The sequence below is a fragment of the Haematobia irritans genome, chromosome 1, assembly GCF_050003625.1.
Source record: "Haematobia irritans isolate KBUSLIRL chromosome 1, ASM5000362v1, whole genome shotgun sequence".
Taxonomy (NCBI): Eukaryota; Metazoa; Arthropoda; class Insecta; order Diptera; family Muscidae; genus Haematobia; species Haematobia irritans.
The window spans coordinates 114,133,673-114,277,851 of record NC_134397.1 but is presented as its reverse complement, the minus strand read 5'-3'; the positions used below and the strand labels follow the sequence as shown (position 1 = coordinate 114,277,851).

Sequence of the window (144,179 nt, the reverse complement as noted above, 5' to 3'; positions counted from 1 at the left end):
GATCAATCACATGTGTAATTGGAAACGGAAAAAATTTCAATCACGTTTGTAATTGAAAATTATTTCCGAATTGATTAACAAATTGATTGAATCAATTAATATTTTAATTGGAAACGTAACAAATATCAATCATTTTTTTAATTGGTTTTTATTCGGATTTGATTAAATAATTAATTGAATCAATTAACATATTAATTGAATCCGTTTCCAAATTCAATTAAGTGTTTAATTAAAAAAAATTTGGTGATAATTTTTTGTGTGTAGTAAGTCTCGTAAACCTTGTAAAATATCAGCCAATTCAGTTCAGAATTAGATGTAGCTCCCATATATAACATTTTCACTTCAAATGAAACCTTTTACATTTCAAATGAAACCTTTAACATTTCAAATGAAACCTTTTTCAAATCAAATGAAACCTTTTTCAAATAAAATGAATTCTTTTTCAAATCAAATGAAACATTTTACAAATCAAATGAAACCTTTTTCATTTCAAATGAAACTTTTTTTAAATCAAATGAATCTTTTGAATTTTTAATGAAATTTTGATCCAGATTTTTATTCGAATTCATAAATATATAGATCATTGATGGTTGGGGTATAAGTAATGTGTACATGAAGGAAACAAATGACATGGCTAAACAATTTATACTTTAAGACTGAAAAAAGAAGACCAACAAAAAAACGTAGCAAAAATCGCAATGATAATATTCTTTTCAGTATTTTAGATTTCATTAAAAAAAAAAGAAACAAATAAGGAAAATCATAAAAAAATATTAAAGTCTTCTAATTGTATCTTTACGTAAAGGAGTTTTAAATAACGCTGACAAATATTTGATCGCAAATTCCACGTCTGCCGAGAAACGTATCAGTACACTTTTAAATATTTTTGGAAATTTCCATTAATTTTTTTTTGTCCTTACTGTGTTTTATATGTGGTAAAATTCAGAACATTTTAATTTCTTGCGAAAGCATAGTAAAACAAAGAATTTTTATGTATCGTAATGTGAAAATTAGGTCCATCTCTAGAAAAGCATTTTTGGATGTACATTACGGGTAATGACTTAGGAAGAACTTCCGAATTTTTTGCTGGGATATGAAAAATGTCCCAAAAAAGTTCGGATTTGGATATAGGTTCCGTACACAAAAAAATATTTTGACTTATAATGTCACCAAATCTTTAGTTTATAACTGATTTCAAAGAATTCTTTGTTTTATTTTTTAAAATTCGTATGAAAAATTACATTAGTTACTATATCTCATTATGGATTTTCGATTGGATGAAATTGTCCATGAGAATATTAGACATCAATTAGTATTAGTGACTTTAATTTAATTAAACATCCTAATAAATTTTTGAATAACATTTACCATACCTATATTCAATTGAAAACGAGCTTATATTTAAGAGGGCGTGCAATCCTAAATTAAGACTTGGATAATCAATAATTTTATCATTAGTTGAGTGTACAAATAAGAAAATAAATTCTTCAAAAAAGTGTATTTTTGCTTTTAGTGATAAAGGGTGATTCTTTTGAGGTTAGGATTTTCATGCATTAGTATTTGACAGATCACGTGGGATTTCAGACATGGTGTCAAAGAGAAAGATGCTCAGTATGCTTTGACATTTCATCATGAATAGACTTACTAACGAGCAACGCTTGCAAATCATTGAATTTTATTACCAAAATCAGTGGCAGAAAATCCGCTTTTTTATCGACAAATTTTGTTCAGCGATGAGGCTCATTTCTGGTTGAATGGCTACGTAAATAAGCAAAATTGCCGCATTTGGAGTGAAGAGCAACCAGAAGCCGTTCAAGAACTGCCCATGCATGCCGAAAAATGCACTGTTTGGTGTGGTTTGTACGCTGGTGGAATCATTGGACCGTATTTTTTCAAAGATGCTGTTGGACGCAACGTTACGGTGAATGGCGATCGCTATCGTTCGATGCTAACAAACTTTTTGTTGCCAAAAATGGAAGAACTGAACTTGGTTGACATGTGGTTTCAACAAGATGGCGCTACATGCCACACAGCTCGCGATTCTATGGCCATTTTGAGGGAAAACTTCGGAGAACAATTCATCTCAAGAAATGGACCGGTAAGTTGGCCACCAAGATCATGCGATTTGACGCCTTTAGACTATTTTTTGTGGGGCTACGTCAAGTCTAAAGTCTACAGAAATAAGCCAACAACTATTCCAGCTTTGGAAGACAACATTTCCGAAGAAATTCGGGTTATTCCGGCCGAAATGCTCGAAAAAGTTGCCCAAAATTGGACTTTCCGAATGGACCACCTAAGACGCAGCCGCGGTCAACATTTAAATGAAATTATCTTCAAAAAGTAAATGTCATGGACCAATCTAACGTTTCAAATAAAGAACCGATGAGATTTTGCAAATTTTATGCGTTTTTTTTTTAAAAAAAAGTTATCAAGCTCTTAACAAATCACCCTTTATCTAAATCTGAACCAATTTCAACTAAATTTTTCACTATTCATGACACATAAATAATATTCCTTGTATAAAATTTGAATCATGGTAATACTCATGCTTCTGGGACCATATAAGTGCATATCGGGCGAAAGATATATATAGCATTTTCACTTCAAATGAAACCTTTTACAAATCCAATGAAACCTTTTTCAACCCAAATGAATCCATTTTCATATCAAATGAAACAATTTTCATTTCAAATGAAACTTGAATGAATTTTACATGGGCTTGTCATAGGGCGTAAGCCATTTTATAGGCATCAGAAGCATTGATTTCGCATTAGTTTTTCAAGTGTTATGCTATTTCAGTATTTAAGAAAATTAAAAAAAAAAATAAGGAAAATCATAAAAAATTATTAACGTTTTCTAATTGCACCTTTACGTAAAGGAGTTTTAGATAACGCTGCCACATATGTAATCGCAAATTCTACGTTCGCCGAGAAATGGATGAGAACACTTTTTAAATATTTTTTTTGGAAATTTCCAAATTTCCAAAACAAAGAATTTTTATACATCGTCTCAAAAGAACTTCTTGTGATGTGAAAATTAGGTCCATCTCTAGAAAAGAATTTTTGGATGCACAGTACACACACACAAAAAAATTATCACCCACATTTTTTAAATTAAACTCCTAATTGAATTTGGAAACGGATTCAAGTAATATGTTAATTGATTCAATTAATTATTTAATCAAATCCGAATAAAAACCAATTAAAAAATGATTGATATTTGTTACGTTTCCAATTAAAATATTAATTGATTCAATCAATTTGTTAATCAATTCGGAAATAATTTTCAATTACAAACGTGATTGAAAATTTTTCCGTTTCCAATTACACATGTGATTGATCCTATCACCTTTGTGATTGAAATTGAATAATTTTAACCAATGGAAAGAGTTAAAAGAGAATAAGAGAATGGGTATTTATTCAACAATGTATGATGGAGAGATCAGTCTATGGAAGTAACTCGTAACGAACGGTTGTATTTTTGTTTTTCGCGTAAATTGAATAACATGATTGGCAACATTCTGTCTGCTGCGTTCAAAATCTGTGCATAAATATTTTGAACGCAACAACAAATCATAGCAAAGGGTTGAAATAAATAAAGTGTGCAACAACAAATGGCCACGTGGTAAAGGTTTGCAAAAATATATGACAGAACGCATTTGAAATTACCTGTGTTTGTGTTTTGGGGTATTGTAAAAATGGAAAACAATTTACATTTATTGAAGGTAAGAAATTGTGAAATGTGAACACCGTTTTCCATTGTAGTCTGTTTACATTAAATAGAGTAAAATAATATATTTTTATTAATTTCTTTTAATGACCAATTTTATTTCGTGAAATTGACCAATCAATCCCATCAACTCCATCATTTTATCAAATATATAAGAATATGAGAATATGTTTGCAATCAAAAGGTGGGTACCATATTGATCTTTTAAAATTATAATTTTTTTTTCACTCCTAGTTTTCTTAAAACCAAGAGCGGTATGGGTTTTTTTGGAAGATTCACCTTGAAGTTGCGAAGTAGCGTTGGCATTAAATTGCATTTTTGTTTTTCCTGCCTTTTTCAGTTTGAACCCAAGTAGAGAGCAGTATATCTGATATATAAACTAGTAAGCTGAATTATGTAATGGTAAAAAATTCGTTCTTTTGGATTTTAAAATATGAAAAATATCCGAAAATAATAAAAATATGTATTTTCAATTTATATTTTTTTCTATTTCCAGAATTTGCAAAGTATCATCAATATAATACCAAATATTACATTGTTTTGCCATTATTTTTGTCTTTGATTGGTTCAAATTTTAATAGACGATTTCAATGTGTGGAAATTTAGGAAAGGAATTGTTACTACAATTAAATTACCGAGCTCCCTAATACACCTTTTTATGCTTAAAGACTACAACTGCAAAGGAAGATTATAAATCTGCAACTTGGAACTAAGAATTGAACTTGATATTCTAGGCAGGTAATGTTTAACAAAATTAACTTTTAATTGAACAAAATTAAATTCGAATTATTCTATTTACTTTCAGAAAAAATAATTTAGCTTACAGGCTGCTGATTTATTGGAAAGCTAGGCGCACCTACATATTAGGGGGAACATGCTGACATGGTTATTATTATAAGGAAGATAATGACTTATATAGTTTAGTTTTTCATCCTATAGTTGTTGTTGCTAGTAATTGTATGTGTAAGTTAAGGTTAGAATAATTGAAAAGATTCGGATCATTGGAATTTGTGTTTTTGTTTTTATTTATTCCCCATTTTAATTTGTTTTTACAGTAAAGAACAATTAATTGAAGCAATACGAAGAAAAAAGGGATGTAATGCTCGTGCTCAAATGTTAGAACAAACCACACAAATGACAAGAACCAAATTTGTTTGTCTATTTCATAATTCAAAAAATCATAAAATACTGAATATGTTTTATAAGAAAGACATAATTTCTTTTATTTCAAATAAAACTAAATACGATTTTGGGGGCGCAATACATAAATTTTTTGATTGAAATTTATAGCCACTTTCAATTAATTATTTATTTGAATGAGTCAAATAGTTGATTGATTTTTGTCGCGAAATTAATTAAAATGTTAATTGATTCAATTAAAACTGTGATTGAATTTTATGTTTCAATTAAAAAAATGATTGAATCCGCGATTTTCGTGATTGAAATAAAACAAAAAAATTGTGTGCAGGTAATGAGATCTTCCGATTATTTTTGCTGGAATATGAAAAATTTCAAAAAAAAAATCGAATTTTGATATAGGTGCCGCACACAAAAAAATATTTTGACTTATGTCACCAAACCCCTAGTTTACAACTGACTTCAAAGTATATTCGATAGGATGAAATTTTCTATGAGAATATTATACATCGATTAGTAATAGTGGTTTTAATTTAATTAAAAATCCTATATCCAATTAAAAACGAGTATAAGAGGGCGTGCAATCCTAAATTAAGACTTGGATAATCAATAATTTTAGCAGTGGTTGAGTGTACAAATAAGAAAGGAACACATAATTCTTCAACGAAATAATTCTTCAAAAAAGTATATTTTTGCTTTTAGCGATATAGCAATTCCATCGAGAATAATTTTATTGGCTAATAATAAATTCTTTCATTAAAAAGAATTTCTTTGATTTTTGAGATTCATTTGATTTGAAAAAGTTTAATTTGAAATGGAAAATGTTTCATTTGAAATGGAAAAGATTTCATTTGATTTGAAAAAGGATTCATTTGATTTGAATTTCTAATCAAATGAATCTCTAAAACCAAAGGAATTCTTTTTAATGAATGATTTTATAATTAGCCCGCAAAATTATTTTCAAAGGAATTGTTATAAAGGGTGATTTGTTAAGAGCTTGATACCTTTTTTTTTAAAAAAAACGCATAAAATTTGCAAAATCTCATCGGTTCTTTATTTGAAACGTTAGATTGGTCCATGACATTTACTTTTTGAAGATAATTTCATTTAAATGTTGACCGCGGCTGCGTCTTAGGTGGTCCATTCGGAAAGTCCAATTTTGGGCAACTTTTTCGAGCATTTCGGCCGGAATAGCCCGAATTTCTTCGGAAATGTTGTCTTCCAAAGCTGGAATAGTTGCTGGCTTATTTCTGTAGACTTTAGACTTGACGTAGCCCCACAAAAAATAGTCTAAAGGCGTCAAATCGCATGATCTTGGTGGCCAACTTACCGGTCCATTTCTTGAGATGAATTGTTCTCCGAAGTTTTCCCTCAAAATGGCCATAGAATCGCGAGCTGTGTGGCATGTAGCGCCATCTTGTTGAAACCACATGTCAACCAAGTTCAGTTCTTCCATTTTTGGCAACAAAAAGTTTGTTAGCATCGAACGATAGCGATCGCCATTCACCGTAACGTTGCGTCCAACAGCATCTTTGAAAAAATACGGTCCAATGATTCCACCAGCGTACAAACCACACCAAACAGTGCATTTTTCGGGATGCATGGGCAGTTCTTGAACGGCTTCTGGTTGCTCTTCACTCCAAATGCGGCAATTTTGCTTATTTACGTAGCCATTCAACCAGAAATGAGCCTCATCGCTGAACAAAATTTGTCGATAAAAAAGCAACTTTTCTAGGGCCCATTCACTGAAAATTCGACGTTGTGGCTCGTTAGTAAGTCTATTCATGATGAAATGTCAAAGCATACTGAGCATCTTTCTCTTTGACACCATGTCTGAAATCCCACGTGATCTGTCAAATACTAATGCATGAAAATCCTAACCTCAAAAGAATCACCCTTTATATCTCCTATATATATCTTTCGCTCCATTTACACTTATATGACAAGAGAGGCCAAAATTTTATACTGATTTAGAGCAAGTACTATGTTCAGTTTTCACGATGAAAAGTTGCATGTTTTCACGGTTACTTTTTTGAATCAATTAATTTAGAAATACAAAATGTTTCGCAATCAATGCCTTGGATCTTTTCCATCCATTATTTCGCAAGACTTGATATAAATATAATCGTCTTCATATATAATTTTGTACTTTTAATTTAGTGTTTTGTCGAAAACAACGAACAGAGTTTCATCTTGATTGCTTCAAATTTTGCTCAAAGAGTACAATTGATGGTACCTGTCGAGTACGCCAAATTTGGTAGAGATCAAATCAGATCTAAATATAGCTCACATTTCACTCGATTTAGATTTATATGACCAACCGAGGCAAAAGTTTCATTCCGGGTTACCTGGAATTTTGCACTGACTATTTTAGCAATTTATGCCAAATTTGGATCAAATCATGTAACATTTACATATATCTCTCATATGCCTGATTTGGGGAAATGTGGTAAAAAATTTAATATTTAACACCCATTTTCAACAGAATTTTGGGAGCCACCGTGGTGCAATGGTTAGCATGCCCGCCTTGCATACATAAGGTCGTGGGTTTGATTCCTGCTTCGACCGAACACCAAAAAGTTTTTCAGCGGTGGATTATCCCACCTCAGTAATGCTGGTGACATTTCTGAGGGTTTCAAAGCTTCTCTAAGTGGTTCCACTGCACTGTGGAACGCCGTTCGGACTCGGCTATAAAAAGGAGGTCCCTTGTCATTGAGCTTAACATGGAATCGGGCAGCACTCAGTGATAAGAGAGAAATTCACCAATGTGGTATCACAATGGACTGAATAGTCTAAGTGAGCCTGATACATCGGGCAGCCACCTAACCTAACCTAACCTAATAGGATTTTACTCGAATTTGATCCAAATTGGTTCAAAATATGCACAGACTTGACCACCTATCTTGATGAGATCTAGCCTATATCGTCACTGCTAAGTAGCAATAATTGTAAAACTCCCTCAAATTTACCAAAACTTTAAATACATATGTATCGCCAATAAATAATAATGGCACTTTTGTGAAAATGCATAAAATGTTTTGCTTTATTTTTCCACAGACGCAATGTTAGCAAACATTGCGTCTGTGTGTTAACTGATTTAAATTTTAAGTTTCCAGATTTTTGTGAGATATAAAAGATTTTTTCCAAATTGGTTCAGATTTAAAAATTTGTATATAAACGTTACTATTACATTCAAATAAATTTGAAGGAGTTGAGATGGTATCAAAAATGTTGGTCTACATAGTGGTGAAGTGTATAACATAACGTTACTTAATTATTTTGAATCCAATTTCTAATGCTAGTGCGTGTCGTCATGGGAGCATAGTTCCTATTCGTTCCAAAAATAATCGACCCAAATTTTGAAGAAAACTTTACCAAAAATCTCCCATATTTAAAAAAATCATATTTTGAAGTTTGGATCAAAATTTTGTGGGTAGTATAAAAAAGTATTTTTTCTTCAATATTTGCAATATTATTTATTATTTTATGTGTCTTATTAGCGACATTTGTGTTGTATAATTGCAAATGTGCCGAATTTTAAATGTTTTAACGTTTTCTTTTTATGACCACTTAGTTTAGGTTAGGTTAAAGTGGCAGCCCGATTAATATATGCCCCTAAAATTTACTTACGCCTTACACAAAATGCAGGACACTCACACAAGAGGTGTTTAATTGATTCCTTTTCCTCCGCACCATGACAGCTCATACAATAGTCATTATACTTCGCGCCAATAGTTTTTGCAAAATCGCCTATCAGGCATCGACCCGTTATAGCAGATATCAGGAGTGATATCTGACGTCTCGAGACGTTTCCAAAAAAGGGAAGAACTTACTCACAATGGACTTTGATAGTACGACCTAACACGAAAATTCAAGTTGTTAAAGATATTGAGTTATCATTTTATTTCTACAGAAAATTTTGTCAAAATTGTTTTTCTATAGAAAATTTTTTCAAATTTTATGCTTGGCAACATTTTGTTTCTATATAATTTTTTTTCAAAATTTTATTGTTTTAGAATATTGTTTGAACTTTTTAAAGATATTGATTTAACAGAAAATTTTGATCAAATTTTATTTCTATGAAAAAATTTGTCAAAAATTTATTTCTATAGAAAATTTTGTCAAAATTTTATTTCTATAGAAAATTTTGTCAAAGTTTTATTTCTATAGAAAATGTTGTCAAAATTTTATTTCTACAAAAACTTTATGAAAATTTTCGTTTCTGTAGGAAATTTCCAAAAAATTTATTTCTAAAAAAATCTCAAAATTTTATTTATTTTTTTTTATTTTATTTTTATTGTGTATTTGAAGCCACCAATCGGCCAATTTATATAAATTACTAAAGAAAATTTTCTCAAAACGTTTGTTTTTTTAGAAAATTTTCTCAAAATTTTACTTGTATAACAAAAAATTATTTCTATGACAAATTGAAGTACCTTGTAGGAATATTTTGCAAAATCTACCAAAACATCGAGAATTCTACCAATCTAACAAACAGTAAAAAAAATCTACCATTTTTGGCAGAATTCTGCCAAACGTGGCAAACGTGCGCGGGACCGCCATTTGAAATTTTACTATTTTGTTTACTTTGTGATTGTTAATCAAAATAAATAGTTTATTTGAATTCGTTGTAGTTTATATTTGGATTAATGAACGGAGAGGAATATCTATTATTTGCTCTCATTATATCCTAGACCACTATAATGTCATGGTATAAAAACTATGGTCTGCGTCAATATGTGCTTACACGGAGAGAAGGAATTTGATCACGTCCTAGAGCAAAACATTATTTTTGGATGGGGAGAAAATAATATTGTTGCCGCAATAATATATTTCTTGCCAAACATAAAATAGTTGTCGAAATCATAGATGACGAATTTCTCTAATATAAAGCTTTTTTTCTTGTCCAAAAGTCGATAAACTTTTCAATGAAGTCGTATTGTCCTTATAATTAAGTGATTTGACTTAAAATTGGGTATCATAACATGAAAGAAAAAATTTTTGGACTAAGGTCAACTTGACTTTAATAATTCAGAAAAATTCTTTAAAATTAATGAAATTATCTTTAAATTTATTGTCTTTTTTGCATCTTGATTACAAAGCAAAATTTCGTTCAAATATAGGACATGTTTTTCAACACTTTATTTTAAAGAGGTTTTTTACTTGAATTTGAAAACTAAAGTTGTCGTTAACTCGTTTTTAAATGACTCTGATAACATATGAAGAAAAGAAGCTGAAAAAACGAAAAATTAAAATTTGCTTCCTAGAAGCAAGTACACAAAACCCAAATTTAAAAGAGAATTGTGTCTTAAAAGTGTCCTTACTTGTATTCTCCGCTTCTTTGTCTCGGAATCAATAACACAATTTTTAAAGTAAAGACAAAATCTTTGGAACCGGATATGTTTTTTTTTTCAGTGTGGGTATACCATACATATTACCCATAAACGATAGCTAGCAATTTTGTTATATCAACAAAAATGCTGTTGAAACTAAAACTTTTTCAACACAATTCATTGTAGGTTCAAAAATTATAATATTATTTTGTGTGTAATTAAAAAAAAGAACGTTCTTCTTTTGAAGTAATCATTTTTTTTATTAACTGAAATTTCAATCATTGGATTAAAAATAAAAAATCTTCAAAATCATGTATATTTTAACAATTTTGAATCTTCTGTTATAAATTGAAATTTTGAGATGAAAGAATCGTTAATCGCTTTTCTATGTACTTCAAAGAAAGAATATCTACAAATAATATATGCATGTTAGTTCTAAGTATGTATAGCCGTGATACAAAACATTCCTTTTACAAATACCTCTCAAATGTGGTGATATACACCTTCATTAGGGTTGGTTAATGTAAATAAACTCAGTCAATATAAATCTCGACTGGCATCCCTAGCAACCAGCTTGAAAAGGTATGGTCTACAAAAGGAAAATAATAACTCTGGTCTGCTTTTTCAATGTTTCAAATATGATGGTGGTGGTGGTGGTGCTGGTCAGGTCCAAATATTATAGCAATTTCTAAAATATTCGTTTTAGCATTTAAATCATGATTCATTTCATAGTATTTCAGTTTAGCGAACTGTAGTTGTGTTTATTTTTTTCGAAATACATAGCGTGGAACCGTCGCCATTCAATTTTCATTGGGGGATTATTAGATTTAATTATAGTGTCCATAATATCTGCTTAAACTTTACAATTCGGTTAATTTGTAATAATTATCTTTTACAAAAAAACTCTCTCCCCTCGCTCGTATAACCAGGAGATACCCAAAAAGGGCACTCAAACACCAACAAATAAGTTATAATTTATATCCATCCATTTAAGCCATTTTCGGATGGCCCAAGGAAAATTGTTAAACTCTTTTCCCGCTCTTATTGTGATTTAATTCATGTAAACGGACGGCAGTAAAACAGTGTTGCTAACACCAATAGTTTATGGCGTCAGTAAAGTAAATTTGCTTATAAATGAATATCACATACTTAAATAATAAACAACGTACACTGGGAAAGAACGTTCTCGTCAGGCCTAAGATTTCATGTCCTTAAAATGCGAATTTTGTTTAGCCTTAAAACCAGTTTTCTTTGCATAATTTTTTTTTTTTTGAGTAAGGTCAACTTGGCTTTAATAATTCAGAAAAATTCTTCAAACTTAATGAAATCATCTTTACATTTAGTGACTTTTTGTATCATGACTGCAAATCAAAACAAAAAAAACGTTCAATTAAATTTTCCGCTTCATTGGCTCGGAATCAATACCAAAATCATTTGGTTAGAAATGAAACACAAAATTAGATATACAGACAGACATATGGACATCGCTAAATCGACTCATTCTAAGCCGATCGGTATACTAAACGATGGATCTCGGATAGCTCCTTCTTGGCGTTGCATACAAATGCACAAACTTATTATACCCTGTACCACAGTAGTGCCCAGCAAAAAATATTTCAGCAAATTTAGTTGCGCTTTTTGGTATACAATAAAGTAGGCAATGCATCCACACTGCATGTATCGGCGGCAATAACGTAAACGAGTAATCAAACTAGTTTATGATCATTCGTTTACGTTATTGCAACCAATTCATGCAGTATAGATGCGCGAAAGGTAGTGCTGTTTTCCTTCATACCAATAACAATATTGCTCACATCTGAGCAATATTTCTATTAAAATGAGCAATTATATCAGCGCTATATAGAAGCTGCTCTAAATCGGGACATCGCCCACAAAAATCAGCGCTGATTCGGTTGTTTTGTAAGCAGTTGGTACTGCCTCTCTCCCTTACAATCCTGCTGAAATAGTGCTCCATTTTTTGCTGGGTGGTGAAGGGTATAAATTAGTGGTATGCACGTGACATGAAATTGTCGTGAATCACGAAAAATTTCGTAACTCACGCGTGATTCGTGAGTCACGCTGATGGCAACGGCGTGAGCGTGATTAACAAACTAAAATTCGTGCGTGAGCGTGAGTCACGAAAATAATTTCACTTTTAGTGACACCTGGGATGTTAAGAGTTTAATAACGCTCTCGATTTTAATCATGCTCATGTTTTAAAACTCGCCCCTAAGGTAAATTAGTCATAAAATTATTCGTGATTCACGACATTTTTCGTGAGTCACAATATTTTTCGTGAGTCACAGTATTTTTCGTGATTCACGACATTTCGTGCGTGAACACAAATTTTCTTTTCGTGAGTGTGCGTGAGTCCTAACAAGCACTATCGTGCGTGAGTAAGATTTTTCCGTCGTGAGTGTGCGTGAGTAAAATATTACTCACGTGCACACCTCCAGTATAAATATAGCACTTTACTTTGCATTACATATCAGCCACCCTATAGGCAGACCCTCATGTTAGACTTCTTGATACTCCAGTGTCAGAGTTTCATACATTCCGCCTGAAACTCTATATGTGGTCCATGGTAGTGAGTACACGGAAGAATTAATTTCTTTTCTGGGAAATAAAATTTTACACCAAATGAAGTTTTCTTTGGTTGTAAAAGTGGTTTCTATCAGGTTAAACAAAGTTCGTTTCAGAAAAACCTGGAAACCCCGAACTTTTGGCCGCATTTACTTTTTATTTTTTGCACTGAAAAAACAGTGAAACCACCAGGAAGAAAAATTTTTTTTGGTTAATTTTAGAAATTTTTAACTAAACACTATTACAAACGCTGGCATCACGCCGATATCTCAAAACTAAGTAAATATTTTTCGACAAATTCAAGAAAATTTATTAGACATAAATATTTTTTTGCACTTGTTAAAGAAAATTTTGTAGTTTGAAGGAAAAAATTGGAGTTCAAAATTGCAAGGCATACGAAGTTCATGGTGGATGCATTTACAAAATTAAAAAAATAATGAACTATTTTGTGAGAAATACGAGTTTAGTAAATCTTTATTCTTAATTTGTGTATAATTTATTCCCGTTTTTAGTTCATTTAACTAACGTTCGCAAAAAATGATTAGAGTAAAGGAAACTTTATCCAAACATAATAATTCCATTAACTAACATAAAGTTAAAATGGTTTTAGTGAAATAGAGAGCTCACTTTATTTTGAGTGTGTAATTATTCTATATCTGTGTTAATTTAAATACTATATAAAAATAAAAATTTTAATAAAAATAAAAATTAAATAGATACTTTATTCATGAATTAAGGGCACGAAATTAGCGCCATTCGGTTTAAGTCGTATGTACTTGAATTAAGGCAAATTTTAAATTAAAGAAAAATATTTGTGATTTAAAGAAATCATTTAAATCAAAAAATAAACTTTGAAATCTTTGAACTAAGATAAAAAATATAAAAAATAAGCTAATATTTATGTTGAGGATTGAGATCTTTAGTTTAAAGTTCTTTGAAATTAAGGAAGCGTGTTTTGTTTTGAAGTATTCTTTGGATTTTCTGTAACTTGGAGTATTAAATTTTAAATAGTTATACATGGATACCTTTATTGATATAGCGCAAAAAGAGAACGCAAATTCGATCTGTATTCTAAATTTAAATTCGTAGAGAATAGATTTAAAGCTATATAACATAGTTCCTCAAAAATATATTTATTTTAAAGAATCAGAACCTTTGGTTCAAAATCAATACCAAATTCCTTAAGGGAGTTGGTACACAAACATTTAGTACAAAAACTCTAAATTGACAACATTTATTTTGCCATTGGCAAAACGGTTTCAGTGATATCTAACGAATATACCTGTCTAAGCAACCAGTGAACTAATCATCCCTTTGAAAACAAACTCCAGTACACAACGTCTTAGAGCCCAAAGGGTTCTAATATTATTTTTCTATAGATAATAAACGTTGATGTTGTTTTTGTTGCTGTTGATACCGCTTCTGGCTGACCATCCATTCATTCAAATATCCATTCGGTCATCCACCATAGACTTTTTCACTATGCATTCTGTGTTCATCTTTGGCTTGTTCAGCATAATTATCATTTTAATGAGTCAAAGTGAAAATTTTGTTAAACATTTTCCATCAAAACATCACTTGAGGCCACATTTTAAACATAATATGACAGTTAATAATTTTTTGTCCATTTCTTATTTTTGCCTCTTCTCCTTCGTCTCTGTTCGACCCCGCACTCTGTGATACTTTTTCGAGTCGAATGATAAATGGAAAACTTTTTTCGAAATTGTTCAGTTTTGAACCATATTTAATTTGTGAGTGATGTTTCTTCTGACATTCCGTCTGTCCATAGGAGTTTCTGGCCCATTGGTCATTGCTGGTCCTGAGGCAAGCCAAGATGTTGGCTTGGCTTGGGTGACCATTCGGAGTGTAAATTGTCCATAAATACTTATGTTTATCGTTAATTATTAATCATTAGGTTCTTCAGTGTGCTGCCAATGTTATCGTCATTATGCTGAGGTACCAGTTTAACCTCAAAATAAAAACAAAACGAGTCAATAGCACTACTCCATATCCATAAGTATTGATTTCACATTGATTTTATTTTACCCCGAACTACAATCACATTACATGGAAGTGGAAAAAATCTGAGAATAGTAGTCACTGAATTTCATGTTTCCCATTGTTGTTGCTGAATTATCTGCATAAATTCTAGAAAGAAAAATAACCATGATCGATGATATTTCATAGAGAGAAATAGCCTCGAAAAATAAACTTGGAAATTTGAAAACAACAGAAACGTTTAAGAGACAACTATGTAGGTTTGTCTTGTCCAGAGGCCGTTGTTATTCGCGTTCCTAATCTAAACGTTTCATTGTTAATTCCATTTAAGTAGTCTGGCTTTAATTTGTTTAATTTGCAAAAGTGAAATAAAGCTCATCTTGCCAAATCTGAAAAATGGTTTCTCGAAAAGTTGTCTGCAGTTATGATAATAACCCATAATTTGCAAAACTACAAAAATAACGAACGCAAAATAGATTGTTCGATCTCTAAAATACGACCGAGGGGCGAATATCGATAAATGAATTTTACGAGTTGAGTGAAAATATTTGTGTATGGGGAAGTGCATGTTTAAACTGCCATGACAGGTATTGATTTTATAATTAATTGAAAAACCGAAAATACACGCAATTCATTAATACATACATATAAGTAAGCTTAATGAGCCACATAAAAAAAGATTTAGAAAATTTTATATGAAACTTCAGCTATTCAGCTATCGCTGCAGCCTTTCGATGCCGGGGAAATCTTCAAAGCAGTTTTGCTGTAAGACCATATTTCTTCTCTTTTTCAAGGATCTCTTAAATTGGTATTTCCTTTTTTATGACCATAATGGATTTGTTAAATACATTTTAATTATGTTTTTCAATTGTTTCGTTTTTTAACGAAACAATTGCATACACAAGGTCGTGGGTTCGATTCCTGCTACGACCGAACACCAAAAAGTTTTTCAGCGGTGGATTATTCCACCTCAGTAATTCTGGTGACATTTCTGAGGGTTTCAAAGCTTCTCTAAGTGGTTTCACTGGAATGTGGAACGCCGTTCGTACTCGGCTATAAAAAGGAGGTCCCTTGTCATTGAGCTTAACATGGAATCGGGCAGCACTCAGTGATAAGAGAGAAGTTCACCACTGTGGTATCACATTGGACTGAATAGTCTAAGTGAGCCTGATACATCGGCTGCCACATAACCTAACCTAACCTAACCTACAATGAAATTAAAATTGGCTTGTCATAGGGCTGAAGTACTCAGTTTTCGGATTTGAATCTGAGCCATTTGGCTTTTTCATGACAAGTCGTTAGTCTTTAATTGTACACTGTTAGAAAAAATGTTTTTCACATGTTCCGATATAAACAAAATGTGTTTCGGGCACAATTTTTAAATACAATATATTTAAGTGCAAACATGTAATGTTCCTAAAGTAACACTAAATGTGTGGAACTTCTATGTTAATATGTTAGAATATATTATGTTTGGGGCATAAATGTTTCATAAAATAATATGTGTAAATGTAAACATATATAAATTTGACGAAAGATATCAACATAACACAGCGAGAGAATAAAACGAGAGCAATTTCTGTGAAACCGCTTGTATGTTGTTTCGGAAAACTGTTTTATGAAAAGCCAAAAATGCTTAAGTCTAAATATTATTTAATTTGCATATTAGAATAAGTAGCCGTAGTAAAAAGGGATCTTCATAAATATAGCGAAAGGGCACTATACTCTTTTTAGAGTTGGGACAGTAAAATGAAAAAAAAGTAAGAAATAGTGAAAAATTAAACAGTAAAATGTATAAAAACAAAGTTTAATTCCTCTTTATTAATAAGTAGGCCAAGAGGAGTTGACGGACACCTTCAAATATAAGGGCGGACATTAAGTTCGAGGTTTGCAGCTAAAACTATTGAAAAAGTTTATTTTCTTTAAAATTAATTATTAAAGAAAAGTAAAAGGCAAAACAGGGTAATTTTAGAGCGATAATGCCAACTTAATACCGGACTTAAAGGTAAAAATGAAATTAAGTACAAAACACGATAAGTTTTAAATGCATTAAAATGGTGTTAAATGCTAGTAAAAAACTGTTCACGCCTAAATAAATTTATGTGTATATTATAAAATAATTTATGTACTCCACGTTCTTCTTTTGTTAGTTTTTTAACTCCTTCCAAAATTTCAAACTTTTATACCAAAAACAGTTTTTTGTTACAAAATTTTAATTTTTGCAATAAAAAAGTAATATTTTATCCAAAAGCTCAGTCCATTTCGTTTATATCAAGCACTGTTTCTGACTGTAAATCTTTAATAACCCACATTTTGAAATTTTATTATAAAAATTTTATATAGTATAAATGTGTAAATTAAAAAAAAATTGGTGTTCGGTCGGATCAGGGATTGAACCCACGACCCTTTGCATGCATGGCAGACATACTAACCACTGCTCCACGTGGCCAACAAATGTATGTTTCTGATAAATAATGTTATGTTTGCATGGGCTTGTGGGCGCTGCAAACTATGCTATATAAATGTAACTTATAACGATAATTGTCAACTGGTGATCATAACAGCTACGTAGCCCAGTGGATAGTGTGTTGGCTTACAAACTGTATAATCCTCGGTTCGATTTTCCGTCCAGGCGAAAGGTAAAATTTATAAAATTGAATAATTTCTTCAACATTATTTGTATTACAGAAAAAGGTGCCAAGAACTAAAAAATTTCGTCGAAGTGAAAATTATGTGAGGGAATGAGCACAATCTTCTTTGAGGAAAATTCTTCCAAGCATATAATATTTTTGGGCTCAAAATGCTTCCAAACATATATGTGCTTCCTGCAAAATATGTTTGGAACATATGTTAGAAAAGCGATTTTTTTTTTTTTTTTGAGGGTGTAGCTGACTCGAAGTTTTATCAAATTTATACTGACTTATTTTGTGACTTGTCAATCAAGCCACAAAATGAATTTGTATCAGCTGGTATTTAAAAAGAAACTAATTCGCGAGTGTAATAGTATGATCATATTAAAGTAGTCTGGCTACGGTTGCTACAGTTGGTGGATATTTCGTTTTTGGGTTCCAACTTGGCATTGTATTTCCCTTATTGGACCAAATTATTTATACATAAAATATAAATATCTATTAGAAGTGAACATTTGCTAATATATGCTAAGATTTCCTAGAAATTTAATTAAAATTTTAAAAATTAGACTTTTTTACTTTTGCTAGATTTTTGGCAGGTTCATTTCATTTTTGGTAGGTTCATTTTAACTATGAATTTGACCACTATCATTCCGAAGTATTTCTGCAATTACTAAATGCAATTTCAATAGCACCTAAAGTGAATGATGCTACCTGAGTACACAACTACCCAAAAAAATATGTGGGCCACTTTATATGGAGACTATATACAATTATGAACCGATATGGACCAATATTTGTGTGATTGGAGATTGGTTCAACCGGATCGGATGAATTTTGCTCCTTCAAGAGCTCTGCAAGCTAAATGTGGGTGTTGGTTTATATGGAACTATACGTAAATTGGTCCGATATGGCCCATTTGCAATACCATCCGACCTACATCAATAGCAACTATTTTTTGTCAAGTTTCAAGTCGATAGCTTGTTTCGTTCGGAAGATATCGTGCTTTCAACAGACGGACGGACGGGCGTGGCTAAATTGACTCAGAATTTCACCACGACCCACACGGACGAAAAAGACTGTTTTTCATATGTTTGGGTGGAAAAATTATATGTTTGGAACTCAAATTTTTAAACACAATATTTTTATGTGCAAGCATATAATGTTCATAAACTAGCATAACATGTCTGGGACATGTATGTTAATATGTTAGAACATATTATGTTTGGGACATAAAATATTTGTAAATATAATATGCTTAGATTCAAACATATATTAGTTTAGAAATAGACTATAAACATATATGTGTTTAGAAAGAGAGACATAAAGTGTATGCTGGAAGTAAAATAATGAAAGTAACCAATTGACGCCTTAAAAATATATATACACAAAGAAAATTTCATTAAAGATTGGAAAAATACTATGTGTGAATATAAACAAGTATAAATATACAAATTTGGAGAATACATATATATGTTGTGATATAAGACTTCGCCAAATATTGTATATGCTTAGCCCTCTAATGCCCACTCCCGCCTTAAGGCGGTCTACTATAAAACGAGACGCTTTTAGTAGAACACATTAAAGGCAAGAAAAATGGGTAAAATAAGAACAAAACTTAGTCAAAACTCTACAAGAGACTTTGCAGAATACACTGAATTTCACCATTTGATTTTGCTTGTTTCGTTCTCTTGCTTTTGTATCGTAAACCTAGGCTATTTTATCAGGTAGCAGAAAAACTGGGGCATTAGAGGGTTAGGTAAAAATATTAAAATGAGTATTCGGAGAGAAAAATCATTCGGAACCAAGAGAAAAGACATTTGAAAAAAGAGCATGAGTTTTGTTTATCATTTTCGCATTACGGGCACAATTTTTTTGTTTCGTCAAAACAAATCGGAACGTAGGACGAGTAAGTCAAAATATTCAAACAAAGGGCACTGAAAAAAAGCATGCCTGGTTCCAAAGATTATGACTCTACTTTAACAATTTTGTATCAAGTAAAAAACGTCTTTAAAATAAAGTGTTGAAAAACATGATTTTTTTAACGATTTTTGCTTTGTGGTCAAGATGCAAAAATGCATTTTTGCATATTGACTACAAAGCACAAGACAATTTCATTGATTTTAATTTTTAGAATTTTTCTGAATTATTAAAGTCAAGTTGACCTTAGTCCAAAATTTTTTTCTTTCATGTTATGATACCCAGTTTCAAGTCAAATCACTTAATTATTAGCACAACACGACTTCATTGAAAAGTTTATCGTCTTTTGAACATGGAAAAAAACTTTATATTAGAGAAATGCGTCTTCTAAGCAAAATTTTTATTCTTATTTTAAGGACATGAAATCTTTGGCCTCACGACAATATTTTTTTCAGTGTACTCTTTTTAGAGTTATGACAGTAAAATAAAAACATTGGGAAACAGTGAAAATTAAACAGTAAGATCTATAAAAACAAAGTTTAGTTCCTCTTTATTAATAAGTAGTCCAAGAGGAGTTGACGGATACTTTCGAAAATAAAATAAATTATTAAAGAAAGCAAACAATTGTTCACGCCTAAATAAATTAATGTGTTGTTTGTAAAATTATTGTTTAGAATTCAAATATATTGTGCTTTTGAATGGTTATCGTTAACTTTAGGATTCGATGGAAAAATATTTATATATATATACTCGACTTCACGTTCTTCTTTTGTAATAGTTTTTGAATTTCTTCGATTTTTGCAATAAAAAAAATAATATATGATTTGAACTCAGTCCATTTCGTTTATATCAAACACTGTTCTTTTCTTACTTTAAGTCTTTTATAAGACACACTTTACAGTTTCGTAGTAAAAATTTAATATAGTAGTATGTAATGTTGAACACCTATTCGGGATATTCCGAACGTATCTGGAATATATGTAAAAAAAATAAAAACAAATTGGTGTCGGTCGAAGCAGGGATCGAACTCAGGACCCTTGGCATGCAAGGCGGACGTACCAACCACTGATCCACGTCGCAAAAAATTTATGTTTAACTATGTTATGTTGTTCAACAATGTTATGTTTGCTTCGGCTCGTGGGCGCCGCAAGCTATGCTATGTAAATATAACTATTAACGATAATTATCTCTCGATTACCATAACAGCTACGTAGCCCAGTGGATAGTGTGCTGGCTTACAAACTGTGTGGTCCGCTGTTCGAATCCCCATCCGGCAAAAGGTAAAATTTAAAAAATTATAAAATTGAATAATTTCTGCTACAATGTTTGCACTACAAAAGAAGGTGCTGAGAAATAAAAAAAAAATCGTGGAAGTGAGAAAAATGTGAGAGAATGTACAATTAAGCAGAAAAAAATTTTTGAGCACAATCTTCTTTGGGAGAAATTTCTTTTAAGCATATAATATTTTTGGGTTGAAAATGTTTCCAAACATATTATATGTTCAAATAATTATATATAGTTTTTTGGAAGACAACATTGTTGAATTTGGATGGAAAAATACATAATGTTTGGAACTTAGACTACCCAAACATATTATACTGTTTAGACCAATATGCTTTTAAACATATTATATATTGGAAGAAATCAAATATATAAATGTTTGGGCAATACCCAAAAATGTATATGCTTGAAGCAAAATGTGTTTGGGAGTATATGTTACAGAAGCGATTTTTTTTTTGAGGGTGCAGAATATTAGAAAAATTATACACAAATTAAGCATAAAGATTTACTAAATTCGTATTTCTCACAACATAGTTCATTATTTCTTTAAATTTGTAAATTTTACTACAAATGCGTTTATCATGAACTTAGTATGTCACTAAAGACATTCTTGCAATTTTGAACTCCATTTTGTTTCTTCAAACTACAAAATTTTCTTTAACAAGTGAAAAAACTTAATTATGTCTTGAATTTGTCGAAAAATATTTACTTATTTTTGTGATATCGGCGTGATGCCTGCGTTTGTTGTACTGTTTAGTTTAAATTTTCTAAAAATATTCAAAATTTACTAAAATTAACCGAATGTTTTCTTCTTGGTGGGTTCACTGTTTTTTTTTCAGTGTATCATCCTTTTTCTAATTCCATATCATTCCAATTAAGGAGCTAAAATTCACATTAGTATACCACTTATTTAAAGGAACGATATGTTTAATATTATTTCAGGCCAATTTACATTCAATGTTATTAATTGATACTCAAGCTGAATTCCTGTGACGCTTAATAAAAGCTTTGATGAAATTTTACCAATTACCTCCTATGTTAATGTACGCCACATGATTATCCGACGATTGGCATTTGTTGTCATACTAGACAATTTCCAATTTCACTCACTCAATCACACTTGTCAGTATATCATTTGGCAAATTTACATAAGAGCATCCCTTCAAGAGTGTATTCCTCCCCCATTGACAAATCTCCCCAATGGAAAAACTGACAACATATCCAAATATCTATCCCCTCTTTGGCATTCACTTAAAGTTAACAAGGAATATCTACTTTTCTGTAATCCCAGCATAGTGCAATTAAAAAATTGAACTTTCATTTTGATTGGCAGTCAATAAAAGACACTGAAATAAACATTGCAGTGTATAATATTAGTTATTTTAATATTATTGTTTACTCTTTTGAATTTGTTGTATATTTGTTTATTTTGTGGATGAATTCTCTAAGTAAAACCTTTAGCATCATTTGGCAAACATTGAGGAATGAAGCAAATAACGACAGTGGCTCAAAGTTTTCTAAAAGCATATTTGATAGACATTTAGAATGAATATTAGCTCCGTTCGCGAACCCGATATTTTTTGATAATTAAAGGGTGATACGGTCAAAATTTGGTCAAGGGAAAATGCGTGTAAATCGGTGAAATCGTTTATTTAAAAAATCAAATTAAATTTCTTTTTCAAGTTCAATTAGTATAAAATTCAGGAAAAATTTTCAGTTAGGCTTTCGCTTTTCCAAATCCGAATTGCCGGGCCTCACGCTTGACACCTGCCATCAGATTTTGTACAGCCACCTTGTCCACCTTCTTCGCCGCAGAAAGCCAGTTTGCCTTGAACTGCTGCTCGTCCTTAGCAGTTTTTTTGGTCTTCTTTAGGTTCCGCTTGACAATAGCTCAGTATTTCTCAATTGGGCGGAGCTCTGGCGTGTTAGGAGGGTTCTTGTCCTTGGGAACCACCTGCACGTTGTTGGCGGCGTACCACTCCATGGCCTTTTTACCGTAATGGCAAGATGCCAAATTCGGCCAAAACAGTACGGAACAACCGTGTTTCTTCAGGAAAGGCAGCAGACGTTTATTCAAACACTCATTCACGTAAATTTCTTGGTTGACAGTCCCGGAAGCTATGAAAATGCTGCTTTTCAAGCCACAGGTACAGATGGCTTGCCCAACCAGATATTTCTTTGCGAACTTTGACAGGTTTATGTGCTTGAAAATATCTGCTACCTTTCCCCTTCCTTTTGCCGTATAAAACTCCTGTCCCGGAAGCTGCTTGTAGTCGGCTTTGGCGTAGGTTTCGTCGTCCATTACCACGCAGTCAAACTTCGTCAGCATCGTCGTGTACAGCCTCCGGGATCGCGCTTTGGCCGTCGTATTTTGTTTATCATCGCGATTTGGAGTCACTACCTTCTTGTAAGTCGATAGTCCGGCTCGTTTTTGGCTCGATGCACGGTTGTAGACGATACACCCAGCTTATTTGCGGCATCTCGGAGAGAGAGGTTAGGGTTTCGCTTGAAACTACCGGCAACTCTCTTTGTGGTCTCAGCGGCTTCCGGTTTTCGATTTCCCCCCCGATCCAGACTTCCTGGCTGTCGACAAACGTTCCCCAAACATTTTAGTTACATTTGTAACGGTTGATTTGGCAACTTTTAGCGATTTTGCCAGCTGTTTGCGTGAGGGGTGTTCAGGTTTTTTAAATGCAAAATTGAAAGATATACGTCAAGTTTATATTGACCAAATTTTGACTGTATCACCAGCAAAAAGAGCCGCAGAGAGCCAGCAAAAAGAGCCGCAGAGAGACTACATTTGACACATCCAGAAAAAAGTGTCTTCGAAACTAAAGGAAAAAATCTTCATCAATTTAGTTTAGCCATTTTATTTCCATTCAGATAAATTTTTGTGTGAAATAATAAAATTTACTTGTTTCAGTAAAAAAATCCTAAATTGAAAGCAGTTAGGAATACTTCATTAACTAGAATAAAGCATGGCATTTTACTAATACTGTTTTCTTCGCGGGGTATAATAATTTACTACTGAAAAAGAAAATTTAATTCACTGATAACAAAGCATTCGTAAAAATAAACAAAAACCGAACCAAAACCAAATTTCCTCAGATTTAGTAAGATTTCTTATAAAATGATAATTCTGACTTCCTTTATTATAGAAAGCTTATCATACATACGAATAACATTTGGCATAGAAAAATATTTTAGTTCATTCGTACTAAGAAGTATTCAATCCCTTCAATACTTAAGGAAACACACTTGTTAGAATATAGGAAAATTTCCTATATTTCTTTTTTCTACCTGTAATCGATACATGTCATCGATGTAATCGATGTGTTTGCGCGTGGCTTGTTTTTTAGTTGGAATCGCGTTGTTATGGTATACGGAGAGATTGTTAAAAAATAATATAGTAAAATAATATAATAAAAAACAAAAAATATATAAAATATTTGTTATTTTAAACTAGTGAGAAAAATATTCGTTTTTTTGAAAATTGATTTATAAAAAGAAAACACCAGCAGAATAACAACCCCTTCATTCGACTTCATTTTTGAAATCTTCAATTAACAGGTAATATTCAGTGACGCTAACCTTTTGTGAAAAAATTGGTTTAGGATTTTTTGTTTATATTTTTAGGTATTGAAATTGCAAAAGGTGGACAAAATTGCTAGGCAGCAACTTATTCAAAGTGAAAGGTACTAGAAGAAGCAAAAAAATGTGTGTTTAATAGTTCAAGGCCAGTCTATGCTGTTGATTCTAAATAAATATATTTAATATATTAATAAAGCATGTCTTTTATTGAAAAAAAAAATTGCTTATATAAATACATAAAATTGTATTTAAAAACGAAGGTAATCAGTTCTAAATTTGAAGTAAAAGATTTACCACAAATATGTAAGATTTGTCCAAATGAATGAAAAAAGTTCAATAATATCATTCCATATATGAATTCAATTCAGTTACATTTTTTCATTCTGTAGTATAGTGCATATAGGAAAATGTTATGGAATGCATTCTACCTAATTTCTACGAAAATCACATCGTTCAAACAAATAAAAATGTCTTTGGCGCTATACGAAGTTCAACTTTCTTCACAATGAGTTAATTTTAACTTAAAGAAGGGTCACTTTTTTCTGGGTGCATCAGATAGAGAAATTGTAAGTTTTTGCTAGAGGTTTTCCCCAGTAAAACCTTGCAAACCATAGCATACGTTGCCAGTTGGTTTTTGATAACAAACTAATGTAAATGTTCCGCAATTATAATTGGACATTTTTTTAAGAGGATCCGTTTTTTGTTTTTAACGTTTTAGAAGCTGACATTTTGAATGTGCAAATATTTACTGGATGTCATTTGAATACCTTTCAGCATTTTTACGCAGAGAGAGTAAAATACTCACTTGCTTTTTATTTTATACTGAAATACTCTTTTGGTTTTTACTGTAAAAGTACGCGAACAGATATTATATATATTTGAATTTTCTTATATAATAAGTGTATATTAGTGTAGTTACTAATTTTACTAGTTTTTACTAGAAACCGTTCCTCAACCCCAAAAAATGGTAAAAGTAGTACGAAAACAATTTAAGAGAACGACGACATCAAAATGAACTTCTCTTTTACGATTTTAATCCTTGAAGTTACTCAATAAATTCTTCCGAGTAAAAGATCTACTCCTTTTACATATATGTCATGACACAAATAATTGTTTACTCTATAAATTTTACAACTCAAAGTGGTTCCAAATCGCTTTTTTGGAAATAATCCTGCGGCTTTTGAATGGATAAGGGTGTTGGCATAGTTTTGTAGTACGAAAGCTGGTGTGTTTTCCTCCAAGTTTATAAGTTTGTGGGTCTCTAGTAGGTCCACGCGCTGACATGTACACCCAGAAAAAAGTGCCTTTGAAACTAAAGGAAAAAATTTTCATCAATATAGTTTATCCATTTTATTTCCATTAAGGTAAATTTTTGTGAAAAATAATAAAATTTACTCGTTTCAGTAAAAAAATCCTAAACTGTAAGCAGTTAGGAATAGTTCATTAACTAGAATAAGGCATGGAATTTTACTCATACTATTTTCTTCGCTGGGTATAAGAATTTACTACTGAAAAAGAAAATTTTATTCACCGATAACAAAGCATTCGTAAAAATAAACAAAAACCGAACTAAAACCAAGTTTCCTCAAAATTAGTAAAATTTCTTATAAAATGATAATTGCGACTTCCTTTATAATAGAAAGTTTTTCATACATACGAACAACACTTGGCATAGAAAAATATTTTAGTTCGTTCGTACTAAGAAGTATGCAATCCTTTCAAAACTTAAGGAAACACACTTGTTAGAATATAGGAAATTTTCCTAAATTTCTATTGTCTACCTGTAATCGATACCTGTCATCGTAATCGATGTGTTTGCGCGTGGGTGTAATCGATATATTTGCGCGTCGGTTGTTTTTTAGTTGGAATCGCGTTGTTTCGGAGAGATTGTTAAAAAATAATAAGGTAAAATAATATAATAAATAACAAATAAAATATATAAAATATTTGTTATTTTAAATTAGTGAGAAAAAATTTCGTTTTTTAAATAAATCTATCAATGTTCGTGATAGTGTATAAAGAAAGAAAACACCAGCAGAATAACAACCCTTTCATTTGTCTTCATTTTGGAATCTTCAATTATCAGGTAATATTCAGTGACGCTAACCTTTTGCAACAAAAATGTTTTATGATTTTTTATATTTGTAGCTATTGAAATTGTAAAAGGAGGACAAAATCGTTAGGCAGCAACTTATTAAAAGTGAAAAGTACAAGAAGAAGAAAAAGTGCGTTTTACAGTTGATAATATCACACGGAAATTGGAAATAGTGGAATAATAAACTAATATTTCAAAGAGATTCGATGCTGTTGATTCTTAATAAATATATTCAATATATTAATAAAACATGTCTTTTATTGAAGATAAAGTTGCTTATAGAAATAAATAAAATTGTATTTAAAAACGAAGGTAAGCAGTTCTAATTATGATGTAAAAGTTTTACCACAAATGTGTAAGATTTGTCCAAATGAATGAAAAAATTTCAATAAAATCACTCCATATATGAATTCAAATTAGTTAAATTTTTTCATTCTGTAGTATAGTGGTACATAAATATAGGAAAATGTTAACTAATATATGGAATACATTATTCCTAATTTCTACGAAAATCACATCGTTCAAACAAATAAAAATGGCTTTGGCGCTATACGAAGTTCAACTTTCTTCACAATGAGTTCATTTTAACTTAAAGAAGGGGTCACTTTTTTCTGGGTGTAGGCGGTGGAAGTTGGTCATGTCGGCTGTATAAAATTTAGTTTTAGCCGTCAAATCCGCAATTATGAACCGATTTCCAAAATGTCTCTAATAAATCGCGAGATATGGTCTTTACAATTTATTGTTGTGCAAAATTTTAACAAGTGGGGTTAGTATTTTGAAGGGAGCCACCGTGGTGCAATGGTTAGCATGCCCGCCTTGCATAGACAAGGTCGTGGGTTCGATTCCTGCTACGACCGAACACCAAAAAGTTTTTCAGCGGTGGATTATCCCACCTCAGTAATGCTGGTGACATTTCTGAGGGTTTCAAAGCTTCTCTAAGTGGTTTCACTGGAATGTGGAACGCCGTTCGGACTCGGCTATAAAAAGGAGGTCCCTTGTCATTGAGCTTAACATGGAATCGGGCAGCACTCAGAGAGAAGTTCACCACTGTGGTATCACAATGGACTGAATAGTCTAAATGAGCCTGATACATCGGGCTGCCACTTAACCTAACCTAACCTAACCTAGTATTTTGAATCTAGGAAAACCGTTTTAATATCGATTCTTGTTCTATTTTCTTAACTGCATTCCTTAAAATACTACGTATTCTCGAGGAAAAATATGTGTACTCTTGTGCTTTAGGTTAAATGTTGAAGACTCCATACTTTGGAATTTTAAAGCTATATCGAAACTTAGGCCGATGTAGCCCATTTTCGAACTTGACCTGCTTCTAGACAAAATATGAGTGTGGGCAAAATTTCGGTACTATAGGATCATTATTGAAGGATGTAGCTTGAACAGATATCCAGACAGACGGACATCGTTATATCGTCTTATAATTTCTCCCTGATCAAGGCCAAGTTCGATGAAAGGCTATATCGGCCGAGGTTTTGATATGGTTCTCAGCGTCTAGACACTCCAATTTGCATCCGATTTGGCAGAAATTCAAAATGTATAGGTATTTTAGGTCCACAAAGAGTTGTGGTGAATATGGTATATATCGGTCCACTCTTTTTATATAGGCCCCCATAAAACCTATGTTCAAATTTAACTTCTTGGGCTTCTAAACACCTCAATTTTTGTCCGATTTGCCTGAAATTCAAAATCTAGTCATATTTTAGGTCCAAAAAGAGGCGTACTGAACATGGTGTGTATCGGTCCATTTTTTTGTATAACTCCCTATATATACCCATTTCCCGATTTGACTTCTTGAGCATCTAGACACCTCAATATTTATCCAATTTCAATTCAAAATGTGAAAGTATTTTAGGCCCACGATGTTTACCCCCAATACTAGAATGAGCCTTATAAAAGTATACTTAAATTTTCAGACAATCTTGATGAAAAGTGTCCATTCTATCACCTCAAGAAGCCGAACTGTGTGTAGTGAGCCTATATAAAACAATCAACCAAACCAAATTCTACGTACTTCTTAATGAATATAAAAAAAATTGATTCAAATCGGATAAAATCTGATCCCATAGATAAGCCTTTTACTTCACATGCAGCTAATAATTTGCAAACATATGAAGATGATTTTCTGGATGTTAATGGAGACATGGACTTTTTCTAGAAGAAAAATATTTATACCATAGGTTAGTTTTCTAATGTGTACAGGCAGCCCATGTTTTGAGCTATACCAAAACATGGACTGACTTTTATATTTCGGGAACAAAACTAATAATTATGGAAAATCGCCATATCTGCTCAAAATACTTCCCATTAAAATCGATACACTTTTGCATGAGTTTGAACCAATTATCGAAGCACTTTTGCTACTTTGATTGAGGTATCCAAAACATGCATGCTGAACGCATTAACCGCTTCCTCGGGTGTCGAAAAACAATGACCCCCTCATTTTATTTTTTACCTAGGGGAATAAACAGAAGTCATCCGATGTCAAGCAGCGTTGCCAGAATTGTTTCACCGAAAATCGCTGGATTTGCCTAAAAAATAGCTAGAAAAAACCCAAACAAGTTTTGTATCAAAATTCACATTTTTTAAAAAACGTTTCTGGCGGAAAAGGTCAATTGTAAAATACGATTTTTTCGAAAATTTGGCTTTTTCGCATCGATATTTTAACCACTTAACTTATCACAGATCCAATTACACACGATTATTCGTCATATTAATACCTTTCATTTAAGTAGCAACAACGATATAATCGGACATTTCTAACTCGAGATATAATTTGTTTAGCGGAAAAAGATCGAAAAACTAAAAATAACGGGATATCGCAAAAACTGTTCCATACAAAAATTTTAAACATTTTTTTCGAATTCAGCAGATCAAAATACATAAGAAAAGTCGACTCTCATCAAGTGTACATTTTCAGTGTAAACTAGTGTTATCAGCTGGCTTTAATCATCAACAAATCCAATGTCACATAGAAGTGTATTAGAAAATATCAGTATATTTCGTTTTAATTGGTTTAAATCGTTGAATTAATAATAAACGTGTACTTTTTTTTGCCAATTTTGCCTAAGAGAGTAAAACCCATTCTTACTGTCTTGCAAGTTTATACTGAATAGATTTTATTGGAAAAATTACGCAAACAAACCTATTGTTGTCCAATTTTCGTAAATGTAATTCCATTCACACTCTGCAGATTTGTTTTTAGTGCGCGCATAATAATGTTTTAATCCTACACGGACGAAAAATACTGTATTTCATATGTTTGGGTGTAAAAATTATATGTTTGGAACTCAAATTTGTTAACACAATATTTATAAGTGCAAGTGTATAATGTTCATAAACTAGCATAACATGTTTGGGTCATATATGTTAATATGTTAGAACATTTGGGACATAAAATGTTTGTAAATATAATATGCTTAGATGCAAACATATATTAATTTAGAAATAGCCTATGTGTTAAGAAAGAGAGACTTAGAGAGTATGCTGCAAGCAATATAATGGAAGTAACAAATTGGCGCTTTAAAAATATATCCACACAAAGAAATTTTCATTAAATTTTTTTTCTACCGGTGTATGCCCTAAGGTGAAACATAATATGTTTGAATAATACAAACAATATTTTTTTTGGACCAATCCTGAAATATATATGCTTGAAGCAAAATGTGTTTGGGGTATATGTCAGGACTGTGGAGTCGAGTCAAATTTGCTCGACTCCGACTCCAGCATTTCTTATTAGCCTCGACTCCAGGTGGTGTACCTAAATTTCAATCTCCAGAATATGAAGTTATAAAAACACAAAATTTCAAAAAAATAATTAATGGCCTGTTCCTGTATATCGAACGAAAGCTTTCTTTCGTATTCCAAACGAAAGAAAATTGATTTTTGTTCTTTTATTTCGAAAGGCAAGTCACTTCATATTTTGTTTTCGAGCAATAAACGAACATATAAAATAATGGCCTGTTCATGTATATCGAACGAAAGCTTTCTGTCGTATTCCAAACGAAAGAAAATTGATTTCAGTTCTTCTATTTCGAAAGGCAAGTCACTTCATATTTTGTTGTCGAGTAATAAACGAACATATACAATAAGTGTCAAGAAAAAAGTAAAAACATTGTTAACATTTGAATGAATTCTCAGGCCAAAATTTTGAAAATACTCATTTTGGATAATCAATGTATTCTCATACAAACGAAACAAACTTTCAAAAATAGAAAAACCCAAATTCATTCGAATTCGAGTGACTGCCTTTCTTTCGAATGGGGTTTCGTTCGATATTAGGGCTGTCGTTCGGGATCGATTTTAAAAAATCCCGGGATTCGGGATTTCAAAATATTGAATCCCGGGATCCCGGGATTTTTCGAGATTTTTTTCGGGATCCCGAAATTTTCGGGATTCTTTAAATATTTTAATTAATAACAATTTACAGCGCCAAAAAATTGTTGTACATTAAACCAATTTATTTAATTAATTCAATTTTATTAACAACAAAAGAACATAAGAGTAAATTTAAAAGCAATTTTAAATTGCTATCATACTTAGCGAAAAAAAAATAAATGAAAAAAGCCATTTCTTATCGCAATCTTACTCAGCAAACATTTTAAGGATTAGGTTAGAATAGGCGTATTTTCGTATACTTGTGATAATCGTTTTGTACTTCGATTTAAGTAAAAATATCGCAGCATCCAAATTTTTGTCAGATAATCGCGATCTTGTCATATTTTCGACGGACCTTTTATCATTGCTTTTTATTTTATGTGGCACGAATTCCATTTCACATGAACTCATTATTCAAAGGTCCTTCTCGTTTATTTCGATTTTTGATGAAATTGTGCTCTTTAGTATACCTCATGTATAATAAATTCTTACTCAAGATGTTTATTAACTCAATTTGTCGGTTATGAAATCTAAGGGCCGTTTACACTGAGTGAAGACTCCAATTTATTAATAAACAATCTTAAAAAACCACAATTTTATCACATTGGTATTATTTTTTCGGGATCCCGAAAAATCCCGGGATTCAAAATAAAAAATCCCGGGATTCGGGATAAATCCCGTCCCGAAAATCCCGGGATTTCGGGACGGGATTTATCCCGAGTGACAGCCCTATTCGATATACAGGAACAGGGCATAAGTGTCAAGAAAAAAGTAAAAGCATTGTTAACATTTGAATGAATTCTCAGGCCAAAAATTTAAAAATACTCATTTTTAATAATCAATGTATTCTCATACAAACGAATCGAACTTTCAAAAATAGAAAAACCCAAATTCATTCGAATTCGAGTGACTGCCTTTCTTTCGAACTGGTTTTCGTTCGATATACAGGAACAGGGCATAAGCTTCCAGAAGTTTAAGAAGTAAACTCCTGGTATTGGTCTATTTATGCCCTGTTCCTGTATATCGAACGAAACCCCATTCGAAAGAAAGGCAGTCACTCGAATTCGAATGAATTTGGGTTTTTCTATTTTTGAAAGTTCGTTTCGTTTGTATGAGAATACATTGATTATCCAAAATGAGTATTTTCCAAATTTTGGCCTGAGAATTCATTCAAATGTTAACAATGTTTTTACTTTTTTCTTGACACTTATTGTATATGTTCGTTTATTAGTCGACAACAAAATATGAAGTGACTTGCCTTTCGAAATAGAAGAACTGAAATCAATTTTCTTTCGTTTGGAATACGACAGAAAGCTTTCGTTCGATATACATGAACAGGCCATTAGGCATTTTATAAAACAAAATCTATATAAAAAAGAAAAATACACAAACATCAAAAGGTCGGGCTAATCAGACAGAAAGTTTAGATGTTAAACAAGTATATACCGCAGTAAGTTCGGCCGGGCCGAACCACCATGAACCAAATATTAGGATTTCCTTTGAAATTTCAGGAGGGCTTGAGGACTATATAAAGATTTCACATATGAGGACTATATCAGATTCTGGATTTATAAGAACCATTTTTGTTTGAGTTTTAGAGGAATCATTAAGATCTCTTGTAAGTGTGCAAGAAAATTATAAAATAACGTCTTGATTTGAAATCTTAAATCTGTAGATTTTCACCCGAGAAGTAAAATCTGGAAATTCTACACTGAGTTTCAAGCAATTTTCATGATCAGTGCGCCTTCTATACCCTCAAGAAGTTAAATCGGTCTATATGGAGGCATTACCAAATGGACCGATAAAAACTTAATCCGACACACGTTTTTGTGAGCCTAAAATACCAGAATATTTACAATTTCAGGCAAATCGGATAAAAACTACGGTTTCTAGAAACCCAAGGAGTTAAATCAGGAGATTGTTATTATGGACCGATACTCACCGTTTTCGGCACACCTCTTTAGGCCCGAAAATACCTCTAGATTTCCAATTTCAGGCACATTGGATACAAACTTCGGATTCTAGAAGCCCAAGAAATAAAATCGGGATATCGGTCTATATGGGGGCTATACCAAAACATGGACCGATACTCACCATTTGTGGCACACCTCTTTATGGTCCTAAAATACCTATAAATTTCCAATTTCAGGCAAATTGTATATAAACTACGGATTCTATAAACCCAAGATGTAAAATCGGGAGATCGATCTATATGGGGGATATACCAAAACATGGAACGATATGGACCATTTTCGGCGCACCTTTTGATGGTCCTCAAGTACCTCTAGATTTTCAATTTCAGGCAAATTGGATAAAAACTACGGTTTCTATAAGCCCAAGACCCCAAATCGGGAGGTTGGTTTATATGGGGACCATACCAAAACATGGACCGATGCTCACCATTTTTGGCACACCTCTTTACGGTTCTAAAGTACCTCTCGATTTCCAATTTCAGGTAAATTGGATAAAAACTGTGGTTTCTATAAGCCCAAGAAATAAAATCGGGAGATCGGTCTATATGGGGGCTATACCAAAATATGGACCGATACTCACAATTTTTGGCACACGTATTTGTGATCCTACAATACCTCTAAATTTCCAATTTCAGGTAAATTGAATAAAAACTGCGGTTTCTATAAGCCCAAGAAGTAAAATCGGGAGATCGGTCTATATGGGGGCTATACCAAAACATGGACCGATACTCATCATTTTTGGCACAGCTTTTTATAGTCATAAACTACATCTAGATTTCAAATTTCAGGCAAATTGGATAAAAACTTCTTTGGAAAGCATTGATCGAATTACGAACAATTTTCGAACAAAATGTACTTTCTCCATAAATCCATTAATATCTAATCTATATATACATTGAACATTAAAATACCATGTTATTAATACATTTATAAACTATTTTTGTATAGAAGGTTTTTGCTAATAGTTTTCCTTCAGACACATTATCATTAAAGAACAAAGCAAAAAATATTATGTACTATGCCACAATTCTAATATTCTAGATAGAAGGCTAAGCCACTTCTGTGCAATACCTTTAGAAAGATAAGAAAGAAAATTGAATGATCTTACTATTAAATAAAGAATGAATGAATGAAAAATGAAAATGGTCTATCATGGATATTAGAGGCCATCAATTTAATATAAAGAATTTCGAGTGGCTTTGATGAAACAAACATTCTCCCAAAGACAGGCTCAGATGACAGTTTGGCAGAGGTTTAATTTAAAATTATAGCTGCCGAGGACATCGGGTGTATATGGAGATTTCTCAAGTAATTATCTCCAAATACAAAATATGAGCCGACGGGAATTTTGCGCATTTGTTTATGGATCTCAAATCAACTCTAAATTCAAAATTTCTGTCAAATCTTATGAAAATTTTAGGCTGGGAAAAATTTCTTAAACCAAATCGGAAGATGGTTTAAATGTAAGTGCTGTATCACAAAATTGTCCGGTATGACCCATCTTCGAACTCGACATGTCTGCCAAAAAAAGAACGTTAGGTTATAGGGGTTCATAAATCTGTAGTTTAATATGTGTTAAAAAAAGGACAATAATATGTTAAAGAAGGACAATACAATTGATCAATTCAGCCCATATTCTACACCGAAAAAAATGAACTGTTTTATAGGAAAAATGAACTAAAACGCACGATAATTGAACTAAATTTTACTCCACATTTTGAGATTTCCACAAAGCGTTGTTAAAACCAGGAAATTTTAATACGCTGTTGTACTTTTTAACTGCAGTTCACGAAATTACATCATCTCATTGAAGAAAAAATTAACTAAAAGTAAAGAAGAAAATCATTAGCTCCAAATCATGACCATTTTAACCATACAGTAGTAGTTCATTCTTACTATTTTTGGGAATCGTACGAAAATTTTCATTTGTTTTAGTTCATAATTTTTGAGAAATACTTAAAAAAAGTAGGATTTTTAAGCTGTGGAAAATTTCGATAAAAATAATAAAATTTAACTACAAGCAAATAATTTGTTTCCAATAAAAATAAGTTAAATTTAGCGTTAGTTTAAATACGGACATTTTTTTCTTTGTAGTAAAACCTACTATTTATATCATCGTGCAATTTTACCCATATAAATACACTTTGAATGACCTGTAATCCAGTACTTCGTTTTACGTTGTTCGATTAAAAACCCTAATGGAATCTAATTTGTCGAAATATTTCTTTAATTACAAAGATATGAAGTGTTTTTCAAATTTTGTTTCGCCGTAGTCGAGCAAAATTTTTACGACTCCGACTCCAGCAAAATCTTCATACTCCGACTCCAAGACTCCGACTCCAAGACTCCGGCTCCACAGCCCTGGTATATGTTACAGAAGCGATTTTTTGTATGTTTTGACGTTAAAGAATAATACCACATTCAAAACTTTATTTCCTTCATTTTTTTCTTGCATACACTGAAAAAAAAGCATGCCCGGTTCCAAAGATTTGTTCCGAGTCAACTTTGAATTGATTCGTTTTTTCAACTTTTTCTTCATGTACTATCAAAGTCCTTTAAAACGTGCTAACGACAACTTCAATCTCCAAATTCAGACTCTATGTACCAAGTAAAGACGTCTTGTTGAAAAACATCTTCTATTATGAACTCTTTTTTGATTTTTTAAAGACGATTACATTATTTTGAAGAATTTTTCAGAATTGACTTTAGTCTAACAAAATTTTCTTTCATATATAAAAGAAGTGCACAAATGCTATGCTAAGCAAAAGTCGCGTTCATGTTTTAAGGACATGAAATATTTGGCCTCACGACAATAATTTTATCAGTTTACAAAGCAATTCACATCTAATTTTTTAACTTAGTAATAACACAATAACTTGAGAATATTATAATAACATAATAAGGACACCATAAACGAGTCAAACACTTCACAACAAGGTGCATTTGCTTCAAAAATGCACCACATAATGGCGGGAATCATTGTTAATGTTTCAATTGCGCTTTGAAATATGGAAAACCTTATTCTGGCAGCATGGGTTAGATAGAAAAGCCGTTTTGACCATATTTCAAACATGTCGAAAATCGACAAGAACGAGAATAACCATTCTTGATGATCAAATATTCATGCAATATTGAATGTATGATGGTCTTACTAATGCAAAGGTTACCTCAATCTCACGATAGGTCACATGACGATCTTGTAATATCAGTTGGTACACAGCATAGATGATTTCCGGAACAACTACTGAAATTCGTCTTGAAGTGAACTACGACCCCGGTTGAATTCACCATACCATGGATAAACACTGCTCCGTAACGGTGTTTTATCTCCAAAAATTGAGTTCAGTTCATCGAGTTGTTGAGTTAATCCACGTCGAAAGTTGTAAAACGTAATCTCATTTTTTGGGCGAGTCGAATCGGATAAAATCTGCCGAGTCAAATCGGAAGATTGGTCTATATGGGAGCTATACCAAACCAAGGCAATATTTGGCACACCTATTTGATGACCCCAAAAACCTCCAGATCTACAACTCGGACATATACAAGACCAAGAAGCCCAACCCGGAGATCGGTATATATGGGGCCTATACGAAAACATGGACCGATACGCAGCATATTCGTCAAACCTCTTTATGGACCTAAAATACCTCCAGAATGAAATTTCCGTTAAAAATCAGATAAAAGTTATGGTGTCGAGGTGCTCATTCGTTCGAACTTGAACGAATCTGGAAAACTTTAATTTTTTAAACAACTTAACTAAACGTAAAGAAAATAGGAGTAGTTCATTCTTACTCTTTTTTGGAATCGTACGAAAACTTTCTTGTGCTTTAGTTTACATTGAACTTATTTGTACGTTCATTGACTTGTATACCCAAGTTCATAAAATTTTTGATAATACTTGCACCCAGAAAAAAGTGCCTTCGAAACTAAAGGAAAAATGTTTATCAAATGTTTATAAAGTTTTGTGTGAAATAATAAAATTTACTTGTTTTAATAAAAAAAAATCCTAAACTGAAAGCAGTTAGGAATAGTTCATTAACTAGAATAAGGCATGGAATTTTACTAATACTGTTTTCTTCGCTGGGTATAAAAATTTACTACTGAACAAGAAAATTTTATTCACTGATAACAAAGCATTCGTAAAAATAAACAATAAACGAACTACAACCAAGTTTCCTCAAATTTAATAAAATTTCTTATAAAATGATAATTCTGACTTCCTTTATTATAGAAAGCTTATCATACATACGAATAACAATTGGCATGGAAAAATATTTTAGTTCATTCGAACAAAGAAGTATTCAATCCTTGCAAAACTTAGTGAAACACACTTGATAAAATATAGTAAATTTTCCTATATTTCTTTTATCAACCTGTAATCGATACCTGTCATCGATGTAATCGATATGTTTGCGCGTGGGTTGTTCTTTAGTTGGAATCGCGTTGTTATGGTATACGGGGAGATTGTTAAAAAATAATATAGTAAAATAATATAATAAATAACAAATAAAATATATAAAATATTTGTTATTTTAAATTAGTGAGAAAATTTTTCGTTTTTTTTTTAATTATTGAAAATAAATAACAAACAATAAGTCTATCAATTTTCGTGATGGTGTATAAAGAAAGAAAACAGCAACAGAATAACAACCCCTTCATTCATCTTCATTTTGGAATCTTCAATTATCAGGTAACATTCATATAGTGACGCTAAACTTTTGTGAAAAAATTGGTTTATGATTTTTTATATTAGTAGGTATTGAAATTGTAAAAGGAGGACAAAATCGTTACGCAGCATCTGATTAAAAGTGAAAGGAACAAGAAGAAGAAAAACATTACGTTTTACAGTTGGTAACTTTACATGGAAATTGGAAATAGTGGAATAATAAACTAATATTTCAAGGCCAGTCGATGCTGTTAATTCTTAATAAATATAATTAATATATTAATAAAACATTTCTTTTATTGAAGAAAAATGCCTATATAAAGAAATAAAACTGTATTTAAAAACGAAGGTAAGCAGTTCTAATTTTGAAGTAAAAGGTGTACCACAAATATGTAAGATTTGTCCAAACGAATGAAAAAAGTTCAATAAAATCATCCCATATATGAATTCAATTTAGTTAATTTTTTTTCATTCTTTAGTATAGTGGTACATAAATATAGGAAAATGTAAACTAATATATATGGAATGCATTCTAACTAATTTCTACGAAAATCACATCGTTCAAACAAATACAAATGTCTTTGGCGCTATACGAAATTCAACTTTCTTCACAATGAGTTCATTTTAACTTAAAGAAGTGGTCACTTTTTTCTGGGTATGAGATAAAAAACTTGCATTGAGTGTCGAAAAAATAATAAAATTAAGCAAACGCCAATTCATTTGCAGGTTCAATAAAAATAAAAGTTACATTTAACATTAGTTTGACGATGGTCATTTTAAACGTACATAACTCCAGTAACTCGGCGAGTTCTTCGATCTATATTTTCGGCACATTTTGAGCAATGTATTCTTGCAAATTCATTTTGACTCACAGTAAATATTCATATACACATCTAATATTTGTATATGTATGTACATATTTACATTTGTACAATAGTGCTCAGCAGAGGGTTGTCAGGCGCTTAATGTACTGCAACAAACCACCGAGGAGAGTGTGAGATGAGAACGTAGAACAAACAGTAAGTACGACGACCAACTACAAACGGACGATTCATTAATCAAAGTTGTGCAGCAAGTGAACTTCCTTTGCCGCTTGACAGTCGCAACTGATTGCAAGAGTGAGTTTGGATTGGGATTTTTGTTTTTGTTTTACTTCTTTTGATTCCTCTTCTTCATCATGTATAGCGTTTGCTGTTGTTGTTATTGTACTAGAGGCCGACATCGTTCAGCGACATCCGAGGCCACCCCATAAGTTGTACAAGGCAGACATGTTTGAGGATTTTTTTGGGTTCTTAACTGTCGTGTTGTTTTTTGGGTTTTTTGTTTTTCTTTCCAACATTCCTTTTTGGACACATTTTACTCGACGAAAAAATTAAAAAAAAAAAAATACTAAAGGAATAAAAAGACGGAATAAGAGTAACATTAACTGTCATGTCAATCATTTGACCAATCTTAGTTTTTATATCACTCTTTGTATTGGTACATCAAATTCATCCACCAACTCACGGCCACCATATACGAACGCATGTAATAAAACTTTATGTGAACTTCATTTTTTTTGTTTGTTCGCTACCAATGACACTATATTGTGGAAAGTTTGGAAGTTTTTTTTTTTTGTGGCTTCGAAATGATATTTTAATAATGTCCAATACTTTTCGGGAATATCGAATGTTATCATTAATTCGTAACTGGAAAATTAGGACATTCGAACATCCCATATGACGACATGCACCGATGCTATATCGAACTTTGAATTGCACTTTCTCACTCGAGGTGTGGAAACCCGATTTTGTTTTACACGTCCAAAATTAACCTGAATGGGTTGAACATACACACAAAAAAATAAAATATGAATTTATCCAAAAAATTTTACATCGTTGAAAATGTATAGTCACTTCCAAAAAATAGATGTACGCTTACATAATATATTTTTTAGTAAATATGTACGTGTTATTAGATTATAACTCCTTCAAAGATATTTAAAAAATTGACAACATATTATTTTTTGTGAACAGTCAAAATCTGTTCATGTTGACTTTGCGCAAACTTCCTCAAAATACAAACCCCTAAAATAGGCAATGAACAAGTGCCTTTTTCAAACTCAGCCAAATATCTTGGTTTTACACTGGATTCAAAATTAACTTGGAAAATTCATATTGATAGAATATGACGAAGAACTAAATACGATTAACCAGCTTAACGTTAATGGGGAAAAATCAGTCCTCTCCACAGATAAACTCTTAGTATAAACAAGCATTAAAACCAATATGGCTATAACATATGGCATCCAACTATGGGGATGTGCGGCAAACAGTTCCATCGAAAAAATACAAAGGTTTCAAAATAAAGTGATAAGAGGCGCAGTAAACGCTCCATTGTATGTCCGAAATAGTGACCTCCATCGAGACATAAACATGAACACAATCAAAGAGGAAATCTCTAGATTTGAAGAAAAACGTCTTATCCGCCTACACACAAAAAAATTTTTTTCTGATTCAATCACGAAATTAATTGATCCAATTAATTTTTTAATTGAAATGTCTTCAATCACGAAAATGATAGTATCAATCAGAGTTTTAATTGGGCATAGAAAAAATTCTTGATTAAAAAATTAATTGATTTCATTACCAAATTTCAATTAATTTTTTAATTGATTCAATTAAAAATTTAATTGTTGTTGATTGCAAAACTCAATTAATTTATTAATTTAAAAAGGTAATTTTTTGAATTGGCTTAGAATTTTTATATGGATTAACAATTGATTGTTTGAAAAAAAAAAATTTAATTAAAAATTTAAAAAAATGTTCATCACTTTTTTAACTGACTTAATCTTCCGAATTTGATTAAAAAGATAATTGTATCAATTAATTTTTTAATTAAAAATTTTAAAATTTCCAATCATTGACTTACTTAACTTAATGTTTCTATTATGATTAAAAAGTTAATTGTATCAATTAATTTATTAATTGAAAAAATTTTCAACTTCAATTAACTTTTTAATTGGAAATATTTTGGTGATATTTTTTTCTGTGTACAGAACCATACTAATGGCGAAGCCCGTAATTTACTCCAAACTTCATATCAACCTAGAAGATTGCGCCGTTTCAAACCAACAGATTTTTTTAACTCATTTTAATGTACACACACAGAAAAAACATGTTTGGACATGGTTGACGCATCCATTTAATGCTTATATAGACCATGTAGTTGTCGCGAAAACCATGTATTTTGTCTTTGTAAAAATAATTTTCGAGCAGAGAAAAATGTATGCTAGCAATAAGCATTTAAATGGTACTCAAATGCCACAAACATGTTCTATTATTTAAATAAATGAAAGAATTTGAGACCATTGTATGGTCGGAAAAATTATGTACCTGACCATTCAATTTTTTAACTTTTTTGCAGGGAAAAAGTATTTTTATAGGTTACGTTTAGACATGTCTAGAACAATTACATGGCCATAAAGACCATGTACATGTTTTTCGTGACCATTTAGTTTTTTTTTAACTTTTTTGCAGCGAAGAAAAAGAAAGAATTTTATAAAAACATTGAGCAGGTACACATTCATTTTGCGCGTCAGTCGTTGATTGTTGCTTGGAATGGACGGATAATACGGAACTACTGTGTTTTGTGTTAATTTATTTATTCAGAAATGACACGTGGTTTTATGTGAACAAAAAGGGAAGTGTAATTGAAAAAATGTTCCTGTTTTTATACCCTCCTCGATCTAAGTATGTCCGTCCGTCCGTCCGTCTGTTGAAATCACGCTAATTTCGGAACGAAACAAGCTATCGACTTGAAACTTGGCATAAGTAGTTGTTATTGATGTAGGTCGGATGGTATTGCAAATGGGCCATATCGGACCACTTTTACGTATAGCCGCCATATAAACCGACCCCTAGATTTGGCTTACGGAGTCTCTTGGAAGAGCAAAATTCATTCGATCCAGTTGAAATTTTGTACGTGGTGTTAGTATATAGTCTCTAACAACCATGCAAAAATTGGTCCATATCGGTCCATAATTATATATAGCCCCCATATAAACCGATCCCCATATTTGACCTCCGGAGTCTCTTGGAGGAGCAAAATTCATACGATCGGATTGAAATTTGGTATGTGATGTTAGTATATGGTCAAGGGAGCCACCGTGGTGCAATGGTTAGCATGCCCGCCTTGCATACACAAGGTCGTGGGTTCGATTCCTGCTACGACCAAACACCAAAAAGTTCTTCAGCGGTGGATTATCCCACCTCAGTAATGATGGTGACATTTCTGAGGTTTCAAAGCTTCTCTAAGTGGTTTCACTGCAATGTGGAACGCCGTTCGGACTCGGCTATAAAAAGGAGGTCCCTTGTCAGTGAGCTTAACATGGAATCGGGCAGCACTCAGTGATAAGAGAGAAGTTCACCACTGTGGTATCACAATGGACTGAATAGTCTAAGTGAGCCTGATACATCGGGCTGCCACATAACCTAACCTAACCTAACCTAGTATATGGTCTCTAATAACCATACAGGTATTGGTCCATATTGGTCCATAATTATATCTAGCCCCCCTATAAACCGATCCCCAGATTTGACTTCCGGGGCATCTTGCAGGAGCACAATTCATCCGATCTGCTTGAAATATGGTACGTGGTGTTAGTATAAGGTCTCTAACCGTCATGCAAAAATTTGTCCATATCGGTCCATAACTACATATAGCCCCCATATAAACCGATACCCAGATTTGACCTTCGGAACCTCTTGGAGGAGCAAAATTCATCCCATTCAGTTGAAATTTGGTACATTGCGCTAGTATATGGCCGGTAAGTGCCCAGCAAAAATTGGTCCATATCGGTCTATAGTTATATATAGCCGATCGCCAATCAGACAAAAATTGGTCCATATCGCCAAAAACAATCTACCAAAATTTTATCAAAATTTTATTTCTATAGAAAATTTTGTCAAACTGAATTATATACGTATTTATGGGTTTTTTTTTGCTTAATATATTCCCCATATGGACTAACTACACGCAAAGAAAAAAAACGTTTGGAAAACGTGTACCGAAAACGTTTTTCTTTTGTTAGAGTTTTTTGAATTGCTTCGAAAATTTTAAACTTTTATCACCAAAAAAATTCGTTTGTTACAAAGTTTTTATTTTTTCAATAAAAAAAAGTTATTTTTGAAACAACAACAGAGTCCATTTCGTTTATATCAAACACTCTTCTTTTCTGACTTTTGGTTTTTAATAAAACACATTTTACAGTTCAAACTTTAATATAGTACAATGTAATGTTGAACATTTTTTTCGGAATCTTCCGAACATATGTAGAATGTATGTAAAAAAAAAAAAAAAAAAAAAAAAACTTTGGTCGAAGCAGGGATCGAACCCACGACCCTTGGCATGAGAGTCAGACGTAGCAACCACTGCTCCACGGTGCCAAACTAAATGTTTGTTTCTGTTAAATAAACTTTGTTTATTCGGTTCGTGGGCGCCGCAAGCTATGCTATGTAAATATAACTTATATGGATATTTATCTCTTGATGACCATAACAGGTACATAGCTCAGTGGTTAGTGTGTTGGCTTACAAAGTGCATGGTCCGCGGTTCGATTCTCCGTCCAGGGGAAAGGTAAAAAAATTTTAAAAATTTATAAAATCGTATAATTTATTCTACATTGTTTGTATTACAGAAAAAGGTGCTAAGAACTAAAAATCTTCGTGGAAGTGAGAAAGATGTGAGGGAAAATGCAATTAGCCAGAAAAAAATTTTTTTTGAGTTAGTCTTTATGAAATTGTTTTTACATCCTGGAAAAGAATAAACGTTTATCACAAAAAGTATATACTTTTCTTCCAAATACACTTCCTTACAGCGAAAAGCAAATGAGAAACGAACTTTGTTTGTCTAAAATTTCGTTTGGGAGGAAAGAATTATTTTTTTGCGTGTAACAATTTAGAAGACGGTGTTAAAAAGTTTTAAGATACCTTGCCATTGGCAAGTGTTACCGCAATTCAGGTAATTCGATTGTGGATGACAGTCTTTAGTAGAAGTTTCTACGCAATCCATGGTGGAGGGTACATAAGATTCGGCCTGGCCGAATTAACGGCCGTATATACTTGTTTGTTCTGCATTTTGCTATTTGGTATCATTGGTTTTTATTTGCAGTTACATGGTGTCTGCGTTTGTACATTTGATATGCACGAAGTAAATATGGAATGATTATTTATTGTTGAAATTGAACCAAAATAGAGTGTGTAAAAATATGTGATGTTTGATTGCACGACATTTTAAATACAAATAAATAAAGTTAATTTTGTGTTTGCTTTCGACGACGAAAAAAAATTTTTTTTTTCGTAAAGATCAAAACATTTTATGTTGTGACCATTTTCTTTTAACTGGAAGAAAAACATTTATATCGTGACCATTGTCTTTTGATTCAAATAAAATTATTTTTATCAATATAACATTTTAGATGAGGACAATACTGCCAATTTCTGTTTTCGACTATTTTACTTATTTATCAAAGAACTTTTATGCAAAAAACAAGGTATTATATCAAGAAACAAATATATACGGCCGTAAGATCGGGCCAGGCCGAAGCTTATGTACCCTCCACCATGGATTGCGTAGAAACTACTTCTAAACACTGCCATCCGCAATCGAATTACTTGAGTTGCGGTAACGCCTGCCGATGGCAAGTATCTTAAAACCTCCTAACACCGTCTTCTAAATTGTATGTAAGTCCATACGGGGTATATATTAAATTAAAAAAGATCGATTAAATACGTATAATTCAGTTTGACAAAATGTTCTATAGAGATTAAATTTTGATAAAATTTTCCATAGAAATAAAATTTTGGTAGATTTTTCTTGGCTCGAGTGGCAACCATGATTATGAACCGATATGGACCAATTTTGGTATGGTTGTTAGCGGCCATATACTAACACCATGTTCCAAATTTGAACCGGATCGGATGTTAAAGACCATATACTAACACCATGTTCCAAATTTCAACCGGATCGGATGAAATTTGTTTCTATTAAAGGCTCCGCAAGCCAAATCTGGGGATCGGTTTATATGGGGGCTATATCTAATTATGAACCGATGTTGGACCAATGTTTGCATGGTTGTTAGATACCATATATCAACATCATGTACCAAATTTCAGCCGGATCGGATGAAATTTGTTTCTCTTTGAGCATCCGCAAGCCAAATCTGGCGATCGGTTTATATGGGGGCTATATATAGTTATCGACGGATGTGGACCAATTTTTGCATGGTTATGAGAGACCATATACCAACACCATGTACCAAATTTCAACCGAATCGGATGAAATATGCTTCCCTTAGAGGCTCCGCAAGCCAAATCTGAGGGTCCGTTTATATGGGGGCTATACGTAAAAGTGGACCGATATGGCCCATTTGCAATACCATCCGACCTAAATCAATAACAACTACTTGTGCCAAGTTTCAAGTCGATAGCTTGTTTCGTTCGGAAGTTAGCGTGATTTCAACAGGCGGACGGACGGGCATGTTTAGATCGACTCAGAATTTCACCACGACCCAGAATATATATACTTTATGGGGTCTTAGACCAATATTTCGATGTGTTACAAACGGAATGACAAAGTTAATATACCCCCCATCCTATGGTGGAGGGTATAAAAAGGACCGAAAAATGACAAAGTTATGAGCAATTTAGTGAACATATCCGATGTCAAATCATGCAAAAATGAATTTTTGTGTGGCCGATTGGCACAGAGTGGTTAGAGTATCATCTATACGACCGTGAAGAGAAACCGGACGTTTTTTCAATGGTTTGTACTTTTCCGGCGAAAAGGGTCACTGTGAAACATATTTTTTTTTGAAAATTCACCCGTTTTGCATCGATATTGTTTGAACTACTTAACTTATCACAGATCCAATTGTTCATGTCAATACCTTAAATTTAAGTACCATCATCATTTCTAACTCGAGATATAATTTATTTAGTGTAAAAAGAGCGAAAAACTAAAAATAACTCAAAAACTGTTCCATAAAAAATTAAATTTTTTTTTCTCAGAATATCAAAATCCAAAGTCACCTCTTATCAAATGTAAATTTTTAGTGTAAACTAGTGTAATAAATCACTTTAATTATAATAATAATTATAGTGATGTAGGGTATAAAACAGTGGAAGCAATTTTACAGTACCACCGTATGGTTAAGATTCCCATTTGTATTTGTGCAGCCATAATTAATATTTAATTTATTTAAGGCTAATAAAATTAACAACTTTATTCTAATGACTAACGGACTTTCAAATTAATTACAGTCACAACCATAAATAGATCACAACCAACTTAAATGCTAGAACAATAAAATAGTGGAATCAAGAGGAACTATTAATTATGGCAGTAATTGTAGACGGAGCAAATAAAAGACATAGCGCCAAACCGGCAATTACCTCCTAATTGAAAGCGAATATCATCAAGTGAATCGGTAGAAACAAAACACACAACCGCTTAAATTCTCCATTGGAACGGAATGGCACACTTTACTCAGTGGCTGGATTGTTTTTCGGCAATCAAAAATTAATGCATGTCATTTTGATGCTGTTGAAATACAACAATGGGGAGAAAAACACAGATTCCACAATGGACAATATTTCATATATAAATGAAGAATCTACCAAATACTGCATACGATGGAAGCCATATCGATAGATCTTCTGTGTAATGATGCTGATGACAACAACATCAACACCCTAACCAAAAACAACAACAATAAAGGTTAGCGTTTTGATTGTAAAATTAAAGGCAATAATAATAATTATTATTAACAATCAAATAGTCATGTCATCCTCATATCTGTAAATAAATATGTTTGAGTGTCTATCAGTCCATCTGACCATAATCTTCCATATGGAAAATATGCACTTAACAAAATTGTCCATACATACACTGAAACAAGGATGCCCGGTTCCAAGGATTTTGTCTTTACTTTAAAAATGGTATTGGTATTGATTCCGAGCCAAAGAAGCGAGAATACCAATAAGGATACTTTTAAGGCACAATTCTCGTTTAAATTTGAGTTTTGTGTACTTGCTTCTAGGAAGCAAATTTTAATTTTTTGTTTTTTTTTTTTCATATGCTATCAAAGTCCTTTCAAAACGAGTTAAAGACAATTTTATTTTCCAAATTTAGACTCGACTTCCAGTAGAAATAATGCTATGTTTCAAGTAAAAAATGTCTTTAAAATAAAGTGTTGGAGAACATCCCAGCAAAAAAATTTGGAAGTTCTTCCAAAGGCACAACTTTAAAAGCAATTCCAGAAGATGCACTCCCAATGATGTTCTTTATTTTAACTACCCAGGAAGTTCTTTTAAATCAATTTTTTATATCTTGGTTTTTTTTATACTTTTAATGGGTAATTTTAATTTTTTTGTTTCAAATAGGTTAAAAAACGGTAAAAATTCATAACATGGTAAAAATCATTTAAATTTTGTCGAAAAAATGCTAAATCCAATCTGAAAAAATTGCGAATTTTTGAAAATATTTGAGGTCAAATTATATTTGAAAAAATTATAAAAATAATTTTTTGACAAAATATCACAGAATTTTTTAATTTACATCCAAAACATTGAATTCGGATCACACCTAAAGAAGTGATGCAAATTCAGTGCAACGGCTGTTGATAGAGGACTTTCGTCCTATGACAAACCCATGTTATATTTATCGCTTCTGCGTCAATTTTGTACCACTTCCGGATCAAAAAAAAAAACATTTTCATTACTTTTTTGGCGACGCGTTTTTTGCATATAGTCAAGATGCAAAAAGACAACAAATTTAAAGACAATTTCATAAATTTTAAAGAATTTTTCTGAATTGTTAAAGTCAAGTTGAGCTTAGCCCAAAAATATTTTCTTTCATGTTATGATACCCATTTTTAAGTCAAATCACTTAATTAGAAGGGCTAATTAGAAGGGACATGAACTCTTTGACCTCACGACAATATTTTTTAAATGAAATGAAATTAAAATTTCATTATTTTAAAGAAGTTTGTCATTAATATTGTGTCCTAAAATTTAAGTTTCATAATCTTCCATAGTAAGTCAATATTTTTTTCATTGTCGGGAACCAAACTTCAACCGGATAGGATGAAATTTGAACCACCAGGAAGCACAAATCAAATAACTATGGACCAGTTTATGGGATCAACTTATATGGATGCTATATATAATTATGGACCAATTTTTGCATGGATGCATTTTAGAGAGCATTTTATTAAATTCGAATTTCACTCTAAATATTTCCGAATTTCCTAAAATTTGTAAATTTTATCATCAATGAAACAAGGTTGAACTACGTAGAGTGATAAAGGTATTTTAGTGAGTTCTTACTCGAAGTTTTTCATTCAAAATATGATATATAAATATAAATTTTAGGATACGCAAATTACGCAAAACTAAGCACCAATTTCATTAATATATTCATTAATATAATGAAATTTTAATTATTTCATTAATATAATTCATTTCATTTATAAAGGGTGATTTGTTAAGAGCTTGATAACTTTTTTTTAAAAAAAAACGCATAAAATTTGCAAAATCTCATCGGTTCTTTATTTGAAACGTTAGATTGGTCCATGACATTTACTTTTTGAAGATAATTTCATTTAAATGTTGACCGCGGCTGCGTCTTAGGTGGTCCATTCGGAAAGTCCAATTTTGGGCAACTTTTTCGAGCATTTCGGCCGGAATAGCCCGAATTTCTTCGGAAATGTTATCTTCCAAAGCTGGAATAGTTGCTGGCTTATTTCTGTAGACTTTAGACTTGACGTAGCCCCACAAAAAATAGTCTAAAGGCGTCAAATCGCATGATCTTGGTGGCCAACTTACCGGTCCATTTCTTGAGATGAATTGTTCTCCGAAGTTTTCCCTCAAAATGGCCATAGAATCGCGAGCTGTGTGGCATGTAGCGCCATCTTGTTGAAACCACATGTCAACCAAGTTCAGTTCTTCCATTTTTGGCAACAAAAACTTTGTTAGCATCGAACGATAGCGATCGCCATTCACCGTAACGTTGCGTCCAACAGCATCTTTGAAAAAATACGGTCCAATGATTCCACCAGCGTACAAACCACACCAAACAGTGCATTTTTCGGCATGCATGGGCAGTTCTTGAACGGCTTCTGGTTGCTCTTCACTCCAAATGCGGCAATTTTGCTTATTTACGTAGCCATTCAACCAGAAATGAGCCTCATCGCTGAACAAAATTTGTCGATAAAAAAGCGGATTTTCTGCCACTGATTTTGGTAATAAAATTCAATGATTTGCAAGCGTTGCTCGTTAGTAAGTCTATTCATGATGAAATGTCAAAGCATACTGAGCATCTTTCTCTTTGACACCATGTCTGAAATCCCACGTGATCTGTCAAATACTAATGCATGAAGATCCTAACCTCAAAAGAATCACCCTTTATAATGACATTTTAATTAAAAAAGTTTGTCTTTGCTTCAAATTTTTTTTTTATTAAATTTAGGACACATATCTTTGAAATTTACATCCCTCCGTTAAAGTCATAGGCCAATTTTCCTTAAAATAAAGAAACACAGTTTACACGCAAAGAAAAAAAACGTTTGGAAAACGTGTACCGAAAACGTTTTTCTTTTGTAAGAGTTTTTTGAATTGCTTCGAAAATTTTAAACTTTTATCACCAAAAAATTCGTTTGTTACAAAATTTTTATTTTTTCAATAAAAAAAGTTATATTTGAAACAACAACACAGTCCATTTCGTTTATATCAAACACTGTTCTTTTCTGACTTTAGGTCTTTAATAAGACACATTTTACAGTTCAAAATTTAATATACTACAATGTAATGTTGGACATTTTTTCGGAATCTTCCGAACATATCTGGAATATATATATATATATATATATATATATATATATATATATATATATATATATATATATATATATATATATATATATATATATATATATATATATATATATATATATATATATATATATATATATATATATATATATATATATATATATATATATATATATATATATATATATATATATATATATATATATATATAAAAACAAAAAAAAAACTTTGATCGAAGCAGGGATCGAACCCACGACCCTTGGAATGCAAGTCGGACGTAGCAACCACTGCTCCACGCTGCCAAACTAAATGTTTATTTCTGCTAAATAAACTTTGTTTATTCGAAATTTAAAATTTATAAAATCGAATAATTTCTTCTACATTGTTGGTATTACATGAAAAGGTGTTAAGAACTAAAAAACCTCGTGGATGTGAGAAAGATGTGAGGGAAAATGCAATTAGCAAGAAAACAATATTTTTTTGAGTTTGTCTTTATGAAATTGTTTTTACATCCTGGAAAAGAATAAACGTTTATCACAAAAAGTATATACTTTTCTTCCAAATACAATTCTTTACAGCGAAAAGCAAATGAAAAACGAACTTTGTTTGTCTAAAATTTCGTTTGGGAGGAAAGAATTTTTTTTTGCGTGTACATACGTAAGAAAATAATCTTTAAATTAACTGGGATATTGAATCTTTGGATTAAAGATAAAAACGCTTCAAATATAGGTTAAGACTTATTTAGAGGATATTGCATGTTTGGTTTAAAGTTAAGAATACATGCTTTATTTTAAATTTTCCATTATAATTTTTGTTTTTAAATTGGCATTTGTTATTACGTGAATAGTTTTGTTGATATATCGTATCTTAATTTTAATTCTTTAGAAGCTCGATTTAAAGTTAGACTGCTTCCTAAAAAATGTCTTTACTTTAAAGAAGCAGCTTCTTTGGTTTGGTTGAAACCAAGTTTTTTGAGTCTACACCCAAAAAAAAGTACTTTCCTCCGGATTGATATTTCAGACAAACAAAATTCCCCTTCCTCATAAAGTATTTTCTTTATAAACACAAAAACCCGAATTTGTGACGAGCGATGTAACGATTGTCTCTAATATTTTTTATTTGCTTCTAAAGAAAATTTCTTTCCGTCAAAACTAAACTTCACTCGTCTAAAATTTCGTTCCCCAGAAAAGAAAACTCTTCTTGCAGTGTACATATGGAAAAATAAATATATTTTGTAAGTGTATATTGGATAATATTTTGTACAAATCCTCACAATTGGTCTACAGTAGCTAAGCTTACGCTGCATTGAAATTTTGTATGACCAATACCATAAACACAATGACCTTTAATTTTCAAAGTTTTCATCTCATAACAAATTATAAACAATTAAAAAGGCACTGAAATTGAAACCACAATGTATTTAAAATAAAAATCTTTCAGTCACCCAACAACCAATCCTCCATCCACACTTTTCAATTCGATTTGGATAACGAATGTCCATTACTACTTTGCATTTAAAATTTCAACAGAAATCCATAAACGATCGATTTTCTTCAGCTACATAAAAGTAAAATCTTCGATGAATTCGTGTGTTTTGTTTGATTTGTGGACAAAAAGTGTTGAAATCCAACCATGCAACTGAAAATGGTTTCAAAATTGAACACAAAATCACAAAATAAAATCGTCGAAGGCATTTGTTTGGTGGTTGTTACTCCTTTTTTGCGTGTGTGTGTATGTGTGCGTGTGTGTGTGAATGTGTTTGTTTCTACATGGCGATTATGTTTTCGAAAATAGGCGGTTTTTGTGTCAGAAGCGTTGAAAACTCAAGTATTCGCCATTAGAGTAAGAGAGGGAGAGAGAGAGAAATATAGATACATGTGTATACCATGCCTATGTACTTCTATCTCATTCAACAGATCTATTACATTCGAAGCTGAAACAGTGGTTACCAAAATAATGTACACAAAAACAGTTATTTTATTAGTTTTCGTTCAATTCGACCTTTAACAATATATAACGATACATTTATCTCTCTTAATTAGGTAAAAAAATAAAGTCAATTACGAAAATAATTGATTTTTTTCATTTTTAATTCAAATATTAATTATCCAAATTAACATTAAAAAAAATTGAAAATGTTATTCGGAAATATTTAGTTTCATACTGTTCATCGTCTCATTAAATTTTGGTAAAATTCTAAAGGCAAATCCAAATATAATTATAACCTGTAAACTCATTAGAAAGTATAAACTCTTGCAAACATATAAGAAACTATTTTATCTAAAGGAAAAATAATTGAATTGAATAAATCAAAGTGCCGGAAACAATTATTTTTTTTTAATTAAGTACATTTTTATTTCCAATTAATTTGAGATATATACACCAATAGTGAACGGACGGACGGTGACAAAATGAAACGGAAACGTTCACAAAAAATTAAAACGGAATGTTCACGATTTCGTCCACGGGTATTTACGATTTCATGAACGGCATTTGTTTTTATTTGGCCATGAAAAGTTTTAAAATAATCGTTAGACGTTATTATGGCAGTGCAATGGACTAAAGCGTCTATTAACGCGCATGGTGCAGACAACACAGGCTGGAATCACGGTAGCGTAAATCACATGAACGCTGGTTATTGTTTTGGCAACGCATGGTGTCCAGTATTACCGTTGTGCGACTTTAGTCGCATTTTGCAACCTTTTTGACATCATGCGACTTTTTTAAAATATGTAAAATGTGCGACTTTAGTCGCACGCATGCGACTAAAGTGCCACAAAAGGGAAGTGCTTAAATGTTAAGCAATTTTTATAAGGGGGAATTCATCGCCGTGCGCCTTACGCGAAGCCACCGCAATGGCCCGCCTTGTATACAAAGGGTCATGGATTCAAACGCAGTTTCGACCAAAGAGCAAAATGTGTTTCTACGGTGGATGCTGAATGTTTCAAATCGTCTCCTCCACAATGTGAGACGCCAGAACTCGGCTATAAAAAAGAGTTCACTTTTCAATGACATGTTGTCATTGAGCTAAACATAGAAGCACTCATAACTAAGAGAGAAGTAAATCACGTATAGTATCACAATGGACACCTAACCTACGATACCTACCCTACACGGTGTTCTGGTTTGTTAAGTCGTTGTTTTGTTCAATATCATTTCAACCACTAGCTCCGTTCGAGTACCCACTAATTTTTGATAGTTATCACAAATTTTTACTAGAGTCTTTCGTTTACTCCAAAAAGCCAGCAAAAGAGAGCCAGAGTGAGATCAAATTTGAAATTTGAGGAATAAATAAGTTGCAAGTTTTTGCTAGGATTTTTTTTCCAGTAAAATCTTGCAAGAGTTAGCCATAAATAAATAATACGTGCAATATATTTCACAGAGTCAATTAGGAATGTATTAAAAAAAAATAATTTTGTTTTTTTTTTAATTGATTTAAATGCTTTTAATTGGCTGATAGTAAATTGGCACTTAATGGCGTTCTCGTACATTTCTGCTAATTTTAGGAAGGAGAAAAAAATCCATTTTTTATTTATTGCAAGTTTACGTTTTACTGGATTTTATGATACAATAAGTTGCTAAAATATCTCTTTATGTTAAAGGGAGTGTTCCTTTATTGTTTTTGTGTTGATTTATAGAAGATTTTTTGTAATAAAAATACTTCACAAATGTATGCGACTTTTTTATTATTATGCTACTTTTTTGTGCGACCTTTTTTTGAGTATGCGACTTTTTCAAAATTTCCAAGGGTAACACTGATGGTGTCATTTTAACGTTGTCCGTTTGTAACACATCGAAATAGTGGTCTCAGACGCCATATGAAATTCAGAGGCGATCTAGCTATGTCCGTCCGTCCGTCTGTTGAAATCACGCTAACTTCCGAACGAAATATGGCACAAATGGGCAATATTTGCGAAGCCCCTTAATCCAATCCGGTTGATATTTGGTAAGTGGTGTTCGTATGTAGCCTCTAACAATCTTGCAAAAATTGATCCATATCGGTCCATAATTATACATAGCCCCCATATAAACCAATCCTCAGATGTGGCCTACGGAGCTTCCTCGATGTCAAATTTCATCCGATCAGGTTTAAATTTTGTATGTGGTGTTAGTATATGGTCTCTAACCATGCAAAAAATTATCCATATCGGCCCATAATTATATACAGCCCCATATAACCCGATCCCCAGATAGTCTCCTCCATATAAACAGATCACGAAATTAATTGTTTTATATAGGTTATTAATCTGCCACCATATGGGTTAAGGCAACCCAAGTAATTCGATTGTAGATGGCAGTCTTTAGTAGATCTTTCTACGCAATCCATGGTGAAGGGTACATAAGATTCGGCCTGGCCGAACTTACGGCTCTATATACTTGTTATGTTTGAGTTTTGCGTACTTGATTCTAGGAAACAAAATCTTTGGAACCGGACATGCTTGTTTTAGTGCAATTTGGAAAATAACTTTGTTGAGTGTGACCTATAGATTGTAATGATGATCAAAAAATTTCAACTTTTTAAATTTGGAAAAGTCAACATCTCTTATCTATAAAAAGTTGATTTTCGATTTGTGCTATTATTTAAAATTATACTTTGCCGTGGCGACTTTCAAGTTAATGATAAATGTTCAGCATAAAAAGAATAAATCATTGGAAAAAATCGTTGAAGTTCGTAACTCGATTTTGTTAACTACAAATAGTCGGTTAGTCGAGTTTGACTCAATTCACAAAAATATCAATTTGAGGATTATCAAAAGTCGACATCCACTTTTCGGTTCTTTTGGCGGCAAATCGATTAGTCGATTTTCGACTTTTATATCCCTATGGTGGCCACATTTTATCAAACGACAAAAAAGTCTTCGGAGAAAAAGCCACAACTGGTGGTTTAGCATCAGATCCATTAGTACATTTCTGGAGGCTTATAATATTTATGCTACAGCGATAACAACACCAAACAGTAATAAATGTGCCCAATTTGATGAACCTCTCCGTTTCATGTCGTACAAAAATCTCAATCAACAAAATGATTTGCAATTGGAGTAACTGGCTGCAATTCTACTTAACTTCTTGACCTTGATGTAAAGGCGCTAGGAACAATGACATGCAACCAGTCAGCTGCACATTCCATTGTTTCGGCTTCATTGTACTAGCTAACTAAACACGCGTTCAGTAGCATTCAGCTTCTTTGCAATATTTCCACTCAAGGTCAAGTATAAAGTAACGAAAACCATTGGGCTGCATGTGCTACGGTGGCATCACCTTAAAATGACCAATTTAAATTTAATCCACTTTAATTCGTAGCTGTTCAAGAGGCGTTTACTTTACCGCAAAAAGTGTTAAATTTAATTCACAACAAGAACCTTGACATATCCTTTATTACATTTTCCCCTCCGAAAGGTGTAATCATCTCTCAAGAGAACATTACTTGTTTTGTTGAGTCTAATGTATTTTCAATGTATTACCTGAACCCATTTTGTTTAAGTACTCAAAATATCTATGGGCTTAAATCCATGATTCATCCATTGTGGTGTATGTAAAAGCGATGTGTTACCAGTTCAAATACTGTATCCTTGAATCTATTATATTGTGATGAATAATAAATGATGGATTGCAAAAAATATTAGGATGTTAAAAATAACGAAATATTTATCTACACAGAAAAAAGTACGCTGTTAAATTAAACTTATAATACTTTTATGGCAAAACATATTTTATTTTAGACAATGTTAAATAGATTTATTTATGTTAAAATTAAATATTTTTAAGTATGTCTCAGAAGTTTTATGAACTATTCCTTGGTATATAAATACAATACTAACTAAATCAGAAGAATTTTTTCCTACACTTTTTTCTTCTTTTGGCATCAAAACAAATAGGGCCAGGCTATGAATCCAAGGAAAAAATATTAAAATGGGGGAGCGTTAAAAAATTATGAAGATATTTATTGAAAACTTATAAAGATAGTTTAGTGTTATTGGTGGAATGGTCAAACTAGGGGTGGTACGCCCGCAAACAATTCGCTTCTATTTTTATAATTCAAATAAATTGCAAACATACGTATTCGAACACAATCATATTTAAGACATTCTGCTGCAAACAAACAAATGTGTGGAAACTGGAATTAACTACTTGAAGTCTTTAAAAATATGCTTAAAGTGAACCATAATATGTTTGCATAGCACAATTTTTGTTTTTATGTTACCGTGGCGGTTTTCGCGAATGTATACGTAGCATAAACTGAACTTAAGGTGCATTAGATCATGGACTTGTTTGAATAATAACATATCAGTCTAGCAGGTCCGTAATATAAATGTAGATTTATAGCCCCAATATTTTAAACATTTTTAGGTAAATGTCCTCACTCAAAAAAACGTGAACCCTCTGTTTCACTAAAACCAATTTGTTCATGGAATTATTATGTTTGGAGAAGTTTTACTTTGCTCTAATATTTTTTGCGTACGTTAGCTAAATTAACTAAAAAACTGGAATAAATTATACACAAATGAAGCATAAAGATTTAATAAATAATTCTCACAAAATAGTTCATTATTTCTTTCAATTTGTAAATTTTACTACAAATGCGCCAATCTTGAACTTCGTATGGCACTAAAGCAATTCTTGCAATTTTGAATTCCAATTTTTTCCTTAAAAATACAAAATTATCTTTAACAAGTGAAAAAATTAATGATGTCTAAAAAATTTTCTTGAATTCGATGAAATTTATTAGACATAGTTTTGTGATATCGGCATGCTGTCAGCGTTTTAGTTAAAATTTTCTAAAAATAATCTAAATTTACTAAAATTAACCAAATTTTTCTTCCTTGTTGTTTACTGCTTTTTTCAGTGCAGATACATATGCTATTAGCCGTGTAAATAAATAAATAAAAATATAATATAATAAATTGCGTTAACATAATTAAAACAAGTATTATGGTGGTTGCCACTCAGCCTGTGTATGTTACTTACCGTACTTTTGATACCGCTACGGCTTGAATCAAGTAAACTTTTCTCTGTTATTTTTTTTTTTTTTTGTGGGTGTGGGGCCATATAAGAGAGATATATATGGGAGCTATATCTAAATCTGAACTGATTTTTTCCAAACTCAATAGGGATCTATTCTGACCCGAAATACATTCTTGTGGCAAATCTGGAGTCGATTGGACTAAAATACAACTGCGACCTATACATTGATCACAATAATGTGTTCGCAGACGGACGAACATGGCTAGATCAAGTCATCATGTGTCTATCTCGTCTCCTTCTGTGTGTTAAAAACATTTGTGCTAAAGTCTAATACCGTGCCCCACAGTGTGGCGCAGTGTTAAATAGCCGATATCTATAAAAACACATTAATTTGATTTGGTCCCAAAAGAAACCAATAAAAAAACAAAATCTAGACAAATCGAATGAATGTGGAGGCTTCTATATGCTCATGAATAGGTCTATGTAAGGCTATATCAAAATCTGAACCGACAGGATTAGTATTTTGAATATTTTATTAGGGAATATTATTGGCGACAAATTGTAGATCTTTTGGTTCCACCACACTGAAAGAAGAGGTTTCTTTTCTGGGGAAACAAACGAAGATTTCTTTTGACGCTAAACATTTTTTTAAAGGTAATAGAACAGATTAGAGACCATTGTTACAAAGTTTGTCATGAATTATTTCCTCTCAATGAAACTACTTTATGTCAAAGGGAAATTTCGATTGTCTAAAATTTCGTTTCTTACGAAAGTATTTTTTCTTTAAGTGCAGACTAACCTAACCTAACCTGAGTCAGTGATGCCAACTCCCGAAGGGCAAAAAGCACTAAAAATATAGTATAAATTCTAACATACCAGTTCCCGCCACATAAACTACTCCAACCAGCTAAAATTCCATGTACTACTACTACAAAAAAAAAAAACTTCCAAAGATATATTGTAGAACTTGTGTGTATTGATTTCATTTTAAGCATTTTTAGTCTTATGAAATTATGAACTTCTATCCACCTTATTTTACACTCAATAATTTTTATCAGTAATGACTTCAAATTTCAAAATATGTGTTTTCAGAGGAGAACATAAATGTTAATTGATCAAAATCTTTCGCATTAACAAGTGTAAACAATAATTTGACTTAAGGTAAGTATCGTTCCGATTTAGTAAAAACGGAATATTACAAAAGTTCCATACAATTTGCAGGCTTCATACACCAACAAACACAAATACGTTCTACGGCAAGCGAGCTTTTCTAGTGTATTAAGCACATAAAATTCTAGAACGAGTAAACGGCGGTTCTAGGTCGATCTGTATTTATATCAAGAGGCTTATGGAGGAAATCTCTGGTAAGTATATATTGGATTAGGTTTTGTAGTTTGACCACATAATAACCATCTGCCATTGGTGTACAAAAATACCCCTATAAAAATAGACGAACAATGTTTCATCCCTCTGTAAATTGATCTCACATATAAGGTGAGTATTAAGTTCGAGTTTAGCCGCTAAAATCGCCATTTTTTCACGACTACTTTTCTCTAATAATACTTTTTAAGAATACAAACTTTTTGAAAACTTGCTTTGGGCTATTCCCCATTAAGTTATAATAAAATCTGCAACAAATATGTATAATTTTATGCCTTTTTTACTGTTTTAGTTTTCACTTTAGTGAAAAAGTCGAACTTAATACCCACCTATAGGTAAAAAACCTTTGTTATTAGCACCCAATCTATTTTATATTTATTTTCACAATTTATTAAATCTTGATATAAATAAATTAAATCTCAATATAATCTGAGATTTTCATTTAATATTGGAATTTGGTAAGTATATAACATTGAGGGCGTTTGCACCAACAAACCTAACAATTAATTTGATATTGTGACAACTAATGCAAAGTTGGTCCAACATACTACCTTGTAATTACAATTGTCAAATGTTAGTTGTGTTAACAAATATTGCTAGTTGATGGAACCACCCGCTTTCGGTTGGCAAATAATTCGGTTGAGGTAGCGAATTTGTTTTCTGGGTGCATCTTTTTCAAGTTCAAAAATTCTGCACTAGTCGCTAAACTTAAAAAAACATACCATAAATAACTATATTGATTAAAAAGGATCAATACCACCTTCATAACAATCAAATTTTATGGCAATATATTTGATTTTATTAAGCTTTTGACGGTCTAATCTGAATTTTTTTTAATGAAAAGATGTCCTCAATTAAACTCAATACTGTTCAAAAAAAGAATCAAAAGCACTAAAAGAAAACGCCAGAAAGCACCAAGTTGATGTTTTTTTTAGGTACTAAAAAGACAATTTGGTGCTTTTTGGAAATCAGAAAGAACTAAATTTGGTGCTAAAAGCACCAAATTGGCATCACTGACCTGAGTGCTCAAGAAACCAAATAGGAAGGTCGGCTCATATGGGCGTGAAGTCAACAAATGACATCAATAACAATGAAAAATTGAGATCGATATTGAGAAAAGTTACAAATAGAATTTAATGGTAATCTTCTAGAAAACATAGAATAATCTCCATTATTGGAAGTTGCACCCCAATTACAGTCATTGATCGATTGAAGAACTCAATGGGATAAAATTTTCGTAAATACATATATGTTTAGTTACAAAAATATAAAGTGTTTTGAAAATTTAGGTTTGGCCGGAGTCAGAGTCGAGCAAAATTTTTACGACTCCTACTCCAGCAAAATCTTCAGACTCCGACTCCACAGCCCTGGTTGCTACCACAGATGGTCCGAATGACATTGTTTTCGGTTTAAGACTCTCAAATATTGTAAACGTCGGAATCTTCTTATACCTGTATAAAACGTAGTAAATGGTTTGATTTTAAGTTGTTTAGTATTCTTAAGCGCTTTCATGAGTGTTTAAGAATTGTGACCGTAACACACTCAAAAAAATCTGTAACATATACCCCAAACACATTCTGCTTCATCAAAACATGCTAAGTCGACTTAGCGTACTCTGGAATGAGGGCATCGATATGAAAAATAGTATTTTTCGTCCGTGCAACACGTCAGCAAAAGGGAGCTGGAGAGAGATCACATTCGATATATGAAAAATAGAAAAGTTACATGTTTTTGCTGTAATTTTTTTCCAGTAAATTCTTGCATGAGAGAGCATAATTACTAAATGTGGTTCCATAATATCAATAAGGAGTTTAGTAAAATGTATGAATGTGTTTATTGTTTTAATTGGTTTGAAAGATGTAAATTAGTTCAATTAGTTCATTAGAAAATTGGTGCTGGAAAGCGTTCGCGTACATATCTACTAATTTTAACAAAGAGAGTAAATTTCAAGTTTTTACTGGAAAATACGCAAAAAAAACTATTATTTGAGAGTCTATTCACTTTTATAGCAATTAACACATTAGGCTCTATGAAATATTAATTTTTGTTAGTTTATTTATAAAAACATAATATAATAATAATCTTAAATAGTATGCCATCAGGAAAGAAAAATTTGTTTAATTTAAGACATTTTGAACTAAGCTGTATTACAAGCGTCCCTATGAAATGAATTAAATAATTTTCGATAAATTAATTCGTATTTTGAAGGAAAATAATGGAACTGGCAAATTTAATTTAGCAACATGCGAAGTTCAAGATAAACATGGTAAAATTGAAAATTTGTATAAAATTCTGAACTATTTTAATTGTGTACAACTTTTTCCTCGATTTTATTTCATTTTACTAAAATAAACAAAATTATTAATGTGAAAGAACCTTTCTCTTTTCAATGAACTAATATAAAGTTACATACGTTTGCAACGAATTTTATGCGGAAGTACAAAACAATACTTTCGTTATTAAGTGTAACAATGATACTTTACTTATTAAATTAATTAAATTTAATTTATTAGTATCATAAGCATAGAGAAAAGAAGATATATCTCTTAAAATCTAAGCGCAACAACAACGGATCTACCCACTGTTATATTGTAATAGATTAAGAAGGAACCAACAACCATTTGATTTACTCTTACTCTTAATATTTTGCATCGTACTAAGCTTTCTCACTCTAACACTCACTCAATGCCTGTCGCTCTTGTATAGATACGGGTGTATAGCCACCATACTTGCTTTTACATTTACCAACAACAATGACAATAAAAAACCAGCATGGAGAGTCAACACTATTATGGCCTCTTAGTTTAACATTGTGTGTATGCCCAAAGTGGGTTGGACTAAATTGAGTACACTCTCTCACACAAACACCTATTCTTACTTACCCTGTGTGCAACCCTCTTCACCATATATTACTGCTGGGTATGACAAAAAAATGTGTATGGCATGTTTTCGTACTATTGAAAACCAGTAAATCATGTTTCGACTGAAAATCATACAACCACACAAATCTCTGGTTGAATTTTTGTAGCAAGAATTGAAGAGAGAATTGCAAAACTGTTGGCTCGTATATTGAGATTTGTTTGTATGGAACAAACGGATCGAAGAAACGAATGCTGGCTGTTATTGCGTTTCGATGTGGATATGTATGGTGTTTATGCTCTTGTGTGTCCGGTGTCTACCATGCCTAGTGCTGTATGACTGAGTGCGGGTTGTAATGGTTGCCGTCTTAGTCAGTCGTGTCAACATCCAACAACGAGTGAGTGAGCGCGCGTATCTTTTGCGAATGCGTACAAATCGAACAGGTTCGCTAACTGACGTTTCGTTTTTCTGCCGTTTGTTTATAACAAAAGAACGCCTTGTCACGAACGGTACGGACGGATTGTCTACTGATTTGAATTCAATCAAGCGTTTGAGCGTTGAATATATCATTGTTGTTTTTAGGAGTTTTGTTTTGTTGTCTGTCTGAATAACGCGTCACGTCGAAACTAAAAGATAGCTTTTTATTCTAAAGGCAACCTAAAAGCAATCGCGAAACGTTAAGAAAAACGCCCAATTACCCTCCTGCGTTTCCAATGTGATTATCGGATACTTTCATCAAAATGTTATGGAAACCTTATGTTTATTTTTAAATGAAATCGAAAGATCTTTGTGCGAATCACTAAAAGAAAAAAGAATTGTCAGCTCATGGCTATGATATTCACAACAACAAAAAAATTAATTTAATTTAACAACATCATCAGTGTTTTATTATCGAAAAAAAAAGAAAATCGCATCGCATAGAAAAAGTTAAACAACCGAATACCTCCCTACAGTGATAGTGATACATTATAGAAATTTTTAGAAAAAAAATAATAAATTATTTGTGAAAAATATTTCAAATGATCTTCGTAAAAAGTAATTCAAAAGATTTGTAAAAAAAAGAATTTTAAAAAATACATATGAAAACAACACGAAATTAAAAATTATTTTCGAATTTAAGAACAACAAGTGCAACAAATTTTCAACGTGATTAGCCTTCGTTTATTTGCATGCAAATATGAGTTCCTTCATCATGGGCTATCATCCTCATGCTCCACATCATGTTCAAAACTCCATGGGTATGAACAATGGATTAGATCCCAAATTTCCCCCCGTTGCCGATGACTATCATCAATACAATAGCCACTATTCGATGACTGCCTCAACGGGTCATATGATGCCGGGAAATGGCGGTGCGGTTTGTATGCCTCCCTCGCATCCACATGCCACACACCCGGCGGATATGGTCAGTGATTATATGGCTGCAGCAGCCCATCATCATGCAACGGCCGTCGGTCATCCCCATCATCCGCCTCCTCATAGTCATGCGAATAGTGCTTTAACGGGTCATCATCAAAACTCTGCGTACTCAAATTACGGCTCCACTACCCCCACCCATCATCCCCACCCGCATCATGGTCATCATCAGAATCTCGGCTATTATGGTCATCATGCGGCGGCAGCCGCGGCTGCAGTTGGTGTCCATCATACCACGGACTATTTAACAGCCGCAACTGGTGGCATTCATTCAGATCCATCTGCCACATCTCTGGGTGCTTCGAATATTTATGCCCCAGCGATAACCTCACCTAGCGGCGGTGGAAATGGCACAACACCAATTACCTCAAGTGGTTACTATAATGGGTATTATGGTACAAATGGTAGTGTGGGTAGTACTCACTCTCAGGGCCATTCGCCACATTCTCAGATGATGGATATGCCACTGCAGTGTTCTTCGACGGAACCACCAACGAACACTGCCCTAGGATTACAAGAATTAGGTAAGCAAGGGGTGCACAAAAGTGCTACACATCCCCTCAAGAAAGCCTCTGTCATAGGCAAAAAAGTCTGGTTTTCAGTGTTAGAAAACTTTTCTAAATGTATTCATCTCTAGCGCGGTGTGCTGTTCAAACTTGGCAATAAGAAGAAGGCCCCTTTTTATACCCACCACCACAGAATAGTGAATGGGTTTAATAAGTATGTCATTCCGTTTGTAACACATCGAAATATCGATTTTCGACCATATAAGGTATATATTTTCTTGATCAGGGAGAAATTCTAAGACGATATAATCAGATCCATCTGTCCGTCTGTCTGTTGTAATTACATTGACCCTTTTCTGCCGGAAAAGTAAAAACCATTGAAAAAACATTTTTTTAAAGAACATGTAGTAAGTAATAAGACCAACTAGAAGAAAAACGACCGAAAAATGACAATGTTATAAGCAATTGAGTGAACACATCCGATGCCAAAATGCATTTTTGTGTGGGTGACAGGCTCATATTTGCACACTAAGACGATATAATCAGATCCATCTGTCCGTCTGTCTGTTGTAATCACGCTACAGCCTTCAATAATAGCGCTATCGTCCTGAAGTTTGGAACAGATTCGCTTTTTGTTTGCAGGTAGGTCAAGTTCAAAGATGGGTTATATCGGTCCAGGTTTTGATATAGTCCCCATTTAAACCGACCTTCCTTGGGCTTATAGAAACCGTTGTTTTTATCCAATTTGACTGGAATCTAGAGGTATTTAAGGACCATAAAAAATGTGCTGAAAATTGTGAGTATCGGTCCATGTTTTGGTATAGACCGATATCCCGAGTTTACTTATTGGGCTTCTAGAATCCGTAGTTTTTATCCAATTTGCCTGAAGTTGACAAATACCTTGAGTATTGAGGACCACAAATAGGTGTGCCAAAAATGGTGTGCCAAAAATGGTGTGTGATTCATGTTTTGGTATAGTCCTTATATAGACCGATATCCCAATATCATTTCTTGGGATTCTGGAAATCGTAAGTTTTATACGATTTGCCTGAAATTGGAAATCTAGAAGTATTTAAGGACAACAATTAGATGTGCTGAATAAGGTGTTCATCGGTCTATGTTTTTGGCATAGCTTCCATATAGACCGATCTCCCGATTTACCTCCTTGGGCTTCTAGAAACCGTAGTTTTTATCCGATTTCCTTGAAATTGTAAATATACTGGTCTTTGGACCCTCAAAAAAGCCTCAATATAGACCGATTTCACTTCTTGTGGGTATAGTAATCACACTGATCATGAAAATTGCTTGTATCTGAGAATAAAATTTCCAGATTTTACTTCTCGTAATCATTTACATAACGGCGGTAAAAAGCTACAAATTTTAGATTTCAATTCAAATCAGGGAGCCACCGTGGCACAATGGTTAGCATGCCCGCCTTGCATACACAGATTCGTGGGTTCAAACCCAGTTTCGACCAAACACCAAAAAGTTTTTCAGCGGTGGATTATCCCACCTAATGCTGGTGACATTTCTGAGTGTTTTAAAGCTTCTCTAAGTGGTTTCACTGCCTGTGGAAAGCCGCTCGTACTCGGCTATAAAAAGAATGTCCCTTGTCATTGAGCTCAACATAGTATCGGGCAGCACTCAGTGATAAGAGAGAAGTTCACCGCTGTGGTATCACAATGGACTGAATAGTCTAAGTGAGTCTGAAATATCGGGCTGCCACAATACTTAACCTTACCTAGATTTCAAATCGAGGCTGTATTTCACCATTATCTTGCACACATATACGAGATGTTTATGATTCCCCTAAAACTCCAAACCAAAAATGGTTTTTTATAAATCCAGAATCTGATATGGACTTCATAGGTAGAATCTATAAATTTAGTATTGGTTGAACTGATCTGCTTGGGAGAATATCGTCCCAGCCGAACTTACTGCTATATATTCTTGTTTTCATGCACACGCAAGTGTGTTTCTCTAAGTGGTTTCGTCACAATGCGAAGTTTCTCTAAGTGGTTTCGTCGCAATGCGAAACGCCGTTCGAACTCGGCTATGAAAAGAAAGTCCCATGTCATTGAACTAAACAAAGAATTGGGCAGCACTCGTGATAAGAGAGAAGTTCTTCACTTGTGGTATCACAATGTTCTTCACTTGTGGTACCACCATTATTTTAGGCTAAATTAAGCTATTTAGTAACCCAACCTAGGTCTCGGAGAGGTCCCTTAGGTTTTAAATATTCGTTTATATAATTAGATCTGTACTTATGAACTTATGTTAAGTGTTTTACATTGACCCTTTTCTGCCGGAAAAGTAGAAACCGTTGAAAAAACATTTTTTTGAAAAAGCATGGTCGTATAGATGATACTCTAACGTAAGTAATAAGACCAACTAGAAAAACGACCTAAAAATTAAAAAAAAACGGGTGAGTGGCTCATATTTGCACACTGATAGAAAAATTTTCGTTATATTAACGAAATGTGTCATTAAATGTGAGCCAATGAAACAAAATCGTTAATACAACGAAATTTTTCGTTTTTATAACGAATTTTCTGTTCATCTACATAACGAATATTTTCATTGTATTAATGAAAATGTTTCGTCATATCAATGAAAAATGTTCGTTGGCTCAATTTTAATGAACTTTTCTTTGTGTGCATGATTTGACATCGGATTTATTCACTCAATTGCTTATAACATTTTTTGGTCGTTTTTCTTCTAGTTGGTCTTATTACTTACGTTAGAGTATCATCTATACGACCATAAAGAACCGGACGTTTTTCAATGGTTTGTACTTGTCCCGCGGAAAAGGGTCACTGTAAAACATGATTTTTTTGGAAAATTTGTCCTTTGTACATCGAATTTTTTTGAACCACTTGACTTATCACAGATTAAATTATACTCGATTGTTCGTCATCTCAATAGCTTTCATTTAAGTACCAACAACCAACGATATAACCGGACATTTCTAACTCGAGATATAATTTGTTTATTGAAAAAGAGCGAACAACTAAAAATAACGGGATATCTCAAAAACTGGTCCATAATTTTTTTTTTAAGCAGATCAAAATACATAAGCAAAGTGAACTCTCATCAAATGTACATTTTCAGTGTAAACTACTCGTAGTGTAATTAGAGGGCTAAATTTCAACTGGATCGGAGGAAATTTGCTCTTCCAAAAGGCTCCGGAGGTCCAATCTGGGGATCAGTTTATATGAGTGCTTTATGTTAGATGTTTTGTAAACTAAATATTATTAAAATATTCATTCGAGCTTATGTTAGGTTAGGTTTGGTGGCAGCCCGATGTATCAGGCTCACTTAGACTATTCAGTCCGTTGCGATACCACATTGGTGAACTCCTCTCTTATCACTGAGTGCTGTCCGATTCCATGTTAAGCTCAATGACAAGGGACCTCCTTTTTATAGCCGAGTCCGAACGGCGTTCCACATTGCAGTGAAACCACTTAGAGAACCTTTGAAACCGTCAGAAATGTCACCAGCATTACTGAGGTGGGATAATCCAGCGCTGAAAAACATTTTGGAGTTCGGTCGAAGCAGGAATCGAACCCACGACCTTGTGTGTGCAAAGCGGGCATGCTAACCATTGCACCACGGTGGCTCCCTCATTCGAGCTTACTGGACAGGAAGATTAAGGGAATTGACAGTATTAACTTGTTGAAAAGAAAATGACAGGTACCAATCCCACAAGCCTGACTGTTCATATATTTCATTGTTGACTAATACACATTTCCATAGTCTTTAGTGAGATCTGACCGGATAGATGATTCAAGTTGGTTCTTTTATATTAATTTCTTATAAAAACATGGTTCGTATCTAACGAACCATGTTTTCACCAAATACAATAAACTTTAGGAAGAGAGGAAATTGGCTACTGACGAGATCAAACCATTTACGGTGTTAATTTCATACTTTTCGTTTATCGAACCAAACGCGTATACGACAAGTATTGACATAGCATTAAAATGCAAATAAAAAGAAATTAAGTGCACGAAATACATTTCCATAAAGGGGAAAATGTAATTTTTTTGTTGTTGCCTAAATTTTAACATTGTTTCATTAAGAAAATTAAGTTTTTCATTTAAAATATAAAAACGAAAAACAAATAAAAAAATTACAAATATGTATGGAACTAACATGGTAAATGTAACATTTAGTATGACGCAAGCCAATTTCCTATCTTCCTAAAGTTTATTGTCTTTGGTTTTCACCACCACTGTACATCATCTTTTGAAAAAATATTTATTTAACCCTCTAATGCCCAATTTTTTTTTGCCAGCGGAGTAAATAATCAATGTTACTCGTAACGACACAAAAAGAAGAAAACTAAACAAGAAAAAATTATATGGTAAAGTTCAGTATATGCTGTAAAGCAAAGACAATAAACTTTAGGAAGATAGGAAATTGGCTACTGAGGAGATCAAACCATTTACGGTGTTAATTTCATACTTTTTGTTTATCGAACCAAACGCGTATACGACAAGTATTGACGTAGCATTAAAATGCAAATAAAAAGATATTATGTGCACGAAATACATTTCCATAAAGGGGAAAATGTAATTTTTTTGTTGTTGCCTAAATTTTAACATTGTTTCATTAAGAAAATTAAGTTTTTCATTTAAAAAATAAAACCGAAAAACAAATAAAAAAAATACAAACATGTATGGAACTAACATGGTAAATGTAACATTTGGTATGACGCAGCCCAATTTCCTATCTTCCTAAAGTTTATTGTCTTTGCTGTAAAGCCTCTTGAATAGTTTTAATTAAGTTTTCTTTTTATTTGATTCATTTTTGTTGTCGTGAAGTGCGGGGTTGGGCATTAGAGGGTTAATTAAGAAGATTGATTGACCCATATTTTAATACGTAATATGTTTACTGATATTGAACTTCTTTGACTAAACCCAAAACTGCACATTGGTCTGGTTAGAGGTACACCCAGGGAAGGAATATGATTACCTCAAACATTTTTCAAGAGCAAAATATTATTTTTGGATGGTGACCATGCAACATTTTTATCGCAACCATGTTATTTTCTCGGAAATCATGTATCTGTTTTAGGAAAACATGTTATGTTTGGCGAGAAAACAACATTTTTGCGATAAATATGTGACATGGTCACCATCCAAAAATAACATTTTGCTCTTGAATCATGTTTGAGGTGATTATATTCCTTCTCTGTGTGTAGGTCAACAACTTACTCCGACTTACTCCGTGGTTTAAAAAGAAAGTTCACAATTTAATATATTTATATACATCGTCAAAGAAGTTTGCCCTTGAAAATCATTCTTATTAAATGAATATTTTTGCAATCTGTGAAACAATCTGAAATCACCAGCATTACTGACTATAAATCATTGTGGAAAAACTTTGTTATTTAATTATAGAGGGTTGATATATAATGCAAATAAAATAAATGTAATCTAAAGTAAAGCGATATATATTTTCATCTTTTTTTTTGCTTAATTCTATTGTTCAAGAGCAAAAATGTCGAATATAACATCAAATTTTAGAATTAGTTTAGATTTGCTCTAATTAGATATCTTTAGAAACGATGCATGAAAGTGGTTCTATTGTATTTTGGCTCATTCCCCATTGACAATTTGGTGCGTTTTAGTGCCAACCTTACTTTTCCACAAATCCCCAGGAGCAAAAGTCCCACGTATTGAGATCTGCGACGAACCGCCTTCTGAAGCTACCTGCCCAGGGATTCAATCTCTACACAGAAAATAATTTCCGTAGTTAATTTAACGCTAAATTTTACTTATTTTTATTGCAAAAAAAAAATATTTGTTTATAGTTAAATTTTATTATGTTTTACGAAATTTTCCACAGTCCAATGGAATTTTCCTTTGTGTAAGTATGTCTCAAACATTTTATGAACTAAACGTGGGTATAAAGTTCAATGACCGTACACAAAGTTCAATACGAACTAAAGCAAAAGAAAATTTTCGTACGATTCCCAAAAATAGTAAGAATGAACTACTGTATGGTTAAAATGAAAATGATTTGGCGCCAATGATTTTCTTCTTTACATCTAGTTCATTTTTTCTTCTATGAGAGGGTGTAATTCCGTGAACTGCAGTTAAAAATACAACAGGACATTAAATGTTCCTGGTTTTAATAACATTTTGTGAAAATCTCAAAATGTGGAGTACAATTAGTTCAATTTTCGTACTAGGTAGTTTATTCTCCCTATGAAACAGTTTAAGTTTTTTTTCGCTTAAAAAAAATATTTGTAGACTGCATCGGAAGTGGAAAAAATTGATGGGGAATTTCGGGATGCGCTTTACAAAAAATGTTTTTGGAATAAGTTCCAATACTTTTTGCTGGGGCCTTCATATTGATCGATCAAGCAATTTTATTTCTTTAGTATTTAGAAGTATATTTTGGTTCGTAATTACACTCCCACTTTTATTTCTCGAGCGGTTACATAGGATAAACATTTCACAATTCTTTATATTCATCACTTCCCAGCAAAAAACTTATTGAATTTTCAACAGTTTTGTGAAGGAAGAAAGGTCAAGCAGCACTTACCCTTAATCGATGAATTTATAAAGAAATTTCCCTCTTAAATGCGCTTCTTCCATGTATGAATTTCAACGCTTTCAGAAGCACAATGTATGGATGTGGAGAGCATGAGATCGTAACTTGCCACATAGTTCGTAAGATGCCGTGATAAAATACTCAAACAACTCAACCAGTGCAACCTTGCACTGGTAGAAAAAGTTTCGTTAATACGATGAATTTCTACGTTGTATTAACGAAATTCTTCATTAAAAGTCAGCCAACGAAGCATTTAGTATTATATTAACGATCACTTTCGTTCTTATAACGAAAAATTTCGTAATATTAACGAAAAATAATCAACGAAGCCCGTTCGTTATTAGTACGAAACATTTCTCCACCAGTGTGTAAGTGGGAGATGAAGCGTGCAACTCAGCTGCGCTAATTTCAGCACCACCATTATTTACATATTTTAAGTACGTTGTTCTTCTTATATGTGCAGAATGAAGCGCTGTATTCTGCACTGCAATTGTTGTGAGGATAAGTAGTGCCTACCGTATAGACACTATAATTTTACTGCTTCCAAATTTACAGTTATTTTCTGGTGGGTTAATATCCATAATTAATTCTTACACTGGTAGAAAAATGGTTCGTACTATTAACGAACGGGCTTCGTTGATTATTTTTCGTTAATACTACGAAATTTTTCGTTATAAGAACGAAAGTGATCGTTAATACAACGAAATCAATCGTTAAAAGACAATTTTGGTTTTTCGTTATATTAATGAAACACGTTTCGTTAATATTACGAATATTGACTTTGTAATTTTTTCAAGAATTAGAATAAACAAATTTTCCAAGATGAAATTATTACAATCATTTGCACATAGAGAGTAATTTTTGGAAACTTTTAGCCCTTAAAACAGTCGTTTTATATACTTCGAAACTGGAATTGAAAATTTCATTTATAAAACGAAAGCGATCGTTAATATAATGATATGGATCGTTAAAAAATAAATTTTAAATTGTTATATTTCGTCATATTAATGAAATATGTTCATTAATAATACGAATGGGAGTTTGACTATTTCTGCCTCTGCGTTCTCTCTCTCTCTCTCTAAAACGTCTCTCCATACTCTCTCTAATACGTCTGTAGCGTCAATGTAATTTGTACATACACATCTAAGCATGGCAATAAGCACATGTTTGCGTGTGTGTCTTGAAAAACAAACGGTAAAAAGTTCAACAGAAAACTTGTCTGATGGGCAAACCTTAACAACATTTACGTTCTTTTCGCTGAAGAGTGCACTGGCTCATTACAGTTTCGTTGTGAATAATAAACATAGATGGTGGGTGAGTTAAATTGGTGTTTTTTGTATATTCGCAAGAAATTTAGTGTAAATTTTTAATCTTTAGTGAAAATGCCACGGGGAAGTGAACTTTCAGATGAAGAAGGCGGAACAAATCCGTAATGAACCTTGGTTGCAAAAATAAATTGGATAAATGGACACGGCGATACGATTATCATTTTTTGGTCTTAGAAATTGGAGGCTTTTTTTCTTAAGTAAAAGTCACAGTATATGATTATTAAATTACTTAATTTATCAATAAATTTTATTTCCTACTGTACGAGTATATAAATCCTATTTCAAAGATCTTAACAAAAAATAATACACTACCAATGACTACATTAAAATGCAATAATTGGTTGGGTTTCATTAATATAACGTTTGTGTTCATTTATACAACGTTCGCCTTTCATTCATACAATGAAAAAACTGGGTTCATACAATGAATGATTTTCGTTCATACAACGTATAAGCTGCATCCATACAATGAATAAATTTCATTCATACAACGAATAATATTCGTTAATACAACGAAAAGGCTACGTAATAGCAACGTAATTATTCGTTAATACTACGAAATGTACTCCATAAAGGGTTTCGTAAATATAACGTAAAATTACGTTGTTATAACGAAATGCTACGTTGGCTGACTTTTAATGAAGAATTTCGTTAATACAACGTAGAAATTCATCGTATAAACGAAACTTTTTCTACCAGTGTAGGACAGCTGATATTTTGATCTCCCGCTTTGAAATCTTAAAGTATTTCGCACACTGCCATAACAAAAATTTTTATATATATTCTTTTAATTATTACGGATTTTTGCACAGCAGAGCCTATTGTTTTATTAATGGTTTTTTGTGTGGAATTTTAATTTAAATTTGGGGATTTTTGGGAACAAAAGTGTCCCAATTTGAGGACAAAGACTGGTAAATACAGACAACACTGATCATAACAAAAGGTCAAAGTGTCAATAAATAATTCAAATATTTTGTGGTAAAAGAATATATAGTGAAGACATGGAAATTATTACATACTCGGTTCTAAAGACTAACCTCAATTTTCATGAAGCTCCGTTAGTGCTCCATTAGCTAACGAACTTTTAACCCATTACACGCCAAAACCATTTAAAATAAAAAAATTAAATTCATTTATATATTTACACTTAACTTCAGTTAAAAAAATATAAAAAACATAAAAACCAAAAAAAAAAAACAAGAAACGTTGTCTAATTTCGTTTGTAAACAATGTTCTGCGAGATTAAATGTTGCCATTTTTCTGTACTCAAGCGAGTACAATGGCAAGGAATGGATGAAACCATACTACACGCAAAGAAAAAAAACGTTTGGAAAACGTGTACCGAAAACGTTTTTCTTTTGTTAGAGTTTTTTGAATTGCTTCGAAAATGTTAAACTTTTATCACCAAAAAAATTCGTTTGTTACAAAATTTTTATTTTTTCAATAAAAAAAGTTATTTTTGAAACAACAACACAGTCCATTTCGTTTATATCAAACACTGTTCTTTTCCGACTTTAGGTCTTTAATAAGACACAGTTTACAGTTCAAAATTTAATATACTACAATGTAATGTGGAACATTTTTTCGGAATCTTCCGAACATATCTGGAATATATGTAAAAAAAAAAACAAAAAAAAAAAACTTTGGTCGAAGCGGGGATCGAACCCACGACCCTTGGCATGCAAGTCGGACGTAGCAACCACTGCTCCACGGTGCCAAACTAAATGTTTGTTTCTTTTAAATAAACTTTGTTTATTCGGTTCGTGGGCGCCGCAAGCTATGCTATATAAATATAACTTATGTGGATATTTATCTATTGATGACCATAACAGGTACATAGCTCAGTGGTTAGTGTGTTGGCTTACAAAGTGCATGGTCCGCGGTTCGATTCTCCGTCCAGGCAAAAGGTAAAAAAATTTTAAAAATTTATAAAATGGTATAATTTCTTCTACATTGTTGGTATTACAGAAAAAGGTGCTAAGAACTAAAAAACTTCGTGGAAGTGAGAAAGATGTGAGGGAAAATGCAATTAGCCAGAAAAAATTTTTTTTGAGTTAGTCTTTATGAAATTGTTTTTACATCCTGGAAAAGAATAAACGTTTATCACAAAAAGTATATACTTTTCTTCCAAATGTACTTCCTTTCAACGAAAAGCAAATGAGAAACGAACTTTGTTTGTCTAAAATTTCGTTTGGGAGGAAAGAATTATTTTTTTGAGTGTATGGACATATCTGTCATCTTGCCTATATATTCCACATGTCACTTAGAAATTTAATTGCTGAAAATGTTTCAGTTAAAGTTAACCGGAGAGAAGATATTTGTAATTTACTTTCTGTTAACTGGCAGTTAAAGCCTAACGGAACCACAAGAAAACTAACTAGCCCAATGCTACTAAAAATCATTTTTTTGTAGTATTGATTGTAATATTTCACATAAAATTCTCGGGAGTTTCTGCATTTGAATTTTTTTAATTTTATTGTCATTGTTGTTTTAACTTTTTTATTGTTTTTGCGACATTGAATTGTCCTAAATATAAATGTTCACATTCAACCGCCATTATAACTTTGATCTGTGCGGAAAATTTAATTATCTTAAATAAACAGTATTGCTGGTGATATTTTTAAGATTATTCCTTTCGACACGGCTATAAAAGGAGGTACCTTTTCATTGAACTAAACTTAGAATCGGACAGCCCTGATAAGAGAGAATTTTACCAGAACCAAAAACATCAGGTTGCCACCATAATTTATATCAATTGAATCAAATCAAATAAATGAAACAATTTAGTTTAAAATCAATTTAGTCAAATTAAATTATAATAAGTTAAAATAAAACAAATTGAATTGAACTCAGTTAAAATTAAACCAATTAAGTTAAAAAAGATTGAAAATAAGAGAAAATAGACTATAGTAAATTGATTTCTGCTTCCTACTTAGTCAATGCTTCAATAAATACTCAATAATTTTATTTATATTTATAAAAAATTTCAATTTTCCCATTTTTAGGTTTGAAATTGGAAAAACGCATCGAAGAAGCTGTACCTGCTGGTCAACAATTACAGGAACTCGGGATGCGTCTACGCTGTGATGATGATGGATCAGATAATGTATATTATTTCCCCTATAGATAACATATACATGTGGTTTTCATCTGCAAACATAAATTTCTTTCCAGGATGATATGTTGGAGGAAGATCGTTTAATGTTGGATCGTTCGCCTGATGAACTGGGCTCACCAGGATTAGATGATGACCTGGTGGACTCGGATTCGGACGATGACATGATGCTGGCCGAAACAACAGATGGCGAAAGAATAATCTATCCATGGATGAAGAAAATTCATGTGGCCGGTGTTGGTAAGTTCAAATATTTTTTCTACAATAAATTTCATTTTGTTTTCGTTTAAATACTACACTGCTTGTGTTTCGAAAATAAACACATGTCTATTTGTTTTGGGACATAAACTTTGAAAATTTTACAAAGTAAAGATAATTAATGGTGAGAAAATAAGTGACAAAACTGGTCTGTGTTAACTTAGTTTGGTGTAGGTGGTAGTCATCTTTGGATTAGGGGCAAAGGAATGGAGCATGTCATAATCATCATTAATCAACATTTCTATGTATTTGAAGAATGCTAGAGAAAACAAACATGTGTTAAAGTATTTTCAGTTTTTTTTTTTTAACTCGAAAAATATTGTGACCACAAAAATAAAAACAATCTGAAATTTATAAAAAAAACGTGTGCTCACAAAATACTGTCATAAATGTCTGTATTAATGAAAACATAACTCAATCAATACTTTCCACTACGAAAAAAAACTTACCCACCAACAAATCCCAATCCAACCAATACTGAATGTTGTCAAACTAATTATGTGAATTCTTATCACCTCCCGATGAATTCCCCAAAGTGTACTCAACCAAAATTGAAGTGCACACCAGAGCAGTTCCTTGTCATCCATGCCGCGACATACCAACCTATGTTGATAATTGGCGGTGGCAATCACAGACTAACAAAGCGTGTAATCACAACACTCGATGCCTACCCCTTCCCTAATTTTACAGACAGCCAGTTAAACAGAGCTCTACGCACAAGACAAACGACATCTGACAAGTGGGACCACACGCCAGTTGATAAATCAGTACATGACTGCATTCTTACCTTAGGCAATGATAGGAATCTCTTTTCTATAAGATGGCATCATAGCATCACCTTATCCCACCAACAGCAAATGAAAGTGGTTGACAAAGTACACGGTGAAGAATTTCATACAATTCTTCACCGTGTACTTTGCTCGCAGTGAAAATTGGAAGTACTTGAAAACCAAAAAGAATTTGAAATATTAAGCTCTGCACAAAGTCAACATGGTGTATTTTTATACCATGTAGAAGTAAATATTCCATTTTATAACATTTTTAAATTTTACTTTTTGTTCGGACGAAGAATCGAACCACGGACCATACGTTTTGAACATTATCCAGTGGGCCATTTTGCTCTTATTGTGATCAACACACAAATATCGCTATACATGTACAATTAACGCAAACAATCACGCAATTCTATTTATAGACCATTTTGTAGGGCACACACAAACAGATTCAAAGGAACTTCATTTAAAGAAAAGGAAATACTTTACTTGCAAACGTTAGATCCTCTCACTCTTTTCGAAACAATGTACCAAATACAACTTTTGGCTAATATAAGAAAAGTAATAATGTAATTTTACATATGTTCCAAAATATGTTCATAGCTCTATATCAAATATCGGAAGTTCTTTCTAAACCGCCTTGCATACACACGATCCACAGTGGTTCAAAATCGCTTATTTTGGAAATAATTCTTGAACGGATAAAGATATCAACATAATTTTTTTGTGAAAGCTGAGGTGTTTTCCTCTAAGTTTGTAAAAAAAAAATCAATATTTTTCTAAACTTCTTATTTGTGGACTTTACAACTTTTAATCTAAAGCGCATGCACCCAGAAAAAAAGTGTCTTCGAAACTAAAGGAAAAAATGTTCATCAATTTAGTTTAGCCATTTTATATCCATTAAGTTAAATTTTTGCGTGAAATAATAAAATTTACTTGTTTCAATAAAAAAATCATAAACTGAAAGCAGTTAGGAATAGTTCATTAACTAGAATAAGGCATGGAATTTTACTTATACTGTTTTTTTTTCGCTGGGTATAAGAATTTACTACTGAACAGGAAAATTTTATTCGCTTATAACAAAGCATTCGTAAAACTAAACAAAACCCGAACTAAAACCAAGTTTCCTCAAATTTAGTAAAATTTCTTATAAAATGATAATTCTGACTGCCTTTATTATAGGAAGCGTATCATACATACGCTTAACACTTGGCATAGAAAAATATTTTAGTTCATTCTTACTAAGAATTATTCAATCCAATTCAAAACATAAGGAAACACACTTGTTAGAATATAGGAAATTTTCCTATATTTCTTTTGTCTACCTGTAATCGATACCTGTCATCGATGTAATCGATATGTTTTGCGCGTGGGTTGCTTTTTAGGTGGAATCGCGTTGTTATGATACGGAGAGATTGTTAAAAAATAATTTAGTAAAATAATAGACTAAATAACAAATAATATACATAAAATATTTTAAATTAGTGAGAAAAAATTTCGTTTTTGTTGAAGATTATTAAACATATAATAACAAACAATAAGTCTGATGGTACACAAAGAAAGAAAACACCAACAGAATAACAACCCCTACTTCATCAGGTAACATTCAGGAAGCTAACCTTTTGTGAAAAAATTAGATTATGATTTTTTATATTTGTAGGTATTGAAATTGTAAAAGGAGGACTAAATCGTTTGGCAGCAACTTATTAACAGTGAAAGGTACAAGAAGAAGAAAAACAGTACGTTTTACAGTTTATAACATTACATAGAAATTGGAAATAGTGGAATAATAAACTAATATGTCGATGATGTTGATTCTGAACTTTCTTCACAATGAATGAACTCATTGTGAAGAAAGTTAAACTTCGTATAGCGCTTAACTTAAAAAAGGGTAACTTTTTTCTGGGTGTGTGTAAACATTCATCGATATCGGTTCAAAATTGCGGAGTTTACAGGTAAAACAAAATTTCATACCCCCGACGGGACTAACTTTCAGGTCAGCCCGTGGACTCACGAATTTGCAAACTCTATATATGAAAAACTTGTAAGAGTGCTAGCGGTACATTACAATATTTGTTACTCCATTAGGTAGGGTCAGATTGTGCTATTATATCCAACAACAACAGTTGGCTAGGTATAAGATAATCTTAATCTTGCAGTTATGAATATCGGATTGTTGCCACGCATTATTTAGCATAAAGTATCTACATAATTTTAGTCCGATTTTGCTCGATGTCAATATGACAAAATAGTTCTTAAATAGTATGCCAACAAGGACATACAATTCAACAAATCCTCTAATCTGTCCAGAACTCCGATCAGTAGAATGATCCTAGAACTTATGAAAAGTGATCAAAGACAGGGCTTTTGAAAAAACACATAAAAAACCTTAAGTTATGAAAACCCGAAAATTTAATGGATTCGATAAATGGAGATGTTCAAAAATATTGATGCCTTATGATAAGCTTCGAGCTCACCACTTATTAGAAATAATGGTCAACTTCAGCAATGATTCATACTTCTTCAAAATACAAAATTGGACTTCAATGCCTAAAGTTAAAAAAGCAATATAGATATAAATTTCTTTCAGTGTATGCAAAACACATACCAGTCATATTTTTGAATGTTAAGAATTATTGAAAACATTCCTCATCATCTAAACAAGAAAACAAGCAATCATTATCAACTGAGTGATGCGTTAATCAAGTTCCCTGCACTCACTATGGACCTAAGATCATGAACGATTAATGGAAGCAACTGACGGACGGACGGACACACCGATTGAGTTGAGTGACTGAATGGACGCATTGAACTACACACCGGTGTTTTGGCCGTTGCTGTTTGGATTATCGTTTTTGGTGGGGTGTTATGAGCAAAGAAGTGTGTGCTCGCGCCCATGATAAATGTCACAACATTAACATCGAATGACATGCCTCATCCGTCACTCGGTCGGTGTCATCAATGTGAAATTTAGATTTTTTTCTTCTTACATTTGGAGACACAGAGGGGATAGAAGATCCCAAAAGCAATTGCTTGTCAGTTTTGTGTGGTGTTACAATATTTCTTCTAGATGAAATACAGCTTATCGGAATATAAAACAAAAAATTCCAAAAAAAAATTAACATTGGCAGTATTTAATTTTAATATTGTCTTTAGATATTAAAAATACGTTTGTTTAAAAAAAATGTACTAAATTGAACAAACCATGGCGCTTAGCACCAGTTACTACTGAGAGGTTAAGAAGAATTGGTATTTAATACAAAACAAAGTTTGCTTAAGGCAAATGAAAGAAAAACATTTTTTAACCTTAATATGGTAGCAATAGATTAAATTTTTTATTCAAATTTCCAACCATTAAAAAATAGAAAATTACGTTATTGATAAGTTATAAAATAACTTCCACCATAGGATGGGAGGTGTACTTACTTTGTCATTCAGTTTGTAACACATCGAAATATTGGTTTCAGACCCCATAACGTTTATATATTCTGGGTCGTGCTGAAATTTGGTACAAGTAGTTGTTATTAATGTAGGTCGGATGTAGGCTTTTTTCCCGGACTATTTCCATTCCCGGGAAAGCGGGAAGTTTCTTCGAACTTTCCGGGATCGTGCACTGAAAAACCAGGAAGAAAACTTTCGGTTAATTTTAGAAAATTTTGAATATTTGTAGAAAATGTTAACTAAACAGCATCATAAACAGTATCATAACAGTGTTATTAAAATAAGTAAATATTTTTCGACAAATTCAAGAAAATTTATTAGACATAACTAAGTTTCTTCACTTGTTAAAGAAAATTTTGTAGTTTGAAGGAAAAACTTGGAGTTCAGAATTGCAAGAATGTCTTTAGTGACATACGAAGTTCATGATAGACGCATTTTTGGTAAAATTTACAAATTTAAAAAAACTCTGAACTATTTTGTGGAAGACACGAATTTAGTTAATCTTTATACTTCATTTGAGTATATTTTTTTCTCGGGTTTAGTTAATTTAACTAACTTACACAAAAAAAAAAAAACTTTCTCCAAACATAATAATTCTATGAACTAAAATAAAGTTAAATTGGCTTTAGTGAAATAGAGAGTTCACTTTTTTTGAGTGCGGCCAAAAGGAAACCTGCTTCGATGTGGCATATATTTAGACATTTGAATACATTAGAAATCGCCTAAAGCTAAGGCGCTGTCTGGAAAACTAACAATGTACATTACACTTTCCGTAGTTAAACTAACGCTAAATTTAACTTATTTTTATTGGGAAAATTTATTTGCTAGAAGTTAAATTTTATTATTTTTTCTGAAATTTTCCACAACTTAATGAAATTTTACTTTTTTTAGGTATGCCTCAAAAATTTTATGAACTAAATTTGAGTATAAAGTTCAACGACCGTACACATAAGTTCAATATGAACTAAAGCAAAAGTTAAAAAGTACATTAAATTTTCCTGGTTTTAACATCGCTTTGTGGAAACCGCTTTTGGAGTAAAATTTAGTTCAATTTTCGTGCGGGGTAGTTCATTCTTCCTATAAAACAGTTTACTTTTTTTTCGGTGTATGTTAATCTCTGTTTTTTCTTTATTTCATTCCACATGGGAACATAGGGCATTTACAAGAAAATTCCTTTCTATTCTAACATATTATGACATATAACTTCCTGGGCGTTTGGTTCCTTGGGGTTCCAATCAAGAGCAGTTCTTGAATTGCTGCTGGGACATTTGCTTAGAGTGTGTCCTACTCACTTCCATTTTCGTTTGGTTATCTGTCTTTTTATAAGTTCTTCGTTTGTTCTATTCCATAATTGCGAATTTGAAATTTTATTTGGCCAAAAGATGCCGCAAATAGGATGTTAATCTGTTACATCAGCCATAAATCTTACCACACTGAAAAAACAGTGAACCCACCAGGAAGAAAACTTTCGGTTAATTTTTGAACATTTTGAATATTTGTAGAAAATTTTAACTAAACAGTATTACAAACGTTGGCATCACGCCGATGTCATAAAAATAAGTAAATATTTTTCGACAAATTCAAGAAAATTTATTAGACATAACTAAGGTTTTCCACTTGTTAAAGAAAATTTTCTAGTTTGAAGGAAAAACTTTGAGTTCAAAATTGCAAGAATGTCTTTAGTGACATACGAAGTTCATGATGGACGCCTTTTTGGTAAAATTTACAAATTTAAAGAAATTCTGAACTATTTTGTGGAATACACGAATTTAGTTAATCTTTATGCTTCATTTGAGTATATTTTTTCCTCGGTTTTAGTTAATTTAACTAACGTAAACAAAAAATTATTAAAGTAAAGGCAACTTTCTCCAAACATAATAATTCCATGAACTAAAATAAAATCAAATTGGCTTTAGTGAAATAGAGAGTTCACTTTTTTTGAGTGCAAATTTCTTATTTTAGTATTGTGATATACAAAATACTAAAAACAAATTTACAAAGGACAGTCTCTTCCGATAAAGTGAAATTTTTTTGTAATATTAAAAATTGTATGGAAATGAAAGAAACTTATTTCGATTTCAATATATACACCCTCACAAAAAAAATTGCTTCTCTAATATATGTTCCAAACATATTTTGCTGGAAGCACATATACTATTTGATATTGCCGAAACATTATTATGTTTGTGTTATGAGAATATATTATATGTTTGGACACATTTTGAGTATACGCTTGGAATAATTTTCTCCCAAAGAAGATTGCGCTCAAAAAAATTATTTCTGCCTAATTGCATATTCCCTCACATCTTTCACACTTCCACGAGATTTTTTAGTTCTTAGGACCTTTTTCTGTAATACAAACAATGCTGAAGAAATTATTCAATTTTATTAATTTATTTGTTACCTTTCGCCTGGACGGAGGCTCGAACCGAGGACCACACAGTTTGTAATCCAACACACTATCCACTGGGCTACGTAGCTGATATAGTCACCAATAGACAATTTTCGTTATAAGTTACATTTATAAAGCATAGTTTGCAGCGCCCACGAGACGATGCAAACAAAATATTATTCAACGGAAACATGCATTTGTTGACCACGTGGAGCGAAATATTTGTTATTAAAGATTTACAGTCAGAAAAGAACAGTACTTGATATAAACGAATTGGACTGAGCTTTTGGATAAAATATTATTTTTACTGCAAAAATAACAATTTTGTAAGAAAAAAATGTTTTGGTATAAAAGTTTGAAATTTTCGAAGAAACTCAAAAATTCTAACAAAAGAAGAAAGTCGAGTGTAAACATAAATAATTTTACAATATAAACATAAATTTATATAGGCGTGACCTATTTTTTACTAGCATTTAACACCATTTAAAAATACAAATAAATATGAATATTTATATAGGAATAATATTGTACTTAATTTCATTTTTACCTTTAAGGCCGGTATTAAGTTATAATAGTACGAGTTATGATACAATTTGCCAAAAAGGTCTGCTTTTAGAGATTCGAGTTTTGCCGCTAAAATTAAAACTTATTTTTTAATTTCCTTTCTTCCTAAATATTTTAACTTACTCGTCGTATGTTCCGATTTCTTTTGACGAACCAAGAAACAAAATTGTGCCCATGATCCCAAAATGACAAACAAAACACATGTCGACACATACCTAAATTGCTGCTCTCAAGGGAAAAACACATGCTGTTTGTTTTAAATATCTATTCTCTTGGTTCCGAATGTCTATTTTCTTTCGCAATTTAATATTCAAAACAATAATATTTAGACTTAAGCATATGAACTTTTTGGGCGAAGCCTTGTATCATGCCAAGCACATAGCCAAAACAAATGAACACATAAAACAGTTTTCCGAAAGGACATACAACGAGTTTCACAGAAATTGTTCTCTTTTGATTCTCTCCCTGTGTTATGTTGATATCTTTCGTCAACCCTCTCAGTTTCCATCTCTATTTCTTTCTCTATAGACTCTCCCTGTCGCACCCTGAATAAAATATCACAACATATATATGTTTACTCTAAATTTGTAAATGTATATATGTTTACATTCACACATATTATTTTTATGAAACATTCTTGTCCCAAACATAATATATTCTAACATATTAACATATGTGTCCCAAACATTTAATGCTAGTTTAGGAACATTACATGTTTGCACTTAGATATATTGTGTTTAAAAATTGTGCCGAAACACATTTTGTTTATATCGGAACATATGAAAAACATATTGTTCTAACAGTGTGTGCATCTATAATCTGAGAAGAGATACGAGTATACCAAACATGGTTTTTATTTTGCCATATTTTTTGTTAGAGATCGTAATCTGAATCGAACATCTTGAATGCTGTAATGTTTACAGTGGCCCCTTGTCCGACATAAGATTTGACATATCTGACTACTTCACAGTACCAATAAAAGAAACAAAATCAGCATGACACTTGTTTCTCGTGTTTCTCTTTTTCTAAACTACCAACATTGCGCCGCACATATCCATCACAGGGAACAGATGGAGCGAAAAAGCGAGAATAGAAAACAAATCAAATGGATTGTTAACCCAGTAATTTGTTGTAGCAAAGTGTTTAGAAAAATATTTTACAAATATGCCCATTGGGAGTAAACGAAAACCAGCCAGCAGCAAATACGTCAATTTTACAAGAGTTGTTTTTCTTTTGTTTCGGGTTTTATTCTTCATTGGGATATCCCACCCATTTTGATGGAATTCGAACTAGGAAGACAGTGACGTTACACCACAAATACTTGCAAAATATTCCCACAGAGTTTGTCTTTTATGTGTTTCTCCGATTGTCAACTGCATAAATGGTCAATACAACAACAAATCAATCAAATTAACATAAATCCATAAATGACGCTCACTTTTTTCAACTTTTCAGACACCCAGGGCCACTAAATGTAGTTGTCGCAGCTAATCGATGAGGATGAGTGGTTGGTTGGTTGTTGGATGCATGGAATTTGCCCATGCCTCCACTCACTCACTCAATGAGCTGCTAGTCAACTAAAAACTCATTTAAAACCAATTAATCAAATGTTTGTCCAAAGCAAAAGTTGATCGGACGAAAAAAGGAACCTGTATCTGTCATGCCACCATATTTCGATTTACATTTGCTCGGAGTAATTTTAGTGCAGTTAACTAAATGATTTCTCACATATGCGATTCCATTTGAATGTGACACGGGGTATAGGCCACCATGTGTTGACCATAAATACAACCGACCACTCCTTGTCTCCTTCTATTTTCCCAGAATAAAATTGTTAGTGATTGTTACTGTGTGGCCATTTAGGGTTTTCATTTGGAGATATGTTCTGAGAGCAAGTTATGTTCATAAAATATTACAGTTTTATGGATTTACAGGTTTCAAAATCGAAATAAAATAATCAGAGCTTACACAGAAAAAAGTGAACTGTTTTATAGGAATAATGAACTACCTTGTGGGAAACTTGATCTAAATTGAACTCCACATTTTGAGATTTCCACGAGAAAATGTTAAAACTAGGAAAATGTAATGTCCCGGTATACTTTTTAACTGCAATTCACGAAATAACATCCTCTTAGAGAAAAAATAAAAAAAAAAGTAAAGAAAAAAAATCACGAAAAAGACTGTTTTTCATATGTTTGGGTGTAAAAATTATATGTTCGGAACTCAAATTTTTTAATACAATATTTTTAAGTGCAAACATACAATGTTCATAAACTAGCATAACATGGTTGGGGCATATATGTTAATATGTTAGAACAAATTATTGGATGCATACATATATAAATTTAGAAATAGCCAATAAACATATATGTGTTTAGAAAGAGAGACCTAGAGAGTATGCTGCAAGTATACGAATGGAAGTAACCAATTGGCGCCTTATATCCACACAAAGAAAATTTCATTAAATTTTTTTCTACCAGTGTATGCCTGAGGTGAAACATAATATGTTTGAACAATACAAACAATATTTTGTTTGGAGCAATCCTGAAAATATATATACTTGAAGCAAAATGTTTTTGGGGTATATGTTACAGATGAGATTTTTTTTTGAGGGTGCAGTATTGAAGCACATAAACATTTCGGTCGCAGACCATGGACATTCCAACAGGACTCAGCACCATCGCACTCAACACCAACAAACCCGGATTGGCTTCAAAAAGAGTTCCCTCGTCTCATATATATCGCATAATGGGTCAGCGTTGCCACTACGAATTTTTATTTTGGACCAAAATTTTTCCATAATCGGACCAAAATTCCCTCCAGCGGACCAAATTTCCAATTTCGAAGAAAACTGCTTTAAAAAATATTTTATTGTTGTACATAGTGATTTTATTAAAAAAATAAAGTAAATCAGAAAGGATTGATATGAAAAAATTTACTTTTTGAAAAGGTCTAATTTTAAAGTCAATTTTAGTTGACATCAACGCGAATTTGTCATTCGATTTGCTGTGATTGAAATGGTATCTAATCACACAATGAAAAAAAAAAAATATTCACAGCTCCAAAGATGTTGTCTTTACGCTAATGATTTTGATATTGATTTTTTGATTTTGATTTTGAGGACACATTGACGTCACAAATATCTTTTACTAAACTGTCAATAATATTAAAGACGATGTAATTAATTGAAAAATTTTTCAGAAATATTAAAGCCATTTTGACTTTAGGAAAAAGGAAATTTTCTTTTATGTTGGGATACCCAATTTTATGTCCAATAAGGACAAACCGACTTCATTGCAGAAATTTATAGACTTTAGTACAAGGTTAGGTTAGGTGGCAGCCCGATGTATCAGGCTCACTTAGGCTATTCAGTCCATTGTGATACCACATTGGTGAACTTCTCTCTTACCTCCTTTTTATAGCCGAGTGCGAACGGCGTTCCACATTGCAGTGTAACCACTTAGAGAAGCTTTGAAACTCTCAGAAAAGCCACCAGCATTACTGACAAGGAAAAAAACTTTATTTTAGAGAAATATGTCTTCTATGCTAGTCAAACTTCGCATTCGTATTTTAAGCACATGAAATCTTTGGCCTCACGACAATATTTTTTTCAGTGCACATATACTATTGAATATGTGATAGAAATTTTAAATATGTACTAGAAATAAATTATAAATTTTATCAAATTTATTTCATAAATTTAAAAATTAAAAATCTTTTGGACCAAATTCCGTTTGGTCCGACCATCGGACCAAATTTAAAAATTAGAAATTTTTTGGGCCAATTTTGGTCCGATCGGACCAAAACGGCAACGCTGTAATGGGTACCAAAATCTCCGGACCCCAATCCGTTTGATTGATATCAATCCTTGAGCATTTTTGATAGTATAGTTTGGCACTAAAAAATACCAAAGTGGCAATAGTCTCAAGGCGGCGCTTCACTGGAAATGGACCAAAATACTATAGTGTGCGATGACTTTGTCGTGCAAAAGGAAGCCAATTCGAACAAGTGTAGAATGATATAATTTTCGAAGCAAAAGCATGTCCGGTTCCAAAGATTTTGTCGTTACAGTAATGATTTTGGTATTGATTGCGAGCAAAAGAAGCGGAGAATTGAAGTAAGGACCAATTTTAGGCACAATTCACTTTTAAATGTAAGTTTTGTGTACTTAGTTCTAGGAAACAAAGTTTAAATTATTCGTTTTTTCTGCTCTTTTCTTCTTGTGCTATCAGAGTGCTTTAAAACCATGTTAGCGGCAACTTAAATGTCATTAAAATAAAGTGTTAAAAACATATCCTATTTTTAAACGCTTTCTACCTTTGTAGCTAAGATGCAAAAATTATTATTTAAAGAATTTTGAAGAATTATTTTTGAAGAATTTTTCGGAATTATTAAATTCAAGTTGACCTTAGTCAAACAAAATATTCATTTGTTTTAGGATGCGCAATTTTAGGTCGAATCACTTAACTATAAGGACAAAATATTTCATTGAAAAGTTTATCGACTTTTGATAAAGGAAAAAAAATTTTTATCCGAGAAATGTGTCTTTTATGCTAAGCAATATTCGGATTCGGATATTAAAGACATGAAATCTTTGGTCTCACGACAATATTTCTTTCAGCGCAGACATACGGTGAATTTGAACGTGTATTATTATCCTTGTTAACAACAGTTAAAAATTTAAAAAAAGTCGCAAGGTCTATTTTTCCAAGTGTTGAAAAAGCCAAAACTCAGAAATCTGCCTTTTCAAAATTTTAAAGGAAATCGGATACGAGTTGTTCAACAAAAACCGTCTATTATATAGGTCCAGTGTCCCATTTTCACCGTGGTTGTTAGATGTCATAAATTAACTCCACTAACTGAAAAATGGTGATTCGTATAGCTTTTTTTTTGCTGTATAAATTAAGATGTTTTAAATTCAAAATGTTGTCTCTCCAGATAAAAATAAAAAAGTTGTCAAATTGATAAGGGCAAAAACGTTTGTATCTATTTGTATCCGAAAGAAATTCAACCAATTGTTATCCCTAAATTATTAACAAGTTTACATATTTGATGGCTTCCGAGGTATACGTTTAAATTTAGCATGTACTTTACAACCAAAACGTGCTTCGACCGCCTCAACTATAACTGGAATGACACTTCGTGTTCATTCGAATACGATGAACACACCATTGATCACACCTCCAATGAGTTGATTACCGTAATTATCATACAATTCCATTGTCTATGTCTGTCATGCCCAATAGAGTTAATGCCGTAGGCAGTATGTCATTGAATAATTGCGTGTTGACTTACGGCATAGTCGACAAAAAGGAAATATGAACATTTTTGAATTATCCGCAATCTTCTTCTTCTTCTTCTTTGGTTAATAGAGTGTGTCATATCATACTCACGCACTGGTCATGTTACAACAGTTTGTGGTTAAATGTAACACATGCCAATAATAGGTACTGTTTGTAAATATTATGGATATCACATAATTATACATTGTTTGTGTATAACTTGTCATGGCTTTATTAAATAGTGATAAATATGAAAAACTATAGCGAGATAGGATCATAATGAGAGAGAAATAGATAGAGTTTTTCAATGGCTACCTTTAAAGAATAACATACAACACACACCTGACGGATACAACAGAAGTTGATCCGTCAAAGATTTTGACCTTTCCTTAACGATTTTAGTATTGATTCCAAGCCAAAGCTGAGGCTTCTTTGAAATAAAAACATTTTCAGGAAGTTATTTAGCTTTGAATCTAGGGTCTATAAAAAAAATTGAATGCAGATCTCATTTCAAAGTAAAAAAGGTTTTCTTAATTAAAAAAAAAAATAAATAAATAAATAAAATAAAATAAAATGTTAAACCAAATACTCAAAATCGACATAAGTTTTTGCCTATATTTGATGGCTTTTCAAATTTAATCGGAACATTTTATATCTCACATTCAAAATAAGTGAACCCCCTATTTCTCTAAAGCCAATTTAACTTTATTTTAGTTGATGGACATTCTTGCAATTTTGAACTCCAATTTTTTCCTTCAGAAAATTAATTATATCTAATAAATTTTCTTGAATTTTTCGAACAACAAATTACTTATTTTTGGGATATCGGTGTGATGTCAGCGCTTGTAATGCTGTTTAGTTAAAATTTTCTAAAAATAATATAAATTTTCCAAAATTAACCAAATTTTTTCTTCCTGGTTGGTTCACTGTTTTCAGTGCAGTGAAATTAAAGATTATTTCTTAAATCTAAAATGTTTTCTTTAGATTTTCAAAATATGAAAAACTAATTTTTCTTGTTTAATTATTTTTGTTCACTTTAGTGTCATGAAGTAACAACATACGAGGTACTAAATTTTAAAAGTAAGTTTATAATCTTTTTAAAAAACGGGTTTTCTTCAAATTTTGGGGGACGGTCTCTGAAATATGTGTCCCTCCGTTACAGTTTTACATCCTTGATTTTCCTTAAATTACACTGATAGAAAAAGTTTCATAACGAAATGTGTCATGTGTACAACGAAAATTTTCGTTATTATAACGGAGTTATTTGTTTTTTTTTTTTTGTAATTTTGGTTTTTTCTCTCCCATCGGACGCCTCCCCAGGTGGTGGATAGGGGAACGCTCATCAGATATGGTGGGTACCGCAGAAATAAAATATGTGGGGTGAACCAAAAGAAAAAAAAAAACAAAGGAAAACCGCAGTGTCTGACCAAAAATTGACGGATGCAAACAGCGTTTGAATTCCAGGAGGAGCGCTGAATACAGAGACGGAAACTCTAAACCCTTCAGAAGGCCTCGGCAAACCACTGAAGTATAATGCCAAGTAAAATCATACAAATACAATGAATACAGAAAATAACCTACGGCCCTCAGTCTCCGGCAATCAGAGGGTGCTAAGAATCCCCGGAGGTAAAACTAAAACCAAACTTAGGATAGGAACTTGCACACAAAAAAAATTTCTGATTCAATCACGAAATTAATTGATCCAATTAATTTTTAATTGAAATGTCTTCAATCACAGAAATGATAGTATCAATTAAAAAATTAATTGAAGGTCAATTACAAAGTTAAGTGATCAAATTAAAAAATTAATTGATACTATTATTTTTGTGATTGATTTTTGTTTCAATTAAAAAATTTGTTGAATCAATTAAATTTTTAATTGACTATTTTTTAAAACTCAATTAAAATTTTAATTTAAAAAATTTTTTTACCACAAAAATTTGACGAAAAAGTTGAAAAAAGCGGGTTGCCACACTGAAAAAACAGTGAACCCACCAGGAAGATAACTTTCGGTTAATTTTAGAAAATTTTGAATATTTTTAGAAAATTTTAACTAAACAGTATAAAAAACGCTGGCATCACGCCGAGGTCATAAAAATAAGTAAATATTTTTCAACAAATTCAAGAAAATGTATTAGACATAATTAAGTTTAATTAAGTTGAAGGAAAAAATTGGAGTTCAAAATTGCAAGAATGTCTTTAGTGACATACGAAGTTCGTGATGAACGCATTTGTAGTAAAATTTACAAATTTAAAGAAATATTGAACTATTTTGTGGAAGACACGAATTTAGTTAATCTTTATCCTTCATTTGTGTATATTTTTTCTTCGGTTTTAGTTAATTTAACTAACGTACACAAAAAATTATTAGAGTAGAGGAAACTTTCTCCAAACATAATAATTCCATGAACTAAACGAAAGTTAAATTGGCTTCAGTGAAATAGAGAGTTCACTTTTTTTTTGAGTGTAATGGAAAACGCTGATGCCACAAAAACAAGCTGAAACCCCTATTGATCTAATAAGAAAGAGTATGCAACCTATATTTTAGACACGCAATTTACACACTATTAAGAACAACTTGCTTTAAAATGAAGAAATTTTAATTTAATGAAAGTTCATAATTATTGCCGTAAAAAATGAACTGAAATTTTTGAAGTAAGGCAAACTTTCCTTAAAATAAAGAATTTTTGATTTTAACAAATACTCTTTAAATTTACTGATATATTGAGTCTTGCGATCCAAAGATTTTGCATTTCACTTAAGGATTTTGATATTGATCCCGTGCTAAAGACGCGGCTTCTTTAAAATTAAGGAATTTTTCAGCTATAAATCTAGGATATATACAATTAAAATAAGGATACAGATATCATTCATTGAGCTTTCATTCTCTTTTTACGATTTATTAATAAAGGTATTCATGTACGAACAAATTCCAGTTTCAAAATCCAAATTGTAATAAGTATCTGTTACAATTTGGATTTTGAAAGTAAAAAGAGGAATTCCAAAAAACTTTAAACAAAAGATGGAAATATTTGAAGCATTTTTATCTTAAATCTAAAGATTCAATAATATCACTTGATTTAAAGACGAATTTTTAATTAAAACTGTTTTTTTACTTTAAGGAAAGTTTGCTTTATTTCAAAGATCTACGATTTTAACGGAGGACACAAATTTCTAAAATTTTTGTCATATATTTAATGAAGCAAAGATTATAAACTTTCACTACATTGGTAGATATTGAAAAAGTTATACCCACTAAAAGATTTCAATATAAACTCTCAATGAGTTTTTACGAATTCGCAGATTCATTATTAATAAATTTTCACTTCTTCCATTAAAAAAAACAAAAAAAAACGTCATTCACTTTAGAATACAATGGACATCCTATTCTCAATTTTAAACAAAGAATCATTTACATTCTTGAAATGCAACGTAATAGTAACTTCGATGTTGAATAGAATAACGAACATCATCAGTTGTATGATCATAGAAAACTGAAATACGAAACTCACGTTTGTGAATGTTCTTTTGTCCGTCTGCCTGTCAGTGATCGCCAGAAAAGCAAATAGATATATACTTTTTTTATAATTTAACGCTTTTTTTGTTCTTCTCTTCCCTTGGTATTTTGATATAACATAACGACCTTGAATTTCCTCTATAGAATTGATGAACTTTTTTATGGAGATGAACAAATAGAATCTAGACAAGTGGAAGGGTAATAAATTGAACCAAATAAACAAATAAAACCCATTCAAATGTTGCTACTTGTTCTTGAAAACAGTATGGAAACATTGTGGGTTTTGTTTCTTTGATTGGTTAGCACATAATCATATTTGCATTCAAACCCAAAAGTTTTTTTAGAGAGATGAAAATTCTTTGTTATATATTCAGAAATCATTCCCATTGTTATCAAATATATTCTGCAAAAACTCTTTATTCTTTGAAAGTTCACTATCCCATTCAGTTTCCGATGGAGTCCGTCTGAAACTCAGCTGGAGTCCTTTAACAATAGCAATTTTAATTAGCATCAATACTCCAAACAGCCACAAAAAATCGCTGAATAACCACTGAAAATAAAAGTTAAAACCACAACGAACCAAAACCTGAAATTCGCTGTGGTGTTCTTAACAGCGAAGTGATGAGCACACAAGGAAAGGGAATTCCGTAATGAATTGGTGTAAATTAACAGTGGGTGAAATGGTGTTGGCGATGTAGTGGTACAATTAGGCAAGAATGTCGATATCCTAGTATGTAATTTCATTCGGAACTAGTGAAAACAGAAGGAGCAATGTCTGGACTATACGGAGGGTAGGGTAGCACTTCTCATTTGAGTGTTTCCAAATAGGTTTTTACGGGTTTTACAACGTGTGACCGAGCGTTATCGAACAGCAAAATCACCAAATATTGTGGCCGTTTATCGCGCAATGCTAGGCTCAATGCATCAATTGAGTTCGATACAAAGCTCCTGTTATCGTTTCACTTGGTTGTAACAGCTCGTAGTACTCCACATCCAGCTGGTTCCACCAAATACACAGCGTAAGCCTCCTTCCATAGATATTAGGCTTTGCCGTCGATGTTAAGGCATGGCCGGGTTAACCATATAATTTTTTTATACCCTGCGCCACACTGTGGACCAGGGTATTATAAGTTAGTGCATATGTTTGCAACACCAAGAAGGAGACGAGATAGACACATGGTGTCTTTGGCAATAATGCTCAGGGTGGGTCCCTGAGTCGATCTAGTCATGTCAATCTGTCCGTCTGTCTGTGAACACATTTTTGTGATCAAAGTCTAGGTCACAGTTTTAGTCCAATCGACTTCAAATTTAGCATAAGTTTCTGTTTTGGGTCAGAATAGAACCCTATTGATTTGTGAAGAAATCGGTTCAGATTTAGATATAGACTCCATATATACCTTTCGCCCCATATGTACTTATATGGACCCAGAAGCCAGAGTTTTACCCTGATTTGCTTGAAATTTTGCACAAGGAGAAAAAGTAGTACTATAGTCAAGTATGCCAAATTTGATTGAAATCGGTTCAGATTTAGATATAGCTCACATATATATCTTTCGCCCGATATGGACTGATATGGCCCCAGAAGCCAGATTTTTACACTAATTTACTTGAAATTTTGCACAAGGAAAAAAATTAGTACTATAGTCAAGTGTGCCGAATTTGATTGAAATCGGTTGAGATTTAGATATAGCTCCCATATATATCTTTCGCCCCATATAGACTTATATGGCCCCAGAAGCCAGTGTTTAAGCCCAATTTGGTTGAAATTTTGCACTAGGAGTACAATTAGTAGTGTAGTCAAGTGTGCTACATTTTATTGAAATCGGTTCAGATTTATACATTAGCCAACTTAAATTTTGAGTCTATAGATTTTGTAAAAGTCTATCAAATTCTGTCCAAATCGAGTGATATTTAAATGTATGTATTTGGGACAAACCTTTATATATAGCACCCAACACATTTGACGGATGTGATATGGTATCGAAAATTTAGATCTACAAAGTGGTGCAGGGTATAATATAGTCGGCCCCGGCCGACTTTAGACTTTCCTTACTTGTTTTGGTATAAGAATGTGCCACTTTTCAAAAATAGTTGTGCCACTTTAAAGAAGGCATTGCACGCAATCCATCCAAGTACTTGCAAGATTTGATAAAATGAATTAATATTTCTAATTGAAAGTCATTTAATAACAAAAATTGATCGAATTAAAAAATTAATTGATACTAATAATCCTTGGTCTTGTTTTTGTTTTAAATAAAAAATTATTTGATTCAATTAAATGTTTAATTGAATAGTTTTTAAATTCAATTACAATTTTAATTGGAAGAATATGTTGGTGATAATTTTTCAGTGTGGGATAAGTCTGTCAGTAACCGTTTGTATTTCCACCAGAACAATTCATTCAGATATTCCTTGAATACATTTCCTATTACATTGTTTCTCGTGGCCCACTGTAGTTAATTTAAGATCAATATTGTTGCATAAATGAGTAAGGTGCTAATTGCGTTAACCATTTCGAGACAAAAGAAAGGCATAGGAAATCCTAACCTAATATTACTGTTGTATAAAAATACGAGGGAAAGGGTGTATCCTTTTCAATTGCCTTAATAGGAAAAATGTCGAAGAGAGAGAGAGAGACAATGCTAAACAATGCCACAGCATATGGTTACTTTTGAAAGTTTTGCTAATGAATTAATCAATTATAATAAGCTCTCTGTTGATGAAATTATATGTTGGTCTAAACGCCAACACGCTTTTGCCTTCAACCCAATTGGCGATGAAACGAAATGAATCCTTGTTTTCACGTAACACAGTCATACATACACGGGGCAAAATTGTAAAATGAATATGCGTGGTTTTGTATTGTATCTGTGCATTAAAATCTGAAGTTAAAGTTATGGGCCGCTTAATTTTTATCTTCATTCGCCTAGACATATTTTTCTCTCTGTGTATATAACTCGATTTTTTTCCAACGTAATTGTGAAGCCTGGGCACATGGGTATGGACTCATCTGTCATAAACTGCAAACTTCTTAATTTCAACAAGTCATTGTCGACGAATGTTAGGTGCTGGGGATGAATGGTGTTTTTACGAGAGACTTGAAGTTCTCCATCCATACAGTGGTGCGGTAATTTAGGTAGATTTTTTTGTTAAATACTCTGTAGCCATATAGCCGGGTATCTGTTGTTTTGTTTGTTGTCTACGAGCACGAGAATGGCTGGGCCTGGACAAGTTGGATGGCTGGCTAACTTTGAATTTGTTCACCCATACACTGGCTGGAGATTGAATTCAATACGGATTGAGTTTGTTTTGTGTTTTTGTTCAGAGGATTTTAGATGATTCGATTTTTTTTTTTTTTTTTTTTTGCAACATCAGTATGATTTGGTAGTTTATTGAGCTATTGTAAATTTTGCTGTTTTCACTGCTTCTGCTGTTATTGTGATACTCTGAGACTGCTGCATTTATTGCCTTATTCTGTGAATATGGTCGAAATGGCAGGGGGGAAATGGCAATTGATGAATTATATTGCCAAGTCATCAAACATCAGCGCTATGTGTTATAAAATTTAGTGCTGTTGTTGATCTATCTCGTGGACCTTGCCTTTGATACTCTAAAACCCACTGGGGGCGACATGCCATTGAAAATGTTGGCGGGTCGACGTCTTGGTCGTCACACGTTTGATTTGAATTTGAAGGCCAAACACGTTCTGAGAATTGATTGAATGTAATCGTTTTTGTTTAATAAACATTAAGCATATGTTCTATAATTGTAGCCATACTAAAGATATTCAATATCTTAAAGATTTACCTTAGAATAATGAAGTATGAGTGTAATCCTTATGTTTCTTCATTGTTCAAGCATCTTAGAAGCGCCTTTTGAAGTTTCTTTTCCATGACAATCACAGTTCTTTATCCATGCACGTATGAACTATGTACTCGCGTGTTCTTTTTAGTACATGCCACTCATACTTGATATCGTACGACATGACACAAATCTCCAGTGTGAAACGTCATCATACCAACACACGCAAGGGGCAGTGGATTTCCATTGCAACGAAAAAAGTAAAATAATGCAAACAAAGAAAATTATGTAAAAATATTTTAGTTTGTTCAATTTAAAACATCATAACGCAGATTTAAAAAATATGTTTTTCCGAAAAATCTATAGTAGTACTTCGGTGTAAACGAAACCAAAATTTAAAGAAAATTGAAATGAAATTTTGCCCGAAAATTAAAACTCTTACAAATTGGAGAATAATTGATTTTTACCAGAAATAAAAGATTTGTATAGTGTAGAAATGTTCTCTGATTTCCCAATAAACACAAACGTTTGAAAAATGCTAAATTTCAACAATTTTTCAAACATTTTTTCAAAGGATTAGGGTAATATCCAAGTTGAGAAATTGTTGAGAAAATCGCGTTCTCAACAAAAAACAGACATTACCCTCAACAGTAAAATTCGATACAATAGCAATAATTTCTCAAGTGTTATCCTCAAATTGAAATGCATCGCTCAAACAATTTTCGATGCGATACTTTTCAACCAAAATTTGTATAAATGATATCGCCACTTCTAATTGAAAGTCAAAGCCAAAATTCTATGAATTTTGTACTATTTATTCATTTTCGTCAAAATAAAATATATAATAATACACTACACTACACAATACACTACAATACTAATTGAAAAATAAATATTTTATTAAACATATCAACAAATAAGAACACAAAAACAAAACTTTAAATATCTTACACATTATTTGTAAACACTTTTGCATAGATAATTCGATTTCCTTCCTGTTTGTGTCATAAAACTGCATTGAAACTAATTAATGTGCGGGCAATTTGAAATTAGGAACGTGATGGACCGCGTGTTAGCATAGATTTCCAGCAGAAGGAATTCACAAATATCCATTTTAAACTGATAATAGGATGTAAATTAAACTGACGATGTGATGCACATTTTCATCCAGAAGTTAATGATATGGAATAATATCAAGTTTTTAACAATTTTAATTGGTTGCACTTTGAAATCTTTCTGCAAAACTTTTTCTGATAAGCCATTCATTTTTCATCGGCCAGCTTCATAATGTTTGCAAGAATGTAGCATCCAAAGATTTTAGTTTTCTGCAAAAATATTTAAATTTATTGACTTCTCTAAAATGTTGATTTAATTTTTCATATTGACTTGCCAATTATTATAAACTATTTGAAACAGTTCCAGTTAATTGTCAAACATTTTTTCATCGGTCCGCTTTTAAATGTTTTCAAGAACGTAGAATCCATAATTTTAGTTTTCGGCAAAGAGATATACATTTAGTGACTTCCTTAAAATTGTATTTCATTTTTTATTTTCACTTACCTATTATTATAAACTATTTGGAGCAAATTCAGTTATTTGTCTAAAATTTTCCATTATTTTATTTCTTCCATTTGACCACGAACTTCGTTGCACAAAGAAGTATTAAAAACCACATGGTTTTTGCGTTCCATATTTAGGGTAGTGTTTTGTCAAAGTTTTCTCATATTATATTCAACACCTTTTCAATGATTTCGTCAACTTTGCCTTTGAATGTAATTCGCAACCAATTTGAAGATGTATTGAAGATGAGCTGTTTCAAGTCAAGTTGAATTTATATTGAAAATTACATTTATCCTGTGTTTATTGGGTTTGTTCATTTGTAAAAAAAAACTTAATTGTTGCAAAAAAAAACACAACAACAAAAAACAAAATTTTGAAAAAAAATTGCTGTGCATATTATGTATATATTTTTTTTTTTTTTTGAGAAATCGGTGTTCTTGTGCATTTAAGGGGTAACCCCCAATTTCATGAAGCTCCGTTAGTGCTACGTTAGCTAAATAACTTTTAAACCGTACTATGGACACATCTGTCATCTTGCCTATATATTCCATATACACCAGGTTTGAAAATTTTCAATTAAAGTTAACCGGAGGAAAGATATTTGCAATTTATTTTCTTTTAATTGGCAGTTAAAGGCCAAGGGAGCTAAATGAAAATGACCGTAAGTAATATAAATCGTTGTTTTGTTGAATTTCCCGTTCATTAAATTTATGACAGCCGTGTTTGATATAGGGATTGTAATAAAAAAGCTAACTTTTCGACAATTCAACTTTTATAGAATTTGAAAAAGTAAACTTCTGTTTTGAAATTGTGCACAAGTTGATTTTGTCTTTTTGAGTTTTGGTCGATTTCTGATCTTATAACTCTTTCATAATTTAGAACAATTGATTTATCAGCTTTGATGCTGAGAAAAAGAAATTAATTAAACACATGTTGCGTGAGTGTTCCGCATTTGAGTGGGATGTAATCAAATATTTGGCGCACCCTGGAAGATATGAACCAGTCTGCTAATGTTTTCTTTGGGAACAATAAGCCGGGTTCAAAGCAGTGTTGCCAGATGATTTGTGATCCTTACCCCCACAAATTTTTAGGAATGTAAATATGTAAAAAACCGGTTTCCAAATTTTCAGAAAAAATCCTATATTCATAAGCAGGCAAAACAAAATAATTCAATGTATACATGTTTTAATTCAAATTAAATAAAAAAAAATTATAAGTGAAACTTCGGTTTATAAAGTAGAAAAATTAACAAAAAAATCATTAAATATATAGATTATTCGCCAAAATGGTCCAAAATGTCTAAAACTTTTGCAAATTGTTGGAAGAAAATGATTTAACCATTGCACTTGTAGGTATAAGGAATATTTAACTCTTAAAATGCATTCAGCTGTTGAAGTTAACATACGATTTCTTAATTTGTTTTTAACTATATCGAGCATTGAATATTCCCCTTCAACAGAAGAATTTTTACTTTTTGTTAGATTGGTAGAATTCATGAAGTTTTGGTAGATTTGCAAAATATTCCTGTCCAACTGAGAGGAACTTCAATTTTCTATAATAAAATTTTGAAAACATTTTTTATAGAAATACAATTTTGACAAAAATATTTATAGAGATAAAATTTTGTATAAATTCTATAAATACAATATCCTTAAAAATTTTAATTTTCGTGTTAGATCATAATATCAAAATCCATTGTGAGTTTCAAGGGGCATTTATATACCCAAAAAATTGTTTCTAGGAGGAGGGATCAAAAGATATAATAAATAAAATAATAAAACATTTCTTTCGAAGATCATTATTTTTTTCATACAAACCACAAAAATTTGATCAAAAAGTTGAAAATAAGATTTTTAAATTTGGAAAATTCTTGGTAAAAGTTTCATCAGATTTTGGTAGACTTTTTGGCAAGAATGGTAAACGTGGTCGGAAAACCAATAAATTTGCTTAATACATTCCTCGCCTCTGGAATCACAATGGACTGAATAGTCTAAATGAGCTTGAAAAAAGCGGGTTGCCACACTGAAAAAACAGTGAACCCACCAGGAAGAAAACTTTCGGTTAATTTTAGAAAATTTTGAATATTTGTAGAAAATTTTAACTAAACAGTATTATAAACGTTGGCATCACGCCGATGTCATAAAAATAAGTAAATATTTTCCGACAAATTCAAGAAAATTTATTAGACATAACTAAGTTTTTTCACTTGTTAAAGAAAATTTTGTAGTTTGAAGTAAAAACTTGGAGTTCGAAATTGCAAGAATGTCTTTAGTGGCATACGAAGTTCATGATGGATGCATTTTTGGTAAAATTTACAAATTTAAAGGAATTCTGAACTATTTTGTGGAAGACACGAATTTAGTTAATCTTTATGCTTCTGTTGAGTATATTTTTTTCCTCGGGTTTAGTTAATTTAACTAACGTACACAAAAAATTATTAGAGTAAAGAAAACTTTCTCCAAAAACAATAATTCCATGAACTAAAATAAAGTTAAATTGGCTTTAGTGAAATAGAGAGAAGATAACTCATTTTTTATGATGAATTAAGTTTACTATACTTCGTTTAACAAAATTTGAAAAAAAATTAGCAAATTTCATAACCTACATAATCTTTAATATTAAGCTAATATTGTTTGAAAATCGCAAATATTGCATAACTTAACTTGCCAGTAAGTTGTTTTATTCTGCTTAAAATATTTTAAATGAAAACTTCATCACTTTATTCTCCCTTATATAATATAATAATTATTTTCCCTAGAACAGAAGGGGCATATTGCGTTCATCATAAACATAGTGCAGACATTCGTTTTCTCCCTTTATATGAGACGCAGATGACAATGAGCTCATATTTATTTTTAAACCGAAACAAAATGTCTAAATTTCTGCAAAGTCATTTGACAAGTTGCTGATGCAGTGCTCGCTGTTGTTGAATTGTTGATTTGCCATAGTTTATTTGGCTTAGTGTGAATGTTAAATTGTAATTTTACTTGGCCGAAGAACGATGAAAAATACTACACGTGGAAAAATACTGAAAATTGAAAATACGTTAATATTTGCTCGATTCCTGTAACTTTACTTTTCTTTGAGGAATTTCTGCGAATTCAAAATATTTCCAGAACATTCTTCTAATTGAATTTGAATATTGTTTCACATTCTTGTCCCATACATATTTAATTCTGCACTAATAGAAAAAGTTTCGTTATATTTACGAAATGTGTCGTTAAAAGTCAGCCAATGAAACAAATTCGTTAATACAACGAATTTTTTCGTTAATATAACGAATTTTCTGCAAATCAACGTAACGTTTCGTACTATTAACGAATATTTTCATTGTATTAATGAAAACGTTTCGTTATATCAATGAAAACTTTTCGTTGGCTGCCTTTTAATGAAATTTTTGTTTGTAAGTATTTCGGTTTTAAAAACTCTCCAAAGCACTACTCTCTAGAAAGGGGTCACTAGAGCTAATTTAAATTATTTTAAGTTTATTGACATTTTTATGTTTTAGTTTAAATTACCCCAATATGAGAAAGATCCCTTCACTTTAAAGATTTTTTGCATACTTCAGTTACAAGAACTATAAAGGCGAATACAATTTTACTAAATACAAAGAATACAATTTTACTAAATTCGGCTTTCGTACAAAGTAGTTCAGAATTTCTTAAAATTGTACTAAAACTGTGCCATTCTTTAATTTCTCACCTCAACCTCAATTTTTCTTCTTCAAAATACTATTTACTTAAACAAGAAAGAGTTTATAGACAGGATGACAGTCATGCCGCAGCGCGTTTTAAAAATTCGTTAATAAACCGTGCTCTAATGGTTATTAACAAAGATTAGAATTTAAACAAAATGTCCCCACTTCTGCACACCTTTTAATAGTTGGCACCATGGAAGATGTAATTTTGTACCCAAAATAAAAATATGGTTATTAATAAAGATTAGAATTTAAACGAAATATCACCACTTCTGCAATGGTTGGCAAGATGCAAATTTGACACAAAAATTAACTGGAAATACAAAGAAAGTAGAAACAGAGGTTAAGTCTGTTTGCCAAGACTCAATGCTCTGCGATGTATGACTAAGAAGAATGTAAGAGTCCCCATCTTGTACCTACCAAAATTTCGGCCGCTTTATGTCTTCAACATAATATATTATATATCATTAATACAATAGTACGAAACGTTGTGTTTATTAACAGAAAATTCGTTATAATAACGAAAAATTTCGGTGTTTTGCTCACTTTTAACGACACATTTCGTTAATATAATGAAACTTTTTCTATCAGTGTATATGCAATATCACTATTATCCCATTTGAAAATTAGAAGCCCGAAATACAGTAATGATACTTAGAAGGATTCTCTCTTATGAAGTTCGCCCTTGCTCCCAAAGAAAAAATACTTTCCTCCGGAACGAAATTTTTGACAAATGAAATTTCCCTTTCTATAAAGTTGACTAAGCAACCAAATCCCAATTTATTATAAACGAGTGATTGTAAATCGATGTATTAGAGGCCATATCGATTTAAGGTTATTTCATTCACGACAATTTTGAAGTGTCCTGAAACTCAACAACAAAGGACTTCTGGACCTCCTGACGGTCGACATATATACTCAAGGTTCTTGCGGGGTTACATGCAAAGAAATAACGTTTTAGGAAAGAAACATACTAAATTGTATGTTGCTTTCAAATAAAGTTTTCAGTAAAAATTTTCAGTATATACCCTACGGGAAATGGATCAACCACAGGTCCGGTACAGGACTAATCCCAGGTGTGTATGAACCGGTCCCAGTTCTGGTCAAAACGTATGGAAGGGACCGGTCACTTTAACATGGGTTTGTCATTGACGGGGTAAATTTACACTTTAGGACACGCCTTGGACTCATTCCAAAAGACACGCCCTGGGACAATTTAGCAGGAGTACCCCATAGACAGGTCCTCAGGAACCGGTTTCGGACAAACTCTTAGAAATCTGTTTCATTTTGGGCATCCGAATCGCACCCAAAATAAAAAAAACTTTTGAAGTATGTTATTAGACATGAGCATTGTAAGGAGAAAGTCTATTACTTTGTAAAATATAATATCTCGATGAAGATGATCACCGATGGTGTATCGAAATATCCGAGAACAGCAATATTTCAATAAAAAGTAATGAAAAACATTAACACCAGCATTTTTCATTAGTCCATGACCTCAAGCCAAACAAATAATCCCAAAATTGTATGTTATTTTGATAATATTATTTCAGTAAATGTGTAGATCCAATAAAATTTTAATATCAATATATAAAATATAAAAATTGGAGCACCGGTACCAGTTCTGTGATAGGTCCGTCAGTGGCAATTTGCACCAATTTACCGTAGGGTAGTAAAATACCTTCCCAGTTCTTCCATATTTAAAATGTATGCTCCTCGCGAAAATAATATAAGAAAAAGCTTTTTCATGAACCAGTTATCTAAGTTCAATTTAGTAAACCGATTTATTTATTATTCTAATATGAGTTTACAAATGTTTATCGTGTTTTGTTTTGTTATTTTCAAGAACATCCTATAATTATTAACCACAAATTTATGTTGCATCTACAATAAATGTATAGACTATGTCCACATCGAATATTTCATACATAAATCATTTCATCTAAAAATTTCTTGTAGTAGCAGAACTAATGCATAAATACAAAGCTTTTGTTAGTTTTGAAATGTTATCCATCCTTATGTAGAAGACTGAATGAGAAAAACTTAAACAAATAAATAATTACCCAACTAGGCCTGACATTTGTAATTAATCAAAATTCAATTTCAAATTCAAACTATGAATGAATTATTTGAAGCTACCACAAATTGAAGCCACCACAATTGGTCTTTAAACCATTCATTGAATATTGGCCCTGCTATCGATTTGCGCGTATTTACCCAGTCTTGCTGTGTTTTCTTTATTAAAGCCCGGAAGTTGAATGAAGCAAAGTCATCCGTAGTATTTACATGCTTCGACTTATCGATGGATCTTTGAAGCGTATGCGTTGAAAACCTTAAATAGCAATGTCGATCAATCAATAAGAGATCATGTTTTCAAAAAGGATTATAACTACCTCCATAGCCACACCGGTGAAAGCCAAAATGATACAATAAATGAAATTGAAAAGAAAACGAAAAAGAATATTGTACAAGAATGGAAAAAAATAGCTTGGAAAGCTTTTTTATCATCTTGTATGATACGAAGGTAATAATAAAATAACCATTCAGTACCCCCAGAAGAACTTAAGTGAATTGAAAAAAAAACTCAAAAATCTGACATAATTTCTTTGAAATGACAATACTGAGCAAACTTCAATCAGTATTCTACACCTATCTAAAACTTCCATGCTCAATTTCAACTTGAGCCTACATGATGAAGTTTTGGTTTAGGTCTGTTGGCCGCGGTATTGTAATTTGAATATATGTTAGATAAAATGCTTTTGGACATAAGTACTAATTTTAGAAACATTTATGTTAATATCCTCCATTTTTAGTGTAAAATTAAGTGAAGAATTTGAGGTGATATTATCTAAAAATTTATTCCTTCAATATTGCCTTCTGCTGTTTTTTGTCGAATTCTGCGGGTTGTCCGGTTATAGGCGTGTCTCCAATGACAAAGTATCATTTTAGATTTTCACGAACTATTTATTTTTTGTGAAATAGACGATTGGAATGGCTTCGTCAGCTTTTGGACTTCGATAAAAAGCCGAATGGTGATTTTTAGTAAATCTGAACTCTTTAAATTTTACCCGCATTAGTCAAATGAGCACCAGAATCCGGTGAATATGAGGAATATGTAAAAGCCTTTCGATGTAAACCACATTCGACACAGGTCCTTCTGAACCTTAATCGTATAAAAATTGCGATTTCTAGAAGCCCACGAGATCATTCTATATGGGGGCTATAACAACAAATGGACCAATACATACCATATTCAGCACAGTAATTTATGGACTTAGCCTATGTGGGGGCTATACCAAAACATGGACCGATACACATCATAATTTGCACACCTATTTTTCAACCTACAATACCTCTAGATTTGCAATTTCAGGCAAGAAGTCAGATTAGGAGATCGGTTAATATGGGGGCTGTACCCTATTCTCACTATACACACGCAAAAAAAAAATTCTTTCCTCCCAAACGAAATTTTAGACAAACAAAGTTCGTTTCTCATTTGCTTTTCGCTGTAAGGAAGTGTACACACAAAAAAAAATTTTTCTGATTCAATCACGAAATTACTTGATCCAATTATTTTTTTAATTGAAATGTCTTCAATCACAGAAATGATAGTATCGATTAAAAAATTAATTGAAGGTCAATTAAAAATTAATTGATCCAATTAAAAAATTAATTGATACTATTAATTTTTGTTTCAATTAAAAAATTTGTTGATTCAATTAAATTTTTAATTGAATATTTTTTAAAACTCAATTAAAATTTTAATTGGAAATTTTTTCGTGAAATTTTTTTCTGTGTATTTGGAAGAAAAGTATATACTTTTTGTGATAAACGTTTATTCTTTTCCAGGATGTAAAAAGAATTTCATAAAGACTAACTAAAAAAAAAAACATTGTTTTCTTGCTAATTGCGTTTTTCCTCACATCTTTCTCATATCCACGAGGTTTTTTAGTTCTTAACACCTTTTCCTGTAATACCAACAATGTAGAAGAAATTATACGATTTTATAATTTTTTTTACCTTTCGCCTGGACGGAGAATCGAACCGCGGACCATGCACTTTTTAGATAAATATCCTTATAAGTTATATTTATATAGCTTGCGGCGCCCACGAACCGAATAAACAAAGTTTATTTAACAGAAACAAACATTTAGTTTGGCACCGTGGAGCAGTGGTTGCTACATCCGACTTGCATGCCAATGGTCGTGGGTTCGATCCCTGCTTCGACCAAAGTTTTTTTTTTTGTACATATATTCCAGATATGTTCGGAAGATTCCGAAAAAATGTTCAACATTACATTGCAGTATATAAAATTTTGAACTGTAAAATGTGTCTTATTAAAGACCTAAAGTCAGAAAAGAACAGTGTTTGATATAAACGAAATAGACTGTGTTGTTGTTTCAAAAATAACTTTTTTTATTGAAAAAATAAAAATTTTGTAACAAACGAATTTTTTTGGTGATAAAAGTTTAAAATTTTCGAATCAATTCAAAAAACTCTAACAAAAGAAAAACGTTTTCGGTACACGTTTTCCAAACGTTTTTTTTCTTTGCGTGCACACACACACATATTTGTAGACTTAAAACACCTCAAGATTTGCAGTTTCAGGAAAATCGTCCCTAGTCCGCACAGATATAGCTTCGATCTTTGTCCGGACTACAATATAAGTAAATTAAAAGTAGCTAGTTGGTTGGGGTTTTACATATATATGAGTTCAATCGCCGTTCATTGCGGATAGGGTCAGTATTAATTTCCTTTTCTTTTGGGTGCCATGATATAAGGCAACATTTCGTTGCCTTATAACCCAGCAAAAAACGCATCGCCAAAAAAGGAGTGAAAATGTTCTTTTTGGACCGAGAAGTGGTGCAAAATTGATGCATTTAATATGGGCTTGTCATAGGACGGATGTCCACCATATCAACAGCCGTTGCTCTAAATGATACTGTAATCAATCCAAATACATTAGTTTTTAAACTATATGATGCTTTTAATTACTGTCGTAATTGAACTGAGAACAATGTGTATATTAAATTTTGTAGCCGAGAATAATTACCATCGTAATAAAATTTATTAAGATGGTAATCAATATGTTTCAGTAAACCAATTACTGTAATAATTGAGTTAAGTGCGTAGCATATTGATTTTTAGATAAATAAATACACATAGAAATATGTGTTTATGCGTTTTATTAGATATAATGTTTGTATAAAGAATATTATATATTTCGAGTAAAGTCGAAAAGAACATGTTACATAATCTCCCAGCCACACCTGTCTGATTTAATGGAGACTCGAAAAAACGGGGGGTTTGCATCACCTGGTCCAATACTCATTTGGCATGATTTGTTTAATCGCCTCCACTTTATTTTCTGTAATACAGTAGATTTAGAAATAAATACTCGAATTTATATATTTATAAGATTTTTACCTTTTGTTCGGACGACCGCGAACCATACATTAAGCCATGTAATTCTGATAGTCATCAAATATTTTTTGTCGTTAATGTAAATTGTTCTTGCATTTGCATCGGACTGTAAAAATATGTGGTGCGTTAGAGTGAGGGAAAACCAAATTTTGTTTGTGAGTGCGCATGAGTAAAATTTCTTCAAAATCATAAATAACCTTCATGCTAAAATTCACCCTTAGGGTAGAATTCACACGTTCGTGGGCAAAAATGTAATATTTCTCGTGAAATTGCGTGACTGACATTTTTCTCACGCATATATCTCTAATTGATTTTATTCTGTTTTAACCTATTTGAAACCATCTTTGGGAGAACATTGTTGGAAGTGCTTTTAATGTTGTGCCTTTGGAACAACTTCCAAACTTTTTGCTGGGATGTTACAGGAAGCGCAAATGAAAAAAAAAATTGGCATATTATGCTCTAAGCATGCCATAAAGGTGAATCTAGCATATAATAGTTTTGTTCTAGATGCTGAACAAAACTATCATACCCATATCTTTGTTGGGAGCAGTGAAGAAAGAAAGTTTTGCTTAAAATTGTCGACAGTTGAAAGATTACTTGACAATCTCTCCCTTCGTATTTTTAAGCATTTTCAACAGAAAACTTATTTCTAGCACCCAATTTTTCTGTGAAAATATCTCTCTTTGCCACCGTGGTGCAATGGTTAGCATTCCCGCCTTGAATACACAGGGTCGTGGGTTCAAACCCAGTTTCGACCAAACATCAAAAAGTTTTTCAGCGGTGTATTATCCCACCTCAGTAATGCTGGTGACATTTCTGGGTGTTTGAAAGCTTCTCACTGCAATGTGGAACGCCGTTCGGACTCCTCTATAAAAAGGAGATCCCTTGTCATTGAGCTTAACATAGAATCGGGCAGCACTGCTCACACAGTTCACCACTGTGGTTCACCACAATGGACTGAATAGTCTTTCTTTTCTGAAAAAAGTGCTTTGGCTTCATTTTGTCTGTACAGAATGCGCATTTTTAACATGTTGCCAGTAACCTCAAAATGCTATCATTTCAGCGGGCAGAAAAGAATTCAAAGGAGCAGGGCAATCGGAGCACTCTCGTTTGTCGGAAGTGCTGAAAATGCCCGCAATTTGCCTCTATGTGTGGCAATATATTCACAACAGAATTCGAAGCCTTTTCGGACTTTTTTTAGAAAAGAACCTAAAAAGTTCATTTTCCGATCAGAATGCAAAAAGAGCGCATTTCTACAAGAAAAGAAAACACCACAAGTGAGTCTAAAATATCAGACTGCCACTATACCTAACCTAACCTTTTATAATATCGGACAGACGAATTTTTTTGAGCTATATCGGATAGACGAATTTTTTTGAGCTTATAATTTGGTTGACATTTTCGGGGTCGTTCACACAAGATAGGGAGGGGGAACTCCTCCAAAACTGAAAAAACTAGAATTCTCAAGTTTTATTGAAATTTACAAAAGCAGTGGGGCAAGGTTATGAAATATGGTGTACCTATTGTTTGGGTATTTGGACGGAGAGGGAATTTTCTCCTTGCCCCACACTTCAAGGGAAGTTTCTAGATTTTCTTCGAATTTTCAGGGAAGGTTAAGGGTGCTATTCACTTCGGTGTTTTTCGATATTTTATCGTGTAAAGTGACGTCCTTTAAAACATTAAGGTGAGTACTATGTTCGGGGTTTTCACCAAAACACTAAATTAAAAGTTCAAATATATTCATGAACACGATTATATTTGATCGATTCGTGCCAAATAGTGGATGGAAAAGATCCAAGCAATTGATTGTAAATAATTTTATATTTCTAAATTAATTAATTAAAAAAAGTAACCGTGAAAACAAGCTGGTTTTCAGCTTGAAAACTGAACATAGTACTCAGCTTTAGAGCGGAATTTAACCTTCTCCGATACTTGAAATTTACGGGGAACGTGGGAGGAGGTGAATCAATTAATACAGGGTACATGATTTTTTTTTCGATATCTGGTTGGGGAAGGGGAATAATGAATTAAACTTTGTCGATTTACTTGGAATTTATAGGGGCCGTTGGGTACTCTGACAAAACAGTGAACCCACCAGAAATAAAACATTTGGTTCATTTTAGAAAATTTGTAATATCTTATTTGTTGTTTTGATCTCAGCTTTAGAACCATTGCGTTGACTAAACTACAAGAGTAGCTTAACCAACAGAGGAAAATAATGTTTGTCAAATTTATTTGGGCGAAGCCCTATAGACTGCAAGATGGTTGGATGGACACACGTTTCGGAATTACCACATTCCTCATCAGCATCCTCTACTTGCAGCAAAACTATCAACCAATTATCAAAATAAATTCAGGCAGTTCACTAAACCCAAAGTGAACCACACTTGAACCCTCCTAAAAAGGTTTATGATAGCCGGCTTATGCCGAAACAAATTCATACAAACATCTCTCTTTTCCTTTGCCACCATCAAATCATCGATTTGAGTGCAGTTGGCTGGGTTTATTATGAGCGTACTTCCTCTTACTTCATTCGTGTTTTGTTTTTTACTTCACTTGTTAAAAAAAAAAAACAAGTTTGAAGGAAAGAATTGGAGTTCGAAATTGCACGAATGTATTTAGTGACATACGACGTTCATGAAGGACGCATTTTTAGTAAAACTTACAAATTTAAAGAAATAATGAACTATTTTGTGAGAAGTACGAATTTAGTAAAACTTTTTACTTCATTTGTGTATAATTTTTCCCGTTTTTTAGTTCATTTAACTAACGTACGCAAAAAATTATTAGAGTAAAGGAAACTCTCTCCATATACAAAAATTCCATGAACTAAAATAAAGTTAAATTGGTTTTAGTAAAATAGAGAGGTCACTTTTTTTAGTGTAGTTTGTGAAATTAATATAAGGTACATGATTTTCCGATATCAGGGTGGAGCGAAAATGGGGAGAGGGCTCCCTTTTGTTTTGAAAATTGAAAATAGAGGATAGTCTGTCAGACTATTTTAAGTAAAAACTGAACTTTACATGGCAGGCAACGTAGATGGTGCATCATTTTCCGGTATATGTTCGGGAAAGGCATGTTCTCCGTGTCCAACATTTTAACAAATGGTAATGTGGTAAATTTTTAAGTACTTTAACTTTTTCTGATTTATTGGACGGGAAACAGTGATTCCTTGTTAATTAATTTTCCGGTATATTGAGGAGAAGGATACCTTTCCTTGACAAACCAACTACTTCTATCTACTTGAATGCAGAAAATACTTTAAAAAAAGTGGTGGTGGCGAAAGGCGCAGCGAAGCGGGCTGGGTAACGCTAGTTATAAAATACATTTCTTTTCAAGTTTTATTAATTTTCTTGATTTTGATAGACTTCCTCATTATGATAAAACTGTAACAAAACGAAGAGCAAACATTGCAGATGTTAAATGTTAAACCCCTTGAATTACATTCTTTTGCATTTCAACAAATTGTTCACATTGTATTCACATATGCCACCTCCGTCTTTCCACATTTCGTATGTCTGCAAATGGCGAAAACTGTTTAGTCATAATCGCTTAATAAATCATGAATATACGAGTCAAAAATTGTGGGTATGACGACAGCAACAACATGCGGTGGCGGTATTTTTTGTTTTCATTTTCAACAACAAAATATAATGAAAAAAAAAAATAAAATAAAATCCCCCTTACAAACTTAAATTGAACGCGTAATTGTTGTAACAACCAATGGAAGAGAGATATTCAGTTGCAATGCAATTATGTCAAATGTCTCATGGTTACTATATAAATGTTCCAATTCCATACAAATGTAGACACAAATGGGCATTTTTTAATTGGTTTTTATAAGCCGACAGTCGTTTTTCTATTCTATTCCATTTCATTAAGCATTACAATTGCATATATTTGAGATCATGAAAAAGCTACAGGAAGTTATTGCAAATAATATCAGTAATTAAAATTGCAATTTTATATCGCCTTAATATATCACTAAAAAAATGTTATTGGGCGTGAGAACAGTGGTACTAAATTGTTTAATAAAAATTCACAAAATTTGATATAAGGATTGTAAATAGTATCATAAAGTCGATTTTCGAACTTTCAATTTTCAAATTTGGAAAAATCTATGTTTGAAGCAGTTTTTAAAATTATTGAAAGTCGGTTAGTCGAATTTTGTAAAAAGTTTGTATTTCAACTTGGTCGCACGTAAGTAATGATGAAACATGTTCACGTGCCCCGAAAACTGTGAAGGCAGCAGCAAGGCGGTATGAAAATGGACCCAGGCAAATAAACCTCAAAACCCAAATGACGCAGGGCTTCAAATGTGGGGCGACGCTTCTTAATGAATATCAGCCGCAACAAAATGTAAATGAATCATTGAAATCGATCCAAAATAAAATCAGGGCTTATTTTCTCTTTTGGTTTAAAAACCTCTGTGAAAATGAACCCTAACTGATGCAAAAATATATGAAGTTTAAACAAAATTAAATATGTGGTACTAAGTACGAATTTCTTGGGAATAGCGTTAGCCCGCTTTGGACTCGTCCATTAAACCCCAGCTGAAGGCTCTGATACAACATAGGTCCCAAACTCAAAAAAAGTTTACTTAGATCCAAAGATTTTGACCTTCCCTTAAGGATTTTGGCATTGATTCCGAGCCAAAGATGCGGCTTCTTTAAAATAAAGAAATTTTTTAGCGTCCTTTCTGGCTTTAAATCTAAAATTAGGGTATAGGTCTTAATTATCGAATTTGTATTCTCTTTTCGCGGTTTATTAATAAAGGTCCTTACGTATAAACAAATGCCAGTTTAAAAATCCAAATTATAACGGATACTTCAAAGTAAAAAATGTTTTCTTAATTCCAAAAAAACTTTAAACCAAAGACCCTAAATCCTCAAAATAAGTCTTAGCCTATATTTGAAGCGTTTTTATCTTAAATCTAAAGTTTCAATATTTCAGTTAATTTAAGGACAATTTCTTTAAATCAAAAATGCGTTTCTTTAGTTTAAGGAGAATTAGCCTTAGTTCAAAGACATGCGACATGCGACGGAGGGACGCAAATTTACAAAATTTGTGTCCTAAATTTAATGAAAAAAATTTTGAAGCAAGGATTATAAACTTTATTTTAATTAAAATTTCATTATTTTAAAGAAATTTGTCCTTAATATTTTGTAAATTTCGCATCCTAAAATTTAGGTTGCATAATCTTTAATATCACGTAAATATTTTTTTTCAGTGCACTTGAAAGCGGAGCACAACTCTAAAAGGGAAATTGAGGCTTATTTTCATAATGCAAACGGCACCCAAAAATAAAATAAAGTTATTCCTCAATAAACATAAAAATTTGGTTATGTTGTCTTTCATATTTTTTTTTTGCGGTCCTACACTGATCGTTATATCAACGAAATGTGTCATTAAAATAGAGTCAACGTCGTTAACCCTTAAAATATATATAATATGAAAACTGGGAAAAAAGAACACCTGCATATCGCATTAAAAAATTATGTATTTTTTGAAAAAAATAGTGGTTGTCTCTTAAAAATATAGGTTCTTATTTACTAATTAACAATTTGTACTTAAACACAAAGAAAATTGCATTAAAGTTGACAATGAAAATATTCGTTAATAGTACGAAAAATTTCGTTGATGAAGAGAAATTTAATTAACGAAAAAATTCGGTATATTTATGAATTTGTTTCATTGCCTCAATTTCAATGACACATTTCGTTAATATAAAGAAATTTTTCTACCAGTGTAGAGAATAGAGATATTTTTGCACAACAGTTTTTACCAACATTACTTTCAAATCTGGTAAATATTATTTAACTTCAAATTTGTAGTTTTTGAATTTTTGATCGAAATTTGATTTTCAATTTTGACTGCAGGTTAGTCAGAAGTACTACAAATTTTAAAAAATAGCGTTATGGTGTCTTATATGCAATAAACTTGATTTCATAGAATTTCGTCAAAATCGTAAGACGTAAGAATTTTTTTTGCTTGTATCTTAAAAGATACAGTGCGCATTTAATCATTTAAATCTTTGATCGTTCTTTCCTGACTTTCTTGATGCCGTATACGAGAAATTTAGCATGTCGGCAACAGTCCTACTAAGATTGGTTCTTATAACTCCAGAATCTAATTAGCCAATTTCGGATCTTTTGAAAGATTATCATTTGAATAGTTTCTTATATCAAATCCACTTAATTTCCCTAATTGAAATGGTGAACATCACAATCTACTTTAAATCTTATATGAACCCCTTTGGAAACCTCTACAGTTGAATCGATCTTTTCGAAATTGAATTATTTATCAAATCCACCCATTTTCTCATAGGTTCAGATATATTCGCAACCCGTTTCAATGTGGCGTCTTCTGAGGGAAAATATTGGAACCCTTATCTCTGCAACGCCAAATAGGGTAGATGACGGACAACCAAGCTTATATAGACTCAAGGCTGAAACGTTTGTTATATAATGTAGGATTTATCCCCAAAATGTATGTTACCAACATACATTTAACGTGTATTCGGGAACATTATAACTTCCCGATTTCGATAAAGCCCTCATTGTAGTGATTACCCGAAAAACTATTTTTTGCTCCTTTTACAGGGATATTTTTTACCAAACTTCTTGCCACTCAGGCCAAATGCATGATATTGCATTTTCCAATTCTTGGATTTCATTTTCATTTCATAAATTGGCCGTTTCATCACCGTATAAAGAAAAGGGAAAACGTCAAAATTGGCACCCTTTTGTTCTTTGTTCAGGTTTGCCCCCGTAGTGCCAATGGTAGTTGTGGTGATGGTGATACTCATATCATGTTCAGGGGGACTGTAATGAAAAGAAATATCATCATCCTTTTCTTTATAGACACAATGACATTGCAACTCATTCCATCAGTCTGTCAGCGTATCATATCCCATGCGTAGTAGTCTGTGAAGTTATATAGCCGTGGATCGTGATCATTTCAATTGGTTTCTTTGGGAATGCAAAAAAAAAACGACATTCGTCATCAAGAATTTGTAATTTGCCTTTTATGAATTTGCACAAAAAACTAAAGGGATATTAATAAAAAAAAAAAAATAAAAGAGCATCAACGATACAATATTAAAATTGTAACCGAGAAATCAGACGAGATACCAGTGAAGGATTATGAAACCGATGCAATTGTAGCATTTTATAGCCCTAAGCATAATCAAGTAACTTTTTTCCTAAAGAACGCAACGATTGTCATGTACCACTACATAGTACTCTCAACAAAATGTTTCCTTTGATCCAATGCCAGCAAAAAAATTGGAACTTGTTCTGACGGCATAACTTTAAAAGCACTTCCAAATTCAAATTTTTATAATTCGCTTTTTCATAGTTTTAATGGGAAATATTAACTTTTTTGTTTTAAATCGGATAAAAATAGAGTAAGAATTAATAATATGGTACAAATTATTTATTCTAGCAAAACTGCGTATTTTTGAAAATAATTGAGGTTAAACATCTCAGACAAGCGTTAAAATGCATAAAACATAAAAAAAATTATAAAAAGTATTTATTTGGCAAAATATCAAAACATTTCTTAATTCACATCCAAAATATTGACATTTTTCTAAGAGGTTACCCTGCAACAAAAAAGTTTACTTAATATGAAAAATTATGCATTCTAAATTCTAAATTCTTTGATCGCTGAACTCTTCTCCTGGTAGGGAGATTGACATTGTGAGTCCTAGAATATGGTAGTCATCACATTTGTGACAACCACCACCGTATTTAAGATGCCATGCGTCCATCTTAATTTTACAGGGTGGTTGATATGTAATGCAACAAGGTAAAGCGCTGTATAGGTTAGGTTAGGTGGCAGCCCGATGTATCAGGCTCACTTAGACTATTCAGTCCATTGTGATACCACATTGGTGAACTTCTCTCTTATCACTGAGTGCTGCCCGATTCCATGTTAAGCTCAATGGCAAGGGACCTCCTTTTTATAGCCGAGTCCGAACGGCTTTCCACATTGCAGCGAAACCACTTAGAGAAGCTTTGAAACCCTCAGAAATGTCACCAGCATTACTGAGGTGGGATAATCCACTGTTGAAAAACTTTTTGGTGTTTGGGTCGAAGCAGGAATCGAACCCACGATCTTGTGTATGCATGGCGGGCATGCTAACCATTGCACCACGGTGGCTCCCTAGGTTAGACATAGTGGCAGCCCGATATTTCAAGCTCTCTTAGATTATACATTCCACTGAGTGTTGCCCGATTCTATGCTTAGCTCAGGAGGACCCTCCTTTTTATAGCCGAGTCCGAACAGCGTCGAAATAAGATCAAATTTTGGAATCAGTTTAGTTTTGTTCGAAATGGCTACAATTGGCCCGAAATATGGCCTTCAAACAGCCGACAATGTCATTACACGCTGCATGAAAGTGACTCTGCTCTCCTTTTTTCAGTGTGTATTGGTTGCAATGAACTAAAAGTAAAAAAGAAAATCATTGGCGCCAAATCATGACCATTTTAACCATAAAGTAGTTCATTCTTATTATTTTTGGGAATCGTACGAAAATTTTCTTCTGTTTTAGTTCACATTGAACTTATGTGTACGGTCATTGAACTTTGTACCCGAGCCCATAAAATGTTTGTGACACACTTAACAAAATGAAAATTTCATTAAGCTGTGGAAAATTTCGAGAAAAAAATAATAAAATTTAACTACAAACAAATATTGTTTTGCAATAAAAAATAAGTTAAATTTAGAGTTAGTTTTTTCCGGTGTATGTTGTAACTTGTATAATAGTTTCCAAAGACTACCTTTTTGAGTCATTGATTGTCCAATTCGTGAACCCATTTTTTTGTTTGTTTCGTCATGGATCCCAAAACTTTCGCCAAAAATCCAAATGCTACTCCAGCTGTATTAATTTCACTGTCTAATTACGCACTTCAAAACTTACTTACAATTGAAGTTTTTCCAAACACCTAAAGGGTTCACTTGAGATTTTAATGAATAGCAGGACATTTGTCAAAATGACATGAAAATACGAAACTCTATTCTAAAGTGCCCGCTATCATTTTCTTTCTCTCGCCCATTTGCCAACAAAATTAAAATTTCTGCCTGCAGCTGTGCGTACATGAATTAAATGGGGACCACCCATCCAAGAAGACATTTTCAACTCCATCAATTTTCACTGCTAAGTTCAAGGTGGCAAGCATTGTTGGAAGTGGAAAGCATTATGTTGAGTATTTTCTCCACGCTTCTGGTCAATGTTATCATAATTAAAAATATAAAAGGGCGTAAAAATAAAACTTGGCGGCTTTCTTTGGATGTAAGCAGACGAGAAGAGCCCTTACTAACATAGTTGGGCACAGTGTTGTACTCAGGGTTGCCACTCGAGCCAAAAATAATCTACCAACATTTAAAGAAAATTCTACCAAAAAACTACCAAATAGAAATATTTTATTTCACAGTGTTTGATAAAATTTTGAGGTTATTATAAAAAAAATATTTCTTCGGAAGAAATGTCAAAATTTTATTTCAATAGAAAATTTTGTCAAAATTTTTATTTCTATAGAAAATGTTGTCAAAATTTTATTTCTAGAAAAATATTGTCAAAATTGTATATCTATAAAAAATGTAGTCTACATTTTTTCTATAGAATTTTATTTTTTAATTTTATTTCTATAGAAAATGTTGTCTAAAATTTATTTTTGTAGACATTTTTATCAAAATGTTATTTCTATAGAAATATAAAATTTTGTCAAAATTTTATTTCTATAAAAAATATTGTCAAACTTTTATTTCTATAGAAATTTTTGTCAAATTTTATTTTTATAGAAAATTTTGTCAAAATTTATTTCTAAAAAATTTTTTTAAAATTTTATTTCTATAGAAAATTTTGTTTCCATAAAAAATTTTGTTGAAATTTTATTTCTAAAAAATTTTGTTAAAATTTTATTTCTAAAAAATTTTGTCAAAATTTTATGTCTATAGAAAATGATGTCAAGATTTTATTTCTATGAGAAATTTTGTTAAAATTTTATTTCTATAGAAAATTTTGTCTAAATTTTACCAAATGTGGCAACCGTGGCTGTACTACGATAGACGATCAAAATACTTAGACTACAGTCCATTGTGGTAGCATAGGTGCTGAACTGCTGCTTGCTATCATTTCTAAACCTCGCATCTGACAGATATATTCCACACTGAAAAAAATATTGACCTAAGACGATTTTGCAACCTAAAAATTAGGACCCGAAATTTACACAATATTAAAAACAAATTTCTTTGAAGTACTGACATTTTAGTTAAAAGAAAAGTTATAAACTTTGCATCGAAAAATTTGTTTCATTAATTATATGAAATAAATCTTTATCTTGCATGCGTCCCTCTGTTAAAGTCGTATGTCTGAGTTCTGACCAATTATGTTTGGCTCAATGAGGTGGGCCTCCTTTTTATATCCGAGTTCGATCGGCGTTTCAAATTGCGATGAAAGGAGATAAACCACCGCTAACCATTTCACCATGATAGCTCTGTTTTCGCGCCACCGATTGTAGTGATGTGGGCCGCCGTAACTGCTGACAGCCAGTTAATGCCGAATATTATCGGGAATATATCCTAAAAAAGTATCGTAGCCTTGGACAGATAAACATTTCGACCGCAGACCATTGACATTCCAACAAGACTCAGCACCATCGCACTCAGCACGAGTCAATCAAGAAATGGCTTGAATGAGGTTCCCTGTTTCTTTTCTGCCGCATTATGGCCACCAAAATCTCCGTATCCCAATCCGTTGGACATCTCAAGGCGGCTCGTGCAGCATTTGATGGCTTTGTCGGCCATTCGACGGCCATAATTAGTGCCAAAAGTAGCCAATTCGAACAAATCTAAACTGATTCTAAAATTTAATGTTATTTTCGAATTTTTGAACAATAAAGTTAAAAAAAAAAACAAGTATATACGGCCGTAAGTTCGGCCAGACCGAAGCTTATGTACCCTCCATCATGGATTGCGTAGAAACTTCTTCTAAACACTGCCATCCACAATCGAATTACTTAAGTTGCGGTAACGCTTGCCGATGGCAAGGTATCTTAAAACCTCCTAACACCATCTTCTAAATTGTATGTAAGTCCATACGTGGTATATATTAAATCAAAAAAGATCGATCCAATACGCATATAATTCAGTTTGACAAAGTAGACATAAAATTTTGACAAAATTTTCTTCAGAAATAAAATTTTAACAAATTTTCTATAGAAATAAAATGTTCACAAAATTTTCTATAGAAATAAAAATGTTGACAAAATATTCTATAGAAAGAAAATTTTGACAAAAATTTCTACAGAAATAAAATTTTAACAAAACTTTCTATAGAAATAAACTTTTGACAAAATTTTCTATAGAAATAAAATCTTGGTAGATTATTTGTGGCTCGAGTGGCAACCATGATTATGAACCGAAAAAATTTCAACAAAATTTTCTATAGAAATAAAATTTTGACAAAATTTTCTATAGAAATAAAATTTTGAAAATGATGAAAATTTTATTATGAACCGAATAAAATTTTAACAAAATTTTCTCTAGAAATAAAATTTTGACAAAATTTTCTATAGAAATAAAATTTTGACAAAATTTTCTATAGAAATAAAATTTTGGTAGATTATTTTTGGCTCTAGTGGCAACCATGATTATGAACCGATATGGACCAATTTTTGTGTGATTGGACCAATTTTGGTATGGTTGTTAGCGACCATATACTAACACCACGTTCCTAATTTGAACCGGATCGGATGAATTTTGCTCCTCCAAGAGGCTCCGGAGGCCAAATCTGGAGAATGTTTCATATGGGGGCTATATATAATTATGGACCGATATGGACCAATTCTGGCACGGTTGTTAAAGATCATATACTAACACCATGTTCCAAATTACAACCGGATTGGATGAAATTTGCTTCTCTTGGAGACTTCGCAAGCCAAATCTGGGGATCGGTTTATATGGGGGCTATATATAATTATGAACCGATTTGGACCAATTTTTGCATGGTTGTTAGAGACCATATACCAACATCATGTACCAAATTTCAGCCGGATCGGATGAAATTTGCTTCTCTTTGAGGCTCCGCAAGCCAAATCTGGGGATCGGTTTATATGGGGGTTATATATAATTATGGACCGATGTGGACCAATTTTTGCATGGTTGTTAGAGACCAAATACCAACACCATGTACCAAATTTCAGCCGGATCGGATGAAATATGCTTCTCTTAGAGGATCCGGAAGCCAAATCTGGGGATCGGTTTATATGGGGGCTATATATAATTATGGACCGATGTGGACCAATTTTTGCATGATTGTTAGAGACCATATACCAACACCATGTACCAAATTTCAGCCGGATCGGATGAAATTTGCTTCTGTTTTAGGCTCCGCAAGCCAAATCTGGGGATCGGTTTATATGGAGGCTATATATAATTATGGACCGATGTGGACCAATTTTTGCATGGTTGGTAGAGACCATATACCAACACCATGTACCAAATTTCAGCCGGATCGGATGAAATTTGCTTCTGTTTTAGGCTCCGCAAGCCAAATCTGGGGATCGGTTTATATGGGGGCTATATATAATTATGGACCGATGTGGACCCGTTTTTGCATGGTTGTTAGAGACCATATACCAACACCATGTACCAAATTTCAGCCGGATCGGATGAAATATGCTTCTGTTAGAGGCTCCACAAGCCAAATCTGAGGGTCCCTTTATATGGGGGCTATACGTAAAAGTGGACCGATATGGCCCATTTTCAATACCATCCGACCTACATCGGTAACAACTACTTGTGCCAAGTTTCAAGTCGATAGCTTGTTTCGTTCGGAAGTTAGCGTGATTTAAACAGACGGACGGACGGACGGACGGACGGACATGCTTAGATCGACTCAGAATTTCACCACGACCCAGAATATATATACTTTATGGGGTCTTAGAGCAATATTTCGATGTGTTACAAACGGAATGACAAAGTTAATATACCCCCATCCTATGATGGAGGGTATAAAAATTAAAAAATATAGTGTTTTACTTTGTTACATAACGTATCAGTCATCCCGTGTGCATTCGGTTACAAAAATTTCACTATGAAAAAAACAAATGAAAATATAAAAAATTCTTTAAAGAACAGTTCTTTTTTCGCCACTAACCCCCAAGAAACCCAACCACAGCTGTTACAATTCCACAAAACAGAAACCACTGTACTCTGGACATCTGTAAAGGCAAAAGAAGACAAAGGCAAATAAGAACGCCGAAAAAGAGTTTTGCGTTAGTTCACATTTCCAATTTGACGTTTACGCGTCAGGATAATTAATCAACTTCAAAAGATATGACGAAATTGTAAACGAATAAAGTAACAACTGTGTAAAAGATAAACTATGGCCATGGCTACAGAATTTATGGGGTCGGCATTAAGTTTTTTTTACGAATTGTGATGGTTCAAGGGAGAAAGCAAAGAGAAAAGGGGAATAAATATGCGTACCACCAAGTAAGAGTCAAGAGACCTTAGTGGTCAAAAGCATTGCGATTACTTCATGGATGAACTTGGTTTTTTATCTGCTTTCGTCTTACGTTTTTTCCCCTTTGACCAGAAAAACTTAGCAACCCCTTCTTCGCGGCTTCGTATGGCTACAGTTTGGAAAAAGGAAACAGTGCTTCAATTTCATTTCATAAAGAAAATTTTTTTCTCACACCTGCTGTTCCTTATCCAAGACTTTTGGATATGGCAAAAAGAAAAACAAGATATACGAAGAACTTTATTCTATCAATTGTATCTTATGTCCATTTGGGTTTGCCATTTTTCCATTTATATTCATCTGTAAGCTTTGACAGAACTTATCAAAATAAAACTTTAACTCTTTACGCTTGAAGTTCATATTTCATAGATTTATGGTGTCCGTTCTCGGAAGGGAATGAAGAAATGTATGGGATGGGAAAATTATCCCGATTTGATATGGATTTTGATTTGGGGATATTTGATATTGATAGCTTTATTAAAAGTGGACTATTACGTGTTAGCTGTCTGAAGACTTATTGAATAAGTAGTGAATAGAAAGGGAAGCGAATTGAGAATGGCGCCAACTTTGGCCATTTGAAGACTATAGATTTTCAACTGTTTAAAAACAAATCGTTTTGTTACAGGTTTAATTAGCTGATTTTGCTACAAACATTTTATTCTTTTTTGGCTCAATTTTGTCTGTACATACATACATAAACATATTCGCGAACAGATCAAATGGATAAGCTGTGAAATTTTTATGAGAAGACTGAAAATTATCACAGATGCTGGGCACCATATCGAAGGACAATAGGCTCGAAATTGCAAGGCGATCCTGTCATATTTATTCATTTCATTTCATTTACTTCAATCAATAATCAAAAAACCTAAATTGGCCTATACAATTATGCAGTTCTCCAATTTTTGACACTATAATTAATAATACATAAATACAATAACATCTTATGATCTAATAATTCATTGTTATTCCTAATACCTATAACTAACTCGAATGTGGATGAGATAGCATTTAAGATATGGTTTACCATTAGCTTCAGCTGGCACTATAATATGATTTTTCAAATTAACTGTAACATGATGTTCCGAACAAAAAAAGTTGTACTTGGCCAAAAGTTAATCTACTTTTCATTGAAGGCGATTTGTCCTTCGTCTTTTCTCTATATGAAAATTTACTTGGACTAAAGTCAACTTGAATAACTCTGGAAAATTCTCCAAAATTAATTAAATCGCTTTAAATTCATTGAATTTTTGTATCTTGATTACAAAATTAAATAGTCTTAAAATCACCTTTCATACACTGAAAACAATACTGACCTAATATAAAAAATTATGCAACCTAAACTTACATAATATTACAGATGAATTTCTTTAAAATAATGAAATTTTAATAAAATAAATTTTATATTCTTTGATTCAAAAATTTTGTTCATTTTCACAGACTAAGGTAAATTTTCTTTAAAGTAAAGAAACACATATTTGATTTAAAGAAATCGTAATATATTGAATAATTAGAATTAAGGTAAAAACGCTTCTAATATAGTCTAAGACTTATTTTGAGGATTTAGCATATTTGGTTAAAAGTTTTTTTTTTTTGGGGGGATTTAAGAAAACATTTTTTTAATTGTATGTATCAGTTATGGGTTCCTAAAAAATGTTTTTGTTTTAACCGTATCTTTGGCTCGGAATCAATACCAAATATCCTTAAGGGAAGGTGAAAATCTTTGGATCCATGTAAACTCTTTTTGAAAGAACACTGTTTACTTGTATACCACTATTGTGGTACAGGGTACAATAAGTTTTTGCATTTGGATGTAACACTATGAAGGACCAGTTTGAGACCTATCGTTTAGTATTCCGGTCGTCTTAGAATTAAATACTGAGTCGATGTAGCGATGTCCGTCTGTCTTTCTGTTCGATCGTCCTCAAATTTGGTATAGGCTCTTACTTCGCCTCAATGACAATCGCTATTGACTGTGGAACAATCGGTTCAGATTTAGATATAGCTGCCATATGTATTTATCACCGATTTGCTGCTTATCGACCAATCTTCTTCAAATTTTGTACATGCGAATATTTTATGAGTCTTGTAAAACATTCTTGTTACACACACAGAAAATAATATTATAATTTTTGAGCTAACAATAAATTGTTGCTACCGAAAATTTTTAAGTTCAACAAAATTTTTGTTGATATAACAAAATGTTTGTTGATATAACAAAATTGGTTGCTAAAGTGACTAAAATCGTAATTGTATTTACAAATTACGTTGTTAGCTCAAATTTAAACATAATTTTAATTGTATTGACAATCAAATTAATTGATATTTTTTGTGTGCATATCGAATTGCGTTTAAATCGGTTCATATTTAGATATGTATATCTTTCCGATTTATTTATGACCACAGAAGCCAAACTTTTAATCCGATTTACGTTGAATAAAGATAGCAGAATTAAAATTTTAACCATGCATTGGAGTCATTGTGGTGCTAACCATTGCACTCGCCTTGCCTACAAAGGGTCATGGATTCAACGCCAGTTTCGACTTAACACCAAAATGTTTTTCAGCGGTGGAATTTCCTCTCTCAGTAATGCTGCCGACATTTCTGAGTGTCAAAGATTATCTATATAAAGCCCGGCTATAAAACGGAGGTACACAGTCTTACACAAGTTTACATACGATTTAAGAATTTGTATTTTCTTTGAATAACAAAATATAATAAAATATGCATATATATGCTTTAGTTTTAGTAAATTAATTTGAAAAACAAAGTATTTGTTAATTTTCAAGAAGATTTTTTAGTCTGGTTTATATACAACAACAAGAAACATGTTTAGTTAATAGGTAAAAAACTCAACTTGTGTAAGACTGTGTACCTTCTTATTGAACTAAACATAGAATCGAGCATCACACAGTGATAAAAAAGAAGTTCAACACTGTGGTACCACAATGGACTAAATCGTCTAAGTGAGCCTTAAATATCGGGCTGCCCCTATACCTAACCCAACCTAACTATGCCAAATATGGTAATCTGATTTAGGCCAACATTGCCACAATACCCAAATTTTAGACACAATTTCAGTGATAAATAATAATATTGTGGCAATATTAGCCTAAATCAGTAGAACATATTTAGCGTGCATACCCTGCGGGAAATGGATCAACCACGGGTCCAGTACAGGACTAGTCCCTGGTGTGTATGGACCAGTCCCAGTCTGGTCAAAACGTATGGAAGGGACCGATCACTTTAACATGGGTTTGTCATTGACGGGGTAAATTTACACTTTAGGACAATGGGTCCAAACTCATTCCAAAAGACACGCCCTGGGACAATTTAGCAGGAGTACCCCATAGACAGGTCCCCAGAACCAGTTTCGGACAAACTCTTAGAAATCTGTTTCTTCTTGGACATCCGAATCGCACCCAAAACAAAAAAAAAACTTTTGAAGTATGTCGAACAGTAGGTTATTTTGATAATATTATTTCAGTAAATGTGTAGATCCAATGAGATATTATATGTTAATATCAAGCGAGTATGGAAATCAATAAATTACGACTGTGATAGGTCCGTCAGTGGCAATTTGCACCAATTTCCCGTAGGGTAGTTAGGTTGGGTTAGGTAAAGGGGAAATACCGCATATTTTAGTCATATCCTAAACACTTTCTACAGAATTGGATTTAGATTTAGATCGTCCCCTTGCAATCGGTCTTTAGCTTTAAAAATAACTTTAGTTAACTTTTTTAAATGGATAGAATGAAAAGTGACGCCTTACACAAGAATTTGAATTCGTAGGGGTGAAGACCTCCCTACTATATTTGGTGAACCTGTAGATTTATTAAAAAAAAAAAACTAAAAAAACGGGAAATGTCTATATAAAATTATAATGTAGTCTTAATGTTTTTACGCGTTTTTATACCCTCCACCATAGGATGGGGGTATATTAACTTTGTCATTCCGTTTGTAACACATCGAAATATTGCTCTAAGACCCCATAAAGTATATATATTCTGGGTCGTGGTGAAATTTTGAGTCGATCTAAGCATGTCCGTCCGTCCGTCCGTCTGTCCGTCCGTCCGTCTGTCCGTCTGTCCGGCTGTCCGTCCGTCTGTGGAAATCACGCTAACTTCCGAACGAAACAAGCTATCGACTTGAAACTTCGCACAAGTAGTTGTTATTGATGTAGGTCGGATGGTATTGAAAATGGGCTATATCGGACCACGTTTACGTATAGCCCCCATATAAACCGATCCCCAAATTTGGCTTGGGGAGCCTCCCGGAGCAACAAAATTCATCCGATCCGGTTGAAATTTGGTACGTGGTCTTAGTATACGGTCTCTAACAACCATGCAAAAATTGGTCCATATCGGTCCATAATTATATATAGCCCCCATATAAACCGATTCCCAGATTTGACCTCCGGAGCCTCTTGGAGGGGCAAAATTCATCCGATCCGATTGAAATTTGGTACCTGATGTTAGTATATGGTCTCTAACAACCATGCAAAAATTGGTCCATATCGGTCCATAATTATATATAGCCCCCATATAAACCGATCCCCAGATTTGACCTCCGGAGCCTCTTGGAGGGGCAAAATTCATCCGATCCGGTTGAAATTTGGTACCTGATGTTAGTTTACGGCCTCTAATAACCATGCAAAAATTGGTCCATATCGGTCTATAATTATATATAGCCCCCATATAAACCGATCCCCAGATTTGACCTCCGGAGCCTCTTGGAAGAGGCTCCGATCCAGTTGAAATTTGGTACATGGTGTTAGTATATGGTCTCTAACAACCATGCAAAAATTGGTCCATATCGGTCCATAATTATATATAGTTCCCATATAAACCGTCCCCAGATTTGACGCCGGAACCTCTTGGAGGAGCAAAAGTCATCCGATACGGTTGAAATTTGGTACATTTTGTCAATATATGGCCTCTAACAGCCATGTAAAAATTGGTCCATATCGGTCTTTAGTTATATATAGCCGATGACTTATTACACAAAAATTGGTCCATATCGGCAAAAATAATCTACCAAAACTTTATTTCCATAGAATATTTTGTCAAATTTTATTACTATAGAAAGTTTTGTCAAAATTTCATTTCTATAGAAAGTTTTGTCAAAAGTTTATTTCTATACAAATGTTTGTCAAAATTTTATTTCCATAGAAAATTTTGTCAAAATTTTATTTCTATAGAAAATTTTGTAATCGACCAAAACTTTATTTCCATAGAAAATTTTGTCAAATTTTATTACTATAGAAAGTTTTGTTAAAATTTCATTTCTATAGAAAGTTTTGTCCAAAGTTTATTTCTATAGAAATGTTTGTCAAAATTTTATTTCTATAGAAAATTTTGTAAAAAATTTATTTCTGTAGAAAATTTTGTCAACATTTTATTTCTATACAAAATTTTGTCAAAATTTTATTTCTATACAAAATTTTGTCAACATTTTATTTCTATAGAAATTTTTGTCAAAATTGTATTGATATAGAAAATTTTGTCAACATTTTACTTCCATAGAAAATTTTGTCAAGTTTTTATTTCTATAGAAAATTTTGTCAAGTTTTTATTTCTATAGAAAATTTTGTCAAATTTTTATTTCTATAGAAAATTTTGTCAAAATTTTATTCCTATAGAAAATTTTGTCAAACTAGATTATATACGTATTTAATCGGCTTTTTTTGTTTAATATATACCCCGTATGGGCTAACTTACAATTTAGAAGACAGTGTTAAAAAGTTTTACGATACCTTGCCATCGGCAAGTGTTATCGCAACCCAAGTAATTCGATTGTGGATGACAGCCTTTAGTAGAAGTTCCTACGCAATCCATGGTGGAGGGTACATAAGATTCGGCCTGGCCGAACTTACGGCCGTATATACTTGTTTTAACTTGTAAGTTACTTATAACAAAAATGTAATTTTTGAATTATTTACCTTCTCCTCCAAAATTTGCTTAGAGTTCCATTTTAAGTATTTTCTTTTTCTTTATTCATGTTTTGGGTGCTTGTATTTTTCTTTTCAGCAAATGGCTCCTATCAACCTGGCATGGAACCCAAACGACAACGTACCGCCTACACACGTCATCAGATATTGGAATTGGAAAAGGAATTTCATTATAATCGTTATTTAACACGACGAAGACGCATTGAAATTGCCCACACATTGGTCTTGTCCGAAAGGCAAATAAAAATTTGGTTTCAAAATCGACGCATGAAATGGAAGAAAGATAATAAATTACCCAACACAAAGAATGTCCGCAAAAAGGTTGATGCTAATGGAAATCCAATAGCACCACCGCCCAAGAAACCAAAGAGAGTCAGTGCTAAGAAACAGGCGCAACAACAACAGCAGCAGCAACAAGCGCAAAATGCGCAACAACAGCAGCAGCAGCAGCCTGTGATAAATGAGGTAAATATGATGGGATCATGAAAAAATTTTATTTGAAAGAAAAGATATAAGGGAGCAACAAAAGAACATAACACATTCATATTATAAGAAATGACAACAGGATATGAAATTGAAATTTGAAAGGAACTGTTTTTTGTATAGATTGATTTTATAAAGAAGAATACAATAAGAAAGACCCAGCAAAAAATTTGGAAGTTCTTCCAAAGGCACAACTTTAAAAGCACTTCCAGAAGATGCACTCCCAATGATGTTCTTTATTTTAACTACCCAGGAAGTTTTTATAATTCAATTTTTATAACTTTGTTTTTTTTTTCATACTTTTAATGGGTAATTTTAACTTTTTTTGTTTCAAATTGGTTAAAAACAGTTTAAGAATTCATAAAATGGTACAAATTATTTGAATTTTTTCGAAAAAAATTATAAATCCAATCTGAAAAAATTGTGAATTTTTGAAAATATTTCAGGTCAAACGTTTCACATAAGCGTTAGAATCCATTAAAAATTATAAAAAAATTTTAAAAATTATTTATTTGACAAAATATCACAGACTTTTTTAATATACATCCAAAACATTGAATCCCGGATCCAAAAAGAACATTTTCATTACGTTTTTGGCGACGCTTTTTTGCTGGGGAGTTAAAGATAGTTGCGTGTTGTTGAATCTATTACAACAAGGAGAAGTTTATTAAAAAATAGACTTATAGACAGATTTTAAATAAATTCTGTGGCTAACATAATGAACGAATGTATTTTTCTAATTTGAGTGACACATCTTTTCCATTTTTCGAATTCGGCACTTCTTAATGCATTGAAAAAATATTTTTGTGAAATTTAAAGTCCTTAAATTGGAAATGTGAATTTTGCTTAGCGTAGAAGATACATTTCTCTGGTATAAAGTATTTTTCCTTGTCCAAAACTTTTCAATGAAGTCGTTTTGTCCTTATAGTTAAGTGATTCGATTTAAAAATGGGTATCTTTATCTGAAAGAAAATTCTGTTTGACTAATTTAATTTTTTTGAAAAGTTCTTCTTGACTACAAAGCTAAAAAGCTAAAATTCAAAATTAGGAGATGTATTTTAATACTTTATTTTAATGACACTTTGTACTTGAATTCTAGCATTACTTCTACTTTTAGTCTAGTATGGATAATTTGGAAATTTAAGTTGTCGTTAAAACGTTTTTAAAAGACTCCGATAGCACATGAAGAAAGAAAGCTGATTAAAACTAATGAATTAAAATTTGTTTCTTAAAATTAAGTACGCTAAACTCAAATTTGAGAGAATGTTGTGTCTTAATTGTATCCTTACGCTTCCTCCACGCTTCTTTGGCTCGGAATCTATACCACAATCATTAGTGTAAAGACAAAATCTTTGGAACCGGGCATGCATTTTTTTCAGTGCACTTAGAATCGAAATAGCTTTTAGTCTCTAGTATGTAAGTCCAAAACTAAATTTGAACATTGTTCTGGAATGGTCACAGAGATGCGCTAGTTGTCCGGATTGAGGACGCAGTACCCATCGATAGCCTTGATAAGTTTCATGCTCAATATTTCTTGCAGGATATGATTCATTCGATATTATGCAATACCTACACAGAAAAAATTTCACGAAAAAATTTCCAATTGAAATTTTAATTGAGATTTAAAACATGTTCAATTAAAAATTTAATTGAATCAACAAATTTTTTAATTGAAACAAATATCAATCACAACAATTAATAGTATCAATTAATTTTTTAATTGGATCAATTAATTTTTAATTGACATTCAATTAATTTTTTAATTGATACTATCATATCAGTGACTGAAGACATTTCAATTAAAAAATTAATTGGATCAATTAATTTCGTGATTGAATGAAGGAATATAATCACATTCTAGAGCAAAATTTAGTTTTTGGATGGGGAAGATTTTTCCCGCAGAAATGTTATTTACTTGGGGCTAAGTACAAATCGAACCACTTTCGCTATGTCAGTCGCATTCAATAATTTTTTAAATCAAAATAAAACTCAATAATAGAAATTAATTGAACCAATCTATTTTTCAATTGGATCAATTAAAAAATCAAAGTGATCGATCCCATCCAAAAAAACAAAAACAACTTTGAAGTTATTCTTAATGAATATCGGGAAATTCTCTTCTAGGGATGGATTCTGAGGTGATATATAAAAATCCTTAGTTTTACGCACGAATAAAATAATCGAAATATTAAAAAAAAACAAATGAAATGTGTACTGATTCAGTTATCGGCCAATGTGGATTTTTTGGCTACGATTTTTTTTCTGAAATCTTTTTGTTTTGCCAAATGTTAGCCCAATTTGATAAGATATTTCATAAGAGATAACTCTTCAGCGTTCTAAATTCGATTTTCACGTCGAAAGTGAATTTACAAAACGAGCAAAAAAAAAACTTAATAGCCGATAAGTGAAATTTTTCTATTTCCAAATTTTGACAAAAATTGTTTGAAAAATTATTTTTCAACTTTTGCATCCATTATATAAACTAATCCCACTTAACTTAATATGTATCGACTCGAAATTGACTGCAATTTCTTCATATATAATATTTGTCCTAATATTACTTAGTTTTTAATTCATTGTCATTTTAATATTCCTATTTAATTGATTTTATTTTGTTTTTTTTTTTTTGTTTCTTTCAGTGTATGCGTTCAGATAGCATGGAAAGTATGGGCGATGTGAATTCCTCATTAAATAATCCCCCCTATATACCAGCTGCCGTAGGTGATGGTGCAAATTTAATGAATCCCCAGCAAGGTAATGCCTGTAACTCATACAACAATGGATCTCAGACTCAATCACAAAGTCAACATGCCAATGGTAATGGTGGTAGCACCAACAACAATCTCAATGGCATCGCCAATGGCAATAATAACAATAATCTGCATTTGAACAACAATAACAACAACAATCATGCAGTGAACAATCCTAACACCAATACAAATACAATGCAATCGAATCTTCATTCACATCAGAATCATGTGACACAACAACAACAACAGCAGCAGCATCACACGCAGGACATGATGATCAATTTACAGCACATAAAGCAGGACTATGATTTGACAACTCTGTAGAAATAAGCCTACACAATTGCACGGTATAATTCTTTAAATAGGCATAGGATGAATTCGAATGGAACAACAAAACGAAATGGTATAGGGTACACATTTAATTGTGAGTTGTGTTGCATAGATATCTCGATAATTTGAAATAATAATTTCGTTTTTCGATTTATGTCTTCTAAAGGTATTTGAAACTGTGACACTTATGCTATGGTCACACTGGGCAAATATTTGACAGAAATCAAACAATAATCCGTCGCCACAGCCAAACTAGCGAACATTTTAATCTTATATTGGATATATAACATCATGGTAGGATTATTTTCCACAAACGGTATTCAGATATTTGGAAAATGGTTCTGGAAAAATGTTTGACACTCATTTTGGTCAAATATTTGCCTAGTGTGACCATAGCCTTATATTCATATTCATTTAAAATAAAATATGATAATAATGTAAAATAATGCAATATAAGGTGACACATCAAACGATCCTATTTTTATACCCTGCGCCACACTGTGGAACAGGGTATTATAAGTTAGTGCATATGTTTGTAACACCCAGAAGGAGACGATATAGACACATGGTGTCTTTGGCAATAATGCTCAGGGTGGGTCGATATAACCATGTCCGTCTGTCCGTCCGTCCGTCCGTCTGTCTGTGAACACATTTTTGTGATCAAAGTCTAGGTCGCAATTTAAGTCCAATCGCCTTCAAATTTGGCACATGTTCCTAATTTTGGTCAGAATAGAACCCTATTGATTTTGGAAGAAATCGGTTCAGATTTAGATATAGCTCCCATATATATCTTTCGCCCGATATGCAGTAATATATACCCAGCAGCCAGAGTTTTATACCGATTTGCTTGAAATTTTGTACAAACATAACACTTAGTCGTATAGTCAAGTGTGCAAAATTTGATTGAAATCGGTTCAGATTTAGATATAGCTCCCATATATATCTTTCGCCCGATATGGACTAATATGGTCCTAGAAGCCAGAGTTTTGGCCCAATTTGGTTGAAATTTTGCACTAGGAGTACAATTAGTAGTGTAATCAAGTGTGCTACATTTTATTGAAATCAGTTCAAATTTAGATATAGCTCCCATATATATCTTTCGCCCGATATGGACTTATATGGGCCCAGAAGCCAGAATTTTGGGCCAATTTGGTTGAAATTTTTGCACTAAGAGTACAACTAGTAGTCAAGTGTACCAAGTTTGATTGAAATCAGTTCAGATTTAGATATAGCTCCCATATATATCGTTCGTCCGATTTACACTCAAATGACAAAAGTGACCAATCTTTTCAACCGATTTACTTGAAATTTTGCACAGGAAGTAGAATTAACATTCCAACTGTCTGTACCAAATTTTGCAAATACCAATGTTTTCCTTGTAAAATCGCCTACAAAAATTTTTTATAGATTTATTGGTATAATTAAAAACCCTACACCCCAAATTATTTTTTAACGAACTTGGCTATATTACCACACCAATTGAACGATCTCCTATTCTATTTCTTGTAATGTAAATTATAATTTTGTGCTATTCCACGGTTGTATCATAGAATATGAAATTTACACAAAAATCATTCAAGCCACAAACAACTATTTTTAAAATAGTTGTTTGTATAAACGGGCGGTGTTGAGCTTACGTTTCACAAGAGAAAACCAAAAATAAAAGAACAAAAATAATATAAGCTTACGAATTTATTTGTGTTCCACCCTAGTGCATTAGCCGACTTAAATTTTGAGTCTATAGGTTTTGTAGTAGTCTATCAAATTCTGTCCAGATCGAATGATATTTAAATGTATGTATTTGGCACAAACCTTTATATATAGTCCCCAACACATTTGACGGATGTGATATGGTATCGAAAATTTATATCTACAAAGTGGTGCAGGGTATAATATAGTCGTCCCCGCCCGACTTTAGACTTTCCTTACTTGTTTGCGTCTAAATATGTTTCAGCGGTCATCTTCCGTTGTGAGTTTACGCATTGTTCACTCGTAGAAACTCCTTAACTATGTCGAGCCTGAGAAACTACCAATTTGTGCCGCCGACGTCTTTTGAATAGTCGATAGTAGCCGTCGACTATGTCGATTCATCTCGAAAAAAATATTTTCTGTCAAAAAATGTTTCATTAACCCAAACTACTTCAACACTACGTTTCTGTAATAATTTGGCAATAATCATAAACAGCAGACATGACTAAAATGTAAATTTGAGTGTAAGATTAATTGTACAACTAATCTCATAGAGATTAGGATTCCTTTAATCAGAGAATGAAGCCTCCGAGTCGCACCGCCGTTATTAGCCTCCGACGCCACCGAATATGTCGACTCATCACGCCTCAAATTTAGCCGCCAATTAATATAAAACATTAATTTAAATCAGAAAAATGTATTAATAACTGTTACATATTTTACCAAAATTTTGAACCTTCTACCCACAATAAATCAGCATCAAGTTTCTATAATAATTTTACAAGAATAAAGCTCAGACATTTTTAATGACACACTAGTAGAAAAAGTTTCGTTATGTTATATTAGGTTAGGTTAGGTTATATTAACGAAATGTGTCATTAAATTGAGCCAATGAAACAAATTCGTTAATATAACGAAATTTTTCGTTAGCATAATGAATATTCTGTTAGTCAACGAAAATGTTCGTACTATTAACGAATATTTTTATTGTCATTTTCATTAATGTTTCGTTATATCAATGAAAAATTTTCGTTGGCTCAATTTTAATGCATGTACATGTAAAAAGAAATAAGTGCGGGCAAAACATGGGTCGGCTTCATTCACTGGTCAGGTCCTTAGGAATTTGATTCCCATTGCGGTGAGGGTTTCGTTTAATTACACACAAAAAAGGGAACCTCCAGGGCCAATGTAACTCTACCTTTGTTCATGGAAAATATTATGTTTTACACTGATAGAAAAAGTTTCATTATATCAACGAAATGTGTCGTTAAAATTAAGCCAACGAAACAAATTCGTTAATACATAAAAAATTTCAGTAGTTCTGTTAAATAATGAAACGTAAAGTTTTAATTAGCATGATACAAACTTTTCATTCTATGAATGAAAAACTGTCGTTGGATCAATTTTAATGAAATTTTATTTGTATGTAGTTAAAATTTCTCCGATATGAGAAAATTTCCAAGACTTTACTAATTTTTTGTGTACATTAGTTAAATTAACTAAAAAAAGAAAAAGACAATTGTACACAAATCAAGAATAAAGATTTACTAAATTCGTATTTCCCACAAAATTATTTAGAATTTGTCCTTTAAACTACGAAATTTTCTTTAAAATAAAAAAAAAAAGATTATGCCTAGTAATTTTTTTTTTTAATTTGCCGAAAAATAGTTATTTATTTTTGTGATATAGATTAGCTACATTTCCAGAAATAACTTACAGTTTTGGTGGATTCACATTTATTTTGTATGTAGAATCCTCACACTGAAAAACAGCGCGCCCGGTTCCAAAGATTTTGTCTTTACACCAATGATTTTGGAATTGATTCCGAGCCAAAGAAGCGGATAATTAAAATAAGGATACCTTTAAGACAGAATTGTCTTTTAAATTTAAGTTTTGCGTGCTTGATTCTAGGTATTCGTTTTTTTCTGTTTTTTTTGTTCTTCATGTGCAATCAAAGTCCTTTAAGAAGGTGCTAACGACAACTTAAATTTTCAAATTCAGAGTCGACTTCAAGTAGAAATTATTCTAGGTTTCAAGTAGAAATCGTCTTTAAAGTAAAGTCTTGAAAAACATCTCCTATTTTTAAACGCTTTTTTGCTTTGTTGTCAAGATGCAAAAAGACAACAAATTTAAAGAAATTTATGACAATTTTGAAGAATTTTTCACAATTATTAAAGACAAGTTGGCATTAGTCAAACAAAATTAATTATAAGGAAAAAACGACTTTAGAAAAGTTTATCGTCTTTCGAACAAGGAAAAAAACTTTATATCAAAAACCCCATTCGTCTTTTAAGGACATAAAATCTTTGGCCTCGCGACAAAATTTTTTTCAGTGCATAATTTAAGAATTCTACCAGTACAATTAGGACGAATTATGGGCGATAAGAAAACATTTCGTTTGAGGTATTTGAGATTACCACCATTTCCCGCCATTTTGCGATTTTATTGTGGTTTTATACCCACCATTTCGAGCTGTCGACTTTTTTTAATTTAATCTTTATTCGGTTAAACAGGATAATTTTAAACATGATACGAACCACATACCATTAATTTACCACCTTTTCTCCAATATCGACTTTTTCGTTCAAAATCGATTTATCAATTATGGATGTTGGCCAACCTTTATCAGTCAAAAATATCAAACGATTTCCGTAATAATAAAAATGTCCAAATACCTTTTTGAAGAAGAACCATTTTATTATATTATTACACTGAAAAAAATATTGTCGTGAAGTCAAGGATTTCATGTCTTTAAAATACAAATGCAAATTTTGCTTACCATAGAAGACGCATTTCTCTAATATAAAGTTTTTTTCCTTGTCCAAAAGTCGATAAACTCCTCATTGAAGTCGTATTGTCCTTATAATTAAGTGATTTGACTTAAACATGGGAATCATAACATGAAAGAAAAAATGTTTGGGTTAAGGCCAACTTGACTTTAATAATTCAGAAAAATTCTTTAAATTTAATGAAATTGTCTTTAAATTTGTTGTCTTTCTGCATCTTGACTACAAAGCAAAAAATCGTTCAAATATATCACATGTTTTTCAACACTTTATTTTAAAGACGTTTTTACTTGAAACATAGCATAAGTCGAGTCTTAATTTGGAAAATAAAGTTGTCGTTAACTCGTTTTTAAAGGACTTTAATAGCATATTAAAAAAAACTGAAAAAGCGAAATATTAAAAGTTGCTTCTTAGAAGCAAGTACACAAAACCCAAATCTAATAGAGAATTGTGTCTTAAAAGTATCCTTACTTGCATTCTTCTTTGGCTCGGAATCAATACCAAAATTTTTAAAGTAAAGACAAAATCTTTGGAACCAGACATGCTTTTTTTTCAGTGTAGTCGATTTAATATGCAACACCTCACATGTGTATCTTTTCGTAAACGAACCCTTCACAATATATGTTAAGCTCCATTCGAAAAACAAAACTCAACAATGTAGAATGATCTTTAAGTACCTCAAAAAGCTAAAAACAATTTTGTAAATTAATCACAAACATCATACATATAAATAAATTAAATTGAATATAAATTTGAATAATAAATATTATTTGTTTATTGTTTATTCATTTCACCTTTATTCTCAACAGTGTCAATAACTCCAAAAACCAAGTGATTATTTGTGTAATATTTCTTCGATACTTTATAAAGTTTTTTTTTTTATTTTAATGTTAATAAATCTCAATAGTTGTATGACATATAAATATATATTTTTGTTAAATCCTTCATTTCTTCGATCGTTTTTGTTTAAATCTGCCAATTTATGTATGTCGGAAATATGCAGTGAAATAGTTAAGAAAATTTGAAAATATTGAAAAATGCATTTCAATATTTTCCAACAAATATAAATTCTTCTAATGTTAAGTTCTAGTTTATAAGTTCCTGTATAAATAAATATATTACAACAATTAGTTAAATCTATATATATATATATATATATATATATATATATATATATATATATATATATAATATATATATATATATATATATATATATATATATATATATATATATATATATATATATATATATATATATATATATATATATATATATATATATATATATATATATATATATATATATATATATATATATATATATATATATATATATATATATATATATATATATATATATATAATATATATATATATATATATATATATATATATATATATATATATATATATATATATATATATATATATATATATATATATATATATATATATATATATATATATATATATATATATATATATATATATATATATATATATATATATATATATATATATATATATATATATATATATATATATATATATATATATATATATATATATATATATATATGTTGTTAAATTTATTTCATAAAAGGTAAATGTGGAAATGGAAATTTTTAAAAATAAAATACAGAGTTGATCAATTTGGTAGCTGGTTTTGGTATCGTAGTGAAAAAGATTAAAATCAATCTAAAGTCAAGTGATTTCAGAAAAATTTTTAAAACTTTCTAAAAGTGCCTTTGAAAAATTCGATTTTTGCAAAAATTTGCTAAAAAACGTGCTTCTGATTACATCTGCTAATATGGGTAGTAACGATTGAACCGTTTTGTAGCCAACCCCTAACCTCAGCCAACGATAGCTTTATCGAAAATCGACTTATTTCAAACGAGCCGAAATGTTAAATTCGACTTTTTTAATCTTTGAGTTCGACTGATCGCCTTTTGAATTTGTAGAAAATCTAGTCAAACCGACTAATCCAACTTTTATGTTAGCCAAAATCGATTTAAGAAAAAGTTGAAAAGTCATCTGTTGCAAAACTCGGGTATCGAAAGTCGACTTTTCCAAATTTTCAATAGGTCGAAATGTCAACCTTTCGATTCTTTAAACAATCCTTACACTGGTAGAAAAATGTTCCGTACTATTAACGAACGGGTTTCGTTGATTATTTTTCGTTAATATTACGAAATTTTTCGTTATAAGAACGAAAGTGATCGACATCAATCGTTAAAATACAATTTTGTGTTTTGTTTTTTCGTTATATTAATGAAACACGTTTCATTAATATTACGAATATTAACTTTGTAATTTTTTCAAGAATTAGTATAAAAAATTTTTCCAAGATGGAATTATTATAATCATTTGCACATAGAGGGTAATTTTTGGAAACTTTTAGCCCTGAAAACAGTCGTTTTATATACTCCGAAACTGGAATTGAAAATTTAATTTATAAAACGAAATTGATCGTTAATATAATGATATGGATCTTTAAAAAAATAAATTTTTAATTTTTAATTTCGTCATATTAATGAAATACGTTCATTAATAATACGAAAGGGACTTTGAGTATTTCTCCCTCTCCTTACTCTTTCTCTCTAAAACGTCTCTCCATTCTCTCTCGAATACGTCTGTAGCGTCTATGTAATTTGTACATACACATCTGAGCATGGCAATAAGCACATGTTTGCGTGTGCGTCTTGAAAACACAAACGGTAAAAAGTTCAACAGAAAACTTGTCTGATGGACAAACATTAACAACATTTACGTTCTTTTCGCTGAAGTGTGCAGAGGCTCATTGTAGTTTCGTTGTGAATAATAAACATTAGGCTGTCCATTACATCTCTTTTAAAGAGAACATGTTCTCTTTTTGTGTTCGTATCTTTTTGTTCACTCTCTTTTTTTGGTGCCGTATTTTTATGTCCAACAGTGCTCTTTATGTACTCTATTTCAAAAAAATCCTAGATTGATGGAATTTTTATTTATTTAGTAGGAATTCGCCACAATTGTTCGCCACTAATTGTTTACTGGGTTAAATCTGTTGACAAATTAAAGGCCGGAACACAATTGCGACGTTCCGACGTACGGCGTAAAAATTAGAAATAGATGTAATTGAAGGTACGACGTAAATACGCCAATACGTTGTCGTCGTCAATTTATTTGGTTTATTTTTTAAGAAAATGTGATTCTTTTTGTTTTTTATCGTTTTATTATATATTTATTTCGTTGTTTCTATCATTAGAAACTAATATTATTTTAATTTTAACATCAATAAAATTATTAATTATTTAATAAAGAATTTTTTTATTTCTTTTTTAGTTAGTTTTTTTAACTCTTTTTTAGTTAAAATGTTCTCTTTTTTTAAAGCGAAAGTTCTCTTTTGAAAATTATCCATATGGAAACCCTAATAAACATAGATGGGTGAGTTGAGTTAAATTGGTGTTTTTTTGTATATTCGCAAGAAATTTAGTGTACATTTTTAATCTTTAGTGAAAATGCCCCGGGGAAGTGAACTTTCAGATGAAGAAGGCGGAACAATTACCGTAATGAACCTTGGTTGCAGAAAAATTGGATAAATTGGCACGGCGATACTATTATCATTTTTTGATCTTAGAAATAAGAGTTTTTATACCCACCACCATAGGATGGGGGGTATATTAACTTTGTCATTCCGTTTGTAACACATCGAAATATTGCTCTAAGACCCCATAAAGTATATATATTCTGGGTCGTGGTGAAATTCTGAGTCGATCTGAGCATGTCCGTCCGTCCGTCCGTCCGTTTGTTGAAATCACGCTAACTTCCGAACGAAACAAGCTATCGACTTGAAACTTGGCACAAGTAGTTGCTATTGATGTAGGTCGGATGGTATTGCAAATGGGCCATATCGGTCCACTTTTACGTATAGCCCCCATATAAACGGACCCCAAAATTTGGCTTGCGAGGCCTCTAAGAGAAGCAAATTTCGTCCGATCCGGCTGAAATGTGGCACATGGTGTTAGTTTATGGTCTCTAACAACCATGCAAAAATTGGTCCACATCGGTCTTTAATTATATATAGCCCCCATATAAACCGATCCCCCGATTTGGCTTGCGAGGCCCCTAAGAGAAGCAAATTTCATCCGATCCGACTGAAATTTGGTACATGGTGTCAGTATATGGTCTCTAACAACCATGCAAAAAGTGGTCCACATCGGTCCATAATTATATATAGCCCCCATATAAACCGATCCCCCCGATTTGGCTTGCGAGGCCGCTAAGAGAAGCAAATTTCATCCGATCCGGCTGAAATTTTGTACGTGATGTTAGTATATGGTCTATAGCAACCATGTAAAAATTGGTCCACATCGGTTCATAATTATATATAGCCCCCATATAAACCGATCACCAGATTTGACCTCCGGAACCTCTTGGAAGACCAAAATTCATCTGATTCAGTTGAAATTTGGTATGTGGTGTTAATATATTGCATCAAACTCCCATGCAAAAATTGGTCGATATCGGTCCATAATTATATATAGGCCCCATATAAACCGATCCCCAGATTTGACCTCCAGAGCCCCTTGGAAGAGCAAAATTCTTGCCATTCGGTTGAAATTTGGTACGTGATGTTAGTATATGGTATCCAACAACCATGCAGGAATTGGTTCCTATCAGTCCATAATTATATATAGCTCCCATATAAACCGATCCCCAGATTTGTCCTCCGGTGCCTTTTCGAGAAGCAAAATTCATCCGATCTGCTTTAAATTTGGTACGTGGTGGTAGTATATGATATTTAACAACCATGCCAAAGGTGGTCCATATCAGTCCATAATCGTACATAGCCCCATATAAACCGATCCCGAGATTTGGTTTTGGAACCTCTTGGAGGAGCAAATTTCATCCGAGTGAGTTGAAATTTGGTACATTGTGCTAGTATATGGTCGTTAACAACCATGCCTAACTAGGTCCATATCGGTCTATAGTTATATATGGCCCTCAGATAAATCGATCCCCAATCACACAAAAATTGGTCCATATCAAGTTCATAATTGTATATAGCCCCTAACCTAACCTAATATCGCAATGGACTGAATAGTCTAAGTGAGCCTGATACATCGGGCTGCCACCTAACCTATAGCCCCCATATAAGCGACCCCCATATTTCAATTCTGGCTCTCTACGTACAAAAAGTCCATATCGATTCGTAATTATTTGTACACTTAACTATACATAACTTTTTGTCTAATATATACCATGGACTAAATCACAGTCTTTCGTAGAAGTTTCTACGCAATCCATGGTGGTGGGTACATAAGATTCGGCCTGGCCGAACTTGCGGCCGTATGTACTTGTTTTTCTTAAATGAAAGTCACAATATATGTTTATTAAATTATTTAATTTATAAATAAATATTATTTCCTAGTGTATATTAATCATATTTCAAAGAACTATACAAAAAAACAAATTCACTACCAATGACTACACTCAAATGCACTAATTGGTTGGGTTTCATTAATATAACGTTTGTGTTCATTTATACAACGTTCGCCTTTCATTCATACAATGAAAAAACTGGGTTCATACAATGAATGATTTTCATTCATACAACGTATAAGCTGCATCCATACAATGAATAAATTTCATTGATATAACGAATAATATTCGTTAATACAACGAAAAGGCTACGTAATAGCAACGTAATTATTCGTTAATTCTACGAAATGTATTCCATAAAGAGTTTTGTAAATATAACGTAAAATTGCGTTGTTATAACGAAATGCTACGTTGGCTGACTTTTAATGAAGAATTTCTTTAATACAACGTAGAAATTCATCGTATTAACGAAATTTTTCTACCAGTGTAGGCTAAGCTCTAAGAGAAAATTTGGTCTATTTCAAGCACGAAATTAATTATTTATTTAATTAGGATTTGGGATTAGGAAGTGTTTAATTTTATCAAATTAATTTTTAATTTAAATGGTTTCCAAACTTTTAATTGAAAAAAGCTTTAGTGATTGTATATGTGTGTAAAAATATAGCATTATAAGTCCAACCACACACAACGAAAAGTTTTCATTGATATAACAAAACGTTTTCATTAATACTATGAAAATATTCGTTAATAGTACGAAACGTTACGTTGATTTGTAGAAAATTCGTTATATTAACGAAAAACTTCGTTGTATTAACAAATTTGTTTCATTGGCTGACTTTTAACGACACATTTCATTAATATAACGAAACATTTACTATTAGTGCACTAAATGTGATTTCTTTTCTGTTAAAAGATGTTACCCTGCACACGAAAAAGTTTGGTTAAGTTAAGAAAATTTAAACTAAACTGTATTCAAAAATAAGTAAATACTTTTCGACATTTTCTCTACAACTTTTCCCGCTAATTACGTTTGATATATTTTCTTGAATTTATTGAAAAATATTTATGTACTTTTATGATATCGCCGTTATAATACAGATTAGTAAAATTGGTCTAAATTAAACCAACATTATCCTTTTTCTTGGTTTCACTATTTTCTGAGTGTATCTTGGAATATTTGCTTGCCCTAGAGTGGCTAAAATACGACTCTGCGTCTTGAGTTATTCCATTAGCCCCTGTATCACTTTATCGTAATTTAACCCTTGATGGTCCACGGCAAGTATACCCCCACAGGTTTTCAAAGAAAATTTTGTCTACACCCTCACAAAAAATCGCTTCTGTAACATATACTTCCAAACATATTTTGCTTCAAGCATATACATTTTTGGGTATTGCCCAAACATTTATATGTTTGATCTCTTCCAATATATAATATGTTTGAAAGCATATTGGTCTACACAATATATGTTTGGGTAGTCTAAGTTCCAAACATTTTGTATTTTTGCATCCAAATTCAATAATGTTGTCTTCCAAAAAACAATATGGTATTATGTGAACATATAATATGTTTGGAAGCATTTTGCACCCAAAAATATTATATGCTTAAAAAAAATTCTCCCAAACAATATTGTGCTCAAAATTTTATTTATTTATTTATATATTTACAATCATAATGAATTATGAAAATAAACAAGTAATATAGGTGCTAACAACATAGGTTTTCGACCTGAATGCTCAAAATGTTGTTTCTGCCTAATTGTATATTCCCCCACATCTTTCTCACTTCCACGAGATTTTTTAGTTCTTAGCACCTTTTTCTGTAATACAAACATTGTAGAAGAAATTATTCAATTCTATGATTTTTTTGATTTTAATTTTACCTTTTGCCGGACGGGGATTCGAACAGCGGACCACACAGTTTGTAAGGATCAAAGAAGTAGCTGATCAATTGCCCAAGGAAAAATAAAATGTTAATTTTGTAATAACAAGCAACAATCACCAACTTAATTCAATATCGCTCCCTGTTAAATAGCGCTCCAAGCTACTAAACACATATATGTTTATAGGCTATTTCTAAATTAATATATGTTTGCATCCAAGCATATTATATTTACAAACATTTTATGTCCCAAACATAATATGTTCTAACATATTAACATATATGTCCCAAACATGTTATGCTAGTTCATGAACATTATATGCTTGCACTCAAAAATATTGTGTTTAAAAATTTGTGTTCCAAACATATAATGTTTATAGCCAAACATATGAAAAACAGTCTTTTTCAACCGTGTAGAATCGTTTCGAAGCTATCTGACAAACAGTTTAGTTTCTATTGAGATTTGAATGTGTTCAGTACGGGAACGTACGAAAAGGATTTACCTAAAATTTCGCACAAGGAGTACAGTTAGTAATCCAGTCAAGTCTGCTAAATTTGGTGTACATCGGTTCAGATTTAGTTATAGCTCCCATATAAATAATATTAGACTCATATGACCACCGGGTACCAAATTTGCACTCCGATTTACTTGAAATATAAATCGTTAATTTTACAACATTTCAATTATTTGGAGAAAATTTTGACTAAATAGTACGAGTATTACAAACGTCGAAATCACGCCGATATCACAAAAATACGAGTAAGTAAATATTTTTCGAAAAATTCAAGAAAATTTATTACAAATAATTATGGAGTTCAAAATTGCAAAAATGTCTTTAGTGTCATACGAAGTTCAAGATGGGGACATTGTTTGTAAAATATAAATATTTTAAGAAATTCTGAACTATATTGTGGGAGACACGAATTTAGTAAATCTTTATGCTTAGTTTGTGTATAATTGTTCCCGTTTTTAGTTAATTTAACTAACCTACGGAAAAAATATTGTAGTCGTTGAAACTTTCTTGAAACGTAATAATTCCATGAACAAAAATAGAATTAAATTGGCTTTAGTGTCATATAGGTTCACTTTGTTTAAGTGTATGAGCAGACCCAAAGATAAACCAATTTTCCTCGCAATCGAATTTATAGACAAATGAAATTCACTTTTGTTCCAAAGTATTTTCTGTAGGAGAAAATAATTCTAAGTTTCTGACAATTGATGCAATATTTTTGTCTAATCAGTTTTTGTTATTTGCTCTAAAAGAAGTTTTTAAAGACAAAAGGGAACTTCGATTGTCCAAAATTTCGTTCCTAAAAACCTGTTCTTCTTGTGTAATATCGAAATTGATTTAAGCTCTCGAGTTGCGAAAATGCTGTGGATTGAATAATTACATCCCACCAAAAAATGGAGCACTATTTCAGCAGGATTGTAAGGGAGAGAGGCAGTACCAACTGCTTACAAAACAACCGAATCAGCGCTGATTTTTGTGGGCGATGTCCCGATCAGGGATCCGGAGCGGAGCGGAGCGGAGCAAGCCCTTTTTTGCCGGAGCGGGAGCGGCATTTCTAAAATCCGGAGCGGAGCGGGAGCGGAGCGGTTTCCAAATGAAAAACCGCTCCGCTCCGAATAAAATATTACTTGAATGAAATGTGTAACTTTGAAATTTCACTGTGTAGGTAATTTCAAATTTAGCTAGTACTTAGCGTAGTGTGAGTAAACTTTTAAAATGTACGATATGTATTTTTGTACGTACGTACATTGGGGAAAACACAACGTGTTTTTTAGTAATTGTTTTCAAAAACGGCAAATGTCAAAATATATATCTAGTATGTGTTGTAAAAGTAACAACAGTACTTTCGATCAATTTCATCCCGTATTACTACAAAGATGTTTGTAATGAACGTCAAATAAATGCAATTAAACGATCTTATTTATATTTAATTTTTTAGTTTTCTACACTGAAAAAAAATATTGTCGTGAAGTCAAAGATTCCATGTCCTTAGAATAAGAATGCAAATTTTGCTTAACATGGAAGACGCATTTCTCTAAAATAAAGTTTTTTTTTTCTTGTCCAAAAGGCAATAAACTTTTGAATGAAGTTGTAATGTCCTTATAATTAAGTGATTTTACTTAAAAATGTGTATCATAACATGAAAGATAAAATTTTTGAGGTAAGGTCAACGTGACTTTAATAATTAAGAAAAATTCTTTAACATTAATAAAATTGTCTTTAAATTTGTTTCCTTTTTGCATCTTGCCTACAAAGCAAAAAATCGTTAAAAAATAAGACATGTTTGTCAACACTTTATTTTAAAGACGCTTTTTACTTGAAACATAGCATAATTTCTACTGGAAGTCGAGTCGTTTTTAAAAGATTTTGATAACAACTGACGAAAAAAATCTAAAAAAATGAAAAATTAACATTTGCTTCCTAGAAGCAAGTACATAGCCCCCAAATTTAAAAGAGAATTACGTCTTTAAAGTATCCTTACTTGTATTCTCCGCTTCTTTGGCTTGGAATTAATACCCAAACTGTTAAAGTAAAGACAAAATCTTTGGAACCGGGCATGCTTTTTTCATTCACATTTGCTTTACTATTGTACTATATCCTAGCATTCTCTTATTTCTGATATTAGTTCTAGAAAATGTAATTAAAATTATGGATAGTTTCAATTTTGGTTGAAAAATGTGCGCATATTCTTATTATACAATAAAGGGAAAAAAGCGGAATTAGGTAACACTAGATCTGAGTAAGAATATTCGTAGGTATACCACGGACTGATGTCGATGGAGGTTGTTGCAAACATAAACATACACACACACATAACACATTACAAATATAACAAAACCTCTTCTCTACGTCTGTTGCAAAACAAAAAAAAACTTTCGGAGAGTAGTTACTTCTACTCTGTGTATAGACTTTCAATTCCAATCAGCGTTGCCGTTTTGGTCCGATCGGACCAAAATTGGTCCAAAAGATTTCTAATTTTTAAATTTGGTCCGATGGTCAGACCAAACAGAATTTGGTCCATTTTGGACCATTTTCATAAATTTGGTTTCTATCACATATTAAATAGTAGATGGTGCACCGCAAAGAATTAGGTCATAAAACCCTTATTTATCAACCGATCTTACTCAAAGTTGGCGAAATGTAATCTTCTATAGCACTAACTACACCCTCAAAAAAAAAATTGCTTCTCTAACATATGTTCCAAACATATTTTGCAGGAAGCACATATATTATTGGATAATGCCGAAACATTAATATGTTTGTTTTATGTGAGCATATTATATGTTTGGAAGCATTTTGAGTCCAAAAATAGTATATGCTTGGAATAATTCCTCAAAGAATATTGTGCTCATTCCCTCACATAATTTTCACTTCCACGAAATTTTTGAGTTCTTCGCATCTTTTTCTGTAATACAAATATACTGTTTTTTTCAAATGTCTATTCTCTTGGTTCCGAATGTCTATTCTCTTTATTCCGAATACTCATTCTAATATTCAAATTAAATGAAACAGTTTTCCGAAACAACATACAAGCGGTTTCACAGAAATTGCTCTCATTTCATTGATATCTTTTTATTCAACCCTCCCGGTTTCCATCTCTATTTCTTTCTCTATACTAACTCTCTCTCTGTCGCTCTCTGAATAAAGTATCACAACATATATATGTTTACTCGAAATTTGTAAATTTATATATGTTTACATTCACACATACTATTTTTATGAAACATTCATGCCCCAAACATAATATATTTTAACATATTAACATATGTGTCCCAAACATTTTGTGTTAGTTTAGGAACATTACACGTTTGCACTTAAATATATTGTGTTTAAAAATTGTGCCCGAAACACATTTTGTTTATATCGGAACATATGAAAAACATATTTTTCTAACAGTGTATATGTGCAAAACAATCATCGAAATCGGTTCAGATTTAGCTATAGCTCCCATATATGTACCGCCCGATTTTTCTAAATAAAATAAAACTCAATTGAACAAATAATACAATTTTGTACTATAATTTTCTCGAAGAGGAGCGGAGCGGAGCGATTTTTTTTTCTCGGAGCGGAGCGAGGAGCGGAGCGGTTTTTTTTTCTCCGGAGCGGGAGCGGAGCGGAGCGAAAAAAATGGACCGCTCCGGATCCCTGGTCCCGATTTATAGCAGCTTCCACATAGCGCTGATATAATTGCTTATTTTAATAGAAATATTGCTCAGAAGTGATATATAATCTTGAGTATAGCATTGTTGGCGTGAAGGATGCACTACCTTTCATGTATCTATACTGCATGAATTGGTTGCAATAACGTAAACGAATGATCATAAACTAGTTTGATTACTCGTTTACGTTATTGCCACCGATGCATGCAGTGTGGAGGCACTGCCTACACGCACAGAAAAAACATGTTTGGACATGGTTGCCGCATCCATTTAATGCTTATCTAGAGTATGTAGTTGTCGCGAAAGCCTTGTATTTTGTCTTTGTAAAAATAATTTTCGAGCGGAGAAAAATATATGTTGGCAATAAACATTTAAATGGTTCTCAAATGCCGCAAACATGTTCTATTATTTAAATGATAGAACTTGAGACCATTACATGGTCGGGAAAATCATGTACCTGACCACTCAATTTTTTTACTTTTTTGCAGAGAAAAAAGTATTTTTATAGGTTACGTATAGACATGCCTAGAGCCATTACATGACCATATAGATCATGTACATTGTTTTCGTGACCATTTATTTTTTTTGCAGCGAAAAGAATTTTATAAAAACATTTAGCAGGTACACACGATTTTCATTTTGCGCGTCAGTCGTGTGCTGATTGTTTCTTGGAATGGACGGAGAATACGGAATTATTGTGTTTTGTGTTAATTTATTTATTCAGAAAAAATGTACCTGTTTTTTGTTAGGCATTTTGATATATGGTATAATTTATTTTTATTTGCAGTTACATGATGTCTGCGTTGGTACATTTGATGGGCACGAAGTAAATATGGAATGATTACTTATTGTTGAAATTGAACCAAAATATAGTGTGTAAAAATATGTGATGTTTGCTTGCACGACATTATAAATACAAATAAAAAATGAATTAGTTTATAAATAAATAAAAACAAATAAATAAAGTTAATTTTGTGTTTTCTTTTCTCAAGTGGCGTCCTTTTTTCGACGACGAAAAAGTTTTTTCATAAAGATCAAAACATTTTAGGTTGTGACCATTTTCTTTTAACTGGAAGAAAAACATGTTTGACGAATACCATAACATTTTAGATGGGAGCCACCGTGGTGCAATGGTTAGCATGCCCGCCTTGCATACACAAGGTCGTGGGTTCGATTCCTGCTACGACCGAACACCAAAAAGTTTTTCGG

The 144,179-nt window shown here is 32.1% G+C and overlaps 1 protein-coding gene and 1 long non-coding RNA gene across 2 annotated transcripts; both read left to right on the top strand.

Moving 5' to 3' along the window:
• Positions 1–26,108: 26,108 nt before the first annotated feature.
• On the top strand, positions 26,109–26,546 carry LOC142241497 (uncharacterized). Its single transcript, XR_012723659.1, has 2 exons — positions 26,109–26,288; positions 26,351–26,546. It is a non-coding gene; the product is annotated as an uncharacterized LOC142241497 (long non-coding RNA).
• A 34,946-nt stretch (positions 26,547–61,492) lies between these two features.
• Positions 61,493–127,191, top strand: Dfd (homeotic protein deformed). Its single transcript, XM_075313268.1, has 5 exons — positions 61,493–62,340; positions 73,220–73,320; positions 73,389–73,569; positions 123,599–123,984; positions 126,642–127,191. Exons 1-5 carry the CDS (start codon positions 61,578–61,580, stop codon positions 127,074–127,076), a joined length of 1,866 nt encoding a protein of 621 aa, XP_075169383.1. The 5' UTR covers positions 61,493–61,577; the 3' UTR covers positions 127,077–127,191.
• Positions 127,192–144,179: the final 16,988 nt, after the last annotated feature.

Coding starts and splice junctions, on each gene's coding strand:
- Dfd (XM_075313268.1), top strand. CDS start 61,578: ATGAGTTCCTTCATCATGGGCTATCATCCTCATGCTCCACATCATGTT. Junction 62,341..73,219: donor CCTAGGATTACAAGAATTAG/GTAAGCAAGGGG, acceptor TCCCATTTTTAG/GTTTGAAATTGGAAAAACGC. Junction 123,985..126,641: donor AGCAGCCTGTGATAAATGAG/GTAAATATGATG, acceptor TGTTTCTTTCAG/TGTATGCGTTCAGATAGCAT.